The sequence below is a fragment of the Culicoides brevitarsis genome, chromosome 2 (assembly GCF_036172545.1).
Source record: "Culicoides brevitarsis isolate CSIRO-B50_1 chromosome 2, AGI_CSIRO_Cbre_v1, whole genome shotgun sequence".
Taxonomy (NCBI): domain Eukaryota; kingdom Metazoa; phylum Arthropoda; class Insecta; order Diptera; family Ceratopogonidae; genus Culicoides; species Culicoides brevitarsis.
In genome coordinates, this window is record NC_087086.1 from 36,053,465 (window position 1) to 36,182,780 (window position 129,316).

General features: G+C 26.6%; 15 protein-coding genes and 1 non-coding gene across 17 annotated transcripts; 12 read left to right on the top strand and 4 right to left on the bottom strand.

Moving 5' to 3' along the window:
* The first annotated feature begins 831 nt into the window (after positions 1–831).
* LOC134829038 (uncharacterized) lies at positions 832–2,861 on the top strand. The gene is made up of 6 exons (XM_063842030.1): positions 832–1,023; positions 1,091–1,252; positions 1,866–2,073; positions 2,201–2,396; positions 2,459–2,616; positions 2,677–2,861. Exons 1-6 carry the CDS (start codon positions 832–834, stop codon positions 2,859–2,861), a joined length of 1,101 nt encoding a protein of 366 aa, XP_063698100.1.
* Positions 2,862–6,821: 3,960 nt separating this feature from the next.
* Positions 6,822–10,003, bottom strand: LOC134829600 (phosphatidate cytidylyltransferase, photoreceptor-specific). Its single transcript, XM_063842763.1, has 5 exons — positions 9,659–10,003; positions 9,239–9,363; positions 8,978–9,074; positions 7,976–8,908; positions 6,822–7,394 (listed from the first exon to the last, which is right to left on the bottom strand). Exons 1-5 carry the CDS (start codon positions 9,779–9,781, stop codon positions 7,305–7,307), a joined length of 1,368 nt encoding a protein of 455 aa, XP_063698833.1. The 5' UTR covers positions 9,782–10,003; the 3' UTR covers positions 6,822–7,304.
* A 1,275-nt stretch (positions 10,004–11,278) lies between these two features.
* On the top strand, positions 11,279–15,662 carry LOC134832769 (cell division cycle protein 27 homolog). Its single transcript, XM_063846918.1, has 4 exons — positions 11,279–11,436; positions 11,727–11,802; positions 11,863–13,139; positions 14,332–15,662. Exons 1-4 carry the CDS (start codon positions 11,413–11,415, stop codon positions 15,535–15,537), a joined length of 2,583 nt encoding a protein of 860 aa, XP_063702988.1. The 5' UTR covers positions 11,279–11,412; the 3' UTR covers positions 15,538–15,662.
* On the bottom strand, positions 15,576–23,005 carry LOC134832768 (trafficking protein particle complex subunit 11). Its single transcript, XM_063846917.1, has 8 exons — positions 22,900–23,005; positions 22,012–22,819; positions 21,278–21,946; positions 18,873–20,295; positions 17,632–18,220; positions 17,407–17,573; positions 17,137–17,343; positions 15,576–15,900 (listed from the first exon to the last, which is right to left on the bottom strand). The coding sequence occupies exons 2-8, from the start codon at positions 22,761–22,763 to the stop codon at positions 15,862–15,864; spliced, it is 3,846 nt and encodes a 1,281-aa protein (XP_063702987.1). The 5' UTR covers positions 22,764–22,819; positions 22,900–23,005; the 3' UTR covers positions 15,576–15,861.
* Positions 23,006–24,290: 1,285 nt separating this feature from the next.
* Positions 24,291–27,292, bottom strand: LOC134831650 (uncharacterized transporter YutK-like). The gene is made up of 5 exons (XM_063845444.1): positions 26,761–27,292; positions 25,575–25,820; positions 25,215–25,518; positions 24,613–25,155; positions 24,291–24,551 (listed from the first exon to the last, which is right to left on the bottom strand). The coding sequence occupies exons 1-5, from the start codon at positions 27,132–27,134 to the stop codon at positions 24,291–24,293; spliced, it is 1,728 nt and encodes a 575-aa protein (XP_063701514.1). The 5' UTR covers positions 27,135–27,292.
* Positions 27,293–36,337: 9,045 nt separating this feature from the next.
* On the top strand, positions 36,338–46,427 carry LOC134831276 (uncharacterized). 2 transcript variants are annotated; one of them, XM_063844967.1, is made up of 7 exons: positions 36,338–36,776; positions 42,244–42,368; positions 43,073–43,181; positions 43,241–43,356; positions 43,421–43,630; positions 45,064–45,133; positions 45,194–46,427. In XM_063844967.1, the coding sequence occupies exons 1-7, from the start codon at positions 36,376–36,378 to the stop codon at positions 45,501–45,503; spliced, it is 1,341 nt and encodes a 446-aa protein (XP_063701037.1). In that variant the 5' UTR covers positions 36,338–36,375; the 3' UTR covers positions 45,504–46,427. The 2 variants fall into 2 exon arrangements, with proteins under 2 accessions (XP_063701037.1, XP_063701038.1); XM_063844968.1 differs by having other exon boundaries at positions 43,421–43,626; positions 45,194–45,343.
* Positions 46,428–49,827: 3,400 nt separating this feature from the next.
* Positions 49,828–55,706, top strand: LOC134831995 (fatty acyl-CoA reductase wat-like). Its single transcript, XM_063845850.1, has 6 exons — positions 49,828–49,954; positions 50,071–50,107; positions 52,875–53,476; positions 53,536–53,808; positions 54,929–55,217; positions 55,279–55,706. Exons 1-6 carry the CDS (start codon positions 49,855–49,857, stop codon positions 55,556–55,558), a joined length of 1,581 nt encoding a protein of 526 aa, XP_063701920.1. The 5' UTR covers positions 49,828–49,854; the 3' UTR covers positions 55,559–55,706.
* Positions 55,707–55,903: 197 nt separating this feature from the next.
* Positions 55,904–57,792, top strand: LOC134829039 (fatty acyl-CoA reductase wat-like). The gene is made up of 6 exons (XM_063842031.1): positions 55,904–56,063; positions 56,117–56,153; positions 56,335–56,422; positions 56,484–56,631; positions 57,490–57,749; positions 57,787–57,792. Exons 1-6 carry the CDS (start codon positions 55,904–55,906, stop codon positions 57,790–57,792), a joined length of 699 nt encoding a protein of 232 aa, XP_063698101.1.
* A 3-nt stretch (positions 57,793–57,795) lies between these two features.
* LOC134832010 (fatty acyl-CoA reductase wat-like) lies at positions 57,796–58,896 on the top strand. The gene is made up of 4 exons (XM_063845891.1): positions 57,796–58,048; positions 58,104–58,370; positions 58,431–58,538; positions 58,596–58,896. Exons 1-4 carry the CDS (start codon positions 57,804–57,806, stop codon positions 58,888–58,890), a joined length of 915 nt encoding a protein of 304 aa, XP_063701961.1. The 5' UTR covers positions 57,796–57,803; the 3' UTR covers positions 58,891–58,896.
* Positions 58,897–60,766: 1,870 nt separating this feature from the next.
* LOC134829040 (putative sodium-coupled neutral amino acid transporter 11) lies at positions 60,767–78,655 on the top strand. Its single transcript, XM_063842032.1, has 10 exons — positions 60,767–60,893; positions 64,241–64,297; positions 68,770–68,952; positions 69,012–69,126; positions 70,798–71,053; positions 77,132–77,202; positions 77,269–77,430; positions 77,496–77,608; positions 77,738–77,929; positions 78,353–78,655. Exons 1-10 carry the CDS (start codon positions 60,834–60,836, stop codon positions 78,653–78,655), a joined length of 1,512 nt encoding a protein of 503 aa, XP_063698102.1. The 5' UTR covers positions 60,767–60,833.
* An 8,362-nt stretch (positions 78,656–87,017) lies between these two features.
* LOC134830503 (rhythmically expressed gene 5 protein) lies at positions 87,018–93,772 on the top strand. Its single transcript, XM_063844008.1, has 3 exons — positions 87,018–87,432; positions 90,860–91,040; positions 92,784–93,772. Exons 1-3 carry the CDS (start codon positions 87,316–87,318, stop codon positions 93,347–93,349), a joined length of 864 nt encoding a protein of 287 aa, XP_063700078.1. The 5' UTR covers positions 87,018–87,315; the 3' UTR covers positions 93,350–93,772.
* A 4,944-nt stretch (positions 93,773–98,716) lies between these two features.
* LOC134831120 (uncharacterized) lies at positions 98,717–100,296 on the bottom strand. The gene is made up of 3 exons (XM_063844775.1): positions 100,067–100,296; positions 99,935–100,008; positions 98,717–99,595 (listed from the first exon to the last, which is right to left on the bottom strand). The coding sequence occupies exons 1-3, from the start codon at positions 100,143–100,145 to the stop codon at positions 99,359–99,361; spliced, it is 390 nt and encodes a 129-aa protein (XP_063700845.1). The 5' UTR covers positions 100,146–100,296; the 3' UTR covers positions 98,717–99,358.
* On the top strand, positions 99,711–99,782 carry Trnaf-gaa (transfer RNA phenylalanine (anticodon GAA)). The gene has a single exon. It is a non-coding gene; the product is annotated as a tRNA-Phe (tRNA).
* Positions 100,297–101,182: 886 nt separating the features above from the next.
* LOC134829424 (sugar transporter SWEET1) lies at positions 101,183–103,529 on the top strand. The gene is made up of 4 exons (XM_063842484.1): positions 101,183–101,404; positions 101,469–101,610; positions 101,674–102,155; positions 103,202–103,529. Exons 2-4 carry the CDS (start codon positions 101,537–101,539, stop codon positions 103,330–103,332), a joined length of 687 nt encoding a protein of 228 aa, XP_063698554.1. The 5' UTR covers positions 101,183–101,404; positions 101,469–101,536; the 3' UTR covers positions 103,333–103,529.
* A 115-nt stretch (positions 103,530–103,644) lies between these two features.
* Positions 103,645–108,456, top strand: LOC134829041 (uncharacterized). The gene is made up of 6 exons (XM_063842033.1): positions 103,645–103,823; positions 103,878–105,145; positions 105,199–105,208; positions 105,489–105,570; positions 107,096–108,040; positions 108,105–108,456. Exons 1-6 carry the CDS (start codon positions 103,699–103,701, stop codon positions 108,162–108,164), a joined length of 2,490 nt encoding a protein of 829 aa, XP_063698103.1. The 5' UTR covers positions 103,645–103,698; the 3' UTR covers positions 108,165–108,456.
* Positions 108,457–110,042: 1,586 nt separating this feature from the next.
* On the top strand, positions 110,043–118,286 carry LOC134829042 (protein spaetzle 5-like). The gene is made up of 7 exons (XM_063842034.1): positions 110,043–110,096; positions 110,154–110,819; positions 111,645–111,652; positions 115,854–116,300; positions 117,341–117,445; positions 117,507–117,683; positions 118,109–118,286. Exons 1-7 carry the CDS (start codon positions 110,043–110,045, stop codon positions 118,284–118,286), a joined length of 1,635 nt encoding a protein of 544 aa, XP_063698104.1.
* The last annotated feature ends 11,030 nt before the right edge of the window (positions 118,287–129,316 follow it).

Genomic DNA, 129,316 nt, shown 5'->3' on the forward strand with positions numbered 1-129,316 from the left:
AAATAAATTTAATAAAAATTATAAATAAAAAAATTAAAAAATTAAAAAAAATTTTAAATAAAATAATTTTTTAAATTAACATGAATTAAATAAGTTTTATAAATTAAAATAAATTTAATAATTTTTTTAAAAATTACCATTAATTAAATATTTTTTTAAATTAAATTATTTTTTAAAAACAAAAAAAAATTTAAAATTAAAAAATAATTTAAAAAAAATAATTCTCAAATTAACTTTAAAAAAATTTAAAAAAAATTATTGAAAAAAAAATAATTTTAAAAAAATTAAAAAAAAACATTAAAAAATATTTTAAATAATTAAAATAAAATTATTATTTTTTTTACAGTGAAAAGAAAATGAAAAAGTGGAAAAAATAACAAAAAAAGAACAAATATTTAATCGCTTATTTTTCCAAATATACGTGCTTCCAAGCAAATAAGCGACAGTATTTCAACAAGTATTATAAAAATAAAAGAAAACAAAGAAAAAAGATACAAAAAACAGAAGCAACCGCGCAAAATTATGCTTCTTCTAACATTTGAAGCAGCAGCAGCAAACACAACAATAATCATTTCATTGCCAACATTGAGCTTGTTCAATCGTCGTTTTCTTCAGTATTATAGCCATCGTCATCAACGAACGTAATCCTCGACGTCGTTCCAAAAAGAAATTATTTTTTTCCTGCGAAAACAGAGGAAAAAGTTAAGTTAGAGTGGCATCAAGAGTGACATTCAAACGAAAAAATAAAGATAAAGAAAAAATAAGCCGGAATTACGCTGCAGTAAAAGAAAAAGTTTTTTGACAAAAGAAAAGCAATTATTTTCAGCAATAATGGCAGTCGACGTTCTGGATGCCGATCACTTTGCGATTAGCGCAATTACCGTGGTCTCCCTGCAAATTATCTTCTTTCTGATAGCGGCTGTGTTTCAACTTGACAAAATTGCGGATTTTGCCAGCGGATTCAATTTTATGGTTGTCGCGATTTTGACTTTTACCTTAAGTCAGGTTGATCGAAGTACGAAGGTGAGTTGAAAATTTTCATTTTTTTTGATTAATTTTTGAAAATTGATTGAAAAAATATTTTTTGAAGGCGTTTGATTCGCGCCAACTAATGGTCACTGCCTTTGTGTGTCTATGGGGCTTTCGGCTCTCGACGTATTTATTATATCGGGTCTTCAAATGTGGTAGAGACAAGAAATTTGAGGATAATCGGAAGAATGTTCTTCGTTACGCCATATTTTGGACCTTTCAAGTAAGGAACTTTTATCTGAAATTAAAAATTTTAATTTTGAAAAATGACAGATGTCAAAATTTTTACTAAAATTCTCATATTTTGACCAAAATTTTTATGATTTTAGATTTGAAATGACTCAAAAACTTGATAAAAATGAGATTTCAGTCAAAATTTTGACATTTGTCATCTGTCAGAAAAAAATTTTAAATTTGACAGCTGTCAAAAATTTACTGAAATTTTCATTTTTGAGCAAATTTTTTATAATTTTAGAACAAAAATGAATTAAAAATTTTCTTAAAATGAGATTTCAGTTAAAATTTTGACATTTATCGTCAGACAAAATATTTTTAGAATTTGACAGCTGTCAAAATTTTTGTTAAAATCTTAATTAAATTAATTTTTAAAAATTAAAATCGATTAAAAATTTTTAAAAATTAAGATTTTAACAAAAATTATGACAGCTGTCATTTTAAAAACAAATTTCGTATCTGTCAAAGTTTGACAGATGTCAAAAACTTTATAAAATCTTAATTTTTGAGCAACTTTTGAGCTTTTTTGATCCAAAAATTTAAAATTTGCTCAATAATGAAGATTTTAATAAAATTTAATACTTACGAATTAATTTTTTCAGGCTGTTTGGGTGTTAATTGTCTCCCTGCCCGTAATAATCATCAATTCTCCGCGTCACATGATCCCATTAGCGCCAAAAACAATGACGCCCTTCGATTCTACCGGCACAGGAATGTTCTTTTGTGGCTTGCTTATCGAAACATATGCCGACCTACAAAAGTTTTCGTTTCGCTCAGATCCCAAAAATGCCGGAAAGTTCTGCAACGACGGTGAGTTTATTATCGATCGGCAACCGTTAAATTAAAATGCTTTTAGTAAAATTGGAATATTTGGTTGCCAAAATATTTATTGCACTTTATATTAAACTTTTTTTTTGTTTTTTTTTTCTTGGCGCAGGTTTATGGGGAATGTCAAGGCATCCAAACTACTTTGGCGAAATCATATTATGGTGGGGTATTTTTGTCATTTCCATCAACGTGATCAAAGGATATGAATGGATTGCAATTTTATCGCCGCTGTTCACGACTTTTATTATTCTTTTCTTGTCTGGAATTCCCGTTCAAGAAAAATCGTCTGATGAGAGATATCGAGAGTGAGTTTTTTTATAAAAAATTTTAATTTTTCTTTAAAAAACGAAAAAAATTTTCCTTTCAGTCACTCTGATTATCGAAAATACAAGCAATCTGTATCGCCCTTGATTCCCATTCCTCCCGCCATTTACGAAGAAGTGCCGCGCGGCATGAAATTCATCATTTGCTGCGAATTCCCGTTCTACAATTCGCTCGGAAAGTCCCGTCATGAAACGCAAAAAGGTCAGTTGCCGCAATCGTTCAGCATGACACACTCCCATTCGCAGCACTCATAGCAATTAGTGACTGGTACCTCGAATACCAGTCACAAATCACGTCGCACGGGAAGTCATTATAGCCATCATGGCGCTGGAGGATCGGGCTACGATAAACGCAGTCGACACAGCGTCGAGGAAATTCTCGCTGACGAAAGGTGTCTCGATACGCGTTACGGTGCAAGCGCATCCAGTCAAGTAACTATTTTGTGATTTAACTTTAGCTTAATTATTCTAACAAAAAACTATTATTATGATTATGCGAAACGAAGTGTGTGTTATTTTTAAAATTTTTATTTTTTTTTATATTTAATGAGAATGCGAATGCCAAACAGAAAAAAACTTAGGAACAAATTTTTTGCCATAGAAAAGTGAAAAAAATTAGAAATTTATATTAAAGTAGAAAAGCAAGTACCTACAAAAGGATGAAGTGCTTTTTTCAAGTTCATTTAACACAGTGAGTTTTCATTTTTTGTTTAAAAATATATTTTTTATACTTTTTTTCTATAAATACGAAAGAAACGGAAAAACGAGTGGCAGTCAAATATTACCTGATATAGAATATTAAATAATAAATTTCTTAGATATTTTTGCTTAGAAAACAAAAAAAGAAATATTTATCAAGTTCAGTAGCAAAAAAAAAATTAGCAAATATATTAGCAGCTGTTGCAGCAACAAAAAAAAATATATGATATTATTAAGTAAGTAACAAATTAAACATTTTTGGGCTTTGTACAAATATTAACAAACATTTAGCAATTTATTCAAATTCAATTTGATTCAATTTAACGCCGTTCATTCATTGCGGGTTCTTTTCACTTTCACGAAGATGTTCAGTGAATTTTTATACAATTTCATTCCTTCCCAAATCAATTTATGCATGAATTGGAAAACCAACTGGGACCACCAATAAAAGGGTTTTCATTTTCTGCGTTGAATATTGAGTGATTTTTTAGGAACTGAAGTTGTCAACGAACTTATCGACAAAAAAATTTTTTTTTAAAGTCAACTACGAACAAAGTCAATTTAAGTTTTTTTAAGCTTATTCTTGTAGGAAATGAAGAATTCAAAGAAAAATTTCTATATTTTTTTTTTAATTTTTTCGTTTTTCGAATTGTCTTTTAAAAACGTTGGCAATAGTTTCAGTTGCTATTTCACACTTGTCTTTTGATGTTATGAGTACCTTTATACCTATAGGTAAAAAAAACTTAAGTTCATATTCCCAAGAGAATGACATGTATGTTCATCAATCGTTTGTGAAAATTTCAAAGGTTGGTAAAATAAAGTCCCCTATTCGGTGCGATAGAACTTGTTGAATATATCTTCTTTGCTTATTCGATGATGATTAATGATTTTAGCGGGTTGTTTTAAGTATAAGAGTTTAATGTCATTCCCATGCAATGTAGTTTCTTGATTCCGTATATTATACGAATAGAATGTGTCTTTTTCATTTTCTTCTAAGATAAAGTTTTTTCTGTTCTGTGCTGTTCCTCTTAGCTTCTTCGTCTATATGTTCTTCGAGTTTAGATTTTCTATCAAATCTCCTTTTCTAACATTGGATATATCTTTCCTGTCGATTCTATATGAATTCAATTAATATGAATTTAAATGCTTTATTCAAGCTAAAACAAAATAAAATAACTTACCAAGTTTTCCTTATAAAATCCTCATCTATGATAATAAGTTCGTTGACAACTTTAGTATTCTTCCAAAAAATCTACAAATAAAGAAATAAATCATTAAAAATCGAATCATTTACAATACATATATGAATCTATCTATCTACTTCAAAATAAATTCTCTCCAATTTATTCGAATATTTACACAAATCATAAACAATATTTATTTTTCAACAGAAACTAATATTTACAAGAAATCACAACAAAAGAAGAAATTATATAAGTAGTGAAAATAGAATAACAAAAGAAAATCAATAGAATATATTTAGCTGTGCAAATACCATCAAAATAATAATAACAAATAAAAAAAATGAAACATCAAAGTCTGCACGATCGACATTGATGAACAAGGTTAAAAATAATAATAGTGATAAATTTATATAGTCTTACTAAAATATTAAACATCTTAGTTAATTTCTACTCTCTAAAGCGCATATACGGAGAACACACTGCCAATACATTAAATCGACTATCGGAATCGTTCTAATTTAAAAAAAAGTATAAAACAAAGTAAGATACAGAAATGCTCAAAAAGATTAATCATCTATACGTTTTAAGGACCTACACATGTTTAAAACCAATCAAGTATACAATATTTATCTACGTATTAAAAGTTCCTAGAATCATAATCAATATGTTTGTCCCATGTTAAAAATAGCGATTTCGTGTCTATTTTTGTCTGTTACCAAAATTTAAGAAAAAAATATACTTACCCTCGAACCTAGAAACCACCTTCTTAGAAAAAGTTGTAGACATCTAGCTGAAATGCACTGAAAAAAAATGATCGATGAAAAACTTACCTGATTTTGAGTTGAATTTTTTTCCATTAGAGTTTTTCTCAAATAGCTCGTAGTTGTTAATTTAATTTCTTATGAGAGTCACATTAAAGAAATCTTTATTTTTACACTTCTTCAAATACGACTTTTTTACAGGTACTTATAACTAATTCAACATCCGCACAACCTCTTCTACAAGAGACCAACATACAAACTTAAATAAAACTGTTTTAACTCACTTTTTACTACAAACTTTAAAAAAAAATAATATGGAACGAGATAAAAATTCTCTTTTTTGCACACAAATATGATATATAAAACACATAGATTGCACAATTAAAAAAAAATTAAAGAAGAGTTTGAACACAGTCCAATATGAATTTCTCCATTTTCTTCATCTTTTTACATACATATGGGACTGTATACGTAAAACATTCACATATCCGACAAAAAGTAATATTAATGAAAATTTTATCCATTTTTATTCAACTTTTTTTTTAACATAAATCCATTTTATTCCAAACATATTTATTGAGATAGAAATGAAAGCAATTAAAAAAGATTTTAAAGTTCTAAAGAAAGATATTTAAAAAAATATAAGGTCTCTGAAAATATATACATATATAAATAAAAAAATATATATATTAAAAAAACTGTTTAAAATCAAAAATAATACAAAAAATATAAAAATACGTTGTATTTATGAATAAAATAATAATAATAAAAAAATGAAATAAATTAATATATAAGTAGTTACTGAAATTAAATGAAATATAAAATAATACAAAATCAACATTAACTTTTATTTAAACTGACAGACATAAAGTCTCTGGAGAAAAGTTGGTAAGTGTAATAAAACAAAACTTTTTTTGTTATATTTTTCTCTTTCATCCTCGAAAATTCCATTTATTTATTTTTTTTTGTTCTTATATTTTTTTTTTTATTTATTTAACTTTATATTAAATAGACAATTATTTAATATTATAATAATAAACTTTTTAAAGGGACTTACATTTATATAGATTTTTTTTTATTTAATTTTTGAAATTTTTTATTTATTTAGTTTTTTTTTTAGAAGGAGAAAGTTTGTTGGTATTAATATTTTTTTTTATTTTATAATATTAATTTTAATTTTTTTTTTTCATCATTTTTTTTTTAAAGATAAAAAATTTATAAAAAAAACCCAAAAAAATAAAGCTTTGGTAAGAAACCTGGCTGGCTAAGAAAAATTGTCGTGGCATGAAAATTTGTATAAAAAATCCAACTCGTAAATTTGGAATGTAATTGTTTTATTTTTTTTTTTAATAAAATAATTTTAAAAAAAAATTTTTCGAAGACTGAAGATAGTAAGTAAGTATAGCATGGAAAAATAAGAAAGTGTATCAAAAAGAGCTGTGTAGGTGGTTTCTAAAAATATATATTTTTGTATTATTTTTGGGTCTACTCTCTCTCTTTTTCTATAGTAGATCATAATTTATTATTATTTTTTTTTCATCATTATAATAATAAATTATAAGTCAAGTCTGTCCAAATTTCTTTTAAAGACTAGATAGTTCTTAAATATTATTTTTTTTCGCCAATTTTTTTTAACTATTCGATTATCTTTCATTATTTTTTTTTAATTAATATTTTTTTATTTTATGGATTTAATAAGTAGTTTTTTTTTAACATAAACTTTTTTTTTAATTAACGCATTTTAACACTTTTTTGATATTTTTTCATATAAAAATTAGGAAAACAACGAACAAACAAGAATATTTAAAATAATGCCCATTAAGCCATTCCAAACACTTGAAACAGGTAAATTATGCTTAAAATCTATTTTAATTAATTAATTAATATTTAATTATATTTTATATTGGTAACAACAATAAATATATTTCCATGTATGCTTTTATGACGATTACAAATATTTTTTTCTATCTCCATCTTAAATATCTCTACATCCAATTACGACTAAGTTTTAATTTATTTTCATTCATTCTCTTCCGATTTTGATCCCTATCTCGATCAAAATTAATTTTTTTATGTTTAATAATAATAAAAAACAGAAATATTTGACTAAAACAATTATTAAAAATAATTATTATATAAAGCAAGTTTCAATTCATTCGTCATTAAAATATAATTAATTTTTTTAGTTACGGGTTTGATAATTTTTTTTAGTAACAGTCACTCAATTAGTCTACAAGGATTTTACTTTAATTCAGTTCTAATATGTTCCGACCTTCAAGACTTTGTTTCAGCTGATTGAAAAGTTGTAATTGTTGTTCGGGCTTCAAATTGTAGACCTAAAAAATATTAAAATTAATTGTTATTTGAAAAAATCTATAAAAAAAATAAATTAATTAAATAATTTAAATTAAATTAAAATTATTTGTTTATATTTCAAAATTTATATTAAAAAATATTTTTTATAATACCTAATTTTTAATAATTTTTTTAATTAAAATATTTTTTTTAAATTTAAAATAATTTTTTTTTTAATTAAAATAATTTTTTATTAAAATAAATAAATTAATTAATTCATTAAATAATTTAATAAAAAATATTTTTTGAATTAAATTTTAATTTTTAAAAATTATTTAAATTTTTTAAAAATAAAATTGAAATAATTTTTCAATAGAATTTTTCATTAAAAAATATTTAATTAATTTTTAATTTAATAAAAAATGTTTTTTACAATTTTAAAATATTTCCAAATAAATAAAAACATTTCACATTTGTAAAAAAATATTTTTTTTTTAATTTTAAAAATTCTTTAAAATTTTTTTAAGTAAATTAAATTTTTTTTTCAAAAGAATTTTTTTAAATTAAAAAAATATTTTTTTTTAACTAATTTTTAATTAAATTTTTTTTTTAGAAATCTTACCTCAGACAAGAGTTTTTGTGGCGACGCTGTACGAATGAAACTTGAAATATAGACATTTACGAAAGTAGCCATTAAAAATTGACAATCGAAGCGATCCATGATGCCTCCGTGTCCCGGAATAACATCTCCAAAGTCCTTAATTTTGAACGCTCTTTTAAATCCGGATGCGAAAAAGCCGCCAAATGGTCCAATGATGCTACTGAAGAGCGAAAGCGAAAGCGAATGCAAGACAAACGGATAAATCGTGAGCTTATTCGAAATGGCGCCAAATTCAATGACTAAATTTGCAGGTCTGAAAGTCGAACTCGGCTCACATTCCATATCCATTTTCCCCTCGGCTTCATTATACTCGATCGGGCACACGAAATACTGAAATTGGCACAAAAATTGCGAGAAAAAGATGCCAAACACGACAGTTGACAATCCGCCGCCGACAAAACCTTCCCACGTCTTTTTCGGACTCAACTTGATGAGAGGCGTTTTGCCGAAGAAGAATCCGAACATGTATGCCATGACGTCATTGCAAACAATCATCGCAACGGGAACAATGAACCAAATCATGCCTTCGAAGATGTTCTGGATGATGAGATAACTTTGTGTCACGACAATCAGCAACGCGACGTGAGTCCATGCAAAAAGACTGAATTGCTTCATGTAATATTTCTTCACGAGCGACAAGACGAACCACACGAAGCCGATGCAGTACAAGCAGAAGGAGATGAAACGGTGATAGGCGACAAGGAATCGCAGGGCATCCACACGATTTATGGCAACGCCAAAGTAATCGACGAGATTTTCGCCGTAAAAGAAGTAATTCGATGTCAGGAGGAAATACCATGAAAGCGATCGGAACCACGGTAAGCCATGAATACGATACACGCTGTAACCGATCGAAATAATTTCCTCAAAGCACTTTACTTGAACGAGCAAGGCCTGTGTGTGTAGGAAGACATACAAGTTAAATAACGTTACATCATAAAAAAATCGAAAGTGTTCACTTACCGTGATCATCAATGCAAAGGGACCCATATAAATTATCAAACCGAAGCCGCAAATCATTAAAGTAGTAAAAATGCCGCGGATAATCCAATTTTTCCATCTAAAAAGGTAAGAAAATTATTTTTAACAGGCGTCTCCATTGACAAAAATTACTTTTTAATCAAATTTCGACCACAAAAACCGAAATTGTCACGAGAATCAAATTCCCCTAACATGCATTCGGCGATTAAAGGTCACGCAATGCATCGAAAAAAGGTCATTTACCTTGGACTAACACCTTGCAATGCCGTTTCGAGAACTTCGGGCGTCTTATCGGTGCCCTGAGGCACGGTTTTGGACAAATCTTCGATGAATTTCTCATCGGGAATCCTGTCGTCATCTGAATCCACCTGTAAGATGCACGTAAACAAAAATAAGTATCATCTCTCTTTATTTAGATCAACTGCCAAATGTTTTATTTTTACATTTGTTCGCTCATTTGTGTATACAAAACAAATCGTCAAGCAGCTACAGTAACGTAACTGGATTTATTTTGGTCAAAAATATCTCATTGAATCACTTCAAAGCGAATTTTCGCGGAAAAAATTGACTTTTCCAGCGAACATTACTTGAATGTGCAAAAAAATGGAAAAATCAATAACATTTACTAACTGCGAGTAATTGAAACCTTAAAAGAGAACTTACGCCTTCGGAATTTTCTGCCGTTGTCGAGACATTTTCTTTCGCGCTCACCGGTTCATTCGAGTCTTGTGCCTCGACTTTGCGATGACGGAGTTCCGTTGAGTTTTCGGATTGATCATCTGCCATTGTTTTGAGTTCTTTGTTGCTGACCAGAAAATTTATTTTTTTTTCAGGAGCACCTCTTTAGATGCGAAAGTTTAATTCAATTGAGAGTTTTTACGATATTGCACACACTTGAAGTCGTCTCGACAGACGATGTCGTAGTTTTTTGAGTCAATAGATGTTTCTATTTGTTTTTATTTTCCTTTTTTGCGCAAGGAAAGAAGTTTTTCGATTATCTTTCGGATCGGAGACAACAAAACCTAATGAGAATTCGGTAAGTAAAGTATCCTAATGGGAAAAAGTGATGTTCTTACACCGTTCTGAGTTTGAGGGCAATACGGTACGAAGTAGGCGAGTGCAATATCAAATTTGGATTTTCGTTAACTTTTTTGAAGAAGGAGGGGATATCAAGGTAAGTTTTCTCTTTAACTTTTTTAAACAAAATTATTAATTTTCTATTTTAGTTTTTTACAGCTTAATATTAGAAGTTTTTTTGATTAAACTTCTAAAATCTTAAAAATTTTCAAAAAATTTTATTTTTTTTTAATTTTATTTTTTAAATAGGTCAAAATAACCCTAAAGTTGTAATTTTCATTCCTTATGTTGGAGTTAAAAAAAGGAAGCAAATAGTCTATAATATTAGTAAAAACTCTTCTAAAGAATTAAAAACAGTTTTATATGAACAAATACAGCATCGACTTCATGTGAGTCTTTGCCTTCTCTCTTTGACAAAAGTATTCCTGTTTCTTAATGATGTTCTGTAAAATATCAATAAAATATGAGGAAGTCGATAATATGGAAGACAACACATTAAGAAGTTGAACAATAAATAATTACTTGAATAAGATTTTCTTTATTCCACAAAACTAACTAATACATCGATTCTGGAGATTTCAAAATTTGTCATTCGGGCCTACTAAATCCAAAAAACTTCAACAATCAACATCAAATATCGTATATTCGAGTCGAGCCCAGATGAAGAAGAGAATCAAAACAACGAAAAACTCGAATAATGATGATTAAGTTGCCTTCGACCAAAAAAACAGCAGAACATGTCGAAGATAAGTTTACATAGTTATTTATAAATATCATATGGAAAACAATTACATGTTATGACATGAGCCTTATTAAATAGTATGAACATTAGGCAAAACATCATAGTTAAGATACCTACCAAAAGGTAAAAAATTAACCAAGAATGTGAAGAAAGTTACGAAGTTAAAAAAGTAGAAACACTTATTGAAAATCCATATCATCGAAATTATCATAGTTAATTTTAAAACATCTTAAGGACTCGAAATATCATTCAAAAAACTATTAATTTTTTTTGTAATAGTTGCTTTTGTTAAAGTGAAAAATAAAAAATTAAATTTTTTTTATCAAATTGAAATTCCTTCAACTAAAAAATAGAATATCTTCCCCTAAAAATATTTTCAAAATTTGTCTTCGCCTCATGTCTCAATTATCTTGAATCAGCAAATGGCAATTTCCCTTGCTACAGAGGTACGCCGAGCATTTCCGTACAGATTTTTGTTATAACTGAAAATATTCTCGGATATTAAAAGTCGAATTTCCTCTCGTTTTCGTTAGAATTGCTGGCAAATGTTTAGAAATTGTACAATTAGAAGTAGTTAATTGTGTAAATACGCTGCAGAATGATAATACAGGAGCCTGTTCAGGTAGGAAAATGCAAAAAATAAGTTAACGCATCACAATTGATGATGGCGATTGATTTTCTCTGTGTGTATTTGTGTGTGTCTCAATGCAATACTCTCTGCTGTGTGAATTGCAACGACGAAAAGTGTACGAAAAAAAAGCAAAATATTTATGTAACGAAACGCCTTGAAGAGAAATCTGGACGAGTTTTGGACTCGGGGAAGCAGGTTTCTGCTTTTGCTGTGCGAACGAATGACAAATTCCGTCAAAATGGGAACGAAATTTTACAGTTAACTTTCTTGTTTCGTTTCAGGCTGCCATTTGGCACTGTTTGAATCACTATGCCTACCAAGATGCAATATTTCTAGCGGAGCGATTGTGTACTGAAAGTAAGTTTTTGCCTTGCGTCACATCAGGAAATGATTAATTTTCGTTTTTTTCTCTCGTAGTTGAGACAGAGGAAAGTCTGTTTTTGTTGGCGACTTGTTATTATCGTTCGGGACAAGTGCATCAGGCGCATTGGTTGCTTAACAACAAAGGAGCAAAGTCGCCTGAATGTCGTTTTCTCATGGCAAAATGCGCGTATGAGCTGAAACAGTTGAATGACGCTGAAAATTACCTGTCGCAAGACGATCATCACATCAATGCCGCAACCTTGGATGCCGTCACGAAGGAATTCGGCGATATTGCGTGTTTCGCACTGCAACTCCTTGCAAAGATATGCCAAAAGACAGAACGAGCCTCCTTGGCGAGCGATGCTAGTCGGAAAGCGATAAAGCTGAATCCGTTTCTCTTTCAAACGTTCATGGATTTGTGTGATCGCGGCGAAAGACCCGACCCCAAGCAAGTTTTCACGATAAACGACGCCGAAATCTTCCAAACGACACAAGCGACGCAAGGCTTGTCATGGTTCGGGCTCGGAAATCACATGGGAGGCACAGCAAATGGCGATGCCATGAACTACTTAGATCTGCTAAACACGAGTTCAGCTGCGGCGGCGCATATTTTGGGCACTCCGCAACCCATGGACAAAACGTGTGCGGATCTCCAGACACCGTTACAGCGCGAAATGACGGCAATTCACATAAATTTGGAAAGTTCGCCGCCCGTTATCATGGATGAGACGCCAAATCCGCCGAGTTCGAGACCTCTGGAAACCCCTTTTAGGAAACAATTCAAATATTTGTCGTCAATGTCGCCGCACAGTCCGAGTTTTGGTGTGTTACCGATCATGAATACGCCCGCAAATGTCGACGTTTCGCCCGCAAGTCACGCCGAAACGCTACAGCTGCTGACAGATAGCCAAAAAGCGAATAATCACAAAAAGCTGAAGGGACAAGTGATAAATACGCGAAAAGAGCAGCCGCTGCAATCGAGTAAGCAGATGGTTTTCGGGCAAACGGGAGCGAATATTGGCACGCCAAAGACCCCGAGTGCGCTTGGGGGACAAAATGTGCGACGCAGCTCGCGATTGTTTAGTAATAATTATTCCGTGAAGGAAAATAACAAAAGTCCCAATATAAATAAGTTTGCGGCGCCGCGTTCGCCGCCGCGCAAGTCAAAGACACGATCGAAAATTAATTTAAGTAACACAATTAACTTTGAATTGAATGAGAAGGCGGACAAGGAGAAGCTTCAGCAGGAAAATGTGCCCGTGCAAGTCGTTCAAGATCAAAAGGTTCTCATTAACAACAGTATCAATAATGCTCAGAGTTTTGCTCAACAGGTAAGCTTTTAATTTTTTTTTTTAAATAATTAAAAATGTTTTCGATTTTATTTCAATTTTTTGAGAAATTATCAGAAAATATTAAAATTTTTATAAAAAAAAAATTCATTCGGTATCAAAAATTCTCTTAAAATTCAAAAAAATTAAATTTTTATAAATTTTATAATAATAATTTAATTATTTTTTTAAAATGATTTTAATTAAAAATTGAAAATTTAATTTTCGATGTAAATATTTTTTCTTTATAAATATAAAATTTTTTCGACTTTTTAAAATTTTTTAAAAGAGCATAAGTAATTTTGTGACTAAAAATTTTTCTTGATTTTTCTTTTATTTCAAAAAAAAATTTATGAAAATTTTTTAAAATTAAACAATTTTTTAAAAAAAAATTTTTTAAAATTTCAAAAATATTAATTTAAATAATTATTATTAATTTTTTTTTATGATTTTAAAAATTAATTTTTTATTTTAATTTAAATAATTTTTGTGAAAATATGTATAAAATAAAATATTGACATTTTAAATTTTTTTTTAGCGAAAAATTATCAATTTTGAAAGAAAATAATTTTAATTTTTAAATTTATTTTACAAAAAAAAAATTATTAGAAATTTTTAAAAACTCTAATTTTCTGTATCAGGCAAAATTTTGAAAAAAATTCATATTTTTCATATTTTTTTTTTAAAGAAAATTCATATAAAATCGTGTGAAAATTTTAGATTTTTCTTTAATATTTTAAAGTTTTTAATTTTTTTTAACCAAATTTTATATAAAAATTGAAAAATTTGTACTTTGAAATTTTTAAAAGAAATTATAACAAAAAAAAAAAAAAAATAAATAAAATAAATAAATAAAAATAAACAAGACGAAAATTTCTAAAAAAAAAATTGGTTAAAAATTAATGAAAAAAAAAAAAATACAAAATTTCATTTAAATAAAATTTAAAACTTTAAAAATTCGACAATTAATGAAAAATTGTTCAAAATTACTAAAAATTAAACAAAAAAATTTTTTTTTTAGATTTTTTTTGATTACTTTTTCTTCATAAATTTGAGAAAAAAAATTTTATAATATTTTTTTTGATATTTGATAAATTTTCCATAATATTTTGAAAAATTTCTGAAATCGAAAACATTTTTGTATCTCTTTTCATAAAGAAACATTTTTTTAAATATTTTTTTCTGTTAATTTTAGCTCCTTCACATGAAAAAACAAAGCGCGGAAGGCTTAATGACGCTCCTGCGTGACTTGGGTCAAGGATATTTGCATCTGGCGCACTACGAGTGTCAAGAAGCGATCAAATGCTTCGAAGAAGTCCCGTTGCAACACACGCAAAGTAGTTGGGTCCAAAGTCAAATCGCGATGGCGCATCACGAGCAACGACAATACGAGACTGCCGTCAAAATATTCCAAGAAATCCATGATCGCGAGCCGCATCGTCTCGAAATGATGGAGATTTACAGCACGGGCTTGTGGCATTTACAGAAAGACGTCATGTTATCAGCACTCGCGCAAGATCTGATGGCGCAAAATAAAGAATCGCCGATCACGTGGTGTGCTGCGGGCAATTGTTTCAGTGCGCACAAAGAACACGAAACGGCAATCAAGTTTTTCCAGCGCGCCATTCAAGTAGATCCGGATTTCGCGTACAGCTACACCCTTTTGGGACACGAACTCGTACTAACGGAGGAGTTGGACAAGGCACTGAGCTATTTCCGTACCGCAATTTTGCATAGTCCGCGTCATTATAACGCCTGGTTCGGCATCGGGACCGTTTTTTCGAAGCAGGAACGTTACCAACTCGCGGAAATTCATTACACGAAGGCACTGCAGATAAATCCGAAGAATTCCGTACTCATGGTGCACATTGGCGTGATGCAATTTTTCCTGAATAAGGTTCAAACGGCATTGCAAACACTCAATCAAGCCATCCAACTGGACCCGAAAAACCCGCTGAGCAAATTCCATCGTGGCTCGATGTATTTCAGCATCGGCAAGTATCAGGAGGCGTTGCGGGAACTCGAAGACTTGAAGCAAATTGTGCCGAAGGAGAGCGTCGTGTACTATTTGATCGGAAAAATCCACAAAAAACTCGGAAATACCGATTTGGCGCTCATGTATTTCAGCTGGGCCACGGATTTGGATCCCAAGGGGGCAAACAATCAAATCAAGGACAACTTTGACTCGATCATTCGCACGCAAGACACGACAATTAGTGGGCCCAGTAGTGCGGGCAGCAATCAAGATGCCAATCAGAGTGTCACGGAAGGCGGCGTCGATGGCGAAGCAAATGCGAGTGCCGAAACGCCCGTTTATTCGATGCGAAGTGAAGGCGGTTTGGGTTCTGCTTCGATGCACGACAGTCGGAATAACGTGGATTACGATAGTGATAGTTTCTAAATTTCTCCCCGAATCATCAAAAAAGCTTTATTTTGTACTTTTTTTTTTTGGTTGAACATTTTTTTCTCATCTCGCGTCTCTCTTTCCCCCGAATCATCAAGTAGAAAAATAAATCATTAAATTTATTTGTTTTCGTTTTTTTTAATGGTTTTTTCTTTCTTTCTTTCTCATCCTTTTGTGAACTCTTTAAATAAATGTAAATTTAATAAAACAATTTTAATTAAACAATGGATACATTTAACTATAATAATAGCTATAATGGTAGATTATGATAATAAAAAAACATCAAATTTCGAATAATTTCTTTTTACTTTACTTCGAATACTAAGATAATGAGGGCGTCGAGAGCGTCAGACTTGGAGGCTGAAATGAAAAAAAAAATAAAAATTAAATTAGTATGAAAAAAGGTAAAATTTCGATAAAATTTGTTAAAAATAATTTATTTTTTTTAATTGAAAATTAATTTTAAAATAAATTCATCTCTTTTTATAAGAGATAAAAATTCGATAAAAATTGATTATAATAATATTTTTTGAAAATTTCGAATTTTTTGAAAAAATAAAAATTAAATAAAGCAATTTTTCATTAAAATTTGAAGTATTTTCAAAAAATGTAAAAAATTTTTAAATATTTTTTTATTATTTTAGATCGTCAAAAATAAAAAATATATGAAAATAATAAATTATGAAAAATTAAAAAAAAAAATCTTCAGAAATTTTTTATATTGAGTTCAAAAATTTAAAAAAGTTAAAAGACTTTGGTAAAAATAAAAATTATTAAAATTTCAATTTTTTTTCTCAAATTTTAAATCTGAAAATTTTTTCGACTTGTCAAAAAATCTTAAAAATTTATTGAAGATTCATAGAAAATGATGAAAATAAAAATTGCTTTAAAATTTTTTTAAAATTTTTTTTGAAAAAAAGGTTTAAATTGGATTAAAATGTTAATTTTTTTGAGATTTTAAATTGTTTAAAATCTAAAAAAATAAAAAAATTTAAAAAAATAAAAAAAAAATCAGAAATTCTTTTATTGACTTAAGAAATATTCAAAAATTAATTGATCAATTTTCGTAATTTTTTTTTTTATTTTTGATATTAGTTTTAAAGCTCAAATATTCTAAAATTTATTAAAATTTTTAATTTAATTTTTAGTTTAAATTTAAAGAAAAATATTTGAAAAAATAATTAAACCAAAACATTTTAAATAAAAAATATTTCGAATTGTAAAAAATGATAAAAAATTGATCGAAGACAAAAATTAATAGATGATGGAGCAATTTTGATAAATTTTATGAAAAATAAAAAAAAAAAATTTATAAATTGAATAACGTTTGAAGTTCCAAAATGTTTGAACTAAATCAATTTGTTAATTTGAATGAAATTTTCAATTTAATTTGAGAAAAATTTTAAAATTTTTTTAAATGTTAAAAAAATTAAATTTTCAAAAATTTTAATTTAATTTTGAAATAAAATTTAATGAAATTTCTCTAAAGCAATCAATTTCTTTTAAAAATTTTTAATTTCAATAAAAGAAAATTCAAATTGATCAATTTTAAAAGTAAAAAAAAAAATAAAAATCAACAAAAAATGAAGTCCTTACATGAACAAACACCCATTTCGGCATCCATCGCTTCACTAAATTAGCTAATTCATTTTGCTGCGTGTCCGGAATCGCCTGTTCCGGATTGTCACTTTGGCTTTGATCGTATTGCAGTACGAGTTCCGGCAATTGCTGCCATCCAGCTTTCAGCGCGTACAAATTAAAGACCAAATCTTTCGATGAGTGAGAGAAGAGAGTGATATTTAGCTAAAAAAAAATATGAAAAAATTAAAAAAAATTAATTTTTAAAGAAATTTTTGAAAAACTTACCAAACGATGTCCCGCAAACATGAAACTTGGAGCACTATTCAACGTCGCCGAGAGATACATGACCTTCGTCGTCGGATTACTGAGCGTAATTTTGAAGGGAACAGCAACTTTGGCGAAGACTTTTTGTGTCAAGTAGCAATAAATGTTCAATGGAGGCTCAATGATGTCTGAAAAATCGAATTTTTAATCAAAAATCATTGAAATTTATGAAAAATTTCAACTTACCGACACCATTTATCATGAATTTCGACTCGTTAACGTCTTTACTTCCCGCTCGTTTCCATTTCACGCAATAAACTCCGAAGAGCAACTTATTTTTCGTGCCTCCCATGAGACCTTTACCTTGATTTATGAACCCATTCCGCCCATTTTGCGTCTGATACAGCGAATCAAGGGCATTGTTATACACAATTTTCGATAAGAGAATATTCTTGGTGCTCGCAGCGACATTTCCCGTGCCATCTTCTGCCTTTTGCAACGAATCTGTGGAAGTTTTGGAGCCACTTTTGGATGTTCCGAGCGTCGTGACGTCAGTTGAGAGCAAATTTTTACTGAAATTTTCGGTTGTTTCTTTGGAATTGGGAAGCGTGACGTTCGTTGGAGCAACTTGTTGTGACATTTCGACGTTTTTGTCTAAGGCAAACACATTTTTACTGCAGTTTTCGTCATTGAGGAAAGCTTCCTTGCTTAGCCAATCGTTTGAACAACGATTGGGACGAAGGATGACGATGTCTTCGAGAGCTCTTCCTGCCCGATAGCGTCTTTTGAGGGCTTTTTTGTTGTTTTTATGCCACATTTCCGTGATGTTGTGATCCTAAAATTGAAATTTTTGATTAGTTTTTGTAAGAAATTCAAAAAATTTTTTATTTTTGAGCCAAAATTTTAAAATTTTTGTTGTATGAGACTTTTTAGGTCTAAAATTTTTCAAAATTTTGGTTTAAAAATTACTTTAAGAAATTTTTTTGAGTTACGTTTTTAATAAATTTTCTCTAAAAATGATTTTTAGTGAAAATTTTGAATATTTTTCACTCACAATTTTAAAAATTTTTCTCTTAAAATAATTTTTAGTAAAAATTTTGAATTTTTTTTACTCACAATTTAAAAAATTTTCTCTTAAAATAATTTTTAATAAAAATTTTGAATATTTTTCACTCATAATTTTAAAAATTTTTCTCTTAAAATAATTTTTAATAAAAATTTTGAAAATTTTTCACTCACAATTTTAAAAAAATTTCTCTTAAAATGATTTTTAGTAAAAATTTTGAATATTTTTCACTCACAATTTTAAAAATTTTTCTCTTAAAATAATTTTTAGTAAAAATTTTGAATATTTTTCACTCACAATTTTAAAAATTTTTCTCTTAAAATTATTTTTAGTAAAAATTTTGAATATTTTTCACTCAAAATTTAAACAATTTTTCTCTCAAAGTAACTTTTTATATCAAATTTCGTAAATTTTTACTCACACTAATGAAAAATAACTCCAAAATCTCGATCTCCACGGGACTTTTGACCTCCAAATTGACTCTAAAGATGAAATCCTCGTTCCTATAAGCTCGCATCAACGCCTGACGACTCAGCGTATAAAACCTTCCTGTCAAACTAAAGTCCTCGATGCACGTCACATTGATTGTTTCCTCTTTTATCTTCTTAATCCAACCATTTTCCAAATATTCTATCCTAATATTATGATTCGCGAGAGAATTTTTCGTGTCTTTTAGCGTTTTTACCTCGTTCGTTGGCGATTCAAGTGCTACCGCGACACTCGACGTTGCCTCAACTTGATTATTTTCGACTTGATACCACAATTTTTGCTTCAGTTCGATGGCGCCTTCCGCCAAACTGACGAGATAGAACGTGACCGAAGTGTTCGCTTGCATCGAAAGGTCCCCAATGTTGATTTGGATGTGCGACGAGAGTTTTTGCATGGATCCCTCTTGCAGCTCTGACGTTAGGAAGACGCGATTTCGCAAATTTTGCGGCACCGTGATGCCAATTCCGACGCATTGCAAACACATGTCAAAGTTATTTATCACATTCACCTGCAGCTGGAAATATTCGTTGACGAGCATCGGTGCCGGCATCAGTTGACGCGTGTTCGAGTGCAAATGGAATGTTGGTGTCACATAACAACTATTGATCACAGTAAGGAGCTCCATGCAGTCTCGTTGCAAGAAATTCGCCTTAAATTGCTTCGTTTTGTTGAGCGCTTGACTCGCTTGCATCACGGCAAAGTGTTTTCCGCCCATTTCGATCTCAATTTTCGCGATTTGCAGTTCGATATTTTCAACCAAGTGCGTGGCGTCTCCATCGAACACGACTTTGTAACATTTCCCGGGCTCCAGCATGACATCTGACGTCATTGGGCGCAACGTTTCCCATCTTTTCGTGTATTCGCCCGCTTCTGAGCCGCAAATTTTGAAATAATTCTTCGAATCGTACAAGACAACGGTGAATTTTCGCACTTTTAGCGGTACGTCGGTGTTATTTCGCACGAACAAGAACAACTGATACGTTTCGTTGCACTTTAACTCGGCCTTGTTGAAGGTTATCTTACAGTCGAGCACGTCGGTGATCTTGTCAAGGTCGATTAGCACGGGAGATTTTAGCGTTTCGAGCGTGGAATCCCATTTTGTCTTGAGTTCAGGCACGATTTGTTGCGGCGAAAGAGGCGCAACGCCCTGAAGGACCTTCCATAAGTTCTCTAAAATGACAATTCGCTCGTCTTTTTCGATTAAAATGTTGGGCGATAAGGCTTCCACGCTGCAACAGATGAAATCCACAGGAGATGCGGAGAGATAAGCAGATCGCAGGGTCTTCAAGAGGATTTCCGTGAATATTGTGTACCATTTGTCAGCACGGTAGTCTGCCAACATCAATGAATAGAGCCTAAAATGATTTTTAATTTTTTTTATAAAATGTCTCAAAAATTAAAAAAAATTGACTAAAATCTTTCAAAAGTATTAAATTTTAATTAAAAAAAAATTTAAAAATTTAAAATATTTTCAAAAAAAATTGAAGATATTGAAAAATGATTTAAAAAATTAAAATTTAAAAAAAATTAATTAAAAAAATTCAAAAACTCAAAATTTTTACTAAAGAAAGTTCTAAAAATTTCACATTTGAATCAAATTTAAAACAAAAAATTCAATTTTTTTTTTTAGTTTTAAAAATAATTTAAATTAATTTTCAAAAGTTTATTTTTTCAAAAGGTTTTTTGAAATTTATTTCGAAAAGTTAAAATTTAAAAAAAAATATTTCAAAAAAAAAAAAAAAATCAATGTTTGCAATGTTGACCAAGAACTTTAACAAAAATTTAGTTAAAAAAATTAAAATTTAAAAAAAAATTAAAAAAAAAAAAAAAAAAATTTAAAAAAAAATTTAAAAAATTTAAAAAAAAATAAAAATATTTTAAAAATTTGAAAAATATTAAAAATTTTTTAAAAATTTTTAAAAAATTTAAAACTTTTAAAAATAAAATTTTTTAATAAAAAATTTTAATAAAAAAATTTTTAAAAAAAAATTTTTCAAAAAGTTAAAATTTTAATAAAATTTACTTCAAAAAGTTAAAATTTTAATGAAATTTACTTCAAAAAGTAAAAATTTTGCAAAAAGTTAAAAAAAAAAAAAAAATCAAAAAAAAAATAAAAATTTTTAAAAATGTTGACAAAAAACTTTAAATAATTTAAAAAATTTAATAAAAAAAAATTTAAATTTAAATTTAAAAAAAAAATTAAAAATTAAAAAAAAAAAAATTTAAAAAAAATAAAAAATTTAAAAAAATTAAAAATTTAAAAAGAAATTTGAAAACAAAATATTTGGTTCAAAAAAATTTTTTTAAAAAATTTTTAATCAAAAAATCATCACTTACGTCAAAGCCTTCGGATAATCCCCACACTTGAGATACTCTTCCGCCATATCAACCGCCAACTTTTTCCTGAACCTGAGACACTTGTAAACCTTATACTGCGCCATTGCCTGCCCCAGCAACGTAATTATCGCCTGCGAATGATTAAAAGTCTTTTCCTGCTCCTGAATCAGTCGAATTATCACGGACTCTGACGTGCCTTCGGTTGAATTTTTCGCTCCTCTCACACCCCAAAATTCCGAATGCAAAATCGACGCTGTGCCATTCGTTGGCGGCGGATCTACGGGACTTTGCGGCATTTCAAGACACTCCAAAAAAGTTTCTTTTCGCTTTCCAATGTACTCCGCCGCCTTGTAGTAATATTTTCCCGGATGTTGCGTTTGTAACGCCGGAAGCCCGTGTCGAATTGCCTCGCAAAAGAGCTCCGCAAAGGCCTGATATTGGATGGCGAGCCACGAAAAATGCTCGAATTGCAATTCGCGGAAGCCCGCACGCGATTTATACTTTTCGATGTGAGTTTTGAAGTGCGTAATTGCGTCACGTGGCATATTTAGCTTGAACATGAGCTTGCAAATTTTGTAGTTGATGAAGCCGGCGACAGTTTTGATCTCCATGCAGTTCGTGTCGACGATGCGGATCTCTTCGAGGAAGTTGTAGCCTTGCCGGTAATGTCTAAAAATAATTTTTTTTATGGAAAATGATAAAAAATTACGAAAAATTTAATTTTTAGAGCTTACTTGAGTGCTGTATTGAAATCCTGTCGCAGTTCAGAGATGATCCCGAGTTTAAATTGATGTCGAACCATCAAACCTTGATGTGAGGAAGTGAGTTGTTCGCGATGCGAGCGAATTGTCTTCGTCATTTGTGTGTAATAGACTTGCGAGTGTTCGTAAAAAGCGGATTCCAAGCGTAAAATGTAGTTCATGAGATGTTGATCCATGTACGGCAGCACAAAAAGTAACTTTGCGTTGATGTCACACATGCTCGTGAGATTCGCCGCCCGTTCTGACGACAATAAATCGTCATTTTGCGTCGATTGCCCGCCGCTGCCCTTCTGAATCAGCACGACAATGAGCTGCGTGTTGCGTCCTTGCAACGAATTCTTGATGGATTGCACGTGAGAGGCACATTGTAATTGCTTTTCGGTCCATTGCGGATCCGACCATTCCAGATTTTGAAAAAGAACGACAACCGATGGCAAAATATTCAAATGTTTCGTGAGCCAGTTCCGCTTCAAGATGCCTTTCGGGTGATACCACTCGTACGAACGCGTTTTTGGCTTGGCAACGGGAAATTCTGTGCCAATTGGGAGCAATTTAAAGTTCAGGGCAGTTCGTTCGATTTTCCTGTTGGCACTAAAGGCATCCCAAATTGTCTTGTGAACGGGATTTGTGGCGATTTCCAAGCCAAAGAACCCGATTAGTGGCAAGGGACCGTGTTGCAGTTCCGCAGGCAACATACTCGGATCGATTTGATTTCCAACTTGCATTTTTTTTGCTGCTTTCGTACGACTACTGATGACTAGAGCGAGTTGCTAATTGAAATCTGAAAAGAGAAAAATTAAGATTTTCACGAAATTTATCAAGAAAATGAAAAAAATTCGTTGATGACAATGAAGAACGAACCTAATTTAGTTAATCCAACGTTCCCAAAAGTCTCTCAATGTCATCTAAAGCCTGAATTTCGAGGCAAATCAGGCTCATTGAGCAGTGTTGTGATAAGAGGCTCGTGACTGAATTTTCAAACGAAATCCAAAGTGACTTGAGTGCATGATTTGAGACGAATGAAAATGATACATTGCAAATTGCCATTCTGCTAATTCGATAATTGTCAATATCCTGTTTGGCGCCATCAAAGCGGAAGTGCGGCGATATGCTGAACTAAAATTGAGTCGGCTTGAATTGATAAAGGCCGTCAGATGGCGTTGTAGGTCATGTCAATATCCTGTTTGGCGCCACGTACGGCGGGAAATGGAACTAATAGACCGGAAATAGTCCTTAATACATAGGGGGGCATTTGCCCCCCCCCCCTTTCAGCTCAAAATGTACTAAAAATTACAAAAATGATAAAAAAGACAATTTTTTATTTTTTTGCCCCCCCCCTTCAGAGCTCCTTGGATCCGCCCTTGCCTTAATATGTTTTAAATTTTGAATAATTTAAACTTAATTTAGCTCAAAATTTAAAATTTTGTGTTTATTTATGTCAAATTCTTTCTCAATTCAAACATTAATGTTCAAAATCTTTAATTTTGGTTCGAAATTTTATCAAAATTAAATTTGAAAAGATTCTGAACTTCAAATACTTCTCTAAATTCTGTTCAAAATTTTTAAATTTGATTAAAATTTGTAATTCGGAAAAATTGTTGTTTTAAAAATTTTTTAGACTTTTTTTAATTTTGTTCAAAAAGACTCAAAAGTTATTTTTACTCAAGAAAATTTTTCACTCAATTCAAAATGATTTTCAAAATGAGTCGAATTTTTTTATAAAATGTTAGACAAAAAAATTTTAAAATTTATTTAAAAAAAAGTTCAGAATTAAAAAATGAATTTTTATTCAAAAAGTTTAAAATTTTCAAAAATCTTTTAAATTTTCAAAAAAATTTTGAGAAGTTAAGATCAGTTCGAAAAATTCATTTATTTAGTCTAAAAAAGTTATCTCTTATTACTTCAAACAAAAATTTGAAATTCAAAATTTTTTGAAATTTCATTTTAAATTAGGTTGAAAAAATTCTAAACGTAAAAAATTTAATTAAAAATTATTTAAATATTTTCAAAATTTTGACTAAATTTAATTTTGAAAAAACTCTAAATTTTTTAAATTTTCGAAATTTTCTCTAAAATTAGTTCGAAAATATTCTAAAGCTCAAAATTTTCACTTATTTCATACAAAAAATATTTTCAAACTAAAATTTTTTGATAATTTTTTTTCGAAAAAATAAAAAAATTCAAAATTTTCACTAAATTCACTTCAAAACTTACAAATTCAATTAAAAACCATCAAAAACTTCTAATTTTCCTTAAACATAATGTATATTTAACTTTGTCCCATTATTACTTAATTCACTAAATTCGTAAATATCTGCATTCATCAAAAACGCAGCAACTGAAGCTGTCATCAAAGAAGTTCCTACAGCCGTTAACAACGAACTTCTTATCAGTTTTATCACAATTTTACGATTTTCTGGCATTACAGCGACAAAAGTTGCAATAACGATCGCCACAGCAGTTGGATTCGCAAAAGTACTCAAGACAAATGTTGCTATTGCAGCTGAACGAGGCTAAAAAATTAAAAATTTCTTATAAAAAAAAAAAATTTTAAGATTTTAAAGGAAAATTTACCTCAATAACTCCCTTTCCCAACATTTCCATTAATTTTTTATACGCTAAAAGTTCATTATTGACATATTTTATGCCAAAAACAGCACTTATGTTCCCTGCATCGCTCCATGGGATGCCAATTAACCAACAAATCGGCATGAAAATGTACTCCAAGATGTACTCGAGTTTGAAATCCATCATCAAAAAGTCTCCAAAGAACGCTAAAACTGCATTTAAGAAACTTACGGCGGCGATAAAAGCAATCACGTAAGCAACAACGTTCCCAAAAATCTTCAAAGCTGTCGAAATTCCTTTTGTTCCCGCATCCAACCACGAATCGCTTTGATCTTTGTAATTTTTGATGAATTTTCCTTTGAGCGTCGTATCTTCCGTTTCTGGATACACAATTTTTGACATTCCAAGACCCGCAAATCCTGACATTACGTTCGCTGTGATCAAGTGAATTGGTTGGGCGCCGAGTGAAATGTACAAATTTGCGCTCGAAATCGCACAAGAAGCGAAGGCAGCTGTGAGCATTGCGTGAAGTTCACTCGTTGTCACGTGCTGAGGTAAGAAAAAATGTTAAAAATTGATAAAAAATCAAAAATTAATGAAAAATTTACTTGTAAAAAGGGTTGCACGAAAAGAACAGACTCCATCGCCCCGAAATAAAGTCGAACAAAGGCAAACATGCTCTCGATGTACGTCGTGTGGATCAAAGCTTTCGCAACTTGTCCCATTTTGTACAAGAAATTCTGAATCCATCCCAAATAATAGAAGATGCCAACAACGAGACTCACGAAAAATAGCGAAGTCAACGCGTAAAAGGCGAATGTTTGTTCCTGTTCGAGGAGAAATTCGCCAAAAACGAATTTTGCGCCATTCAGAGAGAGTAAACGGAATGCCAAGAAGCGATTACTGAGGCAACTAAAAAGGAAAAATTGGTAAATTTTGAAAAAAATGTAAAAAAATTAAATTCTTACTAAACGAAATTTCGAACGTGTCGCTGTTTCAGAGTAAATAACGCGATGATGAGTTGCAGGAACAATCCACGGGTCACAACTCTCCAATTGATGCGGCTTCGACTGTTTGAGAATATCACAGCAACGATGATGATGATCGGGATTCCAAGCAAAGATTGTAATCTGGAGTAATCTCCGGCAATTTCACTCACCAACATGTAAATTATGAGCAGAATTTTGGTTGAGATGAAAAATGTGATGCCAACACTGAAGGAAAAAAAGAGATTTTTAGTGAATTTTTTTAAAATTAAATTAAAATTTTGGTAAGTTTTTAAATTTTATGAATAATTTCTTTACATTTTCATGATTTTAAGGAAATTTTATTTAAATAATTAATTTTGAATTTTTAAATTAATAATTATTTTGATCAATTTTAATTAATTAATTAAATTAAATTTTAATTAAAAAAAATATTTTATAAAAAATATTTAAAATTACATTTATTTTATTAATTAATTAAAATTAATTTAAATAAATTAATAAATTAAATAAATAAATAAAATAAAATAATTAATTAATTATTAAATAAAAAAAAATCAAAAAATAAATTCTTTAAATTTCAATTAAAATAAATTAATTAAATAAAATAAATAAATTAAAAATTAAATTATTAAAAAAAAAATAAATATTTAGATTAATTTAATTGAAATTATTAATTAATTATTCAAAAGTAATCAAATAAGTTTAATAAAATTTAAAACGAAACTACTTAATATTTTTTTCTTTTAATTTTTTCTTGATTAAAAATTGTTTTTTAATTTTTAAAAAATTTTCAAAGATAAAATTGAAAATAAGTTCAATAATTATTTTTTTTTATCTTTTTTTTCACACTTGAAGTAAAGTGCATTTGTGAAAAAATAAAAAAAAAATTTTTTTGAAGATTTGAACTCGGATTTGAAGTGAATATTTTTTTAAAGACTTGAAACTTAAGCTTTTTTTTTATTTAGAGTGCAAGATTTTTTTTTAAATTACACAAAAAGCCTTTTTTTTGCTTTTGTCTTAAAAAAAAAAGAATTTTTTAACTTTTTATTATAATTTTTCTCTTGAAAATTCACTTTTTTATTTAATGAATTTAATTCTTAAAATTGTGCAATTTTTTAAAGTTCAAGTCACAAAAAAATTTCAATTTTTGTTATTTTTTTCTTACATTTTAATCCACTTTCCATGTTTTTCCATCAATTTTTTCCCAAAATTTTTTATCCATTCCCTCAAAAAGGGTTTCACCAAATAAATATGAAACAAACAAATAAAATAAACGAAATATATTATCACTAAAATCCCAAATCTCTGACAATATTGATCACGACACGTTTCTTCAATGCAATAATCATTATATTTCGATTGTGATGCAATTATCAAATAAATCACTGCTGCAATATTAAACAGTCCAAATAGCACTTGATTGATAACTTTTTTATGCCTTTCTCGGAAATCGATGACTTTGCTTACAAAACTTGTATTTTTTGCATCCTCATCCGAAATGCAATTTCCATTCTTTATTATTTCCGTATCGCGATCCATTTTTGTGAATAATATAAAAATTAATAAAAGACCACGGAATAATCCGCGTGAATATTCACAAACTCTGCAGACGACTAAATTTTTTCGCTTCACAAGTTCACCAAACAACCTAAATTTTTGGTTTTATTTACATCCGAAAGAGATAACAGTGGCATTTTTTGTTTGTGTGTGACGACCGAAATACTATTAAAAAAAATAAAACGATTACCGGTTCAATGTTAGTAAATATTGGAGTTGTAATAAAACTAAGCGCGATTCATCGAGATAGAACTTTGCAACTGAATTGAAAGAGAGAAGATTTCATGCATGTAAAAATGACCTTCGTACTTTTTATAGTAAGATTTAATTAGCGGTTAGACAGGAACAAATATTCATGCAAAAAGTGAATAATGACCTGTAACAGAAACCCATGCATGATAACCTGTTTCGTGAATTATTTTAGCAAATTTGCATTTAAATTTCTTTTTTTGTAACACATTTTGTGAATGGAAAGAAGAGGACTGTCCAAAATTGTTGATTTAATTTGTTTGCGAATTCAAATCTTGCAGTGTTTCTATTGAAAAATGGTTTTTGTGTGATGATCGCGTCATTTAATCGCTAAAACCCAAACAAACGTAGAAAAGTTATGCAAGCACGAAATGAATCATAATGAATAAATATTGTCCTCGCAAGTCATTTATCAAACAAAGTTTTTGTTGTCGTATTTGATACTTTGGAGAACCTGAGAGATTTAAATGCCCTGTGGTTCGAAAATGGGTGAGTTTTACTTTATATTTGACTTTTTATAATTTTAATCATGAGCTATAAAATTAAAAGCTTGCACTAAATACTTTAAAGAATGAACAGATTCTGAATATTGAAATTAATTTTAATAAAAAAATTATTCAATGTTTGGATTTTTAAGAAAAATAGAAAAACTAACTTTCAATGTAAGAAGGAATTTGAAATTTTTAAAAATATTATTTAAATACATTGGTTAAGGAAGATCAAATTAATTTGAAGTTAAGATGCTTAAATGAACTGAAACAAAAATATATTCCATTCGATAAATTTTAAAGTTTTGGGTTGCTTTTCATTAGGGCAGGAATATTATATAGCATACTCATAGTAATTAGGTAAAGATTCTTTAATGTTATTCAAAATCTGCCTCTGAACGTATCACAGATGAAGCTTGTTTCATCTTCGTCAGAATGTACTATTAGTTCTGGCTGGTTGGGATTCTCTATATTTTTTATTTAGTTTTTTTTCTTATGAATATATCTTAATACCATCTTCTATGTATTTGAAGGTGTCCTCTGTTATTATTTTCAATAAGTCAATATAAGTCAAGCTGAAACACTAAATAAGAATAAATTTCGAATCATCTTTGGTTATTAATGAATAAAATTGATATTAGAACTTCTCAAGACCTGAAATAAAAAATATCTTTGAAAAATATTTTAAAAATTAATAAACATTAAAACTTACCTTAAAATATTTCAAAACTTACCTCTTCTCGTGTAAAATCCATCAACTTCCGTATCACAGAGCAATTTCTTTGCAACGCCGTTGCATGCATCTCATCAACAAAAAACCAGTAGTAAATCATCAAAGAGGCTCGTTATCTTTTTTATTTAACAAACAAATCAGACAAAAACAAAAAAAAAATAATAAATAAAAAAAACTACGCGTTTTGCGAGTAAATAAAAAAAAACTACAAACAAATCAAATTGACCCAATTATTTGTCATCAAATCTATATATGTAGAAGGAATAAACAAGACAAAATTGCTTGTCTAACATCAGACAACATTACTCTCGCCGTTGTCTGTTCTTTTGATTATTTTTATACATTTTTTTTACGTTAAATTTGTGTCTGTAGTATTAAATTTGAATATCAAATGTAGACCGTGGAATAATTTTTAACCTTAAAGATTTTTTTTTTTGCAAACAGAATTGTAGATTTCTCTTCATGCGAAATCCAGAGATATAAGTTGACCGATCGTCCTAAATTTCGAATCTGAAGACGTCAAGATGCGTCATTTTGCAAATTTTTTTTTGCAAGGAAAAGTTTAATGTGAAACACGCGTAAAGATGTCTGAAACGAGACAAAATTGTTTTTGTAGAAAATTTGTTGACAAACAATTGTTTGTTCATTTCAAGAGAAAATTTGATAAAAATTCGCTTTTGAAATTTTTTCAGATTTTTTTTTACATTTTGATATAAAAAATTTTTTTGAACCTAAAACTAAAAATTTTAATGTTGGAAAATATTTTTTTTAAGTAAAATTCAGAAAATACACTTTTTAGAATTTTCCTTGTAGAGACTTTTGAAAATGCAATTTTTGCCAATTGTTTGATAAATATTATGCAATTTAAGAACATCACGCATCACTCATGCTACAGTGATATAATAATAAAAATACATTTGATGCCAAGAAATGTTGCGTGGACTGTCAATTATTATTATATTATTTGAACAAATATTTTTAGTGCTGCTTTTCGTGTTTTCGAAAAAAAATGACTTGCAACAAAGTGTACATATACTATCTCGTTAGTCTGGCAAGAGATGATGCCCAATCAAAAAAGAATTAATTTTAATTTCTAATTTTTTTTTCGTTGTTGCAGACGTGAAAAAGCTCTTGCATCGCTGCTGACAGGCTGCCTAGCCAAGGAGAACGTGAGATAAGACGAACAACATGATGACATGACAAAAATAAGGTGACTTTATTATTGTTGTGTATAGTATATTGTAATGAATCTAATCAAGTATTCGTCTCTGGAATGTATTAATAAAACAACAGAAGAAGAGTGAAGATTGTCTCGCCGTTTGATTACGTGTTTGTTGTCTTCTTGTCTGTCGTCATATCGTTCATCGTCATGCATTTTACATGACTTTTGTGCTCGATTTCGCGAATTTTTTCCTTGTTTTCTTATTTTTTTTTTGTTTTGTTTTTCATACATAATTCACACCTTTTTTTCTCTTTTTGCAGAAAATTATATTTGGAAATATGGATTTCGTGACGAGACACCCTAAAAATGCATTTGCTGCTCTTATTATGCAGAGAGGTGTTTCATGCATGCACATTACAATAATTGTCAAAAAATAAAATTTACACAGTAGCAATTTGCCCGAAGGAATAAAGAAGCATAAAAAACAGCAACAATAAATAAGCAAACAGATAACAAGTTATGTTGTTAAACTTGTCTCGTTGTCCTGCGTTCGTTTTCTGCTGCTGCTCCAAGTAAAGTAAGGTAAGGTAAGGAGAGGAAAAATAATAAATAAAATTTAACAAACGAGAATTTTAAAAAGTAACTCTCCTGTGTGTGTGGTTGCTGCACGAGAAGACGATATACGCGATCGCTAACAAGACGAATGCATTTTGCACGAATAAAAGCAACAAAACATAAATGATAATGGTGATGATGATGCACAGTAGCCCAACAACGATAAATGACTCGCAGCAATAGCGAGCAACAGCAGCAGCATCAAACCAGACACAAAGACACCTGTTCCCAAATTAAAATGCATTCAACAACAATATTGAGAACAAAAACCTAATTTAACACTTTTTTCCTTGTGTGTTGCACACACATCAACACCACAATCCCATATTAAGGCGATGCATTTTTTTGTGTTGCTGTTGAATGGCGAAAAAAATATATTAAAGTGCACATACATAAATAATAAAAATATAATAAACATCATCATCATCATCATCTGTGTATATTTGATTGTTTATGTTAGGGTTGGTCAAATTTTGTAAATTTTATTAATTTTTTTTCAAATTTTTCTTTCAGGTTTTTATATGGAAAAACTAAAATTCAACGATATCAAGTAAGTTAAAAAATAATATTGAACTTTATTTTTTTGAAAAACTTTTCACATACAAAATTTCCATTTTCAAAGCAAAAAAGAAGGATGAAGGATGATTTGCTTATCTATATAAAAGGATGATAAATTTACTGACTCGAAACAATTTGAAAGATGAAATTCAAGAAGAACATGTTAAGAGTCTCATATAAGTTTCAATAGAATGAATAAAATTCGAAAACTAAAAGGTATTTTTGTCTTAAGCTTGTAGGACTTACTGTGGATTACCTGAGCTTACATTTAAGAGATCCAGATTCAATATGGATACTGACTCATCTTTTCGGAGCAATTGATGGCTGCCATATAACTTCTCTGGATTTTGGAAGTTTACGTATTAGTCAAAAGCAGAGACATAGTACTATCTTAATTAAAATATTTTAGGCGGACTATAAGCATTTATTTCTTAATTGAAGTAAAGGCACTCATAAGGAAGTATTTTAAAAATTGATTTTCAAGGGCTTTAAGCAACATTAGAATGAACATTCCACAAAATACTATGCTTAAATGGAGAAAAAATAAGGTATTGTCACAGCTTTCAGAATATCTGAGCAGTATACTTTTATGAGTTGGTTGTCATATTTGAGAAAATCATTATTATGTTCTATATATGGTTCTGAAGTCAAAACAGAAACAATGAAAATTAAAGGAGACTCTAAACTTTGGAAGTTAAAAGAAACTCTAAAAGTTGTTGGAAGTTAGTTTTAGTTTAAATTAACTGAAAATTAGTACAGAACATCTATTTAAACCTAAAGAAAATTTAAGTTTGAAAAAAAATTATATTGACATGAACATTATTTGAAGCCGTATCCTATTTAAATAATTTTTGTCACCCCTAACCAATCATTGATTACGAATCTCCAGACGTTTGCTCATTCAGGCAAACCAAAAAGAACACAGTTTTTTTTATTATTTCTTTTGATTATTGCTTCCAACAAACAAGCAACACGCACACACGCATTACATTACAACTTTAAAACACTTTGACTTGATTATGTTTTGTTGTTTTTGTTTTCTGTTCATCTTTTCTTCTGTTCTCCTTTTTGTTCGTGTGTGCAGAGCACATCATCATTTGTTATTTTAGAGCGCTTCTAGACATTTGGTCTCAACAATACGCGAATGAATATGTAATAAAATAATAATAATAATAACAATACTGTGTGATGGTGATAATAAAAAGTTGCATAAAAGGTTTCGTTCGCGAAGCTGAAATGCATTAGAATGCAGACACGGTAGCAGCATTTTTAATGTGTCATGTTGTTTAAAAATTAAATTTATGTGTGAGACGATTCGTTCGTCTGAAAATGGAAGTTATGGAGAAGCGAGTCGATGAAACTTTTTGGGGAGGACAAAGACAACGAAAAAGCGTTTTTTTCTGCAACTCGCAGAATCTTTCTATTTTTATCACAATTGCGACATTTTATGCGATATGTGACAGCGCTGATAGAAAAACTAGAATTCTGACGAGTTCCGTTCTTATGTTCTTGTCACATGGCATTTCTTTGCACGTCAATAACGCATTTTTACAATTTTAACTCTTACATTTATTAAAGCACGACGCAAATGGAAATGTCTACATTCCTTTACTTTGTACGACTTTTTCCAGTTTTTCTATGTCACATAATTATTATTATTATTTCACATATAAAGCGACGACAAAAAAAAATTACTTGTCTGACGCACATTCTGTCTATCGCTGCGCTGCGTGTGTAGTGATTCATGGAAAAACGTTACTATTTCTCAGAACCGGTAAGGCTAATAATAATCATTTTACAGTACTGCACACTTGCATTCACGCATGATCGACAACGGCGACAACGATCGAGAGAGACAGAGAGGAGCAATGACAAGAAATTTAAAAAAAATAAAAAATAGTTTGAGCAGTTATGATGATGCTAGAAGAACGAGTTTCAATTTTATTTTTAGAAAATGCTGCTTTTTTTGCTGCTGTGCATTCTGGAAACTTGAACGTGAATTTCATTCATAAAAAAAGATTCGCAAAAAAGGGAGAGACACGAAAAAAAAAACATTTTGGCGCCGTAACTCGATACTTTTTGTTGTTAAATTTACCGATCATCGCATTAATTGACGAAGTTTCACAAATTGCGACTAAACTATAAATAAACGACAACAACAACGAAAATAGTTTGTAAGCAATTGAGACTTCCGATAAAAATTGGCCTAACACTTTTTTTCTTAAAACTCTATTCTAGACAAAAATAAACATCAAGTCTCACGACTGCTTCTACCAACTTTAACAAGACAAATTGGTCAGAATTAGGATAAACTACTCAATGTCAGAGAAGTGTTTATTTTGTCTCTCTCTCGCATTGTACACGCGTTGTTGTCTAGCTTTTTTGTCATGGAGAGACTTAGTCAATCAAAAATTCCATAATAGATGTTAATTTGTTTGTTTGTGAGATCTTTAATAGAAATGTAGTCAATTTTAGAGGATAAATAGACAAATGGAGGGCATTGACCGTTTTTTTTTGTCTATTTATTGTCAGATATCATAACAATAATACAAAAATCACGAGTTCTCAAACTAGAGTGGGATCACTTTTAGATCATCAAAAAAATTTGAGGTTATTCAAAAATCACTCTGATCACCCTAACGCCCAATAACAAAGTCCAATTACGAATAAATTAAACCAAAAATCGACGAGACAAATTTTCTGCATGATGAGAACGAAAATAACAGTTTCAAATTTTGTCCCAGACAAACTATGCAGACACTCGTAGACAAAAAGATAGTAAATTCAACGTCAATGAGTTCAATGTCAAAATATTGGAGTTTCATTTTGAATTGCTGTACTCTAAATAATTCACGATTTCAGACACATTGACAGAGAGAATCGAATTAGGACGTTAACCCGATAGTGATGATGATGCGATGCTAAAGAAGGCCATCGAACGATGTTTATTTTGGAAATTTTACTTTAAAATTACTTTTTCAATGACCTTTAAGCAAAGTCGTCTAAACACGCGCAATGACACTTGGAAACGAAAATTAGAAGTCATTTGGCAATGAATTCAATTTCCGAGGAAAAGGTAATTAAGAGACATTGTGGTGCCGCGATCGTCAAAAGATGTAAAAGTGCAACATTGTAAGATCAGTTGAATGCCAAAAAGTGACTCAAGCAGAGGGAAATTTGCCAAAAAAGTAGGTAAGAATTTTTAACCTGATCTATTATAAAATTAATCCAAACCAAGCAAATGAATTTGAAATTAAGAAGGCTTCAAAAATGTATGATCTAAAATTAATCGACTTTAATTACGATCTCCAAGGATCTCATCAAAAGTTAAAATTATTTTATTTAAATTTAATTTAATTATTTTTTTTTAAATTTCAAAATTTTATTGAGTAAAAGTCACTTAAGTTTAACTTAAGTCAAATAAATCAAATTATTTTATCAAATTCTTTTAAAAAGTTTAAAAGAAAATGATTTTTTTTTCTAAAATTTGGCTTAAACTTAACTTTTTTGTCAAAAAATATTTTGATTTTAAAATAAGTTTAATTTTAAGTTTAAAGCTTAAGTTTAAGTTCAAAGCTTAATTTTAAGTTTAAAGCTTAATTTTAAATTTAAAGCTTAAGTTTAAGTTCAAAGCTTAAGTTTAAGTTCAAAGCTTAAGTTTAAGTTTAGGCTTATGTTTAAAACTTAATTTTAAGGTTTAGTTAAAGTGTAAGTTCAAAGTTAAAGCTTAAGTTTAAGGAAAATTTAAATTAAGCCAAATTTTGAAAAAAAAATTTCATTTTCTCTTAATTTTTTTAAAAATTTGGTAAATAAAGTCGATTAATTCGACTTAATTCAAACTTAAGTGACTTTTACTCAAACTTAAGTCTTAGATAAAATAATTTTAACTTTTGATGAGGTCCTTGGAGGTCAACCATACTATGCAAAGCGATGTCGAGACATTATTTACCATATTTCAAAGCATTGTATAAGTAATTGTGATCCACAATCCGATCGAAAGGCGAGACGTTGTTTATCATTATATTCAGCTTCATGTATTATTTTTATTTTATCACCTTGTTAAAGTGATGTTTCGAACATAAATTATGTAAATTTAAGCATTTTCAGTTGGAGTTTGAACTCGTTTATGCTTGTAAACACATCAATCTTTTGTCTGCACTTTAGATCGAGAATTTAATGGACATGAAAAATGCTAAAAAATAATTTTTAAGATAAATTTTCAAAGATCTAAAAAAAAGTTTTATCGATCTTTTGATAAAAATTAGTTTAAATTTGATAAAAAAATTATAAAAATTTTTTTTCAAGTCCATTCAACCTTGAATGACGGTAAAATGTGTATTCCAAAGCGATACGGGTCGATTTTTCACGACAAAGTGACAAATTGATTTCTGCCACGTTCTTCTCAGTTAAAAAAAAAAACATTTTTTTTGTTTTGCATAAGTGCCGTCGTCTAGCTAGCTATTTACCGCCATTTATTTGCATAAATGTGTTTTGATGACACTGCAACAGGCAACAATGTTGTATAATTGCTCCGTAATTAGTTTGCCATGCGTGAGACAAACCAGTTGCAGATTATCCGGTAATAACTGACGAATTTTCAGCAATGTGTGTATTTTTGTACGTGGCATCTCCATTTCTATACAAAAAAATAAAAAAATTGTCCTGCTAAAAAAAAATCCCAAAATTTGATTGGTTAAAAAGAAAGAAAGGAAGAAATCGAAAAAACAAAAAAAAAAACTGAAGAGAGCGTACATTTTGTAGGTACAGGTAGAAATTCTTCCAAATCCAATCAAGAAGAGTGATAATGACGATGATGGAAATGCTCAACGTTCGTAACGACCACTACCGAGCTACACACACGACGTACGATTTTCCGAGTTACTGTCGCTGTATGCGAGTTTTAAAGCTCCTTGAGTACGATTGAGTACGAAGTTCCGTGTGTAGATGAGTAGTGAGTTTGCCGGGTGTCGTGTAGCGCGCGACTGTACGATGTGCTCAGCTCACAGAAAGAGACTTGGGTAAGGAAACATATCGTAAGAAAAGAGCGTTAGAAGAGAGGTAACATGTTCTGAAACAAAAATTGTGTATAAAATATAATATTTTTTGAATTATCTTTTTATTTTCTTACCGTACGTCAACTGGAGTAAATATCAATAAATAAATAAAAAAAAAGTTACTTAAATTTTTTTATCATTTATTTTTTGTGAAGTGAATTTTTTTATACAAAAAAAAAATTAATATTTTATTTTTTAAAAATTAAAATATTAAAAATGTGAAAAAAATAAAATTTATTAAAAAACCAAAAATTTGACAATAAAAAAAAATTAAAAAGTGCTTTAAATTAAAAAAAAAATAAAAAAAAACAATAAGACTGAAAAAATTAAAGATTTTAAATAAATAAAAAAAATTAAAAAAAAAATGTCGGATCATAAAAAAATCCTCGTTTATTGTCTAATAATTTTATTCGTGCAAAATTACGTTAAAATTCTGTCGTGTTCGCCGGTCCAAAATAGTGAGACAACAAACAACGACACAAATGACGACGGCGGCTTTACCGGAGACGAGAGCAGTAACAGCGTCACGGAGCACGGCGTGATGTCGCACGACTCAAATTCCCGCATTGTCGACCTGAACAACTTGGATGAGAGCAACTTGGAGTTTATGCGACGGAATAACATCAATTTGACGGCGCTGCGTGTCGAACAGGACCGATTGCGTGGCTTAAAATCGCGAAACGGACTGAACGGAAATGTAAATGCGCCCGCGCCGCTTACGCAAACGCGAAATCCGCTCAGAGGCGAGGATCATCATCGAAGAGAGTGAGTTTTTTTTTAAATTTTTTTCAAAAAAAAAAAAAAAAAAAAAAAAATGTGTGAAAAAAAATTAAATTTATTTATTTAACACATTTAAATATTTTTGCATCGTAAAAAAATTTTTTTTTGCGCTCCATGTGTGTGTCTCATCGTTCGATAGACCAAGTGAGTGCGCGACGACACGAAATAATTAAAATTAATAATAACAATAAAAGTGCTCGGCTCATCATAATTTTTTGTGTCTCATTACTGTCACTTTTTTTTTCGAGTTTTACGGAAAACTGGCTTGTGCAAAATTTGCATTCTTCGTAAAAGAATTAAAAATATGAAAAATAAATACCGCGAAATATTTTAATCGATTACGGATGCATTTTTACGCGGTCACGTCGCATGTGTCTAATGAACTATATGTGACAAGTTGAATGATTTCTGCCACAGGAATTTTTATTCTGCTTCCTATGAATTTGCATCAGAAAATTTTATTTGTGATTTTTTAATTTTTTTTTTATAAAAATTCACATAGATTCAAGAATTTGTACAAAAATTTGCTGTGTTGTGATTTTAATTGAAAAAATATCAAAAATTTATTTAACAAAAAATAAAAAATTGAAGACTAAGTTTGATAAAAATTTCCATAATTTTAATATTTAAATTTTTAATAATTTTAATTTTTGTGGTCTTAATATTTTTATTTTTTAAAAATAATTTTAAGTTTTTTTTAAAGAAAATAATTATTTCCAGTAAAAAAAAATTAAAAAAAAAATCAAAATGAAATAAAACTATTTTTTTTTATTAAAAATTTAATTTAATTTAATTTATTAACGAAATTAAATTAATTTTATAAAAAAAATATTCAAAAATATATTTAAAGTAATTACATTTTTAATTTAATTTATTTAATTAATTTTGGGATTTTTCAAGAGAAAAGAGAAAGAATATAATATTAAAAAATATTTAAACAAAAAAAATTTTTATTAATATTATTAAATATTGAGTTAAGAGAAAAAATAAAATATTTTTAAAAAAATTATGAAGTTTATAAAAATTCTATTTTTATCGCAAATCAGAAAAAAATTAAAAAAAATATAAAAATAAATTAAACTTTGATTTTTATTATTTAAGTCAAAAAATTAATTATTTTAAAAATATTTTTAAAATTAATTTCTATTATAGGAAATAATTTTTAAAAAAATTGCAAAAATTATGAAATTTATAAAAAATAAATTTTTAATGAAATCATTTGATAAATTTTGTGAAGAACAAAATATTTAAAAAAAAAATAAAAATAAATTAATTATTTTTTTAAAATTTTTATTTATTTAATTTAAAACTTAATTAAATTTGAAACTTTTTTTTATTTTGAAAAAAAAAAAAGTTATTTTTTTGCAAAAATGAAATTTATTAAAAATTAAATTTTAAAATTAATTTTTCGGTAAATTTTGAGTAAAAGAAAAGTCAAAAGTTGAACTTGACTTTTGAAAAATTCCAACGAAAAAAATTTAAAGTTATTCGTCGAATTTTTATCTAAGCGAGACTACATATATAAAATATGTCATGAATGAAAAAGTATAAAAATGAATGAATGTACAAACACACTCGCCAGACAGACAGTAAAAATATGTATCGTACTCCGTGCATGTGAGCGTTGTTTCAGACACTTCACTTACTCTATTATTACCTATTAAGAATTTACAGTTCACACCAGTCTAGACAGAATTGAAAAGTTGTTTGCATATCTTTTTACTTTTTGTATTTTAAAGTAAATAGCACCGAGCACTACTACTACAACTAATAATAATAAACAACAACAGCGAACATGTTGTCTATGTTGATTATTATTTATCTCGGGTTAGCATGTCTTACATGTGTTGGCATGTTGCTTAGATGTCGACTTCGACTTCGACGACGAAACGTGGACGGTAAACGAACTAAAACAACGTCAGTTGTTACTTTGACTGTCTAGCTTCGGTCTGGACTTTCAAGGTCTCTTTGCGAGCGCGAAAAAAACGGGGCTTTCCAACGGTCTCTTTTTTTTGTCGCTCCATGCTGCTTGAAAGTTCATGCAAGTTCAGGTCGTGTGGTTTGTCGATAAAAATCTCCTTGAACATGCAAAAAAAAATAAACGAAAACTGCATAGTAAGATAGTTTTTTGTTTTGTCTTCCACACTTACACTTGCACGACGAAGACGATAACGATAAACGAAGCAAAACTTAAAAGTACAGTGACTCTCATTAACTTTTGTGTTTTGCGAATTTTTCACGTTTCTCTCTTTTTTCCATTAATTTTATGTTTATTTATTCACGCAAATTACATTTTAAAGGAAAAAACATTAAAAACAAATACTTTTATGGTTAAAAGTGTGCTCAAGTTCAAGCACATCGAAAATTCCATGTGTCCTTGCACGTCGTCGTCGATCGCATTTCCCCATGCATCATAACCCGCGCTGCATTTATGGCAAAAGTTATTTCTTCTTGACAAAAACATGAAAAGCAACACAAAAAAAGTTACTTGGCCAAATTCTTACACAAATTTGCTCGAAGGCAATACTGTAAATGGATTTGTTTTCAATTTTTATTGGTTATTTATTTTTTTTTTGCGTTTTGTGTCAAGAAATATTTTTATACGCACATTTTTATCGCGCACACATAGTGAATGAAAATGACAATTATTTTATTTATTTTTATTATTGTTGTTATGAATGGAAAAACATACATTGAGGAAACATAATAAAAAAAGTAGCAGCAACAACATCACACATCACGATCGATCGATCGATCAACAACGACATCAGCACAGAACAAGAAAGAAAGAGAGAAAAAAGAGAAAAATGTTAATTTGTTATGAGCTTTTATAGTAATGATGCAAACAAATCTGGTTTGGCACGTACCAAAAACAATAATGTTGTTATAATTTGTGAAGAATGGAATTTCGATGATGAGGAATATCTCGCTGTTCGATCAGTTCTGCTTTTTTGTGCAGAAATTTTTTGTCTTGTTTCGCTTTTGTGTTAAATTAAATCAGAATTTTTGTAAGTTTTTTTTTTCTTTTAAATTTAAAAGTGTAAAAATGTTTTTTTTTCGTTTCAGAAAATATTCATTCAAGAATTTACAAGTTTGATTTTTTACATAAATCAAAATTTAGCCTAATTAAAATAATTTAGAAAAAAATAATTAAAAAAAATATAAAAATTAAATTTAAAAAAAAAATATTTAAAAAAATAATTTTAATTAATAGCACTAAAAAGTATAAAAATAGAATTGAGATCTTTACCTTTACTTAAGAAACTAAAACTTCAAATCCGGAACAAGGAAATTATGATATAAGTTTCATCAGATCTATTAGGATCCACGGTATATTTTTTTACAAAATTTTTCAATCAGAAAGAAATGTCTTTTTTGTGACTTTATGAAAAGCTTATGTATGAAAGGAGAAAAACAAATTTGCCGTTCGATAAAAGTTTTAAGAAATCTACTCGTCCTCTCGAAAAATACAATTTAACTTATGGAAGAAGCTATTTGCTATGGAAGATCAAATCGTCAATGAAGACAAAAAACATGGAAAGAGCCAACGAAATTCAAGCATATTAGGCAAGCAAATCTATACATATTCCATTCATAACTCATAAGGAACGAAGCAGAATTTTATCTTCGAATATTCGACTACAGTCAAAAAAACGATCAAAACCAGCGTAAATAGATAACAAGAATAAATTGGTATACCTAACCTCAAAATTAACGAAAATGTTTTGATGATGGGTTTTCACCCCAAATAGTACAAGACTGATAATACTTGAATTGTCGAAATAAATAAACTAAAATGTTAAAGACTCTAAAGAATTTAACAAATCGCTTCATAATTTTGTTCGTTGGATGCTAATTTACGATCTCTATTCGAAATCATATAACTGAAGAATATTTTTGAAAATTTACAAAAGAACTTGATATACCAAAGGATTTCAGACCATCAGATTTTTTAAGAAAAGATACTACTGATTATAATATAGAAGAAAAACTCCTGATACAAATTATAAATATTCTGAATGGGCCACCAAAAGTAAAGACAAGATACTACCAAAGCTAATAATACTTTTAAAAATGGTTAATGTTACCAAATTTGACTATTAAATGAGGCTTTTGAAGGAAATCTCATCATCTCTAACCAAGCTTATAATACAGTAACAGATCTATAGACAAAAAATGAAATTCAATAAAAAGCATATAAAATCAGAAATTTAAATTTGAGACTCATTTTATTAAAAATGGCTGCATAAGATGCAATTTTTGAAAAATGTATTAAATTTAGTACTTTCAATGCACTTTTTTTACAATGTATGGAAAAATAATAACAATCCAGCATAAGTACAAACCAGACAGTCTTACCACACAATGTACCAAGCGACATCGTCATTATTATTATTTTTTTTATGAAACAAGATGTCTGGTTACTTAGCATGCGACTATCTTGCATAATAACAACAACAACAAAAAATGCACAAAACATTTCAAATACATCGATTGCATCGCAATGTCAAGTCAAGGTTATGAACAGCAACAATGGACTTGCATTACAATGCACACCCAAAAAAAAAAAAAATATGTACATAATAAAATGACAAAAAATGCATTGCATGAGCATAATTTATCTATGCAATGCATCTTATTTAATGAGTATGTGCATTCACTTGTCTTGTTGTCGTCGTCTCTGTTGTTTTTTTTCGTACGTTTATTTACAGATGTTGTCATCAGTAAATAAAGGGTGCACCAACAACATGCACTTTACGTTCATTATTTTTTTTTTGAAACAATTAAATACTACAGACAACGACACATAAAATGATAAGAACAAATGATGACAAAGACGACAGCAAAGTAAAAAAAAAGTGCGGAGACAGGATGAATATTGCGTGTCTATAGACTGCGACGTCGCCGACGACGAAGGAAAAAAAACAATAAAAATTGTTTTGACCTTGATCTTGAATTTGTCAGGGAATTGCACATATTGCAATATATACGTCGGCATGTGAAGTGAGATTTTTGTGATTTTTCATTCGAGTCAAGAAGGCTCGTCTCGTCTCGTATGACGCATTCGCTTTTTTTTTCGCACATACTTAATAATATCTCTTCAGACGGTGTTATGTAATCCACTTTATCCATTCGCATACCACAATCGACTTCTCCATAGCGCGATATTTATATATTTAAACTGCGACACCCGTAATTTAAAAACACACAGCTGAGCACAGAGCAGAACAGAACAGACGAAGACAAGATGATTGTTCCGATGCAATTGCCTTTAGTTTTTTTGTGTGTTTTCGCGATGTACCTAGCTATCTCGTGTCATGTTAATACGACATAACAATTTATCGTCTGATGTCTGTCTCGTGATGTTGCGTCGCGGTCTTTGTTCGGATGAGCAACTTTGTAAACGATTTTTGCACCTTTTGACGTTTTTCTGCATTTTTTTTCTTGACAGGTACGAGGAAGGAGCAATTGATAACATCAAGAATATCATTGAGACAGCGTTAATTCGGAATTCGTCGATGCAAGTGCAGATGCCTTCGAATGCGGTGAAACATGAAATGGCTTTTAATGCAGAATGTAAGTTTTTTTTCCTGACAAAAAATAAAAGCAAATTAGAATCAAAAATATAAAAAAAATAAAATCTTCACTGAAAAGTCAATATTTCAATGAAATTAAAAAAAATTAATTAAAAAATAATTTTATTAAATTAAAAAAATTTTAAAATTTGTTAAAAAAAAAAAAAAAAATTTTAATTTTTAAAAATAAAAAATTAAATTAATTTTTTTTTAAATTATAAAAAAGTTAAAATTAATTGAATTGAAAAATTAATTTTATTTTTTATATATATTTTTTATTTTATTAGTTTTTTTATATTTTTTTTTTATTTTTAAAAATTAATTTTTTAATTAATTAAAAATTTTAAAATAATTTAATTTGTAATTGTTTTTAATTTAAAATTATTTTTTTGCAGAAAAATTAAAAATTTTAAATAATTTTTTTTTTTGCAAAAAAAATAATAATTAAAATTAATTTATTTTTATTTTAGTTTTATTTTTTAAAAAAATCAAAAAAATAATTTTTAATTAATTTAAAGTTTATAAATTAATTAAAAAATAATTTTTTTTTAAATTTATTTTTTTTAAAAATTTTGAGTTTCAAAACCCTTTTTTTATAAAAAAATAAATAATTAATTTTTTAAAATATTTTTTTTCCATATTTTAAGTAATTTCTGTTAAATTTTGATATTTCTAATGAGAAAAATAAATATTTTATCATTTTAGGTGACATGCCTCGTAATTTCAACGAAAGCGTTTGGTTCAGCGGAGATGCATGGAACATTTATTTCAAAATCCCAAATAAGCGTTATACCTTACAATCAGCTGTTTTAAGGTAATTTCACTAATTTTTCATAAAAACTTAAATTTCATCAAAAAAAAATTATTTTTTAGAATCTACAAAAAGTCCGAAAACGACGAAGCCAGCAACTGCACAGAAAATGCCGAAGAACTCATCCGAATTGTCGTGAATGTTTACGAAAGACGTCGTTCTCGTAATCAACGAGGAGGTAAATTTTCCCTTATTTCTCATTAAAAAATTCAAAAAAATAATTTTTAATTAAATTTTTTCAGAAAAAACTTCCGTTTTACACAAAAAACTCTGCAGCAGCTCGACAGTTTCCCGCAAATACGAAGGTTGGGTCGAAATGGACATAAAAATGGCAGTCAAGCAATGGGAAAAGCCAAATCGCAACTTGGGCTTATCTGTCGAAGTACAAGATCACAACGAAAACACGTTGAAAAGTTTGGACTTTTTCCATCCCATCGACTGTAATCAGGCAGGTAAGAGTGTGGTTCGAAGCTTTAACTAACATTTCTAACTAAAAACGCAAAAAAAGTTTTTTTTATTGCGCGCAAAAAAGATTTCTCGCGAAAGGATCGCGTGAGAAAAAAATTTCTCGACGAAAATCGCAGAAAAGTCAATGAATTTTTTTGCTTTGAGAAAATTCACGTGAGTCGTATAAACAACTTTGGTCATTCAACTCCTCTTATTTATAAACTTTTTTTTTTCGAATTTTGTAACAAATTATTGTTATTGAAAAAAAGTGACACTCACACATCGACGACGACGCGATGCAAATTTTTTTTTATTTTGTCACGAAGACGACCGAATTTTGTCGTAAAGTGTTTGTGTTTGTCTCTTTGCTGTGTAGAAATATGGAAGTGCAACGTGTAACTTTTTACAACTTTATATTCCCACGTTGTATAATTGAAAGTATCAGCAAATAATTGTATTTTGAGTTTACAATTACATTCAATGCGCTTCTTCTTCTCGTTCCTCTGCTTTGGTTCGCGGTGCAACTTCAAATAATTTTGACGACAAAAAAAAAGTCATTTGCATCACGCGATCTGCTCGGATAACCGCAAAAAGTGAAAAATTTGTTGACTTTTGATATTTTTTGTGGATTTTTGTCCTGAAATGACGACGAAAGTTGATAGAATATGAAGAAAGATGGGTGAGCAAAGCATGGTGTGTTGTTTTTTTGGCATTAAAAAGTACTAATGGCGTGTTTTTGTGTGGATTTTCGACTAATTTTTAATATTTTATTGAACATTAATTAATAATTTCTTTAAATTTTGTCATATTTTTATAATTTTTTTCATAAAAAAAATAAAATTTTAATAATTTTTGATAGAATTTTAATTTAAAAAAAAATATTTTTTCTTAAAAATAAATAATAAAAAAAATTTAATTTAAAAAATTAAAATACAAAAAATTAAAAAAAAAATTAATTTAAATTAAAAAAAAATTTTTTGTATAAATAAATAAAAAATTAAACATAAATTAATTTAAAAAATTTTTTTTGAACAAAATTTAAGAGAAAAAAAAATTAAATAAAATCATTTTTAATTAAAATATTAATTTTTTGGAATTAAATTTTATGAAAATTTTAAATTATTAAATTTTTATTTTTTTTTTTTTAATTTAAACTTTATTTTGAAATTATTTAAAATTTAATTAAATCAATTATTTAATTTAAAAGAAAAATATTAAATTAAAGAAAAAACGATACTAAATCAAAATAAATTTTTATTAATGAATTTTAAATAAAAAGCCAAAATATTCGAATTTTTGTAAAAAAAAATTTTTTGAGGTATAATTTTTGAATTTTGACTAAAAATTCGATAAAAATTTTAAGACATTTTTTTTAAATTTTAAAAAACTTACCTTTTAAAGCCAAAATATTCATCCAATTTTTTTTTCTTATTTTTAGCCAAACCCCTTCCATGGACTGCTTACGGACACTTTACAGACTCCTCACGTGAAATGGATCACGTGTCCAAGTAAGTTTCTCCTCCTTCTTCTTCATTTTCAAAAAAAAATAAAATTTTCTCGTATTTTAGGCAACCAAGGATAGACGTCACCTGGATCGATCTAAGCCATTCGTTCCCAAATCGTTTTACGCGACACAATTCGAACAATTTTCATCATCTTTCGTCGCACAGTCATCATCATCATAGCAACAACCATCGCAGAATGCTCGACAGAAATCCCGACGACTCCACAGAAACGCACGAAATTCACTCGTCTGCCGAAGAAACGCAACAACAACACAAAAAACGTCACTACAAACACAAATTAGAGCATTCGTTACGGAAATCATCGATGGAAAAACTATCGCGAGACGGATCATCGCAAGAAACGCAAGTCTAGCAGCAAAAATCGTTGTCCGAGTAAAAAAAAAAAACAGAAAATTCTCATAACAATTTTTCAATCAAGCTAAAATTTCCTTATTTTTTAACATTTTTTTAATATAAGTTTTTTTTTTCGCTAATTTAAGTTACTTTTTAATTCTTAACGTTTAATGAGCAAAATATTTTTACTTTAAATTTATTTGTATTTATTATCCTCGCTTAATTTTATGTAGACGCTAGTTGTTTAGTTTAACTATTTTTTATTTTATTTAAGAAAAGCTCTCGAGTATTTATCAGAAAAAAAACAAAAAAAAAACATAAATCGACATCACCTCACAGTAAAACTATTTCTCGACAATTTTAAAAAAATATTTTTGTTCGAGGAGGTGTTAAATAATTAAAAAATTAACATTAAAAAAAGTAACTTAGAATTACGCTTTAATTTTTTTATCATTTAATTTTTTTTTTTAGTTTAAGATGTAAATATTTAAATTTTGAATTAAGGAAAAAAATATAGAAAATTAGATGCTTTAGAAAAAAATACAGGAAATAATTCTAAAAGAAAAAAAATAATTCGCGCGCATATCGAAATTGCACAACAATTAAATAGTAAGTGTTAGAAATAGGCTTAAAATATAAAAAAAACATGCTACTTAATTATAGATGACAGTCAATAAGTACCAAATAGAAAACAAAAAAGAAAATCTCGAATGCACATTTTTTTTAAAGATAAAAATTAACTTTCTTATTAGAATAGTTGTAAATATTTTTTTTAATTAATATTTTTTTTGTAAGATTTTTTTGAGTATTTTTTGCTAAATAAATATTTTTTTTTGTGGTTGAGTATAAAATATTAATTTTTTTATTTTTAATTTTTTGTTTGTAAACGAAATGTAGACAAATTATAGAAAAGTAAAATAAAAATTGATTGAAAATATAAGAATAAATATTTAAAATTGTTTTTTTTTTATTAAATTAATTTCTGATCAAAAATTGGAATTTTGCCTATTGTTGAATGTTACCATTTCTATGCCGGATTTTTTTTTAAATAAAAATAAATTTAATTTCTGTTTAATTTATTTAAGAAGAGAAGATTTCAAAATTGAATTTAAAAGAAAGAATAAAAATTTAATAATTTTAAATTTTTATAAAATTAAAGCCAAAAAAAAAATTTTTTTGATTAGAAATAATTTTATTTATTTTTTTTCTCTTAAATAAAATTTTGTTCATAAAATAAGATCATAAAAAAAATTATCAAAAAGTTATAAAAAAACATTTAAAAATTTTTTTCATTATAATTTTGCTCAAAAATGTATTAAAAGAGCTTAAATTGGCTTTATTAAAAATTAAAATAACGAAAAACCAGACGCCCCCATCTAACTGAAACTCGTGAGATGAATGAAATTGATACAACCCCAGCTTGAAAAAAATCGTACCAATGCTAACTGAGGAATTTTTTTACAAGCTGGGTTTTTATCAATATCATTCGTCTCAAAAACAGCTAAATAAGGCGATGCCTTAAAATTTTAAAGGATTGCCTTAAATTAACCTATAATGCGTCTTGGGTCACGTACAAGCGCAATGTGTGACAACGTGAATTTTTCGTCTCTGGGCTGCACAGACCGCCGTATGCTGTGTACTGTGGGGGTTTTTTCAGAATCATGCAACCTGGGCAAGGGGTTTTTCAGTTTTTTGTGACCTGGGATTCCCGTACACGCGCCTACAGAAACACGTATAACTTTGCGGGCTCATATTTCGGGAGTTTTCCACAAAATCTCGGAAAAGTTCTTCCATAAAATGTAGCTTTCAGGTTCCTCTTTAAACTTTCCAAGGGTAAAAAGTGTCTAAAACAACGAAAAATGGGAGAAATTGAGGGGTCAAAGTTTCCATGCAAGTCGGCGATGCAAGTTGCAAGTTTTAGCGAAAAATGGATCAAATTAAGCCCTTAATGAGTTAAAAACCCTCGGGAGATAATTTTCGCACTTAAGAGGTGAATTTGAACCATTTTTAGCTCATAAATAATTAAATTTTTAATTATTTCATGAATAAAAATTTTTTGTTAAGTTTTTATGAGAAAAAAATTATTTGAAAGCCTTTAAATATTTTTTAAACAAAATTGCCCAAAAATCACTTTGATTCATAAAAAAATGAAATTATTTCTCATAAAATTGCAATAAATCAACTAAAAATGCAGTTTCAGGTACCTCAATTTTTGTAACTCCAACATTTCGATACAAAAACTCCACAAACACAAAAAATTTGAATTTTTAACTAAAAAAATATGCCCATTTACCGTTACATTCTCCTAATTTACAAAAATTTACATATTTACGTTCATTCAGCAAACCATTGTAAATCCATAAATCTCACACGTGTCTCTCGCTCTTTTTCTCTCTGTTTGTTATCTTAACTCATCTTCATCGCTAAATCAGACACAAATTCATCTTCAAATATAGTCAAACAACTTTTTGCTCTTTTTTTCTAATATTTACTTAGTTCAGACGTTAAGTAAAGTTTATTCGTAATCACCTTATATCAATTTTAACAGCCAATTAACAAGTTTTTTTTGCGTTAAATTTAAGCTTGTATGAAGTCGAAAAATCAGCAGGAAAGAACAAAAGATCGATTTCTCATGCTATTCACAGTTAATAAAAATTTTGCTTTAAAAATTAACAAAAAATTATTTTTTTTTCATTGTCAGTGTTTCAATTTTTTAGCAGAGTTCTTCAAACAAAAGTATTTTTTTGCTTCGAATACTAAAAAATCCTTGATTTCTTGCTAATTTGAAAATAATTGCAGTTTATTGAACTTCATTCGCATAAAAAATTCTTACACATGTCTCTAATTTTGCTAAAAATTATTAATGATGACGCACAAGAAATCTCCTGAGAAACTCTTCTGCTAAAATTAGATGAGTGGTTATTTTCCGTATTAATCGGGGAATTTATTGATCTTTTTGTATGCAGAACGTGATGCATTGAGTTTGTCACGACATACAAGACGCGTCGTCGATGACACACCTGCGAGACAAAAAGTTCATTTGTATTCTGGAATTATTTACGAGTGCATCCATTCATTCCCATTCATTCATTTTTTGCGTTTGAATGAAAATGAGATTGAAATTCTTGAAAATTAATTAAAGCGCATTTTGATTTTTAAAAAATTATTAAAAAAATTTTTTTTTTTTAAAAAAAAAAAATTAAATTTTTAATTTAAAAAAAAAAATATTTTTTTAAAAAAAAATTATAAAATTTTCTGTTTTTTTTTTAATTTTAATTAATTTTTAAAAATTTTTTAATTTAATTAATTAATTAAAATTTTTTTTAATTTTTTAATTTTTTTAAAAAAATTTAATTTTTTAAAAAAAATATATTAATTTTTTTTTAAAATTTGTAAGAAATTTTTAAATTAATTCTAAAAAAATAATAATGTTTTTTTTAATTTTTAAATTTTTTTTTAATTTTTTATTTTCCAAATAAAAAACTCGAAAATTATTTATTGTCTTTAAAAACTCATCTTTAATTTAATTTTAATTTTTTTTTTGTTTTCTAAATTTCAAAAAAAAAAATTTATTTTAATTTTAAATGAAAATATTTAAAAAAAAAATATTTTGAATTAAAAAAAAATTTTTAATTTTCAAAAAAAAAATCTAAAAATATTTTGAATTAAAAAATAAAAAAAATAATTTAAAATTAAAAAATAATTTTTTAATCTTTTAAAATTTTCTGAAATTTACGAAAAATAAAAATTTAAATTAATTTAGTTAAATTTTAATTAATTTTTTATTTTAATTTAATTTAATTTATTTTTCTTAAATTTAATTTCGTAATAAAATTCACTTTAATTTCAGCTCAAAAGTGAATTTATTTCCGCAAAATGAATCAGAAATGACAAAACAAAGAATGCGTTTTGTTCTGGTAAAACCAGAAAAAAAAGATCTGATTAACCGCATCTTTTCAGCACACACGTGAAGAATTAAGGCAGAAAAAGACCATTGATGACGCGCAATACGCAAAAGTTGTTTGAAAAATTTTAATAGTCATGCTATGTTGTCGATTCTTCTTCACTATTTCAATTTTTTTTCTCTCTCAACTTCTTCACTTGCTGGGTGTACCTGAGCACAACTTAAGTTGTAAGCGCGAAGGTAAATCTCGCAGCGCATGCATAATCTCCATACGGTACCTACAGAAACGAACGTTGTAACTGTGCTAACAAACTTTTTGTGACGTAAAAAAATCCAACTTTTTACAACAAAACCTTATTAGTATAAGACCGATTGAAGAGGTAACAACGGAGTTTAGTTTGAATTTGGAAGTCGTGTCGGTCGGTTCAACTTCAAATATTTAAAAAAACGAAAAATAAGACAAACAATGGAAAATAACAACGAAATCCTCAAAGGATACAACGTCAATGAATCTCCCATGTTGGAATTTTATCGCGGGAAAACAATTTTTATCACAGGCGGAACAGGTAAAAATTTAATTTAAAAATCTTAATTAATTAATTTTTTATTTTTTTTTAAATAAATAATTTAATTTAATTTTAATTTTTTAAATTAATTTATTTTTAATTTTTTTTATTTTCAGGTTTCCTCGGAAAATTATTTCTCGAAAAGCTGTTAAGGTACATAACAAAAAAAAAATTAAAAAAAACGTGATCTAAGATAAATATGTGCAGATCTTGAAAATTATCTAAAGTGTGAAAAAATTTAATGTTATTAAATAAGTGGAGACCATAACAATAATGCAATAAATGGGAGACCTTGAACGTACTTAATTTAATTATTTGAAGTGTTTACAAGGAATTTTTTTCATCGATCACTCGTTACTGACCAATTGAATAATTAGAAGATTTGACATTGAGATAAAAGTTCAGGAAATAATTAAAAAAAAAAAATTAAATTAAAAATAAAAATTAATTAAATTCGATTAAATTAAAAATAAAAAAAAAATAATAAAAATAATAATTAAAAAAAATAAATTAAAACTATTTAATAAAAAAATGAGAAAAAATAAAAAAAAATAAAATTGAAAAATAATTTTTCAAAAAGTGACAATAAGTTAAAAGTTGAGACACGCAAGATCATTTCCGGTTATCAACAAAATTTTTGAAAAATGCACCAAAATAATTACGAAGTGCCGTTATACGTAATTTGTTTGAATGTTCCAAAAAAATATAAATATACATAAAAAAGTACATATAAAAATGCATATCAAAAGTGAAATTTTTATTGATTTTTTTAAAAAATTCAGTGATGGGCTATTTTTTTTAACTAAAAAGGGCGCATAAATAACTTGTTTAAAACGAGTTTATGAATAATTTGTGAGCTAATTTCTTCCAAAATAAAGCAAAAATTTAATTTTTTACTGCACTATTTGGTTTAAGTTTTTTTTTTGACAAAAATTAAATGAAAAATTAGAATTAATTCATTAAATTAAATTAAATTAAAATGAAAAATATTTAAATGTATTTAATTAGAAGAATTATTTTATTTTAAAAACTTTTATTAATTTAAAATTAAATAATTTTATTTTTAATTTTTTTTTAAATTATTTTTATTAATTCAAAAAATATTAAAAATTAAAAAAAAAAAATAAAATATTTTTTTTAAGTTGTTAGTAAACGTTAAAACATATTTAGTGCGATGATCCAACAAACATGTTTGTTTGTTTTTTTTGTTAAAATTTATAAATAAGTTGTCACCGCAAACTACAAAAGAATACAAAATTAGCAAAAAATGCTTCTGAAAAAAACTTCTGAAGTAAAATTCTGACCAACTTGTTCAAAAAAAGTTGCAATATCATTCATCACAGTCATAATTCAAAGTAATTTAAAGTCATCAAGAACTCATTAATTTTTTTCTTTCAATTTTTTTTACATTTTTTAGTATAAATCCGTCACTGCCCGTTATTTCACCGAAAGTTATTTCTTTTTTGACGTAATCAGAAATGCCGTTAATTTTTGTTGTCGTCACCCAAAAAACGTGTTTTTGTTTATCACGTTTTTTAATGTTGGAAACTGGACCAACAGTGAATAACCTGAATTTTTTTTGCATCAAAACGATGCACTTGTGTGATGCACTTTAATGGGAAAAAATCCCAGAAAGAACATAAAAAGAATAAAAACTCGTTCAAATTTGTTTGCCCTTTTGTTGAAGTTGAAGGTTATCGAGAAGTTAGGACGGAGCAATTATTAATTTTTTTCCCTATTTTATGAATTTATTATTTTTTTTATTAAAAAAATTATTTGATTTTAATGTTATTAATAATTATTTAAATTAATTCATTAAATTGTATTTTTTAGAATTTAAAAATAAATAAATTAAAAAAAATAAATAAAATTTTTAAATAAATAAAATAAATAAATAAATTCAAAATTTACTTTAAAAATTTCTACTTTTAAATAATTTTTAATGAATATTTTTATTAGTGAAATTTAATTTTTTTCTAATTTAATTTTATTGAATTATTTATTTTTATTTAATTGAATTACCTAATTTATTTAATAATTTATTTTTAAATTTTACTAAAATTTTGAGAATAATTCAAAATAAATTTAAATTATTTTTTTTTAAATAATTTTTAATCTTAGAAGTTTTAAAAGATTTTTTTGCAATTATTTTTTTTAAAAATTGATTCAATTTATAACAATTTTATTTAAATTAATTTTTTACAAAAAAATATATTTTTTTTAATTCAATGAATTTTTAAGTTAATTAATTTTTTTAATTTTTTTTAGTAACTAAATTTTGAAAAATTATAAAAAAAATAATATTTTAACAATTTTTTTCTAAAAATTTTAATTTTTCAATAAAATATTGTAAAAACAAACTAAAAAAATCGAAAATTAATTTTAAAAAAATTAAAAACAAGAAACAATTTCGAAAATTGTAACATCCTAAAACACCCGCATTCTTCATATAGCGCTTTTTATGTTGTTCTACATTACTTTTCTGGTTAAAAATCTTATTTTTTTATGTGTTAATAGCAACATTGTAAAAAAATTTAAGCATTTTAACATGATTATTTGAAATTTTTTGCTTAAAAGAACATAAATGAGTTCTAACATTTCCTACCAACACCTTCGTTGTTAAAGTCCAAGGTCGATCAAAGATGCAGAATCAACATTCATGACTTCCGCAAACAATTGAACACAAAACTAATCACTTCATTGTTCAATTTTGATTGATTTTTTTGGGCAACTCGAACCATGAACTTGCTAAATGGACCACAATGAGAAACTGTTTCGTAATTTTTATTGATGACTTGCATTTTTTTCGATTTTTTGTTAATTTTTTTTTAAAGTTTGAGTCTCCACGGGCCAATTACAAGCAATTTTCGACACTTTCTTGATTTTTCAAGGTCAACTCATGATTTTTTTCTCTTTTCAGAATAAACGTCAGTCGAATTTTCGTGTTGTCACGCCCCAAAAAAGGTTTATCGAACGAGGAACGTTTAGATGCGATTTTCACAGGTCCCCTTTTCGAGCAACTCCAAAAAACGCAACCGAATTTCAAGAGTCGCGTCACGATCATCGATGGCGATTTGCAGAAAATTGAGCTCGGAATGTCGCCAGCTGACAAGCAACTCGTCATGGAAGCCACAGAAGTTGTCATTCACGCAGCTGCCGATGTGCGTTTCGATCAAGTGATAAAAACCGCAGTTGAGACAAATGTTCGGGGCACACGTGAATTGTGTCGTTTGGCAGAGAAAATCCGAAATCTCGTGTCTTTGGTTTACGTATCGACGGCATATTCGCATTGCCCGATGACAGATATTCAGGAAAAATTCTTCGATCCGCCCACAGATTCGGATAAAATGATCGGATTGGTTGAAAATTTGGACAAAGATGCGGAAAAAATGTTCGATAAAGTCACAAATGAGCTAATTCAGCCGTGGCCCAACACCTATGTTTACACAAAAGCCTTGTCGGAAGACATTATTCGCAAATTTAGTGATCGATTGCCTCTTGCAGTTGTTAGACCATCAATTAGTGAGTGATTTTTTGTCTTTTTTAGCTGAAATTTTATTAAAATTTGATTTTTTTAAAAGTAATTGCAACACAAAAAGATCCCTTACCTGGATGGACTGACAATATTTACGGGTTAAATGGCGTAATTGTGGGCGTATCTGCAGGACTTATCAGAATAATGTACTTGAAATCGTCGAATGTGGCAGATATCATTCCAGCTGACATCGTTATCAACACAGTTTTGGCTGCGGGGCGTCAAGCGTACGTCGATCGGTATGACGGACAAGGAAAAGTTAAGGGAAAAGCGAAAGTTTACAATTGCACGAGCGGCAATGTTAATCCTATCAACTATGGTGAGTAGAATTTTTTTTCTTCGTTAAATACGATTTTTGGCAAAAAAAAATTAATATTTAAAAAGTTAGTCAAGTTGCTTGATTTTTTTTAAATATTGTTCTTTTTTCAAAAAAAAAAAAAAAAAAAAAAATAAATAAATTAAAAATAATTAAAAATTAAAGAAAAAAATAATTTAATTATTTATTTAATTAAAAAAAAAATAATTGAATGAATTATTTTCCATGAAATTTTATTTTTTATTGAAAGTTAATTAATTAATTAATTTCATTTAATTTTAAAAAATAATTAAATTAGGTACTTAATTTAAAAAAAATTATTTAATTAAAATAAATAATTTTTTAAAATTCAATTTTTTTTTTTATTTTCATATTTTTTATTTATAATTATTATTTTTTTATTTTATAAAATTTTGTTTTTTTTTTATAAAATAAAATTAAAAAAATAGAATTTCTAGAATAATTTTTTTTTAAATTAAATTATTTAATTAATTAACTTTCAATAAAAAAAATAAATTTCATGGAAAATTAATTTTTTCTACCTATTTCTAAAGATTTTTTTTTTAAATTATCAATTTAGATTTTTTTTCGAATATTAAGTCTTTTATCATGGATTTTCTTCTCTTATAAATAAATTTTCACGAAATTAATCAAATAATTTTTTAAATTTTTTATGAAAAATTTTTAACGCAAAAATGTCTTAAAAAATTTCCCTAAATATCTTTAAAAAAATATATAGATAAACGGTTAAAAATTGTTGAAATTTAATAATTTTATATTAAAATAAATATTTTTTAAAAAATATATTTAAGAAAATTTTTATTTTCATTTATTTTAATTTTACTGACATTTCGAAAAAAATGGACCAAAAATTTTCTAAATAAATTTTAAAACAAAAAAAAAATTAATAAAAGTTAAAAAAATTATTCAAAAAAAAAAAAAAAATTAAAAAATTTATTTAAAAATTGAATTAAAATAAATTATTAAAATAAAATTTATTTAAATAAAATTATTAAAAATTAATAAAATTTAATTTTAAAAAAAATTATTAATATTAAATAAATAATTTTTTTTATTTAAACTTAAATTAAGACTAAATTAATTTTTTTTACCTTTTTTTCAGAAAACATCTACAAATTCGCAATCCACTCTGGCATCCCATTCCCTCCAATGAAATGCTTGTGGCACGTTTCCTTCAACACAACGGAGAACAAATTAGTGCATTGGTATTGCAAGTTGATGTATCACTTCCTTCCCGCATTTTTCATCGATATTTGGCTGCGTGTCATCGGTCGAACGCCTCGTTTGCTCAATTTGTACAAAAAAGTGCACAAATTCTCCACGGTACTCGAGTACTTTTCGATGAACACCTGGAAATTCGAGGGCACCAACATGCGGGAACTCTGTACGAGGTAAGAAAATCGAAAATTCAATTAAAATTTTTTTTATTTTTTTTCTATTTTTCTCTTTTAGTCTCACGCCATTGGACCAAGAACTCTTCAATTGTGACGTCGCGAAGATGCAATGGACCGAATATTTTGACACGTACATGAAGGGATTGCGCTTGTACATCAACAAAGACCCCGAGGAGACGATACCGAAGGCGAAGAAGCGTTACGCCAAGCTTAGATATGCCCACAAATTCGTCGTTTTTATGTATTATGCGTTCTTGTCGCTCTTCTTCTACGGCATTCTGAAGTTTACGGGCGTCATTTCGATGTTTGACGAGCATTTGCCGGCTCTGCTGAAATGAATTTCGGCCTAAAATGAAGAAAAAAAAGTATTATTGTGTGAATGCAGCGAGAATGTCACTTTAGAAATATATTTGTACGATTAATTATGGGAAATTAGAACTTTAGTGTTTTATTTCGAACAAAAATGTGACGTAATTTAATGAAAAATGGAACAAAAAGAAATAGAAATACAAACAAAAGTTCGTAAAAATGCAAATTAATGAGCGATCGACGATTATATCATTGAAAAAAATTTAATTTAAGTAAAAATTTTGAATTTTTTGTTCAGTAGCGGTTCATTTTTCATCGTGACAAGTCCTAAAAATTTTAAAAATTAAAAAAAAAAATAGAAAAAAATTTTAAAAATGTCTCTTAACAACAATAATCATGAAAAAAACGGAATTTCGCCAAAATTTAATCCAGAAAAAATTTTTGACGAGCACGAAACCGAAGATATCGAAGCAGCGTCGTCGCCCATGAAGGATTTCTATCGCAATAAAACCATTTTTATGACAGGCGGCACAGGCAATTTTTAATTTTTTTCGTAAAATTTAAATTTTTTAAAGTAATTTTTTCAGGATTCGTCGGCTTAATTATTCTCGAAAAGTTGCTGCGGTAAGATTTTAACCTTCAACCGTCGCGATGCGGTCAAACGGAACTCGAAAGAACAAAAAAATTAATTTCGGTTTGACCTTTTTCACCTCTTTGCGTCGCGTTGTTTCACACGTTTTTCGTTATGCTCGTCCGTTGTGCACTTTTACTTAACCTAGGTAAGTGATTCGGAGTTTATTTTTAGGTGCGATGTGAAGGAAGTGTTTCTCTTTGTGCGTCCCAAGAAGGGAAAAACGCCCGAGGAGAGAGTCAATGCCATTTTTGATGAGCCTGTAAGTTTGGTTTTGTGGATTTTTTGGGATTTTCTGAAATTATTGAGAAATTTTTCGTTAGATTTATGTGAGATTGTTGAAGAAAAGGGATTATTATATGAAGAAAATTACCGTTGTTGAGGGAAATTTGGTGCATCCAACACTTGGGATTGATCCGTTGGTTAAATTTAGGATTTTGCAGGATACGGAGATTGTGATTCATGCTGCCGGTGAGAATTTTTTCAAAATTTTTTTCAAAAATTTTTTCATATAATTTTGAAAATTTTAATTAATTTCTTTAATTATTTAAATAAAAAATAAAAAAATAATTTAAAGAAAATTTAATAAAACAAATTAATCAAAAAAATATAAAAGTGATAAAAAAATAAAAATAAAATTAAAATTAATTTCCCTAAATATTTAAAAAAGAAATTAAATTTAAAAATCGAAAAAATAATTTTTACATTAATTATTTACATTCACTAAAATTAATTTAAAATAAAATAAAATTAATAAAAAATAATAAACTAATAATTAAAATAAAATAAAAATTAAAATACTAAAAATAAAAAAAAATTATTAATAATATATTAAAAAAAATTAAAATTGAATATAAAAAAAATTAGAAAGTAAAAAAAATAAATTAATATAAATTCAAAATATTGAAAAAAATGCGAAATTTCTTTAAAACAAAAAAAAAAAAATAAAAAAAAATAATAAAAATAAAAAAAAATTAAAAATAAGTCAAAAAATTAAATTACATAAAACCTAAAGTAAATTATGAAAAATTGTGAAGATTTTTTCAAATAAAAAAAATATTATGAAAATTTGAGAAATTAATAATTTACAAAATTTAATAAAAAAATCCAATTTTGTCAAAAAAAATAAAATAAATAAAAAAAATTTTTTGAAAATTTACAAAAATTATGTTATAAAAGAAAAATAAAAAAATTTAAAAAACTAGAATAATTTAAGAAAAATTAAAAAATTCCGAAAAAAATTTTGACTTTTTCGTAAAAAAATTAAATTTTTGCCTTTTTGATGTTAAAATAATTAAACTTAATATTATTTTAATATTTTTTTTTCAGCTGACGTTCGTTTCGACGAAACCCTCAAAGAAGCTGTCGAAACGAACGTTCGTGGCGCCCGCGAAATGCTCAAACTTGCCGAAAAAATGTCTCGTCTCCTCTGTTTCATGTACATGTCAACTGCTTTCGCCAATTGTCCTCAAAGCAAAGTCGAGGAAAGATTCTATGAAACGCCCGTCGATCCGGAAATCATGATAAAATTCGCGGAAAACATCAATGCCGACAACGCGGATGCCATTAACATCTTAACGGATCGCATTGTGCATCCATGGCCCAACACTTATGCCTACACAAAAGCTCTGACGGAGGAATTGATGCGTGTTTACAGCAAAAAATTGCCAATTGTAGTCGTGAGACCCTCAATTATCATGATGACTTACTCGGATCCGATTCCGGGATGGTTGAATAACGTTTACGGCATCAATGGCGTGTTCACGGGAGTCGGTTTGGGTGTCTTACGGATCTTTTTGATCGATAATCGGAAGAAGGCGGATATTATCCCGGCGGATATTGTCGTTAATTCGTCTTTAGCGGTGATTTGGCATTCCGTAACGAAAGGGTAAGCGTAAAACTTCGACTTTTTGATGCAAATTTTGATGAATTTCGTCTTTTAGAGCAATAAAATTGAACGAAAATGACAAAAACAGGACGGCACCCGTTTATAACTGCGTTAATTGCGTCGATAATCCCATCACGTGGGAAGTTGTGAAGAAAAATGGCGTTCCCATGGCCGAAAAATTCACTACAACCAACAGTTTGTGGATTGGATTGTACAACACGACACGCTATCATTGGATTTACTGGATCTTGCGGATATTTTATCACGTGATTCCCGCATTTTTCTTCGATTTCGTGCTAAAAATGCAGGGAAAAGAGCCACGGTATTAATTAAAAATCTGAAATTCATCAAAAATGTCACTTACCTTTTAAATTTTTTTTAGGGTCGTTAAAATTTACAAGAAAATCCATCGTTTCTCGGGAGCCATCGCCTATTTCACGAACAAAGAATGGAATTTTGAGACGAAAAACATGCGAATGGTCTTGGATGAGTAACTTTTTTCATCATTTTTTTAAATAAAATTACTAATAACCGATTTTTTTTGTAGCATGTCCCGCGTTGACCAAAAATATTTCATGAGTGACATGAAAAAGCTCAAATGGGATGACATCTTTGACGTATTTGGGCGCGGAATTCGTCTCTATATTGGCAAGGAGTCGTGGGATACGTTGCAGCAAGCACGGAGCAGATATCAGAAAATACAAATTTTGCACTATATTTTGCTCTTTTGCATCTACAGCTTTTTGGCGTGGGCTGGATATCATATTTTGAAGTTTTATGGATACGTTGATACTTTTCATCAAATGTATTCGTACGTTAAAATTTCATTGGTTCAGAAATGAAATGTTTTTTGGGTGATTTTTTATTATTTGAATAAAGTAATTTTTTTATGAATAAATTAAGAAATTTGCAATTTTTTGGACTTTGATTTTTTGCGTTCGAATTTCGTCATGAAGCTTCTAAAGAATTTTTAATTTTTTTATAAATTGATTTGTGAAGGTAAAAAATAAAGTTGCATAATAACTTGTATGAAATTTACATTTGAAGGTAAAATAATTTTTTTTTTTTATTTTTAAAAAAGTTATTCATTTAATTGAAAAATTAATTTTGATTTTTTAAAATAGAATTAAAAATTAAATAAAAATTAAAAAAAAATTAAATTAAATATAAATTTTAATTGAAAAAAAAAATTAATTAAAATTTTACAACAACAAAAAAAATTTTTTTCATGAATATAAATCTATTTTCCATAATTTTGTTAAAAAACTATTTTTTTCTAAATATTTTTTACAAATTAATATTAAATATTTTTTAAAAAATAAATTTTAATAAATAAATTTATTTTTTTTAAATTTTACAAAAATACTTATTTTTTTTATTAATAATTAATATAAATTTTATTTATAAAAAATAATTTAATTTTAGTTTTTTTTTTAATTTGAATTAATTTTTTTTAATAAATTATTACCTAAATATTTTTTCAAATTTATAAAAATTTAGTTTACTAATCAAAACTTAATAAATAAAAAAAAATTATGTAATATAAAAATTTAAAATTTTAAAATTCAATTTATTTTTTTAAATTAAAATTTTAAATTAAATAAATAAAAATTTTTGTTAATTTGAATTTAATTTTTTAAAATTTATTTTAATAATAAAATAACTTTTTAGTTGATCAATTTTTTTTTTAAGTAAATTATTAAATATTTAAAAATAATAAATAAGATAAAATTTGTAATTTTTGTACCTTACTAAAATATTTTTGAGGAAAAATTAAACAAAATTATTTATTTTTCGAAATTTTGGTTAAAAAAAATATTTTTTTGTGATATTTTTCTTAAAAAATTAATTTTTTGATATCAAAATTTCAAAAAATCCTTAAATTTTAATAAAATTCAGTAACTTTTTACTATCCCTAATGCACAACAACCTCCATACCCATGTCTCGTCATCTCCCATCGAACAACGTGCAACAGGATAAAAAGAGAAATTATGTCGAGAGACACTTTTCTCTCTCTCGCTCATTTAACATTGAACTCCTTTTTCGCGCCGTATCTGTACTTACTCCAGTTTCAATGTTCCACAAAGTCTGCACGAAGCAACAACATTGTTTTCGTTTTACTTTTTGGCACACACACAAACCGCCTTCGGAACGAACATCTGTTGTGAATTTCCCTCCCGTGCACGCAAAAACACCCAAAGAGAGAGCGCAACAGCTGAATGAAACCATTTCTCGTGCGATTTTATTTCATTTTAACAGTTATTGCAGTATCAGTCGTCGCGCGGTAAAGACGTGGCAGCAAAAAATTTTCCCTCCGTTCGGACAAATTTGCATCGAGCGACGGGTGATTCGATTAAATCAGTTTGTTGTTTTGTGTAAATTGGCCTCTCTCTCGGTGCAAAAGGCCATTAAATTTTGTTTGTGGTACACGACGAGACGAGACGAGGCGATATCAACAGGAAAATCCCATTTTGCGAAAAATCATAATAGTTTGCTGCTTGCATTTTATTGCCTTGTGGTCACATTCGTGTGTGTGTTTGTGGCGATAAAATGTGAATGCACGCATGAGTTAGACACAAAAAGAAAATATACCGAAAGATAATAGAATTTGTAATAAAAATTTAAATTACAACCAACTGAATAAATATTAAAAATTATTGTTTTGATAAACCTTTTTGCCGAGAGAACAAAGAGAAATTATTTAAATTTCCATCAAAAAATATAGAAAAATAAATCTAAAAAAGTGAATTTATTGAAAAAAAAAAATATTAGCAGCAAAAAAAAATGGAGAACGGAGCGAGACGAGGAACAGCCACTGAATTTAGTTATATTCTGCAGAGACAAGTAAGTTTTAATTTTTTTCATAAGAAAAATTGGATAAAAATTCAATTTACGAACGATTTTAAAAAAATTGGTGAATTTTTTAATTTAAAATTTATATTTTTTTTATTAATAAATAAATTTATCTGTTTTATTTATTTAAAATAAAAAAAATTAATCTTCTTGTAATTTTTTTAAAATTAAAAATTGTGAATTTTTTAATCAAAATTTAAAAAAATAAATAATTTAAAAAAAATAAAAAAATTTTTTAAATTTGAATCAAATAATCAAAAAAAATAAAAAAAAATTTTTTTAAACGAAATTTAAATTAAATTAAAAAAAAAAAAAAATAAATGAAAATTAAATTATTAATATAAAAGTTTAAAAAACCAAAAAATTTACATTAATTTTTTTTAAATAAATTATATTTAATTAAACATAAAATAAATAAATAAAATTTTATTAAAATTAAGTTAATGTTGAAGTTTAAAAAATTAAAAAAAAAAAAATAAATAAATTTTTTAAATAATTTAGTAATTTTTTAAAAACTGAATTAAATTTAATTAAATAAAAAAAAATGAATAAAATTTTATTTTAAATTTTATAAATTATTTAATTCAATTAAAATAAATTTAAAATAAAATTTTATTAATTTTCAAATAAATAATTCTATTATTTATTTGTTTGAATTTAAATTAATTTTTTTTTTCATATATTTTTTATTAATATTTAATTAAGGGCGGATTAAAGTAAAAATAATTTATTTTTTTTTTAATTTTTAAATTAAAAGGTCATGAATCTTCAAGTCGTTCAAAACCCAACCTTTCATTAAAATTCTTCATTCAAAGTGTCACATTTTTTTTCCTTTTACGAATTAATTTTATGTCCTTACTCGTTCCATTCTAATTGATCATAATTTGTCATGCGACAAGTAGCATAGCGACCCTAAAAGGAATTTTCGTTATGCGTGCCTGCATATTTTTGCCTTCGTCTTCCGAGAAAATATTTACTTTTATGATAATAATCAGAATAATAATATTTCCTTGTGGCAAAGGCAACAAATAAATAAATACGAGAGGCAAACAGATGAAAATTGTCATGAAAAGAAACCCTCTGGAAATGCAAAAAAAAAATCAATTCATCCGATATTTAAAGAAAAAATAGAGAAAAAAAAGAAAAATGTTTGTGGTATTTTTTAATTTTAAAGAAAAATACCAGACGACTCCATTGAATATTTTTTTTCCAATTTAATGCAAATGGCATAAAGTCTCTTGACACAGATCGGGAAGAAAGCGGAAAAAAGTGTAATAAGACACTCTTGGATGTCGTGTGCAGTCAATCAGGATACGGGCGCGATATGATCATGAAGCGATGAGCAAATAACGTTGAACGACCTAGAATTTGATTGATGTAATTTTTTCCTTAAGTTCGTTTTGATGTAGTTCAGAGATGTTACGCGATTCTTTAAAGGAAAAATTTTTTAAAGTTTTTTTTTTCCAAGAATTTTAATCAATGAATTTAATTCGAGACTTAAAATCATGAAAAATTGAAATATTTTGCTTGGTTTGGATTCATAAATAACACCTTTTAAAAAATTTTAGATTTTTTTTTAAATTTAATTTTTTTATTTAAAATTTTATTTTATTTTATTTTATTTTATTTTATTTTATTTTTATTTTTTATTTTTATTTTTATTTTATTTTTATTTTTATTTTTATTTTTATTTTTATTTTTATTTTAATTTATTTTATTTTTATTTTATTTTTATTTTTATTTTTATTTTTATTTTTATTTTATTTTATTTATTTTATTTAATTTAATTTAATTTAATTTTTTTATTTGATTCCGGTTCCATTATTTTTTTAAGCTCATCAATTTAATTGAATTTTACCTGAAAACCTAAAAAAATTAAATTTTAAATAAAATTTTGACATCCATCAAAATAAATTTTTAAATTTACCTGAAAATTCATGTTTCGGTCACTTCCATTTGCCAACAAAATATATATATTTTTTTATTTCAAACATATTAATCATTCATAAAGTTTACACAAACTTCCGTACATAAATATCTTGTTTTTGTAACAAAAGGTCGAACGGTTTTGATCGTTGTAACGATATGACAAACAAATGATAATGATAATAATAATGCCGGTGATAAAGCACTTTTGAACGAAAGAGCAACAGCACAATGGAAAGCAAATTTATCTAATTTACTCTAATGTCATGTTCAGTACATTCCTTAAAAGCTTTGCCTCATACGAATATTTTGCTTATTTTCCGTTCGGGTGATGGCAGATCTGAAGTATGTCTCTTTTATGTTATTATTTATTGTTCTTGATAATAAATTTACGGAGGTTCGGCATTTTTTGGGGGGGAAAAATCAATAAATATTTGTGAAAAGGGGATGCTTTTTACGCTTTAAGTGAAAGTTAATGGTGCTGACATGGCTTTTGACATCACTCGGCATTGTTCTTTGATTGTTTTCCAGATTTTTCGGAACAAATTTTAAAAACTTTGCCATAAATCCATTCATGTGTCGGCTTTAAAACGATGTTTCTCATTAAATTTAATATCAATTTATGTCTGTCGGTCTTTTTTACTGTACATTAAGGGCAACAACTTCTTTCATTGTATCGTGAAAATATGAATTTATGAAGAAAATCTGATATTATGGCAATTGAAAACCGATTTCTTTGCACTTCATAATTTTTTTTCACTACAAACTTCGTAATGCCTTCAATATCCCGTAAAATATAATAAAGGAGAAGAAAAAAGTACTCGACTCTCCATAAATATCACAAAAAATAAAAAGAAGGATGATGCAAAAAAAAAAAAAAAATATTAAATACAAGAGCATTTTATATTCGCAGCACGTTGGAATATCATGACGATAATCGTAAGAATATTTTTCTTCTTCCTTCGCCTGTAGGCGATGTGAAGTTTCACGAAACTTTTTTGTTGCAGATTACACCCTGACACGACAATTTCCCATCATTCAATGGTTGACAAAACTTTTCTGTCAAAATTTTGTCAGTTTTTATCTCAATTGTCCTTTTTCGCAATCCTGTGACTTCATGTGGGTGCCAAAATACGTGGGCGACTTCTAGCCATTAAATCTCTCTCTGCTTCTCCGTACTCAATCGTATACCCATTATAATTTTATTTTCATTCATGTTTATGGGAGCCCTTCTTATGTGAAGAATGGCGAACCTTTCAAGAGAAAAGAACGATGGCCATTGAAAATATATTTCATAACCATCCTACCCACAGCACGTATTCACGCCAATTTAGTTGCATTTTCGTGCTACTCGAAACATCTTTTAAGATAAATTTATTTCCTTTCAAAAATTTTCTTGTTTTTCTTTGCAGGCGAGCGATGACTCTGTTGACATACATGCATTCGATGACCTAAATACTCTAATGAAGGTAAGTGGCAATAACTTTAACGAATTTCGAGTTTTTGTTGATGATGATAACGAAGGATGGTCTCCAAAAAATTCCTTATTTTTCATAGAAAACTTGTCGTTTGAGATGTTCTCTTTTTTCATTATTTATATTCCAATTTCCTGTCATAAACTTACACTACAGAGGAAAAAAAATCTAAGAACAAGTGAACAAGAGAAAGAAAACTTTTAAATCTACAACAAATATTATAAATGTGTCATTGTGTCATTAGCAGTATCTAAGTGAAACAAGGAAAAAAAAAAGAAACTAATGTTGTTTCGGAAAGTTTAAAAAAAATGCGAAACTTTTCTATTCGGATAGGAAAGTTTTTTTTCTATTCTCGTGTATTTTTCATATTGAATGAAAAGATGAGACCTTTGTATTGTATATTAATGGGTAAAATGAAGTAATTTTTGTTAAAAAACATTTTTAGAAAAATTTTGTATTAAATGGATTTTCTATGTCTGTCCGTTTAATGAATTAAACAGTCAAGAGGTTTCATCTTAGTTTAAAATTTAAAATCAAATTTATAAAATAAATTAAATAAATCAAATTTTAAATGTGAGAGGTTTAAAAAATCCAAAATGAATAAAAATTTTTCAGGGATTTGAATTAAGATCCCAAAGAAAATAGAATGAATAATATTGAATATATAGTGAGATTAAGAAACACATTTCCTTGATTCTTGTTCTTCTATAAAAGAAAATGTTATTTTTAGTAAACTATTTTTAGTAAGTTCTCTAGATAAGCAAGTTCATGATTTCCGACGTTTTTACATCGTGTGACTAAAAGCACAAACCGAACAATGATCGCAGTCGGTTGTTGACAAAGGCTGTTATTGAGTTTCTCTCTTTACTTGAGGACTTAAAAGCTCACGAATACAAATTTTACTTCATTTTTGTTTTTTAACTTGTTGTTCAATTCTTCTAAGAGCCTTTTTCAGTCTTGATTTAAAAACCAGTGAGAGAATTAGCTATTAAAAAATTCGAGCTGATGGTACATCAACTTATAAATTGTTTTTCCAAGGTATTTGGTTTATGCGTTATCTTTATAATTTAAACGTATGTTCGACATCATTCCATTGAAATGTTTTTTGTGATGGCAAATTGTTTCTCAGACCTTTTATATCAATATTTTGTAGCACATTAAGTAGAAAATGTAAAAATGTTGACTCTTCTGAGAAAATTAACTAAAATGAAAGAAATATTAAATATTTAATTAGAAAATCTAAAAAATTCTCATACTTACCATATAGAAAACTCTAAACATATGAGAAAAAGCGCTCACGTCGAATCTCATTAATTCTTTGACAAAGTCTTTCTTTTTGACCAATTTACGTTTTGTCCATTAACACCAACGCAACAAGTTCCGGTTTTGGACCTTTTGTCTCCCTTTCCTGTCCAAAATTTAACATTTTAATCTACAAAGTGAAATAAAGATCTTATGTAACTTTTGTTCTTACAACCAATTCCAACCAAAGGAAGTAGATTTCCTTATAGGTCATCCAATTTACATGATTTCCCTTTGTCTTGTGCCTTATGAAAAAGACAATGAAAGCATCTGTGCTGTAATAAAAATAAATAATTACAGTGATAATAGTCATTTTTTACAGGTTTAAACTGAAATGAAAATAAATTTTGCCATAAGAAAAAAGGATTAAAATTTAACTTTAAACGGTGTCATGTCGTAATATCATTATAGAATTTTTTTTACAACTTACGTGTTCCTTGTACTGCATGCCACACATGGAGAGATATTAAAATATTTTTGATTGTGTCTACTGATAATATCTTTTGTCTGCTGCTGTCTGCATGTTGCTATGGCATAAACGTAAGAACGTGATGAAATCTAACAACGAAAATTAAATGAACCTTTTTATGGGGAACGTTGCCTTCTTATCGAAGAAAAGACAAGAAAGTTAATGAAAGACAAAACGATAGGGGATTTTTCTGCAGGAAAGATTTTTTTTGTCTCTGCTGGAGCAACAATATTCAAATTCGAAAAAATAAAATTGCATTCCAGACCATAAATAGTACATGGCGACCTTGACATATTCGGAGAAGAAACGGTAAATTAAGTTTCTACCCGACACAAAAGAAAATCTAAAGTGGGACACTATTTTATTATTTATTCTCAATACAATTTGCACAACTTTTCTCGTCTATATTCTAAAGTCTTTTTTCAAAAGATACGCAAAACAATGTAAATACTTGGAAATACAAAAAGGGGTTGATGATTTCACACGAAGCATCATCTGCCAGTACTCAGAGACAAAGTTTCTCCTACTTTTAATTCAATTATGTGCGAAACGTGATTATTGAAATGTTTTTTGAATTAAAGTTTTACGTTGGGCGAATAGATAACACGGAAAGAATCTCTCGAAAAACGAAAGGAAAAATAGAAGAAAGTATAATTACACGTCGTTTCATTGTAAAAAATAAAATGTTTGTTGTGTAGGCGTCGAAAGGATTTCATTCACAATTTATCGAATTCTCGCCTTTTGTAACGAAAAAAGAGCAAAATAGCGATTTTCCTCAACTCACATTCAATTTGTGTCATTAGTGTAGGAAGTTGTTCGTTCTTTATTCATTCATTCAGGCGGAATGACTAATAATTTACTAAATTACTATCATTTTCAAGCAGTTCCCATATCCTACATGTCGACTTTTCTTTCCAATCAAAATATTTTTCTACACCTTAAATAAACTCGAACTTTATCTCTTATAGAAATGCTTTGCCAGATTTCATTTAAATAGACTCTGGTTTGCAAAATAAAAAAGTAGAATACTAAATAAATTTGATTTAAAATTCAACTCGATGCGAAACACTCACTTGGAAAAATGGAAAAAAATCAAGTGCATTGTTGCTGTACCTGTTGTATCAAGTTCAGGTGATTTTTTTTTAGATTTATGTTGCTAGATAGAGAAGATAGATGAGAAATTGGTTGGATGATTGTCTCGTACTCTTGACGTGTGTTTGGTATGTGAAAAAAGATGAAATATGATGTTCTCGTTGAATCAGAGTATAGTAGGTAAAGTGTACTCAAAATACTGATAGAAGAAGTTTCAAAGTTTACTTTTTTAGCGTGTTCATGCTTTTTTGGTGAACTTGAAAATAAAGTAAGTGGTTCTTTTGTGGATTTAAGGTAATGTGAGATAAAAGATTATTTTTGTGGTTGCTCTGTTTGATGAATTAGGTCACGTGGTTTTAGAAATTTAGATTTAAAAAAGTCTTCAGTTTTTAGACTTTTCAGTTATTGCGAAAGTTTTAAATTAAAACTTATTTTTAAAAATTTTTAAAAATAACTTTTCTCAGGGCTGCAAAAATTTATGACTTAAACTTAATTTTTTTTTTAATTTTGACTTAAGTCTCTTAAGTTTGACTTAACTCAAGATATTCTTTAACTTAAACTTATTCTAAAACTTAAGCTTCAAAATTAATAGGCTTTTGAAGCTTAAGTTTTAGAATAAGTTGAAATAAGTCAATATTCAAATGTTTAAGTTTAAGAACAACTTAAATTAAGTCAAACTTAAAAGACTTAAGAAACTTAAGAAAAAACTTAAGAGCTTAAGTCAAACTTAAAAGACTTTAGAAACTTAAGAAAAAACTTAAGCTTAAGTCAAAAAGTTTTGACTTAATAAGTTTTACAGCCCTGTTTTTTAGTCGAAAAGTTTAAGTCAATTACGTAAAATTTTTTTCTTTTCCTTAAGTCACAAAGAGTTACTTTTATTTACTTAAGAAGATGCTCTTTGTGACTTAAGTTAAAGAAAAAACTCTTACGTGAACGACTTAAACTTTTTATTATAAAAAAATAGTTCATTTTAAGTTTAAAACTTACCTGTTAAATGAAGATGCTCTTTCCTTTCAACTTTTCTATTAAAAATTATGTTACTTTATTCCCTTAAAAGCCTTTTTCTTTCAAAAGCAGCTTAAGAACCCTTCTTTGAACGAGTTTCTTTCATACGACTACTTTGATCCTCTCCATGAAAGCTTTAACTTTTCCTCCATGCTGCATCGAATTCTCGGAATTAGAGAACAAAAGTCACATGTGTCGGAACAATTTTTGATCAAACACGACAATAATTGCTCAAGCATTACAATTACACACTTAAATTAAATTTCACAATGCATGCTGCTAGCATTCTAAATTTCCTCTCCGAGAGAAGAACAAAACGAATTAAATTTTCTTGTTAAATGTTCCACAACAACAAGGATTGCAAGTAGATAATGGAAAAATGTGGAATGATGAGAAAAAAAAGAAGAATGTGAAAAGAACGAGACATCCTGTTTTCATCATCATCATCATCAACTTCTTATGAATAATTTATGGGAGAGAGTTCAATATCTCCGTCACGAGCGTTTGGCACAAAAATAATAAATAAATAAAATGCGGAACGGAAACTCGATTAATTGAGCGCAAAAGCGTGCGTTTGACTCGTTTTTCTTCTTCACAGGATGACAACAACTCATCCACACAATTATCGTCACTCCGTCAAGCATCATTCAATTACATAAACAGCATCGTTGGCAGCGGCGTAATTGGCATCCCCTATGCCTTGCATCGTGCTGGCTTTGGCTTAGGATTACTTTTACTAATTCTCGTTGCTGTGATAACAGACTACTCGTTAGTGTTGATGGTAAGTCTTCCGTTGTTCCAAAAAAAAATTTTTTTTCATCAACAAACTGTTTTTTTCAGATTCAATGTGGTCACATGTGCGGAAGATTCAACTATCCCGGCATCATGGAAGCTGCTTATGGCAAATGGGGATATTATTTACTTTTATTGTTGCAGTTCATGTATCCGTTCTTGGGTGAGTTATTCAAGAGAAGAGCAATTTATTTGTTTAGTTTCGCATTTCACAAACGGAGGATCGTTTTTCACAAAATTTCCAAAGTGTCTTTTAATTACGTGCTCGAAAGTTTTTGCTCGCGATGAAATGACGAACGTTTCTGTTTTACGTGGGTTGACATTAAAATTTGCACCTTTTTTTCGTGTGTTTTTGATGGAGGTTCGTTATAAATAGTGAATTTGTTTGAGTTGAGTTTTAAATTAAATAAGAGGCGTTTTCATGAGAATTGTGGCATTTTGAATTTTAAACGTACTGTAAATATTTAAGTTTTACTTAGAAGAAAGGAAATCTTTTCAATTTGTTTCTTTTGAAACCTCAAGGGTCTTATTTGAAACATCAAGTGTCTCTTTCAAAACCTCAAAGGTCAATTCAGCAACTTCAAGGGTCTCTTTTGAATCCTCAGGGGTCTCATTTGAAACTTCAAGGGTCTCTTTCTAAGCCTCAGAGGTCAATTTTAAAACTTCAAGGGTCTTTTTCGAATCCACAGGGGTCTCATTTAAAACTTCAAGGGTCTCTTTCTAAGCCTCAGAGGTCAATTTAAAAACTTCAAGGGTCTTTTTCGAATCCACAGGGGTCTCATTTAAAACTTCAAGGGTCTCTTTCTAAGCCTCAGAGGTCAATTTTAAAACTTCAAGGGTTCCTTTTAAAACCTCCAGGGTCTCTTTTAAAACCTCAAGGGTCTTATTTGAAACTTTAAGGGTCTCTTTTCAAACCTCAAGGGTCTAATTGAAAACTTCAAGGGTCTTTTTATAAACCTCAAGGGTCTTATTTGAAACTTCAAGGGTCTCTTTTTAAACCTCAGGGGTCTAATTGAAAACTTCAAGTGTCTTTTTATAAACCTCAAGGGTCTTATTTGAAACTTCAAGGGTCTCTTTTCAAACCTCAGGGGTCAATAATGAAACTTCAAGCGTCTCTTTTTAAACCTCAAGGGTCTAATTGAAAACTTCAAGGGTCTCTCTATAAACCTCAAAGGTCAATTTTATAACCTCAGGGGTCTTTTTAGATCCTTCAATGGTCTCTTTAAAAACCTCAGGGGTCTTATTTAAATTTTCAAGGGTCTCAATTTCTGTTAAAAATCTCAACACTTACACATCCGATGGAAACGTCAGGTACTTTTCAATTATGAACTATCCGCTTATGTCAATAATTCGTTTCCTCAATGTCGCCTTTTTCTCACCCCGAAACATTAATGATTGTTATCATGATTATTATAGCTCGTATCGTTCTCCGTGTTTAACTTGCGAAACGAGCAATGAAAAGTACAGGTGTAAAATTTAAAATGCCACATAAATTTCAATTAATTTATACGAAGTAGCAACAACAACTCTTTAACAACAATGCCGCCATAATTTCTTCGTATTTGAGTCAACTCCCAGCAAAAAAAAACGACAAAAGCTCCTCTGATTGCGAAATAATGTTAACTCATTCACGCAGATGTGTTGCCGTATGTTAATTTTTCTCATGAGAGCACATTAATTGCACCTAAACGAGTACGCTCTTGTTTTTCGAAAATTGTTTCCAACCCCAAAGAACTAAATTTATATTTATTTACTAATTAACAGCAACTTGTACTTTTTTCTGCCATAACAATTAAAAATTATATCACAAATTTTTCAAAACTTTTTTTTTCAGCGATGATTTCGTACAACGTCGTTGTCGGCGACACACTTTCCAAGGTTCTTGTGCGTCTGATACCAGGTTTGGGGCAGTCAATGGGAGCTGTGCGACTCGGCGTTGTCTTTATTGTGACGTTATGTGTGACGGTGCCGCTTTGCTTGTACAAAAATGTCTCGCGATTGGCAAAGGCGAGTTTTGTGAGTCTCGCTTGTGTCGTCTTCATTTTATTGTGTGTCATTTATAAGTTGATATCCGGCGATTACAGCATGGTGTAAGTACTTTTTTGACACTTTTTAATTTTTTTTTTTAATGGGAAATCGTTCACAAGTGCGGTTATTATCGAGTTTTATCGGGAAAATTTTGTCCAATTAATTGACCAAAAATGGTTGCTGTGGGAAAATTTAAATTTTTGATTGAATGGGATTCGAGATAAATGTTGAATTTATATTTTTTTTATTATTTTATTGTTAGGCTTTAATAAAAAATATTTTTCGCATCTTTAAAGCTGTTATAAAAAAAAAATAATTAAAGAAACACTTAAAAAAATTCAAACAAGAGTAACCTTTATCAAAATGAATAACGCCCCAAAGTTGAAAAAGTCCTCAAAAGAAGTGAAAACTTTTTAAATAAGACTCCTTTATGCAATTATTTTCTGTAACGTACGCCTCTGTACTACCTACCAAGCAAAATATTTTGCAAACGAACTTAATTAATCTTAAGAGGAAATTAAATTAAATTAATCATAAATAAATTTATATCTGAGTTGGACAGATTTTTCTTAATTATTCCTTATCCCTCTCATCTTTTATAGTTCATGATTTTAAATGAAAATAATTGTTTATTGTGAGAGTTTGTGTCATAAATAAAGTTTTTATCGATTTTTTTTTCTCAAAAATTGAACGATAAAATTTATGAAAAATTTAATAATTTTTTTAAAATATTTTTTTTAATTTTTAAAGTTTTAAAAATTATTTAAATTAAAAAAAAAAATTAAAAAATAAAAATACAAAATTAAAAAAAATAGTAAAAATTATTATTTAAATTTATTTTTTAACTGATTATTTTTTTAATTTTTTTAAAAATTAAAATAATTTTTTTTTTATTTTAACCTCTGCTACTTTATTAAATATTTAAATTTTTAGAATTATTTAATCCTTTTTTATTGTTTAAATATTCCAGTTTCAATATGAAGGGCTGAAAGGATAAATCGCACATACGCACTTTTTGACAAACTGAGAAAAAGCGATTTTAAGTTTTTCTCTGTTTTTGAGCTGTAAAACTTGATTTTTACATATTTTCTTGATGTTTGAGCTTATATTTACTAATTTGTGGTCAATAAAACCGATTTTCATGCTTAAAAATTTCCTACCTCAACAATAAGGAGGCGTTTTGGGAAATTTTTATCTAAAAAAAGGATACATCGCACATATGAAGCAAAAAATGAGATTTTTAAGGTCTTCTAATGTCAATGTTTTATTGAAATATTTGGTTCAAAATGACTTTTTATGTCTTAAAAAAGTATAAAGAACACAAAAAAGTTGAAAAAAATTAATTTGGAACAATTTGAAAATTTGACTTTTTACCCGTTTGCATATGTGCGATCTGGCATATTGCAATAAATCACACATTTTCGATCAAATTTTGAAATTTTCTTATTGTATCGTAAAGTACTCGTTTTCCCGCATATTTACTCATTCTTAACTCAATTTGGCCAAAAAGTGCGTATGTGCGATTTATCCTTTCAGCCCTTCATATATTTTTAAAAGAATTAAATTAAAAAAAATATTTAAATAAATTTATATTAAATAATATTTTTTTGCTAAAAAGTTGTTAAAAACTGCTAAAAAGTTGAAACTGAAAAAAAAATTTTTCTTTGACATAGTTTTGTTTTGAAAACTAAATCAAGAGAAAAACTAAATCAAAAACTGTGTCAAAAACTGTGTCAAAGCAATTTTTGTCAAATCTTGCTTCAAATGGATAAAAATTTGTCAGAAGGCTCTAATTTATCATTTTTAATCATTTTTTAACTCAAAACTGCCAAAAAATTGAAACTGAAAAAAATTTTTTTCTTTGACATAGTTTTGTTTTGAAAACTAAATCAAGAGAAAAACTATGTCAAAAACTGTGTCAAAAATTTTGGTGAAAAAAAGGGCATGTCAAAGCAATTTTTGTCAAATCTTACTCCAAATGGATAAAAATTTGTCAGAAGGCTCTAATTTATCATTTTTAATCATTTTGCAACTCAAAACTGCCAAAAAATTGAAACTGAAAAAAAATTTTTTCTTTGACACAGTTTTATTTTGAAAACTAAATCAAGAGAAAAACTATGTCAAAAACTGTGTCAAAGCAATTTTTGTCAAATCTTGCTCCAAATGGATAAAAATTTGTCAGAAGGCTCTAATTTATCATTTTTAATCATTTTATAACTCAAAACTGCCAAAAAATTGAAACTGAAAAAAAATTTTTTCTTTGACACAGTTTTATTTTGAAAACTAAATCAAGAGAAAAACTATGTCAAAAACTGTGTCAAAGCAATTTTTGTCAAATCTTACTCCAAATGGATAAAAATTTGTCAGAAGGCTCTAATTTATCATTTTTAATCATTTTGCAACTCAAAACTGCCAAAAAATTGAAACTGAAAAAAAATTTTTTCTTTGACACAGTTTTATTTTGAAAACTAAATCAAGAGAAAAACTATGTCAAAAACTGTGTCAAAGCAATTTTTGTCAAATCTTACTCCAAATGGATAAAAATTTGTCAGAAGGCTCTAATTTATCATTTTTAATCATTTTGCAACTCAAAACTGCCAAAAAATTGAAACTGAAAAAAAATTTTTTCTTTGACACAGTTTTATTTTGAAAACTAAATCAAGAGAAAAACTATGTCAAAAACTGTGTCAAAAACTGTGTCAAAGCAATTTTTTGTCAAATCTTACTCCAAATGGATAAAAATTTGTCAGAAGGCTCTAATTTATCATTTTTAATCATTTTGCAACTCAAAACTGCCAAAAAATTGAAACTGAAAAAAAATTTTTTCTTTGACACAGTTTTATTTTGAAAACTAAATCAAGAGAAAAACTATGTCAAAAACTGTGTCAAAGCAATTTTTGTCAAATCTTACTCCAAATGGATAAAAATTTGTCAGAAGGCTCTAATTTATCATTTTTAATCATTTTGCAACTCAAAACTGCCAAAAAATTGAAACTGAAAAAAAATTTTTTCTTTGACACAGTTTTATTTTGAAAACTAAATCAAGAGAAAAACTATGTCAAAAACTGTGTCAAAGCAATTTTTGTCAAATCTTACTCCAAATGGATAAAAATTTGTCAGAAGGCTCTAATTTATCATTTTTAATCATTTTGCAACTCAAAACTGCCAAAAAATTGAAACTGAAAAAAAATTTTTTCTTTGACACAGTTTTATTTTGAAAACTAAATCAAGAGAAAAACTATGTCAAAAACTGTGTCAAAGCAATTTTTGTCAAATCTTACTCCAAATGGATAAAAATTTGTCAGAAGGCTCTAATTTATCATTTTTAATCATTTTGCAACTCAAAACTGCCAAAAAATTGAAACTGAAAAAAAATTTTTTCTTTGACACAGTTTTATTTTGAAAACTAAATCAAGAGAAAAACTATGTCAAAAACTGTGTCAAAGCAATTGTCAAATCTTGCTCCAAATGGATTGAAATTTGTCAGAAGGCTCTAATTCAAATCTTACTCCAAATGGATAAAAATTTGTCAGAGGGCTCTAATTTATCATTTTTAATCATTTTATAACTCAAAACTGCCAAAAAATTGAAACTGAAAAAAAATTTTTTCTTTGACATAGTTTTATTTTGAAAACTAAATCAAGAGAAAAACTATGTCAAAAACTGTGTCAAAAACTGTGTCAAAGCAATTTTTGTCAAATCTTACTCCAAATGGATAAAAATTTGTCAGAAGGCTCTAATTTATCATTTTTAATCATTTTGCAACTCAAAACTGCCAAAAAATTGAAACTGAAAAAAAATTTTTTCTTTGACACAGTTTTATTTTGAAAACTAAATCAAGAGAAAAACTATGTCAAAAACTGTGTCAAAGCAATTTTTGTCAAATCTTACTCCAAATGGATAAAAATTTGTCAGAAGGCTCTAATTTATCATTTTTAATCATTTTATAACTCAAAACTACCAAAAAATTGAAACTGAAAATTTTTTCTTTGACACAGTTTTATTTTGAAAACTAAATCAAGAGAAAAACTATGTCAAAAACTGTGTCAAAGCAATTTTTGTCAAATCTTACTCCAAATGGATAAAAATTTGTCAGAAGGCTCTAATTTATCATTTTTAATCATTTTGCAACTCAAAACTGCCAAAAAATTGAAACTGAAAAAAAATTTTTTCTTTGACACAGTTTTATTTTGAAAACTAAATCAAGAGAAAAACTATGTCAAAAACTGTGTCAAAGCAATTTTTGTCAAATCTTGCTCCAAATGGATAAAAATTTGTCAGAAGGCTCTAATTTATCATTTTTAATCATTTTGCAACTCAAAACTGCCAAAAAATTGAAACTGAAAAAAAATTTTTTCTTTGACACAGTTTTATTTTGAAAACTAAATCAAGAGAAAAACTATGTCAAAAACTGTGTCAAAGCAATTTTTGTCAAATCTTACTCCAAATGGATAAAAATTTGTCAGAAGGCTCTAATTTATCATTTTTAATCATTTTGCAACTCAAAACTGCCAAAAAATTGAAACTGAAAAAAAATTTTTTCTTTGACACAGTTTTATTTTGAAAACTAAATCAAGAGAAAAACTATGTCAAAAACTGTGTCAAAGCAATTTTTGTCAAATCTTACTCCAAATGGATAAAAATTTGTCAGAAGGCTCTAATTTATCATTTTTAATCATTTTGCAACTCAAAACTGCCAAAAAATTGAAACTGAAAAAAAATTTTTTCTTTGACACAGTTTTATTTTGAAAACTAAATCAAGAGAAAAACTATGTCAAAAACTGTGTCAAAGCAATTTTTGTCAAATCTTACTCCAAATGGATAAAAATTTGTCAGAAGGCTCTAATTTATCATTTTTAATCATTTTGCAACTCAAAACTGCCAAAAAATTGAAACTGAAAAAAAATTTTTTCTTTGACACAGTTTTATTTTGAAAACTAAATCAAGAGAAAAACTATGTCAAAAACTGTGTCAAAGCAATTTTTGTCAAATCTTACTCCAAATGGATAAAAATTTGTCAGAGGGCTCTAATTTATCATTTTTAAAAAATTTTTTTCAAGAGAAAAACTATGTTTGTCAAAAATTTTTTTAAGGTAAATTTAAAAATTAAATCATTTTTAATCATTTTGCAACTCAAAACTGCCAAAAAATTGAAACTGAAAAAAAATTTTTTCTTTGACACAGTTTTATTTTGAAAACTAAATCAAGAGAAAAACTATGTCAAAAACTGTGTCAAAGCAATTTTGGTCAAATCTTGCTTCAAAATAAAAATTTTTTAATTTAATTTTTTAACTCAAAACTGCCAAAAAATTGAAACTTTAATTTTTGTCAAAATAGTCAGAAGGCTCTAATTTATCATTTTTAAATTTTTTGAAAACTAAATGAAACTGAAAAAAAAGAACAGTTTTATTTTGAAAAAAAAAACTGTGTCAAAAATTTTTTCAAATCTTTCCAAATTAATTTTTTCATTTTGCAACTCAAAATGCCAAAAAATTGAAACTGAAAAAAAATTTTTTCTTTGAAAGTTTTATTTTGAAAACTAAATCAAGAACAAAAAAACTGTGTCAAAAACTGTGTCAAAGCAATTTTTGTCAAATATCATTTTTAATCATTTTATTTTAAAAAATTGAAACTGAAAAAAATTTTTCCTTTGACATAGTTTTGTTTTGAAAACTAAATCAAGAACAAAAAAACTGTGTCAAAAACTGTGGCAAAGCCATTTTTGTCAAATCTTGCTCCTAATGGATAAAAATTTATCAAAATTTTTTATTTATTTTTTAATTTAATTTTTTATTTATTTTTTTTTAATTTTTTAATAATTTTTGTTTTCAAATAAATCAAGAGACAAAAATCGAAAAATTTCACGACGCAAAAAAAACATGTAGACAAGTCCATTAACTATGTACTTCATTCAAATGTTGTTGATGGGATGCTGCATGAGAACACTTGTCCAAATTCCCACGACAATCTACTCTCCATATACTTCATCATAAAAAGGACAGAGTTTGCGACATAAATTTTATCGTTCATCATTTTTCCAAAAAAAAGTGATTTTTTTTCTCGTGTAAAAACTTTTTGGTCAATTAATTTTGCGTTTGTCGTAACTTTTGTGTTTGTTTATTTTCAATCATCGCACACAGCAAAGATACGCCCGAATCATGGCGAGTGATGCATTTTGATGTCGTTCCGGCGATCGGAGTGTTTGCCTTTGGTAAGATTTTTTTTCCTCTCCGTGTTTTGCCTGATAAATTTTTCATGAATTCCAATTTTCGTTTAGCGTTCATGTGTCATCACAACACATTTCTGGTTTATCAGAGTATGCGAAACGCATCGCTTGAATTATGGCAACATGTCACCCATATTTCAGTTGGATTTGCATTAATTATTTCGGCGCTTTTTGGCTTGGCGGGCTACGCAACGTTCCGCGCGTTGTCCCAAGGTTCGCGAGGAGGAAATTTCGTAAAACGATCACAAAATTTTTCATGAATTTTTCTCATTTCACAGGAGATTTGCTCGAAAATTATTGCTGGTACGATGATTTGATGAATTTGTCACGAGTCGCATTTTCAATATCAATTTTGCTTACGTTTCCAATTGAATGCTTCGTGGCGAGAGAGGTAAATAATTATTCGCGTTGCGACGTGAAATTTTATTTAAATGTCATTTTTTGTCGTGTTTGGGCGGAAAAAAGGGTCAAGGAAAGGATTATCCGTGATATTAAAATTTTTTTAATTTTTTTTTGTCAGATTGTTCGTACTCAGTTGGAGCGTTTTAAGGCACATGATCCTACAACGACGCTTGAGAAGCCAAAAGATCCCACCGAAGAGACAGGAGAAGAGGATGAGGAAAATTCCGTGATCATAACGCTCGTGATTGTTTTTCTCGCTTTCATTATTTCGCCTGGAACGGATTGTTTGGGACCCATTTTGGAGTTAAATGTGAGTTTTTTAAAGAATTTTTTTTTATTTTTAAATTGATAAAATTTTAATTTTCTTAATAAAAAAATTTTTATTTTTAGTTTTTAGAAAAAAAATTGTTTATCAATTTTTAATTAAAATTTAATAATTTTTAAAAGATTTTATTAAATTTTATTTTATTATTTAATTAATTTATTTATTTTTAAATGCGAATTCATAAAATTATTGAATAAATTTTTTATCAATTTAATTATTTAAAATTTATTTTTTTTTTAATTATTTAATTTTATTTAAAATTATTTAATTTTTTTTTTTAAGAAAAAAAAAATTTTGTAATGAATAAAATTTTTTAATTAAATTTAAAATTATTTTTTTCATGAAAAAAATTTTCGTTTAATTTTTTAATAAAAAAAAATAATTTTTACCTTTATTTTTTCTTTTCAGGGTCTCCTTGCAGCAATTCCCCTGGCTTACATCCTTCCCGGCTTGGCATTTATTCAACTTGAGCCGCATTCCCTGTTCAGTCGAGAAAAACTTCCCGCTTTGGGTCTTGTGATTTTCGGGGTTCTCGTGACAATTTCAGGCGTTTCTGTGCAAATTCCAAATTTATTCTCAGATTGTGCGACGGGCACTGTGATGGGATATTGCGAAACGGGCGATTCTGTGGCAAATACGAGCGCAAAAGCAATCGTTGGAGATATTTGTACGCCAGCCCCAACTTCAACGAAGATAATTATGAAAATGTAAAAAAAAGTAGAAATTCACGATGAAATCATGTATGAAACGAAAAAAAAAGTTAAGCTTCGACTTGAAAAATATTTCAAATTATGGAAGTTAGAGAAACAAATGTCGATGAAAAAAATTATATCAAACAAATTGTAGAAAAATTTTATCAAAAAAAATATTTAAAAAAAGAGAATTTTACTATTTATTCAAGGAAAACACAGAGAAAATCTATTTTAAAACTATACTCTGAGCCATGTCGACCGAAAAATCAAACTTACATATTTTAAGAAAAAAATTTAAAAAAATATAAATCTATATCAAAACGGTATTTTTTGATGGAAAATCTAAAAAGTAGAAGAGAAAAATAGCAGAAAAGAGTAAAAAAATATTTTTAATAAAATCTCTAAAATTATTAATTAATGTCAAAAATATACAAAAAACAATGAAAGCCAAGTCGATGAAAATAATTAATTTTAAATTATTTTATTTTAAATTTTTGATGACTTGCATTGCGGTTTTTGTCACTCAGCCATACAAAAATCGCAAGAAAATGTCGTCAAAAATTATTAATTAATTATTTTTGTTAATTGGGAGCATAAAAGACTGATTTCCTCTGAGTACCTATTTAATGTTATGTCTCATAAACAAAATATTTTATTTAAAAAAAAAGTTAAAAATTGTAAATATTAATCAAAGTCGATAGAATCAAAATTTATTGTATTCGTAAAATATTTAATTGAAATGTTCGATGGAATTGTAGAAGAAAAAAATTTATTTTTTTGAAAAAAAAAAAATTATTTAAAATTTTAATTATAATTCATTTAATTATTGAATTTTTCAAATTTTAGTATTTTAAAGAATTATTTTAAATTAAAATAAAAAAATAAATAATACAAAATAAAATTAAAAAATAATTTAATTGTTTAAAAATTATAAATAAAATTTTGATTTCATTTTTCTGATATTAATTTCGTTATTTTTTAATTTTATGAAAAAAAATTATTGAATTAAAATATATTTTTATTTTTTGTTTTAATAATTTAATTTAATTTATTTTTTTTAAATTAAAAAAAAATTTGAAGTAATTTATTTAAAAAAATTAATTTAAAAATTAAAAAAAAAAAATATATAATTGATTAAAAAATTATTAATTAATTTTAATTTTTATAATAATTTATTATTTAATTAGTAAATATTTATGAATTTAAATTAAAATTTAATAATTTTTTTTTTAATTAAATTCAAAAAATATATAATTTTTTAAAATTTATTAAATTATAAAAAAAAAATTCAGAACTAATAATTTGTTTTATAATTTAAATTAAATTAATTAAAAATTAATTACTTTTTTTTAATTAAAAAATAATCAAACTAAAGAATTAACATATTTTCGACAATTTTTCATCAAATTTTTTTTTCTTTTAAAAAAAAATCTTTAAAACAATAAAAAATTATTTAAAAGCAATGATCCGCTTCACCTTAAACAACAAAAAAAAGCAAATATTAAAACTTAATTTACACGAATCCGTACGAATTATCAAATAAATTGTCTTCAATTGATTGCCTGACACAAAAAAAAATAATAAATAATCGCAAGAATTGAGCAACAACAAAAGAACCCGTTAATAACTCTAAAAATAACTTTAAATAAAAATACAAAAGATAAAGACATCAAATCAACTCTACTAAAAAAAAATATGAATAAATGAAGAACCATTCTTTTCATTTTTCCGCTCTAACATTCATCGTCGTTAAATTTCCGTTTCCGACATGCAACTTCGTGATCTCGGGTCAAAAAAATATCTTAATTGAAGGGAGTGGCTGATCGACGTTGTTCATCCAAAATTAGTAGCGATCGTTAAAAAAAGCGACAATGTTGACTTCAATAAATCATCGAACGTGCCGCCAAGTCGTCGAAATCATCTCCGGTCCGTTTTATTGATCAGACAGAATTTTTTTTCTCTTCTTTACGACTACTGGAATGATTATTCGGAGCAACTAGCAATAAAAACTTTTCACACCTTAGAATTCGGCAAAAAAAAAAAATGATGATGATGTTGATGATTGGGCGTGGATTAAAAAGAAGCAAAGAATTAAAATATTCTTAAGAACAGCAATAAAAATTACCTTAATTGGCGATAATCATGCAATAAAATGTGAGTCTGCAGATTTTTTTTTCTTTCTCTCGATAAACTTGAAGAACGACCCGGATTTCTTAAAATAAAATTTTTTCACGAGAAAAGGTTGTAAAAAATTATTTTTAGGTGCTAGGTGAGTGATTAATAAATACTTTTTTTTATTACTATCAATAACAAATAAATATCTTAAGCTTTGGAGTCTTTGTTCTTGACGATGGAAAATTTGCCGAAAGTGTGAAGAATTTGTTGGTTTTTGTCGTTTAAAATTTGGATGTCGACTGTGTAATTGCCGAAGGGCGATAAATGTCGTGGGAGGAGTTGCATAATGTCATTTCCGTCAAAGTCGTGAACTTCTATTAATTCGTTTTTCTGAAAAAAAAAATAATTTTAAAAAATTAATTAAAAAAGAAATTTAAAATAAAAATTTAAATTAAAATTATTTAATTTATTAAAATTTAATTTAATTATTTTTAATTACCTAATTAATTATATTAAAAATTTTAATTTTTATTTAAAAAAAAAATATTTAAATTATTATTTTTTTAAGAATTTGATTTTTAAATTTGATTAAATTTTTTTAGAAAAAAAAATTAAAAATTAATTTAAATTAATAGATCTGAAATTAATTAAAATTAATATACATTTAATTAAAATTTTTATTGAAAAATATTTTTTTTTGAATTTGATGTTACGTCAAGAATTTTTTTATTGAAATTTATTTAATTTTAATTCAATTAATTTTTTTTTTTTAATAATTTATAGAGTTGTTTGTCCAAATTTTATTCATTTTGTGAGTTGTTCATCCAAATTTTGTACATTTTCTAAAATATTCATTCAAATTTTGTTCATTTTTTGAGTTTTTCATCTCAATTTTGTTCATTTTCTGAAATTTTTCTTTAATTTTTGTTCATTTTTTGAGTTTTTCATCCAAATTTTAATCATTTTCTGAAATTTTCATCCAAATTTTGTTCATTTACTAAAATTTTCATCCAAATTTTGTTCATTTTGTGAGTTGTTCATCCAAATTTTGTTCATTTTCTGACATATTCATTCAAATTTTGTTCATTTTGAAATTTTTTGATGAATTTTTATTTATTTTTTTTTTAAATATTTTTAAAATCAAATTCTATCAAAAAAATTCATATTCTTCCATTTTCTTACTTCATCAAATCCCATTCCAATTCTTTCTTTTCTAAACAAAACCTGCGTAATCATGACCTAACTCACTGAAATCCCATCCTAACCGGTAAACATCACTCACTTACATCATTTTTCTCCAATCACAAAGCTCCATATGGAAAAAAATTGAACAAAAAAATTGTCGATCATGCAATAAGCAAACAACGATGATGAGTCAATATACGAATGATGAGGTGTTCAAACAGAGGCGGCAATGTTCTTGAATTAAATTTTAATTTATACAAATTTACACGTAAAAGCGTCGTTACATGCTTATTTATGGTAAAATCCGTTCAAATATTTTCATGACGTCACGAACGAAGTTCTAACTTATTTTTAGCCGTTTACTGCATTTTATTGCGGTTTCTCAGTAACTCGCAGACATCTCTTCTGAATTAATTTGCATTTCAAATGAGTTTCATCAGACATCAAAAAAATAAACAACAGCGATATATGGAAATCTGCGTTATTTAGATCAGAAATCTCTTGTTTTTAATATTAAATAATTATTAATTTTGTAAATCGTTTGTTGTTGTCGATTTCTTCACCCCGCTCGAAATAAAAAAAAAACAATGAAACGGTGAGATAATGTTTGTTTGCGAAAAATCATGTAAAAAAATTGAATAGCGGTAACAATAAAAGGCAGTAGAGGTGAGCAATTGCAATAAAATTATGGGAAAATTGTGGAATTCCCGTGAATTTGCTAGAATCGTCAGAAGCTGGTTCAAAATTAATCGTTTAAAGAAGATTATTTGACTTCGCTTATCAATTAAATATACACGGCAAGTTCTCGTTAGGAATTAAGGAAATTATATTTTTCTAAGAATGCATTCAATATTTTAGTATAGATTTATTGATTTTTCATGGAATTATTTAGAAAAATGAATTTGTTTTATTAATTTTATGTAGATTATGAGATTTTTCTGAAGAGGTGTGGGATTTTTTTGTTTTAATTTGCAATTTTAATTATTTTTAATTTATTTAATTTAAAGAAAATAATTGAAAATTCTAATTTTTTTTTTAAATTTTTATAAATTAAATATTTTTTTTTTATTTAAAATTTTTATAAAAAGAAAAAAAGGCTTAAAATTGAAAAAAATAAAATATGATAAATTTAAACGAAAATTGGTAATTTTTCTCTAATAAATATTTTTCATTAAAATAATTTTTGGCAGAATTTTTATTTAATTATTTTTTTGTAATAATTAATTATTAATTTTAAAAAAATCTAATTTGTATTAAATTTTTATCTTTTATTTTTCTTAAATAATTTTATTTGGTCAAAAATTATAATTTTTTAATAAAAAAAAGTCAACTTAAATTTTAATTAATTTTTTTTAAAATTTTAATTTTATTTTAAATTATATTTAATTCAAAAATTAAATTGTTTAATTAAAAATAAATATTTTAAATTTTAAAATAATATTTTTTATTTTTTCATTATTAAAATTTTAATTAATAATAAATTTTTTTAATTAATATTTTAATTATTTTAATTTTTAAAATTTTTAATTTAATATTTTAATAAAATAATTAATTAGATAATTAAAATAAAAAAAATAATTAATTATTATTTTAAAATTTTAATAAAATATTTTTTTAAATTAAACAATTTTAAAAAAAATAATTATTTAATTAAATAATAATTGATAAAAAATAAATTTTAATTAAAATTTTAATCAATTAATAATTAATTAAAATTTAGCTTAAAAAAATTTTAAAGAAATAATTAAATTTAAATTTTTTGTCAACAATCAAAAGATTTATTTAAAAAAATTATTATTCAAAAAAATAATTTAAAGGATTTTTTACTTTTAAATTTTAACCTACGACCCAAAATTTTTTTTATTAAATTTTTAAAAGCTTAAAATAGAAAAATTAATCATTCAATAGGATAGACAAAAAATAAAAAAATTCCCTCTAGAATCACATTATTTATAGAAATTCCTGACATCATCCAATTATTCCGAGTTTTTTGTCTCGTACAACTGAAACTCGTATCCAAATAAAAAAAAAATAATAATTTTAATGATCAAGACTGGCAGGACATAAAAAAGCGATAATTGTGGTGAGTTCAACGTTTTTCTTGTATTTTTTTTTAAACTCGCCTTAAGCAGATAAACAAAGTTGTTTACCAAAACAACAACAACAGAAAAAAAATTCTACGACGTGTTGTGAAAACAAAAACCCGCAAAAATTGACATTCTTTTGCATATCAATAAAAATGCCAAATTTTATGATTATTGATTGGCGTGCACTGATTTACCAAGAAATTCTTGGCGCTTAAAAAATAAAACAAAAAATTTTTTTTCGGAGCAACCAAGGTGTGTTTTTATTATTAAATAATCTTGTAAAATAAATAATGCTGAAGAAAAAATAGAAAAAATTCCACAAAATTTATAAACAACATTTGTTTATGGGATTAACGTCACTAAAAAAATCAACACGAAAAAAAAAATCAAAACAAAAAATGTTCGGAGTAGCGAATGATAAAAAAATTAACATATTTTTAAATTATTTTTTTTAATTTTTGGTTTTACGTCGTATTTTCGGTAGACTTGTTCTAATGAGAGAGAGAAGTGATGAGAAAACAGACAACGAACCCGGTTTTTTAACGATTTGTTTTATTTTTTTGGACTTTGGTAAAAAAAGATAAAATGCAGTGTGTTGCATGGAATGAATTTTTATTGACGCAGCTGCGTAAATATTTTATGAGATCATTTTTGGTTGGTTTTGTCGTAAAATGCATATTTGAGTTTGGATGTCATTGGGAGTTCGGTGACATGGAGACGCCCGGTTTTTAATTATTTTAAAAAAATAATTCAGGTAATTTTTATTTAAATAAAATAATTTTATTTATTTTTCTTAATAATTTTTTTCAAATTTTTAAATTTATTATGAATTTATTTTTATAATCAAAAATTTAATTAATTTTAATAATAATAGAAATAAAATTTTTTTTAAAAAAAAACAATAATTTTATTAATATTTTATTTATATTTTATTTATATTTAAAAATTGCAAAAATTTAAAAAAAATAAATATTTTTTCAATTAAAATTATTTTTTTAATTTTGAATAATTTGATTTTTTTTCGTAAATAATTTTATTTAATTAATTTAATTTAATTTTTTAATAGAAAAATATTTTTTCCGAATTATTAAATTAATTATAAATTTATTTTTAAAATAATAAATTTATGTAAATTAACTTTAATATATTCAACAAAATTTCATTCAAAAATTTATATAAAAAATTAAAAAATAAAAAAAATAAATTTAAAAAAAAAATTAAATATTAATATTTAATATTTTTTTTTATTAAAATTTTAATTAATTTTTGTAAATTATATTAATTTTATTTTAAAAAAATTAATAAAAAAATTTGATTTTATAAAAATATTCATAAATTTAATTAACTTAAACTTTGATATATAAATTTTTCAAAGTAAAGATCAAATTAAAAAATAAATTTAAAAAAAAAATTAAAAAAATTTTTTTTTAGAAAATATTAAAATTAAATTTAAAAAAACAATTAATTAACAAATAATAATTAAATTTAAAACAAAAGCAATTAATTTATAAAATTAAATAAAAAATTAATTAAAAAAATTTTTTTCAATAATTTAAAAAATTTTTTTTTTCGTTCAGCTTAAATAATTAAATTTCGAAAAAAAAATTAAAACAAAAAACTTTTTTTTCTAATTTGTTGACATGCAATTGACATGTCACGCAAGATTACCATCACTCATGTACTTTTTTTTTACCTGCAACTCCATCAGTTACTCCATCGAACATTGTTGCACTTTTTATGCGTGCGAACTGCAAACAAAAACAAAAATACTTCTCGCATGAATCACTTTCTAGTTCAATTGGAGTTCAACTCAAACATTTTTCTGCATATCCGATTATTTCACAAATTTTTTTTTAACAAAATGAACATTTCACTCGCGTAGATGAGATATTTTCGCTGTTTCTATAGAAAAATTTATAAAAACATTAAAATAAATTTAATCTCAAGTGTAAATCATCTTGCTACTTACTTGATCCGATATTGATTAAAAAACCGGCTAGTATTGACCTGAAAAACTTTTATTGTTGTCATGTCAGTCTGGCAGCTCATCTTCGCACTTTGCACAGGCAGAGCGCAATCACTTTTGTGTCAACAACAATAAATTTAATTTATGATAAATTTCAAACAATTCAAGGATTACAATAAAATTCAATTTATTTATTTATTTTTTCGATAATAGTTAAAAATAAACATTATTATTAATTACTTTGCACGAAACTAATCTCAAAATAAACATAAAAGGTTGTCCGTAAATAATTTTATTTACAATTGAGATGTTTTTTTCTGTGAAATTTATGTTTAGAACTTTAGTCAATGACGACTGCTTAAATGACGTTTTAACGTTAGTGCGTCGATTTTTTATCGATACGCGTTAAAATGGACCTTGAAGATGAGAAAAACAATTTTTTATTAAATAAATAATTATTATTTAATTAGTTATTAATTTTTTATTAATAAAAAAAAAAAAAAAAATTAGCCCTTAAATTTTTTTCTAATTTTTTTTTCATAATTAAATAATAAAATTTTAATAAAAAAAAATTAAATAAAAAATTACTCACTGGTAAACATGTCATCATAACACCTAAAATTCTTTTTTTTTTAACAAATTACTCGTCTGTCAATTATTTTTTGCTTTACCATTAATTGTACCCATCTCCCTCGATATTCGTCATCGGAGTTTACGGATCCTCCGTCGCACGTAAAAAACGAACAAAAACTCACATAAATTATCAACTTTTTTTTTTCTTTGCAGAAACGAAGAACGAAGCTGGAGATCGTCGTACTACAAAATTTCTACAACGGGCGTCAAATAGTCGCTTTTTATGACGTATTTGTTCATTTTGTGTATTTTTCGTCTTCATTCGCTCATCATCACACGAGTGTGGCAACCAACGAAACAACTCGAACAACCTAGCACTGTTACTTCATTATATAAAATCGCTGAGTGAACAGGCAAAACACTCATTTACTGTTCAACCGTTGACGAGATCACGTCGAAGCTAAAAAAAAAGTGAAATTATTAAAATTTTTATAACAAATTTATGAGATAAAAAAAATATTATTGAAGAAAAAAAATATTATAATAAACATAATTTAAAAAAAAAAAAAATTTAATGGTGAAAACAACAATTTTACCCTGAATTGCATAAATTGTTAATAAACTTGAATAAAACTTGAAAAGAAAAAAATACAAGTTGCATTTGTGACAAAATAAATAATAATAACAAATAAAGTAACAATAATAATAATATATATAAAAAATAAGGAAATAATACAAAATAAACATATAAACATGACAAAACAAAGCATAGTAATGTGTTTCGGTGCAGCTTTTGTACTGCTATCAATTGTTCACGAGTCAACCGGCTCAGCGATTCCGATGTGGGAATACTTAAGCAGAGATGAAAAAGTAAGTTTATTTATTTAAAATATTATTTTATTGAAAAATTATTTTTTTAAAGATAATATTGATGATTAATTTTAATTTTAAATCATATATAATACAACATATATTTTTTATTTAATTTTATATATGTTAAAAAAAATGTTTGAAAATCACGAATTGTTAGGGATTAATGCTACGTGACTTATTAAACATATTTAAAAATATATGTTTATGATGATCATATATATTTTTTTTAAATAACAATTGAACGTTTGTTATATAATTATATAATTATAAAAAAATATTACTTTTATTGTTATTAAAATTAATTAATAAAATAAATAAAATAAATTATTTTATTAAATAAATTAAATTTTAAAAAATAAAAACTTATTTTAAAATAAATAAAATAATTATTTAAAATTAAATTAATTAATTAAAAAAAAATATATTTGAATAATAAAATAAAAATAATGAATAATATACATATATTTTTTTAAAATTATAATTAATGAAATTTTTTTAATAATATTTTATTAAAAATAAAAAATATTATTAAAAAAAAAAATAATTTCAATAATATAAAAAAATTAAAATGTTTAAATATTTACGAAATAAAATAATAAAAATATAGAATAACATTTTTTACAAAAATTATAATTTATGAAACTAATTTTTTTATTTTTTTTAAATATTTTATTAAAAATCAATAAAAATTATTATTAATAGAAAAAAATTTATTTAATTTATTTTAAAAAAATTAGGACAAAATAAAAAAAATAATAAATTACGATTAAATAAGTTTAAAAAAAACTGAAAATAAATAAATAAATAGAAGTCATAAATTTTAATTTATAATTTTTTATTATTTTTTTTTTATTTAAAAATCATTAAATAATCATTGAAATATTAATAAAAAATATTATTAAAAAATAATAAATTTATATAAATAAACAAATATATTATTAAAAATTCATATTTATTCAATAAAAAAATAATTTATTGCTCAAACTCATATAAATTTATTATAAACTAAAACATATATATAAATATTATATAATCTTCCTCGATTCGACTCGACTTGAAGAAAAAATGTTATACACAAACAAATTTAAAAAAAGCAACGCAAATAATCTTGTTTAACCGATATTTGTTTTAATTATTATTATTATTACAAATAATTTTTTTTCAATGTTTGCTTTATTAAACAAATATGCGAGACGTGATACTTTTTTGTAGTAATTATTATTTTTTTTATCATTACTGAACCAGTGCCATGCTTTATACATAATTACTTTATATATAATATAACATTACATTATATATATTTTTATAAAGTATATAATATTGTCATCATTGAGTGTGACAAAAACACGATGATTTTTAACTTAACACATGCAATGACAAGGTGAAAGTAGGCGCGCTTGTTTATTTTAAAACTTGCCTTACTCGTACAGAAAAAATATATAATTTGTTCAGTTTTAATGAGTCATGTGCGTAATTTTAATGTTTTGATTAAAATATTGGATGCGGAAAGTCCAAACACTTCAGGAATTTAATTATTTTTTTTTTATTTTGAACTTTATTTTGCCCTCGAATAATTTCTCTTTGAATAGAGTTAAAATTTTTTATCGAGCTATGTGAAAGTGCATGCGAATTATTATCTCACGTTTATTTCGACGTCATATGTTGATATACCTTCAATTGTACACAACAAAAAGAAAAAAAAGCAAAACAATAAAAATTATTATTTAAAAAAAAATTTCTTATGTAAGAGGTTGCCGCACTTTCGTTCATTCATCCAAACATAAAAATATTTCGTGTTGGGCCTCCCATCGGCAAAAAAAAAATAAATAAGCAAAATACCGCTCATTCTTGACTTTTACCAAAGAAACGCACGTGCTAACAAAAAAATTTGAATTTTTTATAAAAAAAAATCTAAATCCGTGTTTAAATGTGTTATTATTCATATCTATATATATTTATTAATATTATCATTAGCGCGGTTTCTTTGGAGTGTCATGTCTGTCGTTCGTTCGTTCATTATTCTAGTTCCTGTTTCGCTTTGTGCGATTCTTTGACCCTATAGGGTACCTACGTGATTTTAACGGATTTGATTCACGTCAGAACAGTATTTCTTAGTTAAAGTGCTAAAGGCCAGAAACTGGCAAGGTCAACTTTGTATCGTCTTCTTTAAAAGTATTTATCAACGGTAATGTTTCTTTTCTTGTCTCTTCTTCTGTATTTTTTTTTATCACATTTATAATAATTTTTATTTAATTTGTTATTTTTGTATGTTTTTTTCGTTTGTCTGAAATTAAAAAATTTTAAAAAAAATTTTAAAAATAAAAAATAAATATTTATAAATAATAATTTTTATAAATAAATTTTTAAAAATTTATTTGGTACAAAAAAATAAAAAAAAATGTTTTTTTTAATTATAAAATTATTTTAAACTAAATAAAAAAATTAATAAAAAAATATTTTAAAAATTAAAAATTATAATTAAAAAAAATAAGGAAAAATTTATTAAAATAAAATTTTGGTAATTTCATAATTTTTAAAAATGTATCTAACAAAATTAGCTTATAATAAAATTAAAAAATATTTTTTTTATAATAATATTAAATTAAATAAAAAAATATTTAAAATTTTAATTATTAATTATTAAAATTATTAAAAATTAAAATTATTTTATACTAACTAAAAAAATTAGAAATAAACTAAATAAAATAAAATAAAAAAAAATTCATAAAAATAAATGAAAAAATATTATTAATTAATTTTTTTAAAATTTAAAATATTTTTTAAATTAACTAAATAAAAAAATATTAAAAATACACTAAAATATTTTTTTATATAAAAAATAAAAAAAATCTCAATTTAAATGTATTCTTTAACTTGACATATAAAAAGTAGTAAAGCAGCTTAGAAAATATTTTTTTTTTATTAAAGAATTTTTTTTATCAAAAATTATGCATACAAAATTTGAGCCGGATCTGTTTTTACTTTTCAAACAGGTGTATTAGAAAAAATTTACTAAAAAAAACTAAAAAAAATAATTAATTAAAAAACAGAAAAAACGCTTCGTTATCATCTTTTTTTTTGAGTCGCAATTAATTTTATTTCACGCGACGAGTCGGTGCCCTACATTTTTTTTTTATTTATTTATTTTTGATTACCAATTCCTCTTTTTTTTATAATCAATATTCAACCAACGTTCAAAAAAATAAAATAAAACAAAAATTATTACAAAAAATTCAAAGAAAATAATTTTTTGGTTTCGCAAGAGATTGATGAACTGAATCTTTAAACGGTTTTTGTCAATTATTATTTTACGTGAATGAAGCAACGAACTCGAGTTACTTAAGTAATTCAATTCAATTTTTATTTATTAACAATTTAAAACAATTTTTTCTGATAATTTATTGTTTTTTGTCGTTTTTTTCAGATGTCTCATTTATATTCGATGTTTGCAAAGCAAGTTCAACAGTACTGCAAGGCGATACAAGATGTGCACAAGCCTCAGTGCAAACGTGATTTATTGATGTATGGCTTAAGTAAATTGCAGGCAATGAATGACGGGCATCTTGATACGATGGATCCTTATCAACGAGGTGCCAATGATATAAGTAAGTGTTTTTGTCTGAACTTTTGAACTTTGTATGAGATAATTGAGTGATGAGAGATAAGGAATTATGAGATGAGAAATGGAATGTGAAAGTTACTCGGGTTAGAAATCGCTTCTATTTAATTATTTTTAAAGGTTTTAAAAAAATATTTAATTTTTATTTAAAAAAAATTGGCCCAGTGCACAGTTAAAATGTTCTTTTCCATCTAAATTAAAAATTTTGCTCAATATGTGTTTCAAACTTGAGCCCAATGCATATTTTAAAATATCGGACTATTAAACATTTTGAATTTTATTCAATTAATGTTTTTAAATTTTATCCCAATGCACATTTTTGAAGTTTTTTTTTAACTTACAACTTGATTAAAATATTTTTTTTATTAATTTTCTTTAATATTTCGACTTGAAAGTTTAAGTTTGATTTTTATTCGTTAAAGTTTTTACCCAGATTAACATTTTAAATTTCATCCCAATGCATATTTTGATTTTTCATATTTTTTTAAAATTAATTTATATTGAAAATTTTCATCCCAGTTAACATTTTATGAAGCTTTTTGTATAAATTTGAAAAAAAAAATTATTTTACCTAAATTTTTTGACCCAATGCACATTTTTAATGTTCACCCCAATGCGAATTTTTAAAATTTCTTCTCAATGAATATTTAAAATTTTTGACCCTATGCAATCTTTTGATATGATATTTGCTGTCAAATTTAAATTTTAAACTTTCATTCAAATGCAAATTTTTTTCTAAAAATATATTTAAAAATTTCAACCCAATGCAATTTTTTAAAAAATTTTATCCCAATGCACATATAAAATTTTCAACCCTATGCGAATTTTTATTTTTTAATTTCAATTTAAATTTAAAATTTTTAACCTAATGCAAATTTAATGAATTTTTTTCCCAATGCACATTTGAAAATTTTGACCCAATGCACATTTTAAAAATTTTAAATAAATATTAACCTCAAAATTTACTCAAAATCGATCAATTCATAAAAAAACCCATCTCCAAACAAGATGATCATGAGAGAAAGACCGCGTTTATTGCCATGATAATGATACTACAAAAAATTATTTATATAAACACTTCCTGTTACAACAACAACAACAACTACTGTACTTGCTATCTCAACTACTGGTTGATAGATTACGATTATTTATTTATAATTACTGAACTCGTCTCTCAATTGAAAAAAAAATTTAAATATTTTTCGAGAGATGATCAAGCGGAAGCCCGATAACTTCAATAATAATTATTGTTACAGAAGAGAAGTGATAAAACTAGATAAATAAAATTCTGAACCCGCGTGACTCGTGATGCGCTTTTAATCGTTTTGTTGCGCGATCTCGAAGAAAAAACCCGGCAATTAATTTAAATTAATTAAAGAGAAGCATTACACAACAAATGGCGCAGAGTCACGCTTCATTTAAGATTTATTTTTTTTGTGTTGAAGATCGATCGTTACGTGGCGAAATGATTGTTTCGCTCGAGTGTCATTGAAGATGCGCGACGACGACGACGCCTCTGCACGTAACTTTTGTGTGTTAAGTCGATTCATCTCGAAGAGAAAACTTTTGTTACGATCGCGCACGGAAGGAAATCAGGAAGTAACCTTCCTTGTCGAAGTTATTGTAAGCGATAAATTAAACTTACTTGAGTACTTGACCGAATGAGATTCCTTGAGTGAGATTAAACTAACAAAAAATTAACATTTCCTTGAATTTTTTCTCTTTGCAGTTTGGGACTCGATGATGAGCGGACATCCAATGACGAGTAACAAGAAACAAACTACCACAGAAGCTCCCATCAATTATCCCACGGGAAATTACATTCACAATCCCTTGTTCGACGAACCTCTTACTACCAACAAAAAACCCGCGTCTTCCGATTCTTACGCTCTTGACATGGATTTATCGTATGCCGATGAAGAGCCTCACACGCAAAATCGTCTCCCAGCCCCGACAAATGTCGAACTTCAATATCTCCAACCGCCTCCAATGAACTCCCATTCGAGTTACTTGTCAGGCCCGATGGTTGTTCGCGTTCATCCCGACGGAACGCCCGTCGTCGAAGACAAATACAAACCTTTGCCCATCGATGATGATCGCGATGAAATGACAATCGGTCGAGCTCGTCTCCCGAGCATGGAAGAACTCTCAAAACAACAAAAACCACAATTCGCGCAACGTTATGCCATCTTACCGCCCCCAAATCGCATCCAACCCCCCGTTAACCCCTTGAAACAAAATTACGGATATCGGTTTGCGTCGCATCATCAACGCCGATCACTCAATTCACACTAAAGTGATGACGAGAAGATTTAAAAAGAAAAAAAAATCATCAAAAACTCATACTACGTTTAGAGAACTATGTGTAAGCTATTTAGCCAAATCTGTAATAGACTGTAAGTAATAAGTTATAACACTTTAATCAAGTGTCTCGCCATGAATTCCGACACAGGGCTCGGAATTTTTGACAAAAATGCTTTTTTTCACATTATTTATTGAAATAAAATTGTTAAAAAAAATAGATTAAGATTTAAATTTAAGCATTAAGTATCTGTTCAATTGTCTTTTATATTTTATTTTTCAAAATATATTTGAAAAGATAAAGGATCGGGTACGAAATTTGATTGGAATATTTCCAAAAAACTAAAAAATTATTCAAAATTAAAAATTATTTTTAGTAAAGTACAAAAAAAATACATTTTTAAGATTTTTTGACTGTTGATGATTTTTTTTTAACATTTTTTTTATTATTTAAAAATTTATATTTTTTTTAATAAATAAATTTTTATTTTTTTTTTTAATTTAATTAAATTAATTAATTAATTAAAATTTTAATTTAATTAAATTAATTTTTTTTTAATTAATTAATTAATTAAATTTTAAAAAATTATAAAAATTAATTAATTAAATTAAATTTAAAAAATTTATAAAAATTAATTAATTTAATTAAATTTAAAAAATTAATAAATTTAAATTTTAATTAAATAAAAAATTTATTTAATTTTTCAAAAAAATTGTAAATGTTTCAATTAAAAAATAATGATTGTGATTATGTTATGTATTTATATAAAATAAAAAATAAATAAATAATTTGTATTATAAATAAAATATAAAAAAAATAATTTTTAAGGACAGAAAAATCAAACTTAGGCCATAAAAAATATTTTATTATTTTTTTGTAAATAAATAATTAAAAAGTAATTATTAATAAAAATGAATGAAAAAATAAAAACAATAAAATTTGCATTTTCTTTCACGAAACGCAAAGAATTCGCGGAATCTATCCGATAAAAATCGCTATCATCGTAATTAAAGTCTATACTTCACGTTTTCTAGGTAAGTGTTAATTCAAATAGTTTGTAGTAGGGAAATACCGGTTCACACAAATAATCGAATACAAAAAACTCATCATCAGAAAAATATTCGGTCACGTCAACAACACACATGGTCTTCAAAAAATTTAATAACAGTGAGATATAACAATAAGAACAAATTATAGTGTCTTGGATGTCTTGTCGTTCATTAGCAAAACAAAACAAAATAACAACAACAACAAAAAAAGACATGGTAAAAATATTTGCAATAGGATGTAAATTCCATTCTCTTAAAATGTTATAAAGTTATTTTTAGCATCAAATAAATAACGTTTGAAGTTTTATTGCTTATTTTTGCCCGTTTTCTTTGAATTTTTATTTATATATTCTTTCTTTTTTTTCTTCTGCTTCATTCGAGCAGCGTGCTCTCTTCGGTGTTATTATTATTAATATGTTTCGTTAGGTATGTCGTGAAATTTTTTAAAAATTAATTTGACATTTTTAAATTTAATATTATTAGTTAAATTAATTTTTAATTTATTTTTTTAATTATTTTTAAAATATTTTATTAATTTTTTAATTTTAAATTAATTATTTAATTTATTTATTTTTTTTAATTTTTAATTTTAAAATTATAATTAAAAATTAAATAATTTTAAAAAATTAATTTATTATTTAAATTAATTTATTAATTAATTTTAATAAAAAATTTTTTATTAATAATTAAATTAATTAATAAATAATTTTTTTAATTTATCATAATTTTAAATATATTTTTTTTAATTTTATATAATTATTTTGAATTATATTTCAAAACTTAAAAAATTTAACATTAGTAAAATAAATCTATTAGTTTAGAAAAATTAAAATTTATTATAAAAATTATTTTCAAAATTTAATATTTAAAAAATTAGATAAAAAAATTAATTTTAAATAATAATAATTTAATTAAAAAAAAAATAATTTAAATAAAATTTTGATCAATAATAATTTAAATTAATTAATAAAAATAAATTAATAATTAATTAATAAATTAATATTTAATTATTAATTTTTATTTTATTTTTTTTTTTAAATTTAAAGTTCTTGATATAAAAAAAATATTAAAAAAATGAAATTTAAAACTTTTTTGTGACATACCTAACACACCTTATCAAACACATGCAAAAACTAAAAGATTTGAACAATTTAATGGGATTTTTTTCTGTGTTCATTTTCTACAGGAATTTAAATTATGGTCCAAATGCCCAAAATAAAAGTGAGAAGGAGGTTACCACTGACGTCAAACACTATCCCGGATATGATTTTTTTTTCAAATTATTTGTTTTGTTGCATTTTTACTAATTCCCTTTTAAGACGTCAACGTAATTCGATATGATGGAAAGAATTTAAATTCATCTCATGTAATAAAAGAGATAAATTCCTCCTACGAAAATCCTCGTCCATGACCTTCCTTATAACAAAAACATTGACATGACCTTCACTTGTTTTCTCATAAAAAAAAAAAAAAAAATAATAATCTGCTAAAGTATTACACAAAGTTGTTTATCTCTTCTTCAGATTGTTTTGATTTAATTTTTTTCTTCTTTAAAAAAATTTCCAACTCATGGAATAAAAATACAATAATAATAAACAATTAGCACGTAAGATAAACAATTCTTTGTTTTTTTCTCCTTTTTAATTTTTTTTTCGGTCTTTTAATTAACATTAAGAAGAGGAATTTGTTAATCTCGCTCTAATGATGACGACTTCGTTCGGCGATGATGACACAATTTGGCTAGAAGCTAAAGTTCTCGTGATTCTTTTGTAATTACATTCTCATTGGATATCAATCAACGGAATAAAAAAAAAATTATGGAATGTTTGAAAGAACACAAAAAATCTAAAATATTTTCAGAGAAATACCAAGAATCCATTACCTATCTCAAAAAAAATTATTACAGTACATGAAAAAGTACGTAAAGGTCGAAAGTCACGTCATAATTATTTGAAATATTTTTTTCTTTTACGGCAATTCGCAGTGTCATGATGTAAATTAACGGTCAATCAACCTATGACTCCTCTTCTGGTTGATGGGAAAATCAGGAAGACGTTCAAGTTTTTTTTTTGTGCAAAATTTGTCACTAACTGTTTAATGACAAAATATAAAATTTAAAAAAAAATCTGCGCCATTCATTCAAGAATTGACAAATTTAAGAGAACATGAATATTCATGTGTTGTTATTTTTGTCTCCACGTTTTTTTTAATACCTTTTCATTAATAATACAGTAGAAGGGTACAGAGAAGAAATATTGTGAAAAGTTAAAGTTTCGTGAATTAAGAATTTTTTTCAAATGGAGTCTTAAAAGATTCAAAAGTCTCAGTTTAGCTAAAGATTCATTGGAAGAAAAAATTTTTTTATACGAAATTCAGTTTTGACCTTGTCGACTAATGCAACTTTATAAGAAGAGCTCCTTTGTCCTCATATGAGGTTCAGTTTTTGATGAGAACAAGGCTTTTATTTGGAAAAAGGCAATTGCAATTCTGCAAAGCAATTGGGACTATTTTTCATTTACGTTGTTTCTACTTGATGGTTGAAGGAAGAATGAAATTAAATTTGATATTTTGAGAAAAAACTGTTAAACTCAGATTCCTATGATTAATTTTCTTTCGCCGTTAGTTGATCGTTAAACACGTAACAGTTTTGACCTTGTTGACTAATGCAACTTTATAAGAAAAGCTCCTCCTTTTTGAAAAGTTTGACCTTGAAATGACCTTGAATAATGCAACTTTATAAGAAGGATCCTTAAACTTGCATTCAGCTGTAAAAAAATTGAAGAATAAAATTTTAAAACTTACCTCAAAAAAATCTTCCTTTGCGAAACTTCAATTTCCTACAATAAAGAATAACTACAACACATAAAAAAAAACAAAAACAAGAATTTTCAATATTTTTTAAGTATAAATTCACGTTATAATTTGTCTGGTTGGCGCCACAACCCGGATCATAATGTTTTGTACACGCAATTTCATTTTGATTTTATTTTTTTTTATAAATTTTATAATATTATTAATAACATAATAAATAGCAAAGAATCAAACGAGAGATGTAACGAAAAGGAGTGTCACCAGATTGTGACTTAAGATTAAAATTTATTTTTTACTATGATTTTACGTTTTGTCATTCTTGGCGAAAAATAAAATAATAAATGATAAGAAATCCGATACTACAAAGTATTAAACGTGCTAGATAAGCAGGAATTTTTTTTCGACGCGGCGCCCACCCACAGATTTTATTTTTATTATTTTTTTTTTGAATATATGTTAATATATTATTTATATTGAAAAAAAAATCAAAAAAATAAAATTGATGATACTTGCCTCGTGTTTTTATGATTGTCCTGATATACCCGAGCCAATATGGAATAAAACAAATATCTTTATATATATTATGATTATTATTTAATTTCACCTAGAAATAAATTTATTTCTTGTTTCCAAAACGACTTACTCGTAAATTTGAGTTTTATTTATTATTGAAACAAAAAAAATGTTAAATAAAGACGTTCTGACGACAAATCGACGGGATCGATTGATCGTCGATCGCACATCGAGTTCTCAAAAATGGAGATGTGCTTTAAAAAATTGCTTTTAACAGTGATGATTTATGTGTAAATGTTATATATAAACTTTATTATTATTACTTTTTGTCATATTATTATTTAAATTGTCTCTTAAAAGTGCTGTTGTGTATAAATAACCTTGCACAAGAATATTTTTTCGAAGGTGTAACAATAGGATCAAGTGCATTGTTTTTTTTCTCGTACTTTATATAAGATTGGATCACGTTCAAGTTCAATCACATCACAATTAACGAATCGAGAGACAACCCACGTAGAGGGCGCTTTAATAGACTAACCTCAAAAATAGCAGATTTAAAACATTACAAAAAAACTTGTCTCCCAAAAAACTTGTAAAAAATTTAACATTTATATTTTTTTTAAATTGAGCTATTATTTCATAAGTATTTAGTTATATTTCATTGATTATAGTTTTTTTTATATAGACGACGATAACGATGGGTTTGGAATCGTCCAAAAGTTATAGGCTTCCAAAATTTAACATGATATATAGATCAGCTCAGCTAAAATGAGCCTCAAGCGACCGATTAGTATTTTGAATACTTACACATATTATATATATGTTTATGTTTAACCGTTCAAGTTTAAAAAGTTATTAAATATATATATTTACAAAAAAAAATAACTTTTTAAACTTTTATTATGGTTTTATGATATATTTTGTTATAAAAAAAGTAAAAAAAGGCAACAACCAATTAAGATACTGATACACAAAATATATAAAATTTGTACAAAAATTATAATTAATTTTAAAAATAATAATTAAACATCAAAAAATTCGCATTTCGAGTCTCGTTTCTCTTTCTCATCAACTATAGACTATATTAATGTGACAAAATTGTGTTAAAAAGTGTATAAAAGCATCATTCAATTTTCTAAAACTAAAAAAATTTTACAATTTCGCATGACACTTAAATATGTAAAATTATATTTTTAATATTATTTTTAACATTATAACACCAAATATGTCGAATGTGTACGAAAAAGTGTAAATATTTGTATATTTTGTATAATTAAGTAGTAAAAATGTATAGGAAATAGTTTTTTTTGTGTGATATATTATTATTGTTATTGTGTTTAGTGTCGTGTGATTTGTGTGCCGTACTTGTATCGAGTAGGCTTGTCTTTTTTTTTAGTTTAACGACAAATTATGTAAACAATTATATCATTTAATATTTAATATAAGGTACTTATTTTTTTTTCTTATCAAAAATAGCATAAAATATAGATTCGTAAAAAAATGGATTTTAAGAAAATATAGCGACATCTGGCGTCTATTCTAGTAAAAACGATCATAATGATTAAAGAAAGTCAAGAAGGAAGGCATAGAACTAACACGATACACAAAGCAAGATTCATTTACATGCCCTCAATGTATTTTTGAGTTGGCTTGAATTTGGGAATTTGTTTGGTTTACGTGGTGTTGATGTTGTTGCAAGGCATTGGAATATTGTGCGGGATTTGCCTCGATTTTCTTCTTTAAAATCTCGAACGTTTGACTCATCGATCGGAGTTGGTAGCGTAACGAATGGGTCATCTCACGTTGTAGTTGCTGCACTTCCTTGAGATCTTTGCGCAAGTTTTCGTAGTCGTGTTTGACTTCGGTCTAAAATTTTTAAAGAAAGAACTGATAAGGCTTCTTCTTCGTTTTTTGTGTCAATATCGATTATCAGTAGAGGAAAAAAAGTTCAGTAGCGGATGGAATCGAATAAAAAATACATGCCGAAGTAGCTCAGGGGGAGAGCAGTGCACTGAAGATGCAAAGGTCACCGGTTCGAGACCGGTCTTTGGCAAAAGAAACTTTTTTAAAAAAGATTTTTTTTTGCCAAAGACTGAAAAGTTGGATTTTTGTTGTCAAAATCGTCTTTTTTCATTCCAAATGCATTTTTAGTCAAATTTGTGAGCTGAAAAAAGAATTTTATAGAATATTTGAAGAAAACCTTACCACAGATTCAAGTAATTCCATCACAGTTGCTTGTTCTTCTAAATCCTCCGGCAACGTTCGTTCAACTTGAATCACTAAAAATAATAAAATTATAAACACAAAAATCGCAAAAACATGAATTTTACGCCTTACATTTTTGTGACAAATTCGAAATCTGCATATTTGCCGATTCAACGGACTTTTCCATCTCATCTAAAGCATTTGTGATCATTTTCGACAAGTACACTTAAAACTTTGCAACTTAAATCACTGAAAATCCGACACCAAAGCGAGTAAATGTGATAAAATATAATTTTTCTCAATTTTCGTTCGAATGGAGAAAAGTTCAGTAATTTTGTTGTTTACGTTACTTGTGTCTTGCTCCCCGCGCAAATAACAGCCGGTTTTGACATTTGTTACTTGCTCACTGGATATGTGATACTCGACGGATCAAAAGGGGTAAGATTGATTATTATTTAAATTAAAATTAAAATTTAAAAATTAAAATTAATAAATTAAAAAAATTAATAAATTAAAAAAATTAATAAATTAAAAAAAAATTAATTAAAATTTAAATTAAAATTAATAAATTAAAATTAAATTAAAATTAATTAAATTATTATTAATAAATTAAAATTAAAAATATAAAATTAAAAAACTAAAATTAATAAATTAAAAAAATTAAAAACTTAATTTAATTAAAAAAATTAATAAATTATTAATAATATTAAAATTAATAAATTAAAAAAAAATTAAAATTAAAATAAATTAAAATTAATAAATTAAAATTAATAAAATTAAAAAAATAAATTAAAATTAATAAATTAAAATTAATAAATTAAAATTAATAAATTAAAATTAAAAATTAAAATTAAAAATTAAAATTAATAAAAAAATTAAAATTAATTAATAAATTAAAATTAAAATTAATAAAAAAAATTAATTAATTAAAATTAATAAATTAAAAAAATAAATTAAAAAATAAATTAAAATTAATAAATTAAAATTAATAAATTAAAAAATTAATAAATTAAAAAAATTAATAAATTATTAACAATATTAAAATTAATAAATTAAAATTAATAAATTAAAATTAATAAATTAAAATTAATAAATTAAAATTAATAAATTAAAATTAATAAATTAAAATTAAATCTCACCCGTTTTTCGTTCAAAGGGTAATTCAACTTGATCATCGGAACTGAAACCTGGGCATGTAGTAAACAAAACATTGGCATTGCCGTATCTATGGAAGCGCCCGCGGTACGATGTAACCTTAGTAGTTTCATTGTTTTGACGAAGAAGACACGTATCATCGTATTGTTTGCTTGTAATTTCAAACGTAAATAAATCAGTAAATTCGATCGTGTCTTTTGGCGTTAATCCCTTTCGTGAAATGCTTTTGGAGTGCCGTGGAAATCGAGCGAGAAGTCATCTGCGGGCCAAATTGCAGACAAATTGAGAAACATACACGTAATTTTTTTTAGAGAGGTGTAAAAAAACGTAGGAATAGCGTAAAAATAGTCGAGATAACGGGAGTTTTATTGCTACTTAGTTCACTACTCACCGCGTTTCGAACCAAAAATAACCAAAGAAATTTGATGCATTTCAACTGAGACTTCCATGGAATCATCATTGGCGGAGCAAGTTGGCACTTTGGCGACAATTACAACATGTTTGCAGTATCTCACGGGAGTGTAAGTTCAATTAGTTTCATTGCCAGGTGATAAGAAAACATTAATTTTTTCCGTTTTTTTTAGACTTGTGTGTCGCGATTACATTATCAAAAAGTCTACCGGTGACGCATCCGTGCTGACGTTCATATTCGGCTTCATTTCGTCGACAATCTGGCTGAAATATGGGCTTCTCACGAACGAGCGATCCTTAGTTGTAGTTAATTCCATAGGAGTAGCCTTAATGTTAGCTTACACTGTCATCTTCTACCTTTTCACGACACGACGACGCGACACAATCCGGATAACAAGTCTGAGTTTCATCTTTTTGTGTTTAGTGCTGCTTTACGCGAGCATCGAGGAAGATCATCTCATGGCGACGGAACGCGTTGGATTTGTGGGTATCGCGGTTTCGTTGATCTTTTTCGCCTCGCCGCTTGCCAACTTGGCGCACGTCGTTAGAGTTAAGAATTCCGAAAGTCTTCCATTTTCCATGATCGTCTCGTCGTTCGTCGTGACACTGCTGTGGTTCATTTACGGCAACTTGATTGGCGATTATTTCATACAAGGTTTGTTTGATCTTCGTTTTATGACGAAAAAATTTTTTACATAATTTTTTGAAAAATTTTTTAATTAAATATCTTAAATTTTCAATTTTTTAAAAACATTTTTGAGTTAAATATTTTTATATTTTAAAAAATTTTAATAAAAAAAATATTAATTTTTCTTTAAATTTTTTAAATTAAAAAAATTAATAATTTTTAACTTTTTTTAAGTAAAAAATTTTTTTTTTTATTTTTTTAATTAATTTTTTTTTTAATTTTTAATTTTGAGCTTTAAAATATGCTCAATATTTTAAAAGTTTTAAAAATTTAAAAAAAAAAATATGTGAGAAAATTTTCAAATTTTGAACTGATTTAAGATAAAAATTAATCTTTTTTATAAAATTTTTGATCAAAAATGCATCAACATTTTCATTGAGATTTATTAAGGGCTTAATATTAATAATTTATTTAAAATTTTAAGTGAAATTAAAAAAAAAATAAAAATTTTTAGAATATTTTTTTTTTTAAGAGAATTACTTACTTTGCTTAGTTTTTGAATTTTTATTAAAAAAAAAAATATTTAAAAAATTTTTTTTTTTTTTTTAAAAAATTAAAAAAAACGATATTTTAAATATGTCAAAAATTGATAATTTTTTCTCAAAAATTAGAAAATTTTAGAAATAATTAACTTTTGAACTAATTTGCACAAAAAAAATATTTAAAAAAAAAATATTTAAATTATTAAAAAATAATTAAATAAATAAATTAATTAATAAAATTAAATAAATTTAACTAAATAAATTTAATATTAAAAATATTTCAAAAATTGAATTAATTTTTTTTAAAATTAGAAAAATTTTAAATATTTCAAAACTTTTGAAAATTTTTTCTCAAAAATTTTTCAAAAAAATTCACTTAAAATTTTGCCAAAATTTAATATTTTTAAAAATTTTTTGATATTTATAATTAAAAATTTTTAAAAATTTTTTAAAAATTTATATAAAAAAATATTGAAAAAATTTTTAATAATTCATCAAAATAATTAACATCAAAAATCTTACTTTTTTCAGTTCCAAATTTCATCGGCTGTGTTTTATTGGTGATGCAATTGCTGCTCTTTGTCGTCTATCCAAGCAAATCTTCCGCGCACTCCAACGACGGGATCTCGTACAAACCATTACAAGTCCTCGAGCACCTATAAAACTGCTGAAAAAATGATAAAAATTTATTTACATCACAACGGAAAATATAGTCATTAATTTATTGTATTTATCGTACTTATAAAAAAATGAGCTGGAAATCGATTATTGGATCAAAAAATTATTAAAATTATGGAAGAAAATTTATTAAATTGTTAGAAAATTATACAAACCAGTTGAAAAGTAATAAAAAATGATCTAATTTTATTGAAAAATTACTTTCTTCAACAGACCAAGACCAAATTTGGGCCCTTTTTCGACACGGAACTGCCTTCATACGCCTGTATGGTATACGAGAACAGCTGATTTTGACATTTCTCGGGTTTACATCGCATGAATCTCGATTCTGTAAATAAATTGTTGTAAATATGAGTAAATCTAAGCCTGGGACTTCCAAAGAACCTCCAAAAGAGAAGCCTTTTCCGATTCCTTTGGTCGAACAATACACCAACAACTGCGAAAGGCTCAAAAAATACGAAAGTGCCGTCTTAAAGTAAGTTTTTTCCTCATTTTTCGATGAATTTTAACCAAAATTTCTCATTTTTAGACGTTTCGCCCCCAAAATCTCCGAAATCCACGACGAATTCATCCGCTTAACCTACGTCTTTGACGAAAACTTCCTTCCGGAATATGCGGCACTGGCTTATATGGGCGCCGCTCGTTGCGAAAAGGTCCAAGATCGGGTAATAGTTGAACGTCACTACCTCATAAAAGCTGCGGAGGCATTTTTGAAAGCCTATCAGCGTCGTTTTGATCTCGGCTACAACGATGGCGAAGAGGAATATCGTCAGGGAGCGCTCCGATGCTACAACGACATTTTAGAAAACCCGAAATTGCCCAAAGACAGCGTTATTCGAGCCATGGTGATACGCCAACTGAAGACAATTGATCCAGAAACCAGTCAAACGAGCACTTTTGACTCCCCGTTCATGCGATATGAAGATCTGAAAAGAGCAGCGATTTACGATATCAGTCAGGAATTTTATAAACCAGCTTTGAACAAACTCACAGACATTACCGACGACATTGTCGAACGAAAAAAGGAACTTTTTCACCCAGAAATGATGGAATATTCGGAAATTACGAGATTATTGTTGTTGTTGTACCTGGAATTACCGCCGGCGGCATTGGCGCCCTCGAATGTCGCCCTGTTGGAGCGATATCGGTACGGAGTGGAAGTTTCTCCATTGGTGAGGGCGAAAGAAAGTGCTTTAGATCCCGAATTATTCATGATTTTGCGTGGATTTGTTCAGGGAATTCAAATGCACATTTTGGAATTTATCCGGGAGACGTTCAACGAACTCGGGAGGATGCCACATTTGACGGAGGAACAACACAAATTACTTCGTCTCGTGTTTTACCATCATTTTCAGGAATTTTCCATCGAAGAAGCTGATAAAAAATGTCCATGCCCGAAATTTTATCCAGAATCTGAGTCAGAAGAGGAAGAAAATGAAGAAAAACCTCAAGAAAAACCTGAAGAAGAACCGGAAAGTTCGGATTCGGAAGAGTTGTCACCAGAATTGGAAGCTTTAGCGAAGGATTTGGATGAAATTGAGCATCGCCATCGTACTTTTACGGACTTTCAATGGTACTGCCTTCAACAAGAAGCCGACGAAAATGATTCTGAAGAGGTTCGACGATGGATCAAGCCGACTGACGAGCCTCGCGAAACGAATTTGGAAAAAGCTCTTGAAAAAGCGAACCGAAAATGTGAAGCACAAGCCTCGGGAAGTGACGAAAAAGCGTGGATTGATCCTCTAACGGAGGCAGTTGAAGCTCTTTCAACGAAAAATGACGAAAATGAACCTCTTAGTTAATAAAAAATTCCTTAAAATTAATTTTTTAGCCCAATTTTTACGTCAAAGGCGTCATCAAGTCGCGTGCTTTCCATTTTTTTGTTTATGTTTTGGTTCTGTGTCGCGTTTCTTATCGGCGAGAGAGCGATTCTCATTTATTATTAAGATGTTCGAGTGAAAAGGCACGAAAAATACGTGAGTAAGAGCGAGACAAATAACGTTCTCGTACAAATTTGGCTTTAAAGTACGAAATTTTCTCTATTTAGTGATTCATTTTTTGCTGTCCGTCGTTCGTGGACTGAAAAAATTCGACAGCACAAATAAAATCGCACAAAAAAGAAATTTTCGGACAAATAAAGGCAGCTGAAGACGACACAAACGATGAGTGCTCCTCCATATCCAGACGACAAAGGGTTTCAAGCGCCGCCGTATCCGCCAGCGGTAAGTAAATTTTGACTCGTGTCACACGAAAATTGTGAAATTTTATCATTTTTGAGGCTTATCAGTGCTTAAGTGAAGTGTGACCTGATTTTTAAAGAAAAATTTTGAAATTAAAATGAATAAAAATCGAATTTTTCGAAATTAGTGAAAAAATAATTCCATAGAATTTCATTTAAAATGTGAAAAAATTGCGATACGTTCAAGGCTACTTGTTTAGAATCCAAATGAATCGAAGTGAAACAGAGAGTGGTTTCTATGACGTTCGTGCGTATCGTGGTTATGTCATGTAACTGTACGTCTTCATTCGGGGAATTCAGAGTTTACATATGACAATAGTGATGAAATTACACTTTGATGACATCATTTTTGAAAATATAAACAAAAATTTTAATTTTTTTTATCGTTTTTTAAATTTGTTTAAAAATAATGAGGTTTAATGATGGTATCTAAAATTATTTTTAGTGTAAAAATTGAGCCAAAATAATTTTTTTTATTTATTAAAAAAATAAATTTAAATTTAATTACTTCTATTGAATTAAATTATTTCTAATTTATTTATTTTTTTTAAATTTTAATTAATTAAATAATTTTATTTATTTAATTTTATTAAATTTATTTATTTTTAATTTAATTTTTTTTAAATTAATTAAATTTTAATTTTTATTTATTTTTTTTTAAATAATTTTTTTTAAAAAAAAATTTTTTTGTGTTTTTGAATATAAAATGTTTATTTTTTTCATTAAAATAATTTTAATTCTTGACATTTTATAATTTAAATTTTAATTTGAGTGAAAATTAAACTAAAATCTCCTGAGATTGAAAAAAAAATAAAATAAAAATTATTTATTTAAAAAAATATTAATTATTTATAAAATTTTTGTTTTTTAATTAATTTCGAATTTGTTTATTTATTTGTTAATTATTATTTTTTTTTGTAAAAATTCCATTAGACAATTTAATTTAATTATTTCTTAATTTTTAAATAATTAATTTAATTTTTTTTTAAATTAATTTATATTTTTAAATTTTATTTTTAATTAGCTTTTTATTTTATTTATTTTTAAGAAATATAATTTTTTAATAATTTGGATTCAAAATTGAACTAAAATTTCTTAAAATTGATTTTGAACAAAATAATTTAAAAAAATAATTAAAATTATTTAAATTTATTTATGATTTAATAAAATCAATTATTATTAATTGTAAATTAATTTTTAATATTTTATTTTTTTTGTTTTATTTTTTTTAAATCAAAAATTATCAAAAAAAATTTTTTTTTTCAAAAATTTTAAGTAAATTAAATAAAATTTCTTATACTTTAAATCAAAAAAAAAAAAAAAAATAAATAATTAAAAAATAATTAAAATTCATAAAATTTTTTAAAATATCAAAAATTTTTAAATCGAAGTTCGATACTTTTTGTTCGATTTTTTAATGAAAATTTTCAATAAATTAACTTTTTATGCTTGATTTGAATTAATTGAAATAATTTTGAAAAATTTTACTTACATTTTTTTCATTTCAGGGAGCTCCATATCCATCAGATGGTCCTCCGCCGATGGGATTTTCCGCGCCCGGCATGTATCCAAGTGCTCCATATCCGAATCCCGGCGGCTATCCAGCTCCAAATGCGCCATATCCTCCGCCGCAGCAGCAACCTGGATATCCTCCTGCTCCACAGCCCGGTTATGCGCCTCCTCAGCCTCAAGGTTTCTATCCGCCGCCTCAAGGATACGCTCCGCCTCCCGTAATCGATCAACAGCCAATGTATCCGCAGCCTGGAATGCAACCCGGAATGCCTCCCGGCTCTCAATGGATGCAACTTCCCGAACATCAAGTCCTCATTCCCGATTGCCCGCCGGGACTCGAATACCTCACAACTGTCAGCAGTCTCTTTGTGAAGCAAAAAATCGAACTTCTCGAAGCTTTTGTCGGTTTCGAGACAAATAATCGATACACAATTATGAACAATCAAGGCTTGAAAGTTTTTTGGGCGGTCGAAGAGAACGATTGTTGCACGCGAAATTGTTGCGGACCTTCGCGTTCGTTCGAAATGAAAATCAAAGATGCCCAAGATCGGGAAATTATTCATTTGTCGCGCCCCTTGCGATGTGACAGTTGCTTTTGCCCGTGTTTCCTGCAAGTAATGGAAGTTAGTGCTCCGCCAGGGAACATTATCGGGACTGTCGAACAAAATTGGAGCATTTTTGGACCGCAATTTAGTATTAAGAACCAAACGGGTGACACAGTGATGAAAATCGAAGGACCTTGCTTGACGACAAGTTGCTGCTTTAACGACGTAAAATTCAAATTGATGACGCTCGATGGCCAAAAAGTGGGAAAAATATCGAAAAAATGGTCCGGCATCGGCAGAGAAATGTTCACAGACTCGGATTTCTTCGGCATTAGTTTCCCCCTGGACTTGGATGTGCGAATGAAAGCCGTGATGTTGGGAGCTTGTTTCCTCATTGTAAGTTAAAATGACTTTTTTTAACCCTAAAAATTCATTAAAAAATTTATTTTTATTTTTTTAGGACTACATGTTCTTCGAAAAACGCGGAAACAAAGAAGAAGATCGTCCTGGAATGCTGTAAATTTACGTAGAAGACACGAAATTGCTTGAAAAATGCCAAAACATCACATTTTAAGCTTCCGTACGCAGAAAATTAGTTACTTAAGATTTAAGTCGAATATCTCATTTTTTTACGAATTCCGAAAAATTTTAAAATTTGGATGTTAAATAAGCACTTTATTGAACTAAATGTCGAATGAGATATGAAAGGCCTTACAAAAAAAGTGCTGTAAATGGTTTAATGTACTCTTCCAATAATAAAAATCTAAATATTTTTGGTCGTAATAATATTAAATGTGCAATCAAATAAATATTTATCAATTAAAATATTATAAAATTATTTGTTTTCGAATTTTTTAAATCGATTTTTAAACAATTTGATGGTTTTTAGGTAAAAATTCACGAAATTTGCTAAACTTTTAAAATTTGCTGTCATTTTACTCTGTTAATATCTTTAAGGCTTCATACTTGGTTGAATTAAAAATTTTATTAAAATTTATAAAAATATATTATTAAATAAATTTTAAACTAAAATATTTTAAAAAAAAATATTTGAATTTTTAGAATAATATTTTAAATTTTTACTATTTTCAAAAATATTTATATTTTTTTCTATTTTTTTTTTATTAATTTTTAATAATTTTTTTAAAATCCTTCTATTTTATCAGATAAAAAAAAAATAATTTTTTTTGAACATTTTCAAAAAAAAAAAAAAAAAAAAAATAAAAAAAAAAAGACATAAAATAAAACAAAATTAAATAAATAAAAAATAATAATGATAAGGTAAAATATATTTTTTTTAATTATTAAATTATTTTGAGACTTTTAATATTTTATTTTATATTTTTAAAAATATTTATTTATGTTTAAATTTTTTTTTTATTTATTTCTTTAATGTTAACTTATTTTTTATTTTTTTTACTTTTTTATTTTAATACGTCATTCTTTTTTTTGTTTTTATTTAATTTTTATATTTTATCGACAATTATATATTTTATTATTTTTTTTAATTCTCTTTATCCGTTAAATATAGAAATATTGGAATCTTTTCAATTTTTTCTATTTTTCTTTTTAAATTATTTTTTATTTTTTAATTTAATTTTTTTCTGAAAATTTTAATAATTTTGCTAAAATTAAAGATAAAAAAATAATTAAAAATAAAAAGAATGTCTTATATTATCAAAACTTAAAAAAAAATTTCCCGCCAATTTTCAAAAGTCACGTGACAAAAAATTAAATAATAATTTATATGAACTCATAAAATCTATATTAATATTTTCTCTTACTATTTTTAGAATAAATCGTTCAACAAGTTACAATTTCGCCCTTGCTACAGTTAAATGAGATCGTAAATACAACGCGATTCAATTGAAGGTTAACAGGCCGGCGATGTCTGTGAATTATGCATTTATCGTTTATTTGTTTACTTTGTGCAAAACTCTAAATACGTTCCCGAACATATAAAATCATAGAGATTAGTTTGCACTAAACAGCAGTTATGGTTTCACGGAAACAGTTTGACATGCATTGAAGTACATTTTCTAACAATCGGAACAAAATGCATAAATTGTGGGAGTAATTGTTGAACATTCTAATGCATTTTTAATGCAAAAATCGATTTTTTAGTTCAATTTCGCTTCGATTTTTCGATTTAAAGCGAGTTTTTGTTGAAAAATCAAAATTTTTATGAGTTTTGATACTAAAATTATAAAAAATTATCAAAAAAATTAAATTTTTAACAAAAATTTTAAAATTAATTACCTTAAAAAGGCGCTTAGAAGATGTTTTGATGGTGACTTTGAACTTAATTTCAACACATATTACTGAAAATTCAATGTCAGTTTAGTAGTTTCTCAGCTTTTAACTTATTCAGACGCAAAATATTGAAAATCCTGACAAAATGATGGTTGAAACGGAAATTCATCCCGTTCATTATTACCCGGATTTGGCAGTTGTGAGTATTTTTTTTCAATTTTTTCTTAATTTTTTTTCAATTTTTCTTCTTTTTCAGATCGAAACTGAGCCCCATATCATCGTTGAACCAACAAAACTCGTCACAATCCATCCAACGCCTCTCGATGCCCTCACGTCGATCGATCATCTCATTGTCCATCAAAAAGCCGACAAGCTCGAAGCAATTTCTGGCTACGAAACACAAAATAAATACGCGATTTTTCATCCGTCGGGTCAGCAACTTTTTTTCGCTGCCGAAGACAGTGATTGGTGCATGCGAATGTGTTACGGCAAAGGACGTCCCTTCGAAATGTCGATTATCGATGTGCAGCATCATCAAGAAGTCATTCACATTTCGCGCCCTTTTCGATGCGGTTTGTTCTGCTTCAACGAGTGCAAACACGAAATTGAGATTTTTTCACAAGGAGTTGCCATTGGGAGTGTCAGGCAGAATTTTAGCTGGTTTTATCCGAATTTCAGCGTGAAAAATGAGGTTGGAGAGACAGTTTTGAAAATTACGGGACCTTGTATTCAGGCAAGTTGCGGCGGCGACGTGGATTTTTCGATTATGACACGTGAAGGTTATGAAATTGGGAAGATTTCGAAAAAATGGTCGGGATTTGCGAGAGAAATGTTTACGGATGCGGATAATTTTGGAATTAATTTTCCGATGGATTTGGATGGGAAGATGAAGGCTGTGTTGATTGGAGCTCTGTTTTTGATCGTAAGTTATTTTTTGATTTTTTTTTCTTTAAAAAAAATAATTTGACGGATTTTATAATTTTTATTAAAAAAAAAAAAAAATAAAATTAAAAAAAAATTAAAAAAAAAATTAAATAATTAATAAAAAAAATTTTAATAACAAATAAATTAAATATTTTAAAAATTTTTTAAAAAAAAAATAAAAAATTAAAAAAAAATAAACCACGTGACTTTTTATCTATATAAAAGTTTAAATCTCAGGAAAAAATTAATTTTTTAAAAATTATTTAAATTTAAAAAAATTAAATAATTAATTTAAAAAATAATTTATAAAAAAAATATTTTTAATAATAAATTAATTGAATTTAATAATAATTTATTAATTTAATTCAATTTTATTTTTTTTTATTAATTTATAATTTAAAAATTTTAAAAAATATTTTGAAATTTTAAAATTTAAATATTTTTTTTAATTTTTATTCAATTATAAATTTTATTTATTAAATTAAATTAAAAAATTCTGAGAATTTTTTTAAAAATTAATAAAAACTTTTAATTTTAAAAATTGATTAATTTTTTTATTTAAAATATTTCTAAATTTTTTTTAAAAATATTTTTAAACGAAAAATAGTCGAAACTAAAAAAAAATAATTAAATAGTTTTAATAAATATTAATTTAATAAATTTTTTTTATTTAATTTTTTATTTTTTTTGAACTGAATTAAAATTTAATAATTAATTTAAATCATCTGAAAATTTATTTTTCAAAATTTTTTAAATTAATTATTTTTTATTAATTATTATTATTTAATTAAAATTAATTATTTTTTTTTTAAATTTTTTTCAGGACTTCATGTACTTCGAAAACTAAAATCCCTAAAAAAATCAATTCTTATTAAAATAAATATTTTTCACTCACATAAACTTCGATTTATTTCTCCTCCAACACCGTTCGCGAACAATCCATGGTAAGCAACATAACAAAAAGTGGGGAACGCGACACACTATCAACTTGTCTAGCAACGTATTTCCTGTGCGCGCATAGTTGATATCGTAAGTAATTCCATTTCGCCACATGCGTTTCGTACTTCAAAACAAACAATAACAAAAAGTAGCAAAAATATTGAGTGTACTTGATACTTTTTTTTGTTATTATTTCTTCGTACTGAGGCTCTTTAACTCGCGTCGCGTTAGACAATATCAGTTACTTGAAGATTGTCGTGCGGTTAAGAAGTCACGAAGAAATTCAAATTAAAAATTTTTAAATAAATTAATAATTAATTAAAAAATACGCGGCGTCTCCATTTGAATAAAAAAAACATAAGAAATGAAGTTTTGAATAAAATTAAAAATATTTAAAAGGAAAAAAAGTAAGAATTGAAGAGAAAAATTGCGTAAAAACAGGTACTTGTTCACAAAAATTGATGATGTTACGATATCGTATGTGATAAGTAGAAAACCTGAATGCAACGAGGCTTTTAATCAAACGAAAGTGAAAGATAGAAAAGTGCATATGCGGTGTTAATAATACTGCACAAATAATGATGCAAATTATTGAAAAGTAAATAAATACAAAAATATTTGCACATTTATGTGAAAAAGACGAAAAGAAGTGCGCGGAAGGTTTAATTTGGAGTTAATTACGGTGTCTGTCATTTTTTCTTTATTTTTTTATAAATTTTGAAAGATTGTCAGAGTTGTCAGTTTGATTACGTATTATGCTCGTTACGACGAAAAATTTCCATAAAATTTGACATACGAATGACTTTGTCTCTCAAAAATTCTTGCAATTCTTTCCGGAACTATTTAAATTAATTCCGTCATAAAAATTCTAGAGACATGCTTCAATGGTCATGATAGAATGTTGCTACCGAGAAGGACCTTCAAAAGTTCGTCGCTTATTGAGCTCTTTCTTTTGCTTTGTTCTCAATTTTTTGTTTTATTATCTCCATTTTATGCGGATTTAATTGATCGTTCAAGATATGTGTGGGATACGTGACAAGAAATAAGTAACTGAGACATTTCCATGTTAATTAAAACGGTGACCGGGTAAGCAAATTGAAGTTATTTGTACAAGTTTTGTGATGATGTTAGCAACAAGCAATTGGCGATAAATATCGAGATAAATTTCATCGATGAATGAAAAATCCATAGTTTATTGATCGGTTTTTAATTAAAAAAGTTATTGAAATGAGGTTTGGTAAGTTTTTGCAATAAGTTGTTGAATGAGGCAAATTTAAGCCATTCACGAGTTCTTGGAATCAAAAGACTCATAGGAGCATAATGAATTGAATTGTAGGAACTAAAAGAGTGACTTGATTTATTTCATGTTTCAATGAACATTAAAGTGAGTCACAAAAATTAATTGTCTCGTCAGTGGTTTAAAGTTTTTTTTTCATTCACATTTGTTTGAGTGAATGAACTAAATTTGCATAAAAGTTAATTTAGTTTTCAATGGGCTTTCAAAGTATTTTAAGTTGATCTTTGAAGCAAGTGTTCATAAAATTTTTTTATGAGATAATATTTTTAATAGATGCATCTCATGATTTTGGTTTAAATTTAAACCAATTTATGCAAATTTTCTATGAAATAATTGTATGAAAACTTTCTTCTTACAAGAAGCTCTTTAAACATACCAATATGAGCTTCTGATTGAAATATATTGTTCTGAAGAGCATAAATTGTATTAGGTTAGGTTTAAGGATGCATCATCGCGGTTCGAAGACCTATTGTGATCAAATTGTATTAACTTTCTAAATAAGCTTCAGAGCTCTTCGTTATTTTTTGTAAACTGTCTTCAACTAATCTCAACCTTTTCATGTAGATTTAAAGCCATGATGCTGAAGCTTTTTTAAATTGTCTTCAGATTTTTGTCATTCATCAGCATTATATCGAATGTTATTCGACGTTGAGCCATTTGAGATTTGTACAATAGTAATTTCGTTTCTTTATCAAGCATTCTCTTCATTCGAGTTAAAAGTTGTCCTCTTTATGGATACCTTTTTCAGTATTAAGTCAGCGAGTAGTTTAAAAAACAAATTTTCTCATCTATCAAAACTCCAAGATATTTCATTTTATCCACTTTTTCCTAGGTAATGTTTTTAAAAACATAATTTTTGCTCTTTGATCCAATGTTACTTCACTAATATCACTTTTTGATAATTCGTTTTAATTATCCCTTTTGGTTCAATCTTAGTTGGTTGTTTCTTCTCAAAAGGTACGGCTGAACGTCTCCAACATGTGATATGAAAGGGGCTACTTTACTTACCTTAGCCTAAAGTTAAGTAAGATAGATAAAAGTTAGTATTCATTCAAGAACTTTACTTATACTTACTTTCTTTAATTAAACATCCTTCTAATCACAGCTCAATATTAAAGTCTTCCTTCATATTAGGCGGTTCGTGTGGACAAAAACAAGGCAGTTGACACAAATTAGCGACATCTGAAACGAAACATATCACATCACCCGATTTCTTCGTTTCATCGAAAAAAATATGGCATGAGATTTTTTGATGGTTTTGAGTTAGTTAAGCCTAAAGTAATTGAAAAAACCTAAATTCAAAATTCTGGAACGAGCTTTTGAGATTTTAGACATTTGTTTGTAGATTTGAGGGTTTTGAAGTACCTTTTTGACAAACCCAATCTCACTAAAATTGGCTAAAAATACTGAAGCTCGTTCCAGAATTTTGAATTCAAGTTTTTTCAAGTACTCTAAGCCTAACTAACTCAAAACCATCAAAAAATCTCATGCCATATTTTTTTCGATGAAATGCTGATATCGGGTGATGTGTTATGTCTTTCAGATCTCAAAGGTTGTTCAGTTATCTTTCAACTTTTTCTCATATCAGTTTTTGCTAAACTATTCTATGCTGAAAAAAACTCAAAAATAATAAAAAAATTAGTTCAAACTTTCCAAAAAAATAAACGTGGGCGAAATTATGCTACTTATACTTACCAAAAACGAACAATGACAAACGAGCTCAAATTCTCGGAAACAATTATTGAATAATATTTTTTAAAAATATTTTTGTTTCATTCACAATTCCTGACCTGACTTCCATAATACTTTGTTAAGCCATTACTTGAACATGAACATTTATTGTCATGTACTTAAAATAAAATTTCATAATAATCGAAACAATCTTGTTTTCATGACTTTCTTTGGCTGTCTTTGAGTCTTTTTCGAAACTTGTTTTTTTAAATCTTATTTCTTCTGTTCAAGCTAAGTAATCTAATTTTAACATAAATCATAAATTCAAACGCGACAATATTGTTGTAACCGAGTGTCATCACAATTAAACGTGATCACAATTTTTTCGTATTATTTATTTATTCATTCACAAAAATGTTCAACATAAGTCCCCAAATGCGCGAATCGCTGTTTATTCAAGAGTGAAAGTAATTTCATAGTTTTTTTTTTATTAAATATTTTGTTAGTTCCAAATATAATTGTTACTTAGCTGCATAAGCTTAGCTTCACAAGTCTTCCGTTTTCATTGAATATTCTCGAGTTTCAATCAATTATCGGGTTTCTGATTAATTTCATGTTATTATTTTGCTATTTGACTCATCAAAGAGGTCAATTTCGGCTGAATAGATGGGAATTAATGGATGTAATTATGTTGTGCAAGTTTTAAATGTTCAGCACGTTCGTGACATTGATTTATCAATTTTCCGCATAAATTGGATGGAGAACAAAAGTGAACATTGTTTGTTTGTTTTGTATCATTTTTATGTTGATTTGCATTAAAATGAGAGCCAGAGGCGGAGTTTTAATAGTTTTTACTTACCTAAATGCTGCAATGTACGTCTCTGAATGAAATTACTAAACTATACGATAATTTCTTACACAGAAAATTTTATGGGATTTTTGCATGCTTCTTTATGTAATACTTTCGCCGCTAAGTTCATGATCAGTTGCTCTCTTGAATTATGATGATTCACCCGGCGCGCGTGTAATTTTATTAAACCAAACTCACTTCTTCACTCGCATCTTCGATAATTTATAGCTCAACATTTAATTGTCGATAAAACTAATGAAATTTCCTCGTTCAAGGTGCAAGATTATGATTTGGTGTTATTTCGTTTTGAATCTCGTACTTTTTGTTACTGCATCGCCCCCTTGCGGGCTGTACGGGCAACCGCCATGCAAATTTCTTCCCGCCATGCCAGGTAGCACGCCCTCTTGTGCCAGTCCCGGAAGTACTTATTGCGAAAAGATCAAAGATTATCCCGTTCAAGTGATCAAGAGTCTTTTGCAAACTGTGGATTTTCAAGGCATGATAGTTGATGAGACTTTTGACGAGTTTTATTCTTATACGAATGTGCATAAGCCAGAGCATCATAGTTATGGACCGCCAATGTATAATTATGTTCCTCCTCCGACGACGACAAAAAGACCTGAAGGATATACGTATGGACCGAGAACGCATTATGGAGATGCGGGAAGTTATAATCACGGGAGGAATTTGAATTTTATTTTTGGACCAACGCAGAGTCAAGGGTAAGAATTTTTTCGTAATTTTTTATACAAATTTTTAATATTGATCTAAAATTAATTTTTTTGTTAACATTTTTATTAATTTTGACATAAAATTAACAAATGTCAATTCAAAAAATTTCCGTTAAAAATTTGAAAATTAATTTTTCTCATTTTTAATTAAAATTTTTGAAAATTAATAAACTTTATTAATTAATAAAATTTATAAACAAAAAAATTAAATAATTAATTAAAATATAAAAAAATTATTAATTATAAAAAAAATATCTCTAATTTTAATTTCATTTATTTTTAAATTTTAATAATATTTTTAATTTATTAAGCTTTATAATTTTTATAAAATTTTTGCTTTTTTTGAAAAAATTAAAAAAAACTAAATTTTTTATTTAAAAAAAAAATAAAAAAAAATAAAAAAAATATTTTTTTATTTTTTGAACTTTGAAAGTAGTTGAATGATGATCAAAAATTTTAATAAAATTTTAATAAAAATTAATTTAATTTTACTTAAATTTAATTAATTTTTAAAATTTAATTTAATTTATTACCAATTAATTAAATTAATAATTAAATTAATTTTTTAATTTTTTGTATCAAAATTGAATATTTTTCTCTTTAAAATTATTTTAAAAGCAAAAAATCCTAAATTTCTAAATTTTTATATAAGAAAACTTATTTTAAATAAATAATAAAAAATTAAATAAGTTTAATTAAAATTAAATTATAATTTAATTTTAAAAAAATATTATTATCTATTTTTTATTAAATTTAATTATTTTTTATTTTAAATTCAAAAATAATTTTAATTAATTATTAAATTTATTTTAATTTAATTTATTTAAATTTGTTTCATAAAAATTAAATATTTTTTCTTATTTTTTAAAAAAAAAATTAAATTTCTTATTTTTTATTAGAAGAAAAATCTTTTTCAGCCAAACCAAATTTCGTTTAAAAATTAATATTAAAATATTTTTTAAAAAAAAATTTAAACGAAATATTTTTGATCTTTCTTCAATTAATCCATCAAATCAATATTTTTTTTTCAGTCGCTATTACAATCAAAACTCGAACAACATCAACCATAATCGATATTATCGCAGCATTCGACACCACAGGAGTCCAAAAAACATCACAAACGATGATTTTTATCAGTAAGTCATTCAACTTTTCATAAAATTTCTCAAATATCTCAAATCCCTCAAAATTTTTCAGTTCCAACTTCACCAAAAGTCGATCAAAACGTCAACTTGCCTTTGGCCGAGAACAATTGTGTCAGGTTCGCACTCAATTCGTTAATCCGCAAGCAGCACTGAGCACACAAGGCGACTGGAAATATGTGATTAATCAAGGACAGCAGGCAACGCAATTGGTTAAGACAGAAGTGTGCGCGTAAGTGATTTCAATTTTCGTTTTTTTTTAGATTTTGAACAAAGAACTGCACTTTTTTACGTACGTTCTGTACATTGTGTGTGGGATGAAAGAGAAACTGAGAAAAAAATGGACAGATGATGTGTGTAAAACGAATAAAAGGCACGTGTCCTGTTTCTGTATTCGATCCATTCAATTTCATCTCTCTTCATTCTTCTTCGTTTTTAATGCTTTTTTTGATTTTTAAAGTTCATTAATGCTCTTGTGAATGCCGGGCGAGGGTGACTCATAAAAAAAATCTAAAAATTTGTCAAAAAATTCTTTAAATTTTTTTTTTGAGTCACTCTAAAAAATCTTAAAAGTGCTTTAAATAAAAAAATCTGTTCTTTTATTTGTGTAAATCCTGAACAAAAAAAAAATATTTATTTTTATATTTTTTTTTGTAGATCGTCCATATGTTCGAATTTGTGTCAACTGCCAAATGGATACAGCTCACGATGCGAACAGAAATTCGTACAGAAACGCTTAGTGGCACTTGAGACAACGGGTCAACGGCTTTACACAGACACATTTTGGTTTCCCAGTTGTTGTGTCTGTACACTTTCCAACGACATCAACAATTAAAATAAACGATTTTCTCTCGTGAGTTTCAGGACTTTTTCATAAAAATCGAAATTTTTGTAAGTTTTAGATCGAATTTCCTCGAAAAATTTATCAAGAATGACATAAAACCACTTCTGACGGATTGGAAAGGAGATATTTAACCGTAATTAAGCACATGCCGTTAACGAACGAAGAAGGATGAATGATGTCTCAATGCTATTTAAAAAAAAAAATATGTCTCGTCTTACTTCTCACTTGAGTTCTTTGGTGTCCTTGTAATTGTTTCCACATTTAAACAATTTTTCAAAAAAATAATTATACCAGAGAAATATTGTTGCCTAATGTGAATGTATTGAACATGTCAGTTCATGTGTGCGGTTAAATGCTACTACTATTTTATTTTATATAATGAATGTTAGTAACACAAAAAATTAAACCATAAAGTATGTGAAACAAGGCATAAATAATAATGAAATTTGTAATAATAACATCAAAAAGTTGCAAACGAGTACTCGAATGAGGGTTTATGGCATGTTAATTAGAGGAGAAGGAGTTTTTGATATGGTTCGGTGATGATGACTGAGAACTTAAATACAGGAAAAAAGGTAATGTAGAACATTCTAGAAGTTAATAATGTTCTCGATTTTATGGAAAAGTTGAACTTTTTAACAGGTAAGTTAAGGTTTTGAGTTTTTTCAACAAATTTTCAGAAAAATCGTCTTTTGAGTTCAATTTTAAGGCATAAACTTTAAAAATGAGATGTTTGGAACTGATAATTGGGTAAGTTTTAAATTTTTACATCAAATATCGATTACAAGGAGATGCAAGTGATGTGTAATAAAGCATATATAGGAGCATACTTTTGGAAGACAATTACAACTAAAGGAGAGCCAATTGAATGAAAATCGACATAGAGCCATATAATTTAAGAAACAATGCACATTTAAGACCAAGACAAGAAATTTCATAAAATGAGCAACAATCAGTGTGTTACAGAGGTTTGAGAATTTTTAATGAAATGTCAAAGCAATATAAAACAGACTGTGATAGTATTCAAGAATTTAAAAGAAACACTTTGAATTATGTAAAAATTGCATTGAAGGTGAACGTTGAAACTCAAATCAACGCAAGATGTATCTAACATCTAACTTCTTGAGAATCATATACTGAAGTGGCACGGCTGACACAATGATGCCATTGCTGAAATCCAAAGCTAAAACTATCCCGATAAGTATGTGAACCAAATCAATGAACGTTTAATAAAAAAATAACTATTAAAAAAAACATCAACATCAGCAAGAACAAAATCCATCTGGAATGATATTGAACATAAAAATGTTGTTAAGGACTTTGAATCAAAATTATGGAAATGAACTTTCGCATCTCTACCTGAACGAACACCTTTACTTCGCAACAATGTTGAATGAAAGCGATCTTAAACAAACAAAAATTTATACCTTGGAAACCTTATTTGAGAAAGAACCAAACAGCTGATGACCTAACAAAACGAGCCTCTTCAGTTTTAGATGAAATGAAAGATGAAGACATTTGCTTTATATCTATAGATGACTTCAGTTTATCAAACTTATATATTCGGAAAAACTTGCCTCTGAAGATCCTGATTTGGAAGATAAATTCCTTCCATTCTTATTTGAGAGTTGCAATATTTAAGAATTGGCAAAGGATACTTGAATTGAATTAATTTGGGTATATTCAAGTATCTCTTTGACATACCTTTAATAAAAATACCATAAATTTAGTTTTTTTGGATTACATTAGGCTTAACTAACACAAAACTATCAAAAAATCTCATGCCATTTATTTTTCGATGAAATGCTGATATCGGGTGATGTGAATTCAAAAGACGAAAATTGACAAAAAATCAAAATTTTGAGATTTTATGTCTGATTTTTATGTCTCTTAACTTGTATTAAAAGCAAATAACCCGCATGTTAAATGAAATCTTTAAAAACTATCAAAATAAGGGTAAATAGATCAAAATCAAAAATTCATATCGAAAGATTCATAGCAAAATTTTTGCCTGTATTTGACATTCAATTCGTTACAAAATTATTTTTTGAGATTTCAATGTTGATCTCAGCTTCAAGTCAAAAACGTAATGTACAATTATTGCATCAAAAATCAATAAATTGCAATTAACCAAGGGGACTTCAAACAAGTGCTAAAATTCCCTTCAAAAAAATCCAAAACAGAAAATTTAATTATTTCAAACAAAAACCTTTCATTATATTCCTAATTTTAGTACTTCTAAGACTCTTGAGATTGCCTTTGCAACACTCAATTCGCAACATTTAGCTCTCAAAAGAATTACGAAAAATTTTCAAATCCCTTACGAACCGAGAGAATAATTTGATCCTGTTACTGCTCATAGTCGCAGCATAATTTCATGTCTGTTTCCATTTAGTTCACTACTTATGCACTATCGATCGATTTTACGAAAAATTCTCTTTGTACATAACAAACACAGAACTTTTATATCAAAAACACACACACACACACTGAACATTAAATTTATCATGATTGAATGTTTTGTTACACGTACCCGACCTGTCTCTATATTCCCATTGCTCTGTGGCGACATACGTGCTTTATGTACCGTTTTTGTTGTTGTTGCGTTGATTATACACGTAACACACGTAAAAACGAACGATATAATTTATTTTGAAACCAACAAAAAAAAATTAACATCTGCTCCTGAAACTGCACATTTTCGGTCTGTACGAGCTGTACGTGGCTCTATGAGCATATTTTATTATTATTATAACGTTATATCTGTCTTATGTATTTATTTACATTAAAATAGTACCGAATTATTATTTTATACTTTTTTTTTTGACATGCCACATAAAATTTCTTGTAAATATTTCGTTAGTGTGTGTGTGTGTGCAAAACGTCGCGTAACTGTTCGTGTCCTTAAAAACTGTTCCAGACACAATGGACTTGTAATCACACAAGAAGAACAATTGTGAGTAGTAAATAAAACACGATTAACGATGGATTGAAAGAAAAAGTTACATTTTTTTTGCCGTATAGCAAAGTCTAGGTACGAAGACGAAGAAGAATAGAAATGCAGATGGTTCTGATCAACAAATGGATAAATAAAAGAGAGATTCCGAGTGTGATAAATTGACGAAGACACCTCGGGAGTTCTTGCATGAGTTCAAAAGACAGTTGGAAAAAAGAATTTATTTTTTTTTTTGCAAAAAAATGTTTTGTTTTGTTAAAGGTGCAAAAGTTTCGTTAAATGGGAACTTGTTGGAGACTTGTTGAGCAAAGACCGAGAGTAAAAACGAGGGAAGTAAAGTTCTTTGAAATTGCGACAGATGAGGGAAATTATCATGGGGTCGTGATTTTGTGACGGAACAGGTAGCAGAAATGCGTGAGATTTGAATTTTTGATGGGACATTTTCAGAAATTTTGGCTTCAAAAGGTGTCTTATGCAAATTTTCTGTGAGAAAATTTCCTAAAATTTCTTATAGAGTCCAAATTTCAAGTTTGGAGGTAAATTTTTTGAAATTTCAGAAAATTATTTTTTTTTATTGATTAATTTATTTATTATTTTTTTTAAATAAAAAAAAAATAATTATTAAAAAAATTAAAAATTAATTAAAAAAATTTAAAATGTTTTTAAAAAAATATTTTTATTTAATTAATTAATTTATTTATTTTTCTTTATTTTTTAAAAAATAATAATTAAAAAAATAAATAATTTAATTAATTAAATTAAAATAAATAAGAAATCCTCATAATAAAATTTCTTTGTAAAAAAAAATGTAGGAATGGCAAAATCTTACCTTTGACTTCAAAAATATCAAATTTAAATATTTTTTTAATTTTTTGAAAAAAAAAAATATTTTTTTTTTAATTTTAGGGGCGAAAATGGCTTCAAATCTTAAAAAAATTTATAAAAATACTGAAATATCTTAAAATTTTGTTAAAAGACTTTGACATTATATTAGAAATTTGTCTCCAAAATATCTTTTTTGTTAAAAAAAATATTTTTTAAAATAATTTTTGTAATAACTTTGGCTTAAAAATCATCTTCCTGTTGATTCTTTAAATTTAAGCGCCGAAAGGAAATTACATTTCTTTTTCACATTTATCACTCATCCATGGGACACCAAGACAGTCATCCAAACAAAAATCAACAATAAGTTGCGGTTTTATTTTTTTTAATTCTTAAGAATTTCGTCCTTTTCTCACAAAAAAAAATCCTGACAAAAAATAATCTCTTTTTTCACAAAGAAACTTAAAATAAATCTATTTTTATCTAAAAACACGCAGAAAAAAAATCTCCCGTTTTAATCAAAACAAATCAAAAAAATATTGATTTTCTCGTCTTAAAATATTCAATTCGATTATAAATACTTGACAAAGCGAACGATCACAAGTAATTTAATATTCGTGTGTATCCCGCACGCACAGTGTGTAACAGAATTAGAGCGTAGCAGATACTGTCAGGACAATATTTTTTATTTAGGACAGATTTTAATATTTTATGAAGATTATTAAATTTTACGTCTTCAAACATTTCAACAAAACAATTACTTCTCGAACAAAAAAATTGATAAAATATTTCTCTGTGCATGGAAAATTTTTCAGAGGTTTTCGCGTATTGATGCGGGAATTATTATTTATTATTATTATTATCGGAAACTGAATAAAATTTTCATGATATTAATTTGACGTAGATTTGAAAAATATTATTATCGCTTGAAATTTATGGATTTTTGATTATTTTTTGTATAAATAGCGTATGTTCGATTTTGTTGTAGCATAATTTTTATTTTAAAAATTATTTTTTTTATTTTTTTAATATTCAAATTTATTTTTTTTTATAATTCAAAATATTTTTTTAATGAAATTTTGTAATTTTTAAAATTAAATTAAAAATTAAAATCAAAAAAAAATTAAATAAATTAATTTTATTAATAAAAATTTATAAATATAAAATATTTATTTTATTAAAAATTAATAAATAATTTTTTTATAAATTATATTTTTTTAAATAAATTAAGAAGAAAATTGAATTTAAATTAAATTTAAAATATTAATTAAATTATTAATAAAAATTAATTAAATAAATTTTATAATTAATTTTTTTATTATAAAAAATTTAATTAAATATTTATTTCATGTTTTAAAATAAAAAAAATCAATTAAAAAAAAATTTTAAATTTAGAATAATTTATTAAAATTTATAAATCAATTTATTTAATAATTAAATTAATTAATTAAAAAAATTAAAATAAATTTAAAAAATTTTAATTATAAAAATAATTTAATTATAAATAAAAAAATTAATAAAGAAAATTTATTTAAAGAAATTTTATTTAAAATAAATAGAGAAAAAAATTGCAAATAAAAAAAAATAAATAAATAAAGAAACGGTAGAACGAATTTCTTTTCTTTTTGGCCATAAACATAATTAACATAAACAGTTGCATGCGATTATTACAATAAAAATTAAATAAATTTCAGTACGAAATGCAGTCTTGTGTAAAATTTTTATATAAATTTTGTGGCAAATGTTTGATGATTATCCTTCGTTTGTTGTTGTTATTTTATTTTTTCGCTTTCGTGCAAAACTTCCATATACACAGAAAAATATTGGCAACATACTTTTGATTCTTTTGTTATTTTATTTTTTTTCTATCATTTTATAGTTAGTTTTATTTTCTTTTCAACAACAGAAGGTCCTCTGCACGAAGATCAAGAGACAGACATCAAAGCTATCCTTGCATGCATGCGTGTTAGTGTGTGTTTGTGTACCGAAGGATGTGAAAAAATATACGTAGCGGATGTATCCAGGTCATTGCCTTTGTAATAAATAAACTTTTTTTTTTTTAATATGTATTTATTTAAAAAAAAATATGTAGATATTATTATTAAAATCAAGCATATAACGTGTGTGTGTGTGTGAGTTCAGTGCGTGTTTAAGGATAGTTTTTAGTTAGTCGTTCGTTGCATTTATCTGATAAATAAATTTATGTGTATGAATTGCGAGTGAGACGCAATGATGCTGATGTTTAGATAAATTTTATAATGAAATCCCGTACGTGGCATTTATGTAGGTACAGCACATGTCATGCGAGAATATTTTAAAATAATGTATTTTGATAGAAAAAGGATCGCTTGTGCAGCGACGAATGTATATATGTATAAGATTCATGTCAATGCAGCGTTAGAGAGGAATGCGTTTTCTTGTTTAAATTCTAAAAATAAAAATATTTGATTGAAATAAATTAAGTTTTTCTTTTTCTTTATATTTATAATTTTTGAGTCCAAATTTTATTTTTTTTTATTATTTTTAAATATAAAATAAAAAAAAAATATTTTTTTTAAATTTTTTATTTTTATTTTCTTATTTAAATTAATTTTATTTTATTTAAAAAACTTGAGTAATCTCAACTGACAGATATTTTTTTTAAATTTATTTTATTTAAAAAAATTTAAAATAATTTAAAATAAAATTTATTTAATTTTTAATTTATTTTATTTAATTATAAAAAAAATGTTTTTAACTTTCTTTAATATTTTTTTTTTGAATTAAAAATTTTAATTTTTTTGATGTTCTTTTATTTGATATGATAAAAGTTTAAAAGGTAGATTTATATTAAATTTTAAAAGTAAATGAAAATTTTAGTACTAAAAAAGTTAATTTTAATCCAAAAATTCAAATTTTTAATAATTAAAATTTTTAGCTTTTGATAATTTTTCATCAAAATTATTTTTTTTTTTCGAATTTTTTTAAAAAAATTATTAGAAGGAAGTAACAATATTTTTAAAATTATTTAAATAAAAAAAACTTCCAAATTTCATTAAATTTTTGTAAATATTTTAAAAGCAAAATTTTGAATTGCAAAAAAAAAATATTTTTTTTTATTACATTTTCTCTATATATTTTAAAAACATTGTCACCTCTCTTAAAAACATCAAAAATTATTTATATAAAAATAATTTAAAAAAATTAAATTAAATTAAAATAAATTAGATTTAATAAAAAAAATAATTTTTAATTTAAATTTAAATAAATAATTTTTTAAAAATAAATTTAATTTAATTTTAATGAATATTGAAAAAAAAATATTTTAATTTTCTGTAAGTTCTTTGATATTAAATTTTTTATTTTTTGTAAAACTTTTGAGTTTTTAATTTATTATTAATTAAAAAAAAATTGTAATTTTTAAAAAAATTAAATTAAAATTAAAAAAAAAAAAATTAAATTGTTTCCAACACTGAATTTTAAAGCCTTTAAAATTTTTATAAAAATATTCAAACCTGAAAATTTTCAATTTACGAATAATTTAAGTTTAATTCTTTTGATTTTGAACCTCATGAGAAAAAAAAAATTAATTTAAATCAATCTTATCAAAAATAGCATCCCTCTCTACCGCCATCATCATCCGTGACAGTCTCTGTTGTTTCAAATAAAAACTGCATCTAAAATCCTCTCTAAATAAACTGTATGATCCTGATTATGTGAAGATTATTTTTTTTCCTTTTGCATCTTTTTCGTCGCTGCACATCTACGAAACAGAACGCGAGATAGATCTATCGTCTCCCATAAGGACACGTGACGTGCCAACGACGAAGACGAAGACGATAAAGCTCTCGCTCTCTAAGGATAAAAATGAAAAACGGATATGCATTTTTGCCGTACCGAGTTCGTTTTACGTATTATTACTTCATCACAGGACAAAGAAGTTACATGAACAGAAATTCGTAGAGAACGAGCCGTACGAAGGATAATGATATGATGAAGAAACAAAAACACAGTGAAGAAGAACGTTTTCGGGAACAGCTGCTATGTCATTATTATTATTGTTATTATTTCTCCCCGCTGCATGGCTATGGAGGTACGGAGCATGCAACTAACTATTAAACGACAGTTCCGCGCAATATGCCATCTGTAGTACTCGCTCGTGTGTAATTTTTTCCTTTTTTTCGTCGTTCGAACACAAATACATAGAGAGCGATTCGTGTCAGTGGTGGCAAAAGAGAGCCGAATGTCTCTGTAGTGGTGTCGAGTATGGGGCCTGTGGCGTTGTACGAGACCTCATCATCGTCGACGACATTTGTTTTGTTGTTGGTAAGCAAAGCTCAGTTGTTGTGTTTCTTTCGTAGGGTGATAGTCTACTATATTGCACACAATTCAATCAATTTGTTGTGTATCAAAAAATATTAAAATAAATTAACCCTCGACTCTACAAGACAATTAATTTTTATTAAATAAATAAAAAAAATTAGAACAAAGGTAAAAAAATAATTTTATTAAAAAAAAGTGAAAATGTGAAAAATTAAATTTAAAAAAAAAAATTAAAAAAATAGGAAAAGCCTCAAAAAATAAAAAAAAAATATTTTAAAAAAATTCTAAAAAAAAATAAAAAAAAAACAATGACGGTGATAATTTCTCATCTCCATTCACCGCGAAAAAAAAAATTCTGCTTCACGAGAGAATTATGACAAAACAAAAAAAAAAGATGCATAATAATGTGAAAGAAAAGAAATAAAAAATTATTGTTAACGATGATGACGAACGACGAGCCAAAAAAAAAATTACAAGGAAGAAACTGCCAAGTGAAAAACTAATTTAAACTTTTTCTTTTCGCGCGTCGTATTTACGGACGACGACGAAAATTTCTTGATACATTTTTTGTTACTTACTTCGTACAAAAAGGAAGAAAGAAGAAAAAATTTCTTTAAAAAAAAAACTTTTCGTTGTTTTCATCTGCTTTCGTTTTTTAGGTTTTCTATACGGGAAAAGAAGAAGAAAAAAAAATCAAAATTTAAAAAAAATTCTTTTTTATAATGATAATAATAGTTAACTTGGTGTGTGTGTGCGAAAGTACATGCGAGAGATGCTCATTGTAAATAAATCGGAAATGTGTACAATATAAAAATAACGGTAATATTGTGAACAGCCAGCGGATGAGAAGAGAAAAAAGGAACAAACTATGTGGAAAAAAGGACTTTAAAGTCGTTTTTTATGGAAAAAAAAATTACTTTGGGATTGTGGTTTGAGAGATTTTGACAGTTCGGGATTTGACAGGTGTCAAAAATTTATTGAAATTTCAAATTTTGAAGAATTTTAAGTTCAAATTTTAAATATTTTTATACAAAAGTTTGATTTTTCTGAGTTCATAATCAACAGTTTTCATATTTTTAAGTTAGTTTTTTAACAATTTTTTAGAATTTGAAGCTCATTGGAGACAAATTTTGCTAAAAATTGCAATTTTTATTGTTAAAATTATCAAAAAATTTAAGTTTAACCGAAAATTTTGACAGCTGTCAATTTGTTTCTTCAAAAAAAAAATTTTTTTTAACATTTTAAAGTAAAATATTTTCAAAATTGAAAGAAAAATTCATAAAAAATAATAAATTTTTATAAAAAAAAATATGATATTTTACATTTTTATTTAAAATTAATACAAAAAAAAATTATTATTTTTATATGAATTATTCTTTCAATTTTGAAAATATTTTACTTTAAAATGTTAAAAAATTTTTTTTTTGAAGAAACAAATTGACAGCTGTCAAAGTTTTCGAAATAATTTAAATTTTTTAAAGGAGCCTATAAATTTTAATTTTATTAATTAATTAAATTAATTAATTAATTTTTTTTATTAAATTGAATTTTTTTTCAAAATTTAGGAAAAAATTGTTTGAAAAATATAAATCTAATAAATTAAAAAAATAAACAAAAATTTAAAAAAATAAAATAAAAAAATTAATAAAAATAATTAATTAAATTATATAATAAATAAATGAACAATTTAAAATTAAATAAAAAATTTATGAAAAATTAATTAAAAAATTTAAATAAAAAAATAAATTAAATTAAATAAAATAAATTTTTAATTAAATTTTAATAAAATTTTAGATTTTAATAAAAATTTCTCACCTGTCAATTTATAAAACTGACAAAATTAATAAATTAAAAAAATTAAAAATAAATAGAAAATCTCTAAATCCTTGAATCCTCAGCCCTTCTTCCAACTACAAAGTCATTCATTTTCATAAAGAAATTTTTATTTTGTTCCAACTTTTATTCCTTCTCTTCGTAAAATCTCCTACGATTTAATACTCATTTTTTTCAAAGACAATGCCTACTTTTCTATCATCCTTATGCCTTATGCCATCAGAAGCATAATAGTTGAAAAATAAGGATAAAAATAAATAAAAAAATACGTAACAATGCACAACTTCTCTTTCTCGTTTAAATTGATAGGAGGAAGGCACACAAACTAGAAGAAGAAGTGAAAGAAAAAAAAATAAAAACAATAAAAAAATGAAGGAAAAAATGAAAGATGAATGCGAAAATGAAAGAAAACCCTTTTGTTTATTCACGTTCTTTTGTGTTTTTTTTTTATTTGCAAATTCTTCGTTTATTATTTTTTTGCAAAAAAAAAAAAAAAAAAAAAAAAAAAATATGGAAATCTGTCAATTTCCGACAATTGTGTCATCATCATCATTAAAAAAAAAAAAAAAATTAGACACAAAGATTTTTTTCCCACACCACCGAAAAACATCCCAACTGCCGAAAAAAAAAGTCAAACGCACACAAACAAAATTAAAACTTCAAACTCATGACTCATCCAATTTAATTTTTTGTACAAAATAATACTATAAATTTATTTATTGTTGTATGATACGCATTAACGAGGACTCGCATCGCTCCCATACGTTTATAGCCGTACACAACGATTTTAGCATTCAACAACGACATCACTACATGAAAATCACGAGGAAAAAGCAACAATATTTTATTATATTAGGAAAAAAATCGATATTATATAAAAAAAATATGAAATCTACGCATTATTTGTGTGTTTATTTCACGTAATTTTATTCGAGATGGGAATAGAAAGGAACAAGATGACATCATCTTGATTGCCATTGAATCTCAAATCAAACAAAAATCAATGAAGGAAAATTATTTCGAATTATTTCGTCGAAGAATGGGAGAAAAATGAATGAAATTTACGCCGAAATCCTCCTACGACGAGCCTTTGTTGTAGATTTTTTTG

Excerpts from the sequence above, each read along its gene's own strand:
- LOC134829038 (XM_063842030.1), top strand. The coding sequence starts at position 832 with ATGGCAGTCGACGTTCTGGATGCCGATCACTTTGCGATTAGCGCAATT. Across the intron at positions 2,074-2,200 it reads CGGAAAGTTCTGCAACGACG|GTTTATGGGGAATGTCAAGG; the intron begins GTGAGTTTATTA and ends TTCTTGGCGCAG. Across the intron at positions 2,617-2,676 it reads CCGTCATGAAACGCAAAAAG|TGACTGGTACCTCGAATACC; the intron begins GTCAGTTGCCGC and ends CATAGCAATTAG.
- LOC134829600 (XM_063842763.1), bottom strand. The coding sequence starts at position 9,781 with ATGGCAGATGATCAATCCGAAAACTCAACGGAACTCCGTCATCGCAAA. Across the intron at positions 9,364-9,658 it reads CGGCAGAAAATTCCGAAGGC|GTGGATTCAGATGACGACAG; the intron begins GTAAGTTCTCTT and ends TGCATCTTACAG. Across the intron at positions 7,395-7,975 it reads CACAAAAACTCTTGTCTGAG|GTCTACAATTTGAAGCCCGA; the intron begins GTAAGATTTCTA and ends AATATTTTTTAG.
- LOC134832769 (XM_063846918.1), top strand. The coding sequence starts at position 11,413 with ATGATAATACAGGAGCCTGTTCAG. Across the intron at positions 11,803-11,862 it reads GGAGCGATTGTGTACTGAAA|TTGAGACAGAGGAAAGTCTG; the intron begins GTAAGTTTTTGC and ends TTTCTCTCGTAG. Across the intron at positions 13,140-14,331 it reads CTCAGAGTTTTGCTCAACAG|CTCCTTCACATGAAAAAACA; the intron begins GTAAGCTTTTAA and ends TGTTAATTTTAG.
- LOC134832768 (XM_063846917.1), bottom strand. The coding sequence starts at position 22,763 with ATGCAAGTTGGAAATCAAATCGATCCGAGTATGTTGCCTGCGGAACTG. Across the intron at positions 21,947-22,011 it reads GATTTCAATACAGCACTCAA|ACATTACCGGCAAGGCTACA; the intron begins GTAAGCTCTAAA and ends AATTATTTTTAG. Across the intron at positions 17,344-17,406 it reads TGTTTGCGGGACATCGTTTG|CTAAATATCACTCTCTTCTC; the intron begins GTAAGTTTTTCA and ends ATTTTTTTTTAG.
- LOC134831650 (XM_063845444.1), bottom strand. The coding sequence starts at position 27,134 with ATGGATCGCGATACGGAAATAATAAAGAATGGAAATTGCATTTCGGAT. Across the intron at positions 25,519-25,574 it reads CACGTTCGAAATTTCGTTTA|TTGCCTCAGTAATCGCTTCT; the intron begins GTAAGAATTTAA and ends TTTCCTTTTTAG. Across the intron at positions 25,156-25,214 it reads TCGTGCAACCCTTTTTACAA|CACGTGACAACGAGTGAACT; the intron begins GTAAATTTTTCA and ends TTCTTACCTCAG.
- LOC134831276 (XM_063844967.1), top strand. The coding sequence starts at position 36,376 with ATGTCGGATCATAAAAAAATCCTCGTTTATTGTCTAATAATTTTATTC. Across the intron at positions 36,777-42,243 it reads GAGGATCATCATCGAAGAGA|GTACGAGGAAGGAGCAATTG; the intron begins GTGAGTTTTTTT and ends TTTTCTTGACAG. Across the intron at positions 43,631-45,063 it reads CATCGACTGTAATCAGGCAG|CCAAACCCCTTCCATGGACT; the intron begins GTAAGAGTGTGG and ends TCTTATTTTTAG.
- LOC134831995 (XM_063845850.1), top strand. The coding sequence starts at position 49,855 with ATGGAAAATAACAACGAAATCCTCAAAGGATACAACGTCAATGAATCT. Across the intron at positions 49,955-50,070 it reads TTTTATCACAGGCGGAACAG|GTTTCCTCGGAAAATTATTT; the intron begins GTAAAAATTTAA and ends TTTTATTTTCAG. Across the intron at positions 53,809-54,928 it reads TGTTAATCCTATCAACTATG|AAAACATCTACAAATTCGCA; the intron begins GTGAGTAGAATT and ends CCTTTTTTTCAG.
- LOC134829039 (XM_063842031.1), top strand. The coding sequence starts at position 55,904 with ATGTCTCTTAACAACAATAATCATGAAAAAAACGGAATTTCGCCAAAA. Across the intron at positions 56,423-56,483 it reads ATGCCATTTTTGATGAGCCT|ATTTATGTGAGATTGTTGAA; the intron begins GTAAGTTTGGTT and ends ATTTTTCGTTAG. Across the intron at positions 56,632-57,489 it reads GATTGTGATTCATGCTGCCG|CTGACGTTCGTTTCGACGAA; the intron begins GTGAGAATTTTT and ends TTTTTTTTTCAG.
- LOC134832010 (XM_063845891.1), top strand. The coding sequence starts at position 57,804 with ATGCGTGTTTACAGCAAAAAATTGCCAATTGTAGTCGTGAGACCCTCA. Across the intron at positions 58,049-58,103 it reads TGGCATTCCGTAACGAAAGG|AGCAATAAAATTGAACGAAA; the intron begins GTAAGCGTAAAA and ends TTCGTCTTTTAG. Across the intron at positions 58,539-58,595 it reads ATGCGAATGGTCTTGGATGA|CATGTCCCGCGTTGACCAAA; the intron begins GTAACTTTTTTC and ends TTTTTTTTGTAG.
- LOC134829040 (XM_063842032.1), top strand. The coding sequence starts at position 60,834 with ATGGAGAACGGAGCGAGACGAGGAACAGCCACTGAATTTAGTTATATT. Across the intron at positions 60,894-64,240 it reads GTTATATTCTGCAGAGACAA|GCGAGCGATGACTCTGTTGA; the intron begins GTAAGTTTTAAT and ends TTTTCTTTGCAG. Across the intron at positions 77,609-77,737 it reads AATGCTTCGTGGCGAGAGAG|ATTGTTCGTACTCAGTTGGA; the intron begins GTAAATAATTAT and ends TTTTTTTGTCAG.
- LOC134830503 (XM_063844008.1), top strand. The coding sequence starts at position 87,316 with ATGACAAAACAAAGCATAGTAATGTGTTTCGGTGCAGCTTTTGTACTG. Across the intron at positions 87,433-90,859 it reads ACTTAAGCAGAGATGAAAAA|ATGTCTCATTTATATTCGAT; the intron begins GTAAGTTTATTT and ends CGTTTTTTTCAG. Across the intron at positions 91,041-92,783 it reads ACGAGGTGCCAATGATATAA|TTTGGGACTCGATGATGAGC; the intron begins GTAAGTGTTTTT and ends TTCTCTTTGCAG.
- LOC134831120 (XM_063844775.1), bottom strand. The coding sequence starts at position 100,145 with ATGATCACAAATGCTTTAGATGAGATGGAAAAGTCCGTTGAATCGGCA. Across the intron at positions 100,009-100,066 it reads TTCGAATTTGTCACAAAAAT|TGATTCAAGTTGAACGAACG; the intron begins GTAAGGCGTAAA and ends TATTATTTTTAG. Across the intron at positions 99,596-99,934 it reads TGGAATTACTTGAATCTGTG|ACCGAAGTCAAACACGACTA; the intron begins GTAAGGTTTTCT and ends TAAAAATTTTAG.
- LOC134829424 (XM_063842484.1), top strand. The coding sequence starts at position 101,537 with ATGGAATCATCATTGGCGGAGCAAGTTGGCACTTTGGCGACAATTACA. Across the intron at positions 101,611-101,673 it reads TTGCAGTATCTCACGGGAGT|ACTTGTGTGTCGCGATTACA; the intron begins GTAAGTTCAATT and ends CGTTTTTTTTAG. Across the intron at positions 102,156-103,201 it reads TGGCGATTATTTCATACAAG|TTCCAAATTTCATCGGCTGT; the intron begins GTTTGTTTGATC and ends TACTTTTTTCAG.
- LOC134829041 (XM_063842033.1), top strand. The coding sequence starts at position 103,699 with ATGAGTAAATCTAAGCCTGGGACTTCCAAAGAACCTCCAAAAGAGAAG. Across the intron at positions 105,571-107,095 it reads CGCCGCCGTATCCGCCAGCG|GGAGCTCCATATCCATCAGA; the intron begins GTAAGTAAATTT and ends TTTTCATTTCAG. Across the intron at positions 108,041-108,104 it reads TGGGAGCTTGTTTCCTCATT|GACTACATGTTCTTCGAAAA; the intron begins GTAAGTTAAAAT and ends TTATTTTTTTAG.
- LOC134829042 (XM_063842034.1), top strand. The coding sequence starts at position 110,043 with ATGATGGTTGAAACGGAAATTCATCCCGTTCATTATTACCCGGATTTG. Across the intron at positions 110,097-110,153 it reads ATTACCCGGATTTGGCAGTT|ATCGAAACTGAGCCCCATAT; the intron begins GTGAGTATTTTT and ends CTTCTTTTTCAG. Across the intron at positions 117,446-117,506 it reads ACAAACGATGATTTTTATCA|TTCCAACTTCACCAAAAGTC; the intron begins GTAAGTCATTCA and ends AAAATTTTTCAG.